At 41.3% G+C, this 144,179-nt stretch overlaps 1 long non-coding RNA gene across 1 annotated transcript; it reads left to right on the forward strand.

Moving 5' to 3' along the window:
- Window positions 1-18,385: 18,385 nt before the first annotated feature.
- LOC117356961 lies at window positions 18,386-83,727 on the forward strand. Its single transcript, XR_004538747.1, has 3 exons — window positions 18,386-18,470; window positions 35,648-35,747; window positions 83,566-83,727. It is a non-coding gene; the product is annotated as an uncharacterized LOC117356961 (long non-coding RNA).
- Window positions 83,728-144,179: the final 60,452 nt, after the last annotated feature.

Below are 144,179 nucleotides of genomic sequence, written 5' to 3' on the forward strand. Positions count from 1 at the left end.
ACAGCTTGCAACAGTTGTTCTTCTTTTGGAGCAGACTACAAATCCTCAGATCACAGGGGATCACATCCTGGTCGGGTTCTCCTGCCAAACGCTGGACTTCTGATGAGTTTTTACCTGGGCACGGGGGAGCAGTTTGTTCTAGGGGGCTTAAAGATACCCCCAAACTGCTGTCCGGTGCGACTGAAGTTCAGAAGAAATCAAGAGTTGTCTGTCTCATTCCTGGAGTGGATGGTGCCATCGGGGGAAGGCTCCCGCACTTTTCCTCTCCTTTTCCCCATCGAAAAACGACAGGGAAATAAGGTATGGCAGACAAAATTCTTCAAAACACCGAGTCCTGCTTGTGCAGCTTTCCAATGTGGCCTTCCAGCATGCTTCTACTGCACGACTGTTCAGTGTGTCCTTCCACTAGAGCGCCATTTTGGATAAGGACTTGAAAGTTTTGAAGCGATCATTTGAAGCGAACATTTAGCAAAACGTCCAAGGCACCATTTAGATGTTTGGAGCTAGACCTGTTTTAAAAATGAATAAGGGTCAAAAAGGTGCCCAAACTTACCAGATGACCACTGGATGGATTAAAGCATGACTTACATCCCCAGTTGTTACTGACCTTTTCCCACCACCCAAAGATGTGAAAGAAACAGTACATTCCATCTGTATTACAGATTCAGATACCCACACAGACAGCTCAGCAGAGCAGAGTGCCACTCTAGGGGGGTACTGTAGTGAATGTCACATTAAAAAGTCCCATATACACATTTAATTATAATCTGTAATTGTATTGTGAGCCCTCCAAAATCTACCCAAAACCAATGGCACCTACATAAAGATGACACCTGCAGGCATAAAGGCTATTGTTGTTGTATACAGGTGGGTACAGTAAGTTTTGGGTGGATTTTGGAGGGTTCACCATACAATATAAGCAGGTTATGGTGAGATGTGTACCTGGGACTTTTTTAATGTGATGTTCACTGCAGTGCCCTCTAAAGTGTCCCTCTGCTCTGCTGAGCTGTTTCCAGTTGGTTAAGAATGCTGGCTGCTTGTAAATCACAATGGCTTGTTTGTGTGTGGGATTTTTTTGGACTTTTTTTTTTTCCCCAAAAAATGTTAAAAAAAAATAAAAAAGATAGACACACTAAGGGCAAACACAACTAGAAATGGTCATTTTCAAAAATAAAAGATAGATGTTTTGCTGTTTTGAAAATGGTCATTTTCTCTACCGGATTTTTGGATGTTTTTTTCTCAAAATATCCAAACTCAGACTTAGACATCCTATCAAAAATGCCCCTCCATTTCACTGTAAGGCAGTGGTCTCCAGCCTTTTTCATGTGAAGGGCCACAATGTGAATATGTGAAAGCTCTGAAGGCCACCAAAAGATTTAATGTTTACACAATTAGGCCTAGAGATAGGTCTTGTCAGACAAATCTGATCAATTTCTTTGACTGGGTGACCAGAGAATTGGATAGAGGATATGCGCTAGATGTGGTGTATTTAGATTTTAGTAAAGCCTTTGACAGTGTTCCACACAGACATCTAATAAAATAAATAAACCCTCAGGATGGGACCCAAAGTGACGGGCTGGGTCAAGAACTGGTTGAGTGGAAGGCGACAGAGGGTAGTGATCAGTGGAATTCGCTCTGAGGAAAAGGATGTTACCAGTGGTGTGCCTCAAGGTTCTGTTCTTGGGCCTGTTCTTTTTTACATCTTCTTGCAGGACACATTGAGGGATACGAGTGACTGAGCCTCCGCGTGTGCGGATCACCGGACTGGATGGACCCCAGGTCTGATCCGGTGCAGGCATTTCTTATGTTCTTATGTTATATTGCTGAAGGGTTGTCGTGTAAGATTTGCCTCTTTGGTGATGATAGCAAAATCTGCAATAGAGTAGACATGCCGGATGGTGGGAATAACATGAAGAAAGACCTAGTGAAGCTTGAAGAATGGTCTGAAATCTGGCAGCTAAAATTTAATGCTAAGAAATGCAGAAGAGCAGGACTTGGGTGTGATTATGTGTGATGATCTTAAGGTGGCCAAACAGGTTGAAAAGGCAACAGCGAAAGCTAAAAGGATGCTAGGTTGCATAGGGAGAAGTATGTCCAGTAGGAAAAAGGAGGTATTGATGCCCTTGTATAAACTTTGGTGAGACCTCATTTAGAATATTGTGTATAATTCTGGAGGCCGCACCTTACAAAAGTTATAAAAAGGATGGAGTCGGTCCAGAGGAAGGCTACTAAAATGGTGCATGGTTTTCGTCATGAGGCGTATGGGGACAGACTTAAAGATCGCAATCTGTATACTTTGGAGGAAATATAGGAGATGGGAGATATGATAGAGACGTTTAAATACCTGCATAATGTAAATGTGCATCAGTCGAGTCTCTTTCATTTGAAAGGAAACTGCAATGAGAGGGCATAGGATGAAGTTAAAAGGTGATAGGCTCTGGAGTAATCTAAGGAAATACTTTTTTACAGAAATGGTGGTAGATGCATGGAACAGTCTCCTGGAAGAGGTGGTGGAGACAGAGACTGTGTCTGAATTCAAGAGGGCCTGGGATAAGCACGTGGGATCTCTTAAAGAGAAAGAAATAATGGTTACTGCAGATGGGCAGACTAGATGGGCCATTTGGCCTTTATCTTAAATGTTGAAATAATTGAGTACACTTGTGTTTTTGGATATTTCCACTGTTTTGTTTGCCTGCCAATCCTTTTTTCAGACATTTGGGGGGAAATTGAATAAATGTCAATCAGGACGCATGGAAAAAAAACCCCAAAATACCCCGAGTCAGGTAGATGTGTTTGCGAGCCTAGAGAGGCTAGACATGGGCATGGTTTTATCCGGATGTGGCCTTAGGTGAGCTTCTGTGGCCCTAGGCGTCTCCCTAGGGCTGTAATAGGTGCCTGAAATGTAGGCCAGCAAAATTACTCTCACGTGCTACCTGCCACTAACCCGGAAGTCTCCCCTCTGCCACGTAGAGACATCCAAGTCAGAAACAGGCAGCATATGGGAATTGCTGTCGATACCACAACAAGATTTAATGATGATTCGCTCTCCCCCACAACACCCCCGATTCGACGCTGATTTGGCTTGCCTCTGACTCCAACCTAAAGAAGCAGTGGTAAACAGGTTGCTCCTGGCCTGCCCACCAGGGCATCCCTCTGCCATGACATCAGTGATGTCATCAGCGACGCAGCAGAGGGAAGGCCCCAGCGAGCAGGCCAGGAGCAGCCTGTTTACTGCTGCTACTTTAAGTTGGAGTCAGAGGCGAGTCGAATCAGCATCGAATCGGGGGCAGGGGCAGAGGGGAGCAAATCACCATTGAATTTCATTGCGGTATCGGCAGCAATTCCCACACGCTGCCTGCCTCTAATTGAGGGGGGAAGGACGGATCCATTTAATTGAATCAAACAGTTCTATCACGAATCCCCAACAAGTGGCTCGCGTACCCGTACCTAGGCTATAATGATACCATAGCCTTAGTGACCAATAAACATGAGGACTATGTAGTATAACAGATAATGGGGGGGGGAGAGGGGAGGGGGCAGAAGTTTTGCTGCTTGAAGTGGGCTATCAGGCAAAGGTTCCAATGGAATTTAACATCAAATAATGTCCTGTTTTGATGGTGGACTTTGAAAGGTGAGTACCAGTGGGTCTATTTGTCTCAAGAACTCCTCCTTGGGTACAAAGGGGGGGGGGGGGATATTACTTTCTATGGATTCAGGCACCCTTGGTTCCATTTTAGGCATCAAATAAATGCTGCAGCTATTATTATCTCTTCTACAATGTATCTGTTTATTATATGCTAGTGGAGCCTTAACAGGGCCAAGAGGAGCAGCAGCGTAGTGAGGGTAAGTAGCGCCCCTCCCCCACCCTCTTCTCTGCTCCCTGCTCCTTCTTGAACCCCCTGCTGCACACGTGCCCCTTTCCCTTCCCCATACCTTTTTAATTTTCTGGGCGAGAGCAACAGCATGAACTTGCTGCCCACGTTGTGTTGGCTATCCCTTGGATGCCACTTCCTAGGCTCAGGGCCCGGAAGTGACATCAGCGAGCGGTAACACTGATGCGGGCAGCAAGTTCGTAATGCTGCTCGCACAGGAAAAATTAACGCGATATGTGATGGGGGTGGGGGGGCAGAGAGGAGGATGGTTGCTTGCGCCCTTCACAAAGGCTGCGCCCAGGGCAGACAGCCCCCCAGCACCCCTCTTAATATGCCAGTGAAGAGAAGTAATGATATTCCCTATTATAGGTGTTTCTGGAGAGATCTGTGAGTGAATGAAAGAGATTATGATGGTTCCTCCTCCAGTGTGCTCCGAAAACGTCTTGTTCAGACTATGATAAATATGTTTGCTTTCTGCCAAATATCTTTTCACTATCTCCTTTTATGACAGTTGCTGTTTGGCAAAAGCTGAATTTCCCCTGCTATTAAGCCTCCAGAGGATAAAATGAATTTCAGTAAGCTGAGCCCTTTGAAGCTATAATATCAAAAAGAGAAAATAAGTTTGCATTTATGTCTTCTTTATTATTTGTTGCATTAAGTTATCATTTATAGTCTGATGTACTGTATATTTTTATTCTGTAAATTTATTTATTAAAGATTATTGTTGACTTAAAACATTTTTCCATTCTATATATGTGATTGGTTATCATTTAAAAAAAAAAAAACAGTTTATGCTTAATGGTTTATTGTGCATGTGTCATTTCTTTTTTTTATATATATATAATAAAAATCCCTTTTGAGTATTATTTTCTAGATTTAGATTGAATGTGGTTTAGATACATTTATTCATATGTTAGTAAACTTAATCCTTATATCTTAAAGCAAAATGAATGCAGGGAGTTCTGTGCTTGAGCACTCAAGAGGAAAAAAGAATTACTTTTGAAACCCTAGGCATCCTCCTTTGAGAAAAGGGATGTCGATAAACTTCTAAACACAGGAGGCAAAAATATTGTTTTTGAGTTATGTATTCATTTTTAGAAATATATCAGTACATTTTTTCCAAGTATGTTGTTCCAGCAAATTACTGAGTTTACAAAAATAACAATCCCAGGAATGTATCATTTAAAATAATTGTGGCTATAGTAGATGTCAGAGCAAAACACCATTGAAATCATGTTAGGCTACCCAATTTTATGTATATCTATCAAAGTTTTCCTGGAAAAAGTTAATTATGGTCAATAATTCTTTCACCTATTATAATTGTTATATATTACTTGGCTAATATTCATGTAATCCTGAAAATTTCTTTGGAGCAGAAGAGCATAGGGTATTGTTGCCCCTGTACAGGTCATTGATGAGACCCTACCAGGTGTACTATGTTCAATTTTGGAGGCCATATCTGGCTAAGGATGTAAAAAGACTTGAAGTGATCCTGAGAAACAACAAAAATGGTATGGGGCTCGTGCCAAAAGATGAACAAGAAGAGATTGGAAGACCTGAATATCTACACACTAGAGAAGAGGAGGGACAGTGGAGATATGATACAGATGTTTAAATACTTGAACAGTGGCGTACCTAGGGTATGTGGCACCCGGGGCCCATCATTTTTTGACACCCCCCCCCCATGTAAAAAAATTTTTTCTTTTTTTTTTTTGCAATAACCATGAAATGGAATAAATGGTCAGAATAGAAACAGGCAGTGAAAATTTTCTTTTATTGAACCTCATATATGTAACCATTATTCCAAACATAACATAACATAAATTATGTCTAAATTGTCATGACATTAGAAGTACATATGGAGTAGTTGCAGGTGATGCTTGGGACAGTTCTGATTGTGTTAGTTCGGTTTTATGTGTTTTTTTAATAGAAGGGTTTTTATTTCTTTTTGAAGGTTTTGCAGTCTGTGGTTGATATCAATTGGTTGTAGAGTTGGGGTCGAGTGTTGCAGCTCGAATGGCTAGGAGGTTGTCGAACAGTTTTTTTCTTTTGACGTTTTTGGTTGGAGGGTGTGTGAATGGTGCACAAGTTCTCCTATGTCTGTTTGAAGTGGATTGAATTATTTAGCTGAAGAAATTAGTTACCCCCCCATTCCACACACATTAATTCTCTTCCATTTTTGTTCCCATTATAAAAAACACTGATAAGTTCCCAGAAAAAAAATACATTAAAATAAGAAGTGAAAACAAAGGCCCCTACAGATGAGAACATAACATAAGAATAGCCTAACTGGGTCAGACCAATGGTCCATCATGCCCAGTAGCCCATTCTCATGGTAGCCAATCCAGGACACTAATACCTGGTCAAAACCCAAAGAGTAGCAACATTCCATGCTACCGATCCAGGGCAAGCAGACACTTCCCCCATGTCTTAATAACAGATTATGGACTTTTCCTCCAGGAATTTGTCCAAATCTTTCTTAAAACCAGCTACACTATCTGCTTTTACCATAACTTCTGGCCACTTCATTTTTAAGTTTAGATCTTTCCTTTCAAACAGAGACCTTGCTAGATGTCAAATACAGCACAAGGTAACTTCACATGGACTTAGCTGTGCAGGAAATGTGAATCTCCTCATACACCCACCATATAGTGCAAAAATGTGCAAAGGTCTGTTTTTTTCTTTCAATCACTACATAGCCTAATGCCACACAAGCAGCGCTGTTACAAACATATTCTGTAGGTCAATGCTAAGGATAACAAAGTTTCCTTCCTTGGACCAGAAGGAGATAAACCACTGGAAGAGATCCCAAAATAACACCCAAAGACCCACTCAGTGTGTGAATCAGTTGAGTGGAGTGGACTAACTGGGGGGTGGAAATGGGCCCGGAGTTTGCTCAGCAGAATTTCCCAGACCACCTCTTCCTCTCAACACATTGACACGCTGCCACCATCACCACTAGGAACACCTCACTGGGTAGGCCAGCTATGCTATAAACTTTATAAAACACATTATTATATTTTCTTATAAAGCACATATTTTAACTGACCTCTCTGACATCCTCAGCCTTTCCATTCACAAAAATAGAAGGAAGAAAAGTTCCCATTTCCTGCTGTCTCATGTCCCCGGCCTATACAATATTTTTTTTCTGCAGACCCTTCAAAAGTCTGACCAAATCCTCGTTTCACTTGCATTATAAAGTACTGAGGATGCCATCTCTCCCCAATCCCAGGTCCTAAAGTCTAAGACAGTAGCGCAAACTAATGCTGCCAGATACAGGAAAAAAAAAATTTGATTCGATTCAGCCCTATTGAATTGGTTTTTCAATTCGATTTTCCTGCCCAGTTTGGTGATTTTTTTCAAAACTCCTGGTGGGTTTTATAGCTTTTTCACCCCCTTTGGCTTCTCCTAACCACACTGGCGCTGTGGTGTAAATAAAATAAAGAAACAAAAAGGACTTTTCCTCTTTCTGTTAAATCCTAGCTCACGTTTGCAGTCCAACACCAGCTCTGGCAGGATACACATTTCAAATCTGACATGTTATAATCACAAAACAGAAAATAAAATTAATTTTTCTACCTTTTGTTGTCTGGTTATATTTCAAATCTTGTTGGTCCAAGGCTCTGGTTTTCTTCTGATAACTTGCTTGCCAGGGTCTCCTTCTTTCTGCATGCTAACCATCCATCTGCCAACTCTGTCCTCCCTTTCCATTTCCCTTCCCTTCCCAGGAAGTCTGGTATCTTTCCTTTTTTTCATCTCCCTCCACAGATCCACCTTTTCTTAAATACCCTTTCATCCGGCATCTCTCCCTCCTTCCTCACCATCCCAGAGTCCACCATCTCTCCCTTTCTTTTCCTAATTACCCTCCTATCCAGTATCTCTATCCCTCCTCCACACCATCCCTTGTGTCCAATTTCTCTCCCTTTCTGTTCCTTCCCTCCCTAAATCCCATGGTCCATCATCTCTCTCCCTCTCCTCTATTTTCAGACCCATTATTTCTTCCCCCCCCCCCAAAGTTTGGCATATGCATGTCTCTTTGAACACCCCCTTCCCTCCGTGTACTTCTAAATCATGGTCCCCCCCCAAAGGCCTGTCCCCCCCTTAAAGGTCTGCCTGTCCCACCTTGAAGGCCTGCACCCCCCTTGAAGGCTTGTCCCTTCCCCTTGTAGGCCTGTCCCCCCCTTGAAGGCCTGCCTGCCTGTCCCCCCCTTGAAGGTCTGCACCCCCCGAAGGCCTGCACCCCCCCGAAGGCCTGTCCCCCACTTGAAGGCCTGTCCCACCCCCTTGTAGCTTCTCCCCCCCCCTTGTAGGCCTGTCCCCCCTTGAAGGCCTGCCTGCCTGCCTTTCCCCCCCTTGAAGGCCTGTCCCCCCTTGAAGGCCTGCACCCCCTTGAAGGCCTGCACCACCCCCCTCGAAGGCCTGCACTCCCTTGAAGGTCTGCACCCCCCCCCAAAGGCCTGTCCCCCCACTTGAAGGCTTGTACCACCCCCTTGTAGCTTCTCCCCCCCTTGTAGGCCTGTCCCCCCTTGAAGGCCTGCCTGCCTGCCTTTCCCCCCTTGAAGGCCTGCACCCCCTTGAAGGCCTGCACCACCCCCCCTCGAAGGCCTGCACTCCCTTGAAGGTCTGCACCCCCCCCCAAAGGCCTGTCCCCCACTTGAAGGCTTGTACCACCCCCTTGTAGCTTCTCCCCCCCTTGTAGGCCTGTCCCCCCCTTGAAGGCCTGCCTGCCTGCCTTTCCCCCCCTTGAAGGCCTGCACCCCCTTGAAGGACTGCACCCCCCCCCGAAGGCCTGCACTCCCTTGAAGGTCTGCACCCCCCGAAGGCCTGTTCCCCCCCTTGAAGGCCTGTCCCCCCCTTGAAGGCCTGTCCCACCCCCTTGTAGGCCTGTCCCCCCCCTTGTAGGCCTGTCCCCCCTTTAAGGCCTGCCTGCCTGCCTTTCCCCCCCTTGAAGGCCTGTCTCCCCATTGAAGGCCTGCACCCCCCTTGAAGGCCTGCACCCCCCCTTGAAGGCCTGTCCCCCCCCCCTTGTAGGCCTGTCCCCCCCTTGTAGGCCTGTCCCCCCCTTGAAGGCCTGCCTGCCTTTCCCCCCTTGAAGGCCTGTTCCCCCCCTTGAAGGCCTGCACCCACTTGAAGGTCTGCAACCCCCCAAAGGCCTACACCCCCCCGAAGGCCTGCACCCCCCTGAAGGCCTGCCTGCCCCCCTTGAAGGCCTGCACCCCTTGAAGGTCTGCACCCCCCCCGAAGGCCTGTCCCCCCTTGAAGGCCTGCCTGCCTGCCTGTCACCCCCTCCCCCTTGAAAGTCTGCTTGCCTGCCCGCCTGCCCCACCCTGAAGGCCTGATGCCCCGACCCACCCCGAAGGACCGCTCGCCCCCCTGGCCTCCCCGCACCACCTATGAAGCAGCCGCAGCAGGATCGCGAAGTCAGCGTCAGCGACCCCTGCGCTGCTTCCTGCGCCACGGTCCCGCCCCTCCTCTGACATCAGAGGAGGGGCGGGATCGTGGCGCAGGAAGCAGCGCAGGGATGCTGACGCTGACTTCGCGATCCTGCTGCGGGCTGCTTCACAGGTGGTGCAGGAAGGTCAGTGGGGCGAGCGGTCCTTCGGGGGTGGCGGGGGACTGAACGGCAAGGCCGGGAACACCCCCTTAGGGCTGGCACCCGGGGCGGCCCGCCCCCCCCCCCCCCCCCCTAGGTACGCCACTGTACTTGAAAGGTATTAATATAGGAACAAATCGTTTTCTACAGAAAGAAAAATGATTAAACTAGAGGGCATGAATTGAGGTTGCGGGGTTGGAGACTTAGGTGTAATTTTAGGAAATTCTTTTTCACGGAGAGGGTAGTAGATACCTGGAATGCCCTCCCAAGAGAGGTGATGGAGATGAATAAGGTGACATAATTCAAAAAAGCGTGGGATGAACACAGAGGATCTCTAATTAGAAAATAAACAGTCTAAAACAAACTAAGGCTGGTACTGGGCAATCCTGCATGGTCTGTGTCCCGTATATGGTGATTTGGTTTAGGATGAGCTGGGGAGGGCTTTGATAGAAGCATCAGTGACAGGATAGGCTAGAGTGGGCTTCAATGGCAACTTCAGCAGTGAGAACCTAAAGACAGTACTGGGCAAATTTCTATGGTGTATTGCCCAGAAATATTAAAGAAAAGACAATTTAGCCATGAATATATATTGGGCAGACTGAATGGACCATTCAGGTCTTTATTTGCTGTCATTTACTATGTTAGTAATCGAGTCAAATAGTTCTGTAATGTATGTTGTTTTTGTACAATAAATTTAAAGGTTACTAAGGGGCCCTTTTCATTAAAGTTTAGTATGCACTAAGTGACAAATTCTATATAGTCTGCCTAAAGATAGGCATCTTACCTCAAAATGATTTTAACTTAATTGAAAGTTAAGGCACATAACTCTATAAAAAGAAGGCACCTAGTTCACAGCACCTACAGTACCTAAAAGTGGGCATGGTTAGGGGGTGGATCATGGGCATGTTTTTGAGTTAGGCACTGCTTTGTGAATTAGGCGCTTAACCTGGGCACCGAAATTTAAGTGAAGAAAACCCTGGCATAAATTTGGTGCACCTAAAGTGAGGACACCTAGCAATACCTAAGCCCACTTTGGTGGTGCCAAGTGTGATTTTATACAGTGCAGCTAGCTTTTATAGAATCACGCTTAGCGCCGTTCTGGTTGGCACTGATTTTTTGGGCAGACTACATTGAATTGGTCACTCAATGCCAAGAAGCCTGTTTTATATCTATGGGCTTCTGAGAAGGTAGTGTGTGTTAAGCTGTTAATGTATAAATTGGAGACTATTACTTGTTTTTGATATTAATTCATAGTTTTATATATTATTGCTTTTTTGATATATTTTCAAGTGCCCTTTTATTTGCAATTCATTTGTAGGCTCTTGGTTTTAGTTCAAATTTCATTTGTATTTTTAGATGTATTTGAATGTATCTTTATACATGCTTTATATGTATTTTCATGTATTTTTTATGCATGTTTGTGATATGATGGGTTCACATATATCCTTTAAACATTCCTTCTTCTTATTGTTTATATGTATAATGCATTTCTTTTAGACCAACATATTATACCACTGAGACAAGCCTCCCCTTTGGAGACCGAAACACGGACCATGTTGTGTCGTTGGATACAAAACCTTTTGGATTTTTCATGTGATTTTATATGTATTGCACTTTTATGTGTATTATATTTTAAGTTTATTTACATAAATAAAGAGTGTCTAATCCAGATTGACAGTCTATCCCATTCCTCACTTGTTCTTTGGTATTTGACTTTGCGTGAGGTTTCTGTCCCTTTCTATGTGTTCTATAAATGAACTTTTTTGGGCAGTAACTGCAGGAGACATAAGAACATAAGCAATGCCTCTGCTGGGTCAGACCTGAGGTCCATCTTGCCCAGCAGTCCGCTCACGCGGCGGCCCAACAGGTCCTGAGCTTGCTCTCAACAGTTACTCAATGGTCCTTGAACTTACCATGCATGAATTCTTCTTTATCCTGTCTCACCACTTCATATTGACCTGTATCCATTACAATCTGATCTTCATCCAGTTGCTGTGTGGCTCTTCTTGCATAAACTTAAACTTAATCCTGATATAACTACAGCTTGCTGGATTACTGGTTCTCTTAATTAGCTTCAGATTCCATTATTACTTTTTCATCACCCAATCACTCCTATCTCAGGTTTCTGTTATTTAGGCATTTTGGATTGACTGCAAATTGTCCTTTACCCAACAGATCTCCAATGTTGTCAAAGCTGAATGTTTTACACCTCAATCCTTGCATATGCTTAGGGACCTTTTAGATTTTGATTCAGTTTGTATGGCTGTCCATGCATTCTTGATCTCAAAAGTTGATTACTATAACCCGGTTTATACTGGCCTACCAGCATATCAAATTAAACATTTTCAAACTCTGTAGAACTATGCAGCACATTTCCTTTTCAAGACAACAAGATTCACGCATGCTTTTCCACTTCAACAATTACATTGGTTACCAGTGCATTTTAAAATTAAAATAAAGATTTTGACTCTGACGCATAATGCTTTTCACACAGGTATTCCATCCTATCTTTCTATTTCCATGACTCCTTATACACCATCACATACAATCTATTCATTAGATTCTAATCAATTGGTACTTTCCAAACCACATCAAGCATGCCTTGAATCAACTAGACATATACAGCTTTCTATTTTTTAGCTCCTTTTTTCCCGAACTCACTCCCTAACCATCTATCCTCTGGAAACACTCTAGACATTAACAAAACCTCTAAAATCTTGGGAATCATACTTGACTCCATCCTAACCTACAAACCCCAAATATCCAATTTATGGAAAAAAAACATTCTATAGCATCCTACAGTTAAGACTAATTAGACCTTTTTGCTATATTGACATAAATGCTTGTGATATCCCATTAGACTACTGCAACTCCATGTTGGCACAAACTCAACCTTCATGTGCAAGTTACAATGGATACAAAACACTGCAATAAGACTGATATTCAAACTGAAAAAAAAAAATGATCCCATCTTCTCTTACCATAGCAATCTCCACTGGTAACCTACTAGTGCATACATCACCTTCAAAATATCATGTATTATGTTTCACATCCTATATGGGAGCTCCACTGAACCGCTTATACCTCTTCTCACCAACTCCTTGTCATCATCAATCAGAAGCCTTAAGTCATTGTATGGGAGCCGTTAACAAAATATTGTAATGAATAGATGCCATTTTCCCCTTAAATTTATAAATTCATTATTCTGGGAGGGGGGGTATAATTTTTAGTATAGCATCTAACTATATTATATATTTGTTATGGAAGGATGGGAAGGGAGGGAGATAAAGTTATATGATTTGAATTATTGCTGAATATTAAGTGATATATTTAATATTAAAATGTTGTAACTTACTGTCACACTTATTGTAAGTTTGAAAATGAATAAAGATTTTATAAAAAAAAAAAAAAGAAGCCTCAAATCACTGCTTCTTATCCTCCCCACCCCCAAAGGAGTCAGATACAAATGCATATTTAACTCTCTATTCACCTACCTTGGCACTAAGATCTCCCAAGATTCATCAGGACAGAACCAAACTACCTCAAATTTTGGAGGAAACTAAAGTCACATCTCTTTGAAAGCATATACTCTGTTGACACCTAAGTAACTATGGTAGCTTAACAAACTATTCATCATTTCAAATTCTAACCATCAAATACCTTTTACCTCAGTATCCCAGATATCATGATCTCTGTTCTAAATCAACTGATAGTACCTCACTAGATATCTAATGATGGTTTTGTGCTTCTCAATATTGTTACCTGACTTCCCCTAAGACTTCCACAAAGCATCTTCTCTCCCTTCTCCCTTGATTCTTTTTTTTGAGATTCTTTAAATTGTAAGTCACCTTGAACCTATTTAGGCATAGTGTGACATAGAAATTACAGATTAGAAAATGTTTTCCTTGTTTCAAAGCATTACAAAAGACACATTCACTCTTTTTCAAGTGACTTGGGGGTGGGAATGATATTGGCAGATGGGTCAGCTGATGTCAAATGAAAGGTTAAACTTTCTATTTTTATTTATACTTATGGACTTGAATGAATGCATGCTGATTCTTTCCTTTTATTTATTGAAGTTCTTTTCATTTTCATGATTTAATTTGTTTATGTACACCGCTTTGTTCCATAAATGGTGTAAGAGGTCTACCAAGTTAATTAATAAATAAATATTTGCTGTTAAATTATGCTAATGGGACTATCAGATCTTCATTTTCTGTGGAGCTGAGAAGCTGTCTTCAGTGTTCTCTTTAGCGTGTCAAAATTGTATTTTTTTTTTGTTCCTTCCCATTTTTCTTTTTAGCACTTTTGGTCATATTACTTTATTTACTTTTATCAACTTTTTCATTTTTCGCCTTCAGGCCACCTTTGAACCTTTTATCTGCCTGGGAGTATTGACCGTTTTTGCTGTAAGAACATAAGAAGTTGCCTCCACTGGGTCAGACCAGAGGTCCATTGCGCCCAGAGGTCCGCTCCCGCGGTGGCCCATCAGGTCTATGACCTGTGAAGTGGTTCCTGACCATTTATATAACCTACCTCTGCTTCTATCTGTACCCCTCAATCCCCTTATCCTTCAGGAACCTTCCAAACCTTCCTTGAACCCCCGCACTGTGCTCTGGCATATCACAACCTCCGGAAGCGCGTTCCATGTGTCCACCACTCTCTGGGTAAAAAAGAACTTCCTAGCATTTGTCCTAAACCTGTCCCCTTTCAATTTCTCCAAGTGACCCCTAGTACTTGTGGTTCCCCACAGTCTGAAGAATCTGTCCCTGTCTACCTTCTCTATGCCCTTCAGGATTTTGAAGGTTTCTATCATGTCTCCTCTAAGTCTCCTCTTCTCTAGGGAGAACAGCCCCAGCATTTTCAACCTGTCAGCGTATGAAAAGTTTTCCATACCTTTTATCAATTTAGTCGCTCTTCTCTGGACCCCCTCAAGTACTGCCATGTCCTTCTTGAAGTACGGCGACCAGTACTGGACACAGTACTCCAGGTGCGGGCGCACCATTGCACGATACAGCGGCCTGATGACTTCCTTCATCTTGGTTGTGATACCCTTTTTAATGATACCCAACATTCTGTTCGCTTTCTTTGCGGCTATCGCACACTGTGACGATGCTTTCAATGCTGTGTCCACCATCACCCCCAGGTCTCTTTCAAGGTTGCTCACCCCTAACAATGATCCCCTCATTTTGTAGCTGAACATTGGGTTCTTTTTCCCTACATGCATGACCTTGCATTTCTCTATGTTAAAACTCATTTGCCATTTTTTTGCCCACTCTTCCAGTCTCGTTAGGTCCCTTTGTAGGTCTTCGCAGTCTTCCGTGGTTCTAACCCTGCCACAGAGTTTGGTGTCATCAGCAAATTTAATAACCTCACATTTCGTCCCCGTCTCCAGGTCGTTAATAAATATATTGAACAGGAGCGGTCCCAGCACCGATCCTTGTGGAACTCCGCTCGTGACCCATTGCCAGTCTGAGTAATGGCCCTTTATTAACTTTTTGCCGTACTTTTAAGGCCATTGAGCCCTTTGATTTTGTATTGGCCTTTTACTCTCCATGTCAGTCGGTACCAATGGAATCGGACCATTTCAGGCTCTGATCCACACAATTGGTGAGTCCAGTGTCTGGGTCCTTATCATTGGGACATTAGCGGTACCAGCATCGACTCTGTAGGAGGAGATCTGGGCTATGCTCAGACAGCTTTTGGGGCTACTGCAGTTGCAGTTTACATAGGCTTTAAAAGCTTCCATGTCTGCCTCAACCTAGCCTAAAGATACATTGGAATGTCAATCGAGGATGAGGTCACAGACTCTTTCTTGACATTGAGCATCAGAGTAGAGAATGATATGAGGACAAATTTTTCCCCATCCCTGCAGGAAATCAATTTCCCCGTCCTGTCCCTGCGAGTTTTGTCGCTGTCCCTGTCCCCACCCCATTCCTGTAAGCTCAGCCTTAACTGTACAAGCCTTGAACACTTATGATTTTAAAGTGTTTGAGGTTTGTGCAGATGAGAACAGAGCTTGCAGAATGAGGCAGGGACAGGAAAAGAACTCACCGGGACAGGACGGGAAAATGAGTTCCTGCGGGGACAGGGAAAAATTTGTCCCTGTGTCATTCTCTACATCGGAGTCAGTACTGACCCACTCGACCTGTGCATCGTCATTGGTTTAGGAGCTATTTTCCACCTCAAAACAACAACCTCCACTTGATCCTCAACGCACCTCAATATATAATCGACACTCTTCTCGATACACTTTCCCTGATTCACCTAGTAGGGAATAGTCTCATAACTTCATGCTTAGATTACTGCAATCTACTTCTAACAATTCTCCTGAAGTGTTACCTGTCTCCCTTGCAATTTGTGCAAAGCTCTGCTGCACGACTCATCTTCTAGCAACCTCGCTACACTCATGCCACTCCTCTCCTTAAATCCCTTCACTGGCTTCCTATCTGCCATCACATACAGTTCAAGCTCCTCTCTCCTTAAACACATTGAAGAGAACTCCATTCCTCGGATAAACCACTCTTAGCTGGACCCTTCTCCTCCATTGCCAATTCCAGATTTTGTTCCTTTCATCTAGCTGCCCCTTATGCCTGGAATAAATTACCTGAGTTTGTCTGCCAAACCCCTTCCCTTGTTTAAAAGCAGACTGAAAACCCACCTTTTTGATATCACCTTCAATCCTTAACCCTACTCCTCTGCCCACCAACCCAGCCAGCTGATTAACTATTCCCCTTAACTGTATCCATGACATCCTGTTTATCTGTCTTGTCTTTTTAGATTGTAAGCTCTTTCAAGCAGGGACTGTTTTCTTCTTCTTTGTGACTCTGTACAGTACTGCATAAGTCTGGTAGCACTATAGAAATAATTAATAATAATAGTAGTAGTAGTAGTGCTTTGAGGAGTCTGACTCAGATATCCCCGTCCATTCAGGTGACGAGTTGCTAGAAAACTCAGCATAAGAGTCCTATGGCATACTATCTGATCATTCGCCACCTCCTCAGTGACACACATTTTCATCATAGTATATATCTTTTACTGGCTTTATAAGGAAGACAGGGTAGGCTTTCTCAATCAAAATGGAAACAGAGGAAGAACCTTGTTATGAACTCTTTGAAATCATTGATTTTTAAACACCGCCAGATGAATGTATTAAGGTTTCCTTACATAAAATCATGAAAGATACTTTGTTTAAGAACTGGGTGACACCCCCCACCCCCTATCAGTCCAAGTAGCTCCTGGAAAAATGGACACAATGTACACAATCCAAACATGTCCAGGATTTGACAGTACTCAATGTCAACACCAATCACTAGTTGTGGAATCTGCCCTCAAGCATTCACACAGCTCACCATCGTACTCTTCTGCTCCTCCAGGCAGAGAAACCAGAACATTAGATTCTTTTGGAAAATACATATTCCAGTCTTCTATGCTCCTTAATAGGATTATGGACTGTCAGTTTTACATGTCCATCTATCTTAAATCTTTGCTAAAAAAATTGTCGGACTTTAAGGAATTCTTTCATCAGACTATTTAAAACAGTTTCAATAATTATTGTTTATTACTAGAAAGTTCATGGCTAGAGCAGCTTTTGATGCCTTTGATATTTCTTCATTAACATCTGCAGTAGCAATTGCAATGCACAGATTGGCCTGACTTCAAGACTCAGATCTGCAAACTTTCAGTTCAAGAATGTCTTTCCAATGTATCTTGCAAGGGAGATGGCCTGTTTGGAGAAAAAACTGAAGAAGCTGCAGATAGAAAAATAGAAAATTGAAGGTAGATAAAGACCTTATGGCCTACATAGTCTGCCTAACCATGCCATCTACGAGAAGCCAGTGAAAAGTTCTCAGCCCAACCAGCAAAGTTGGGGAAGTCTCCATATACATAAGGACATAATAATAGCCTTACTGGGTCAGACCAAAGTTCCATCAAGCTCAGTAGCCCATTCTCATGGTGGCTAATCCAGGTCACTAGTACCTGGCCAAAACCCAAGGAGTAGCAATATTCCATGCTACCAATCCAGGGCAAGCAGTGGCTTCCCTATGTCTTTCTCAATAACAGACTATGGACATTTCCTCTTCCTATACACCCAAGTATCCTTCTAGCTTTCACCATTGCCTTTTCAATTTGGTCACAAGATCATCACTTACTATCACACCCAAATCCTGCTATTTTTTTGTGCACAAAAAAATCTTCACCTCCTACACTGTACCATTCCCTAAGGTTTTTGCAGCCCAAATGCATGACCTTGCATTTCTTAGCTTTAAATATTATCTGCCAAATTTTGGACCATTCTTCAAGCTTTCTCATGTAAACCATACCATCAGGGGTGTCATATTGTATTGCAGATTTTGGTATAATCCACAATGAGGCAAATTCTACCAGATAGCCTTTTAGCATATCACCTACAAAAATGTTAAAAAATACAGGTCCAAGAACTTTGAGGTACATCACTGGCAACATCCCTTTCCTCCATTGACTACTATCCTCTGTCACTTTCCACTCAACCAGTTCCTGACCCAGTGTGGGAAATGGTACATAGGCAAAATGAAAAGGAAAATCAAATACCAGATTGCTCAGCATTTAAGTAGTCTGAGGTTGGTTAAATTGGAAATCCCTCTGGTTGATCACTGGATGATAAATAAGCACGATGTGGAAGAGTTAAGATTTGTAATTTTGATTAGTGTTCAATTGAACCATGGTGGGTATGTATCGGAAATTCTGTTGAGGAAGGAGCAGAGGTTAATTTATCAATGGAACACAATTGAAATGGTAGGCTTGAATAAAGAGGTGGAATATGCTGTAATTAAGGATTAGTGGAAGGACTGCAGATTGGTTCAACAGGACTTCAGGTGGTATACCTAATAATAGGATTGGATATGTTAAATAGTTGAAGAAGGAAGGGTTGGCTCATTCAGCTGCTTCCTGGGAGTAATGAATGATCTTGTGAGTGTAAAGCCCCCTCGCGGTGCTGCAGTAGAATAAAGAGTGCTTATGATAAGGTACAATGAGGATTGTGAATATCCCTTTTAAATATATGATTAAAGATGATGCTATAATATGGTATTTATGTGTGTTTAGAGAAACTAGGGAACCCCCATCAGCTTCAGCTCCTGAAGATGCCTTAATAGCGAAACACAGCTTTGTGTCAGGCTAGGCTGCGTATTATTCCTTTAAGCTAAGACTAATCTTTGGATTTGAATGAGAATTCCAATCGGTTGTACGATTGGATAAGTTTTTGACAATGGACATTGAATATTAACATTATGAACATTGGGTTAATGGGTTTTGTGGGTTGCCAAGTGATGTAATTATGAATATATTGCTGTTATGAGAAAATAATTTATATTTGTATTATGATTAAAATATATTGTAATTAAAGATTAAGTAATAGCTTTTTTCTTCCCCGGTGTGAGGTTGCTGCCCGCATTGGCATCAGCACTCTCTCTCATGTCACTTCTGGGACCTATACCTAGGAAGTGACATCAAAGAGCGAGCTGATACTGATATAGGCATGCTTCTCATGCTGGAGAAGTTAGAAAGGTACGGGGAAAGGGAAGGGGGCGCAAGCATGTGGGGGGGGGCAGGGAAGAGGGTGGGGATGGGTGCTACTGCCCCAGGCGTCGCTCACCCTTACTGCACCACTGAGTCTAATGGTTATAGTAGTGACAGTTCAGATGTTAGGAAAAGAAAAATATCTACTGTACCTGAATGTACACCACTTCAATAGCCTTCAGGCTTGCATCATATGTCTTTAGGTACAGTAGATATATTTCTGTCCTTGGAGGGTTTTCAATTAAAAAAAGAAAAGGAACTGATCTTGCTGCATAAGGAAGTCAGTGACCCAAATGGGCAGCAGCCTGGCACTTGGCTGAGGAAGAGAGACATGTAGGAAAGAAGGGACTAGAAACTTGGGTCATAGGTAGGTCTAGACAGGTTAGAAAGGGATAAGAAAATGGAAGGTAGTTGAAGGAATAGAGGGGGAGGGGTAGCTACAGTTAGGAATTTATTTATTGGGAAAAAAAAATTCTTACCTGCTTAACACTAAGCAGCTTACAAAATACAATCATAATCATAAAACGACATGCATACAAACAAACATAACACAGTTCCAATATACTCATAAAAATATTACTACTCATTCAGTTAAAAGTCTCCATAATTAGAGTTGTTTTCAGTATCTTTTTAAATTTCTGAAAATCCATGAGTGCTCTTAAAGGTCCTGTCAAATTATTCCATACTGGTACCCCTGCTATTGAGATTACAGATGCTCTCGTATTTTCATAATGTGCATGTAGGAACTCATTTGTAGATAATTGCTGGTAGAGTGTCATCACCTCTGTCAAATACGAAGGAATTTTGTAATGGCTCATCACTTTAAAGACCAATACAAGGGCTTTAAAAGAGGGAATGAGGGGAAGTCTAAGAGGTGGAGACTAGGAGCATGAAGAGGGATGTTTGCAAGGGCGCAATCGCCATTTTGTCTAACGCTCCAACTGCTCTCCCCGCTCCAGTTTAAGGTAGGGATCACATTGCAGCATTTAACAGCAGGCCTTAGCCTGACAGAGCACACAGCACTATGTTTAGATCAGATTAAGCATAACAGTAGGCAAATTTGAAATTGTTTTGTCACAAGCTAGCAGTGACATGGATGATGTCAAAGACCCGGGGCAGTCCCCCTCTTCCCTGCAGGGGGACCAGTGCTAGAAAAACGGCGGTGACTACCCCAGACTTTGACAGAATGGGGGGAGGAGCTGAAGCTATTAATAAAAAGAGTCAAGGATAAGGAGAGGAATGTAATGTTACAACAACCCTTGATGAGGGAAGTGATGGTAGCGTCTCGCTACTTCTACAGTCTATGCCCAAGCAGGGCAGAAATTGTACTTTGGCTGGTAAGGCAGAAATAAGAACATAAGAACATAAGAACATAAGCAATGCCTCTGCTGGGTCAGACCTGAGGTCCATCATGCCCAGCAGTCCGCTCACGCGGCGGCCCAACAGGTCCAGGACCTGTGCAGTAATCCTCTATTTATACCCCTCTATCCCCTTTTCCAGCAGGAAATTGTCCAATCCTTTCTTAAACCCCTGTACTGTACTCTGCCCTATTACTCCCTCTGGAAGCGCATTCCAGGTGTCCACCACTCGTTGGGTAAAGAAGAACTTCCTAGCATTCGTTTTAAATCTGTCCCCTTTCAACTTTTCCAAGTGTCCTCTTGTTCTTTTATTTTTCGAAAGTTTGAAGAATCTGTCCTTCTCTACTCTCTCTATGCCCTTCATGATCTTATAAGTCTCTATCATATCCCCTCTAAGTCTCCTCTTCTCCAGGGAAAAGAGACCCAGTTTCTCCAATCTCTCAGCGTATGAGAGGTTTTCCATCCCTTTTATCAAGCGTGTCGCTCTCCTCTGAACCCTCTCGAGTAACGCCATATCCTTCCTAAGGTACGGAGACCAATATTGGACGCAGTATTCCAGATGCGGGCGCACCATCGCCCGATACAATGGCAGGATAACTTCTTTTGTCCTTGTTGTAATACCCTTCTTGATTATGCCTAGCATTCTATTTGCTTTCTTAGCGGCTGTTGCGCACTGTGCCGTCGGCTTCATTGTCATGTCCACCATTACCCCCAAGTCCCTTTCTTGGTTGCTCTCATTCAATAATATCCCTCCCATCGTATAGTTGTACCTCGGGTTTCTGTTTCCAACATGCAATACTTTACATTTCTCAACGTTGAACTTCATCTGCCATCTCGCCGCCCATTCCCCCAATTTGTTCAAGTCCCTTTGCAATTCTTCGCATTCCTCTTTAGTCCCAGCTCCACTAAATAGTTTTGTATCGTCCGCAAATTTTATTATCTCACACTTCGTGCCTGTTTCTAGATCATTTATGAATATATTAAATAGCAGCGGCCCGAGCACTGAGCCCTGCGGAACACCACTCGTGACCCCCATCCAGTCCGAGTAGTGGCCCTTCACCCCTACCCTCTGTTTCCTACCCGCCAACCAGTTTCTGATCCATCTATGTACGTCTCCGTCCACTCCATGGTTCTTCAGTTTCCGGAGTAGACGTTCGTGAGGCACCTTGTCAAAGGCTTTTTGGAAATCAAGGTATATGATGTCTATGGGGTCTCCTCTGTCCATCCGTTTGTTAATTCCTTCGAAGAAGTGCAATAAGTTCGTTAGGCACGATCTCCCCCTGCAGAAACCATGTTGGGTTGTTTTCAAAAGTTCGTTTCTTTCCAGATGTTCATCGATGTGTTCTTTAATCAGTGCTTCCGTCAGTTTCCCCGGAACCGAGGTCAAACTCACTGGTCTGTAGTTTCCCGGGTCACCTCTTGATCCCTTTTTAAAGATGGGCGTGACATTGGCTATCTTCCAATCCTCCGGGATCATGCCCGTTTTCAAGGATAGGTTGCAAATTTGCTGCAGTAGTTCCGCTATCTCCTCTGCCCTAAAAAGTAGAGATTCATTTATGTAATTTAATTGTGCTGTAAGTTGCACTCATGTATGTAATTGCATGATACTGTAAACTGTGTTTAACATACTGTATGTCAGTAGTACAATGCTGCAGTCATAATAAATCCACTCTCCTTCTTAGGTGATTTTTTTGTATGTTGATATTGTGCAGTATTACTATTGTACAATATTACTATACTGGTTGACAACAGAAGCCAGAACAGTTTTCAAATTTGGATGTGTATGCTTTAAGGCTTTGAATAGACTCTTACCCAGCTACCTTATGGATCGCTTCAATTTTACTAATATAAAACACTTGCATGAGATACAATTTTTGTTGACTTTCCATCTGTAAAGAGATGTGTTTATAAAGGTTTTCTTGGTAAAACTTTGGCATATTTGGCAGCTATGTGGGACAACCAAGTTAGTATTTATACATCATCAATCTCAACTTCTTATCTAGGAAATCACTGAAAACCCATTTGTTTGGGAAATATTTTGATTAATGTATTGTGATCGTACTACAAATGGTTAGTATCTCTTAGCTGTTAACCTTACTGAACCGTGAGGTAGTTGTGGTATATAAGAATTCATGTAATGTAATGGAGTGTGGTGTGTGGGATGAAAGGAGAGTGCCAAGGTGCTGCCTGTCCAGTTTGAAAGTTAAAATGGGATTTGAACCTAGGTTCCTTGGTTTACAGTACATAGTCTGCTCCTCAAATTTGCTTGCTGCTCTGTTAAGAATGCCCATAATATCTGAAGCAGTCATAGAGCCTGGTATCCCTTTCCAGTTTCATTTTCAGGGGTGAGGGAGGGGGACAGCAATCACTGAGGAATTAAGGAGGTGTCGCGACCTAATCCCTCCTGTGGACAGCTGCTCAATCAGAGCACTTTTCTGCAACCTGGATGTGCCTCTACCTGGTCTAAATAAAGACATCCTTCCTTTTAAATATGGAAGTTCCTTCTCCTTCTGTAATTGCCTTTGGACACCCATATTTCGGCTCTCCTTAGTCCCGTCCAAAACACACACAGACCATGCCCTCTTGCTATATGGATATCTCGCAATGTTGGGTGGCCATATTCTGTCTTTGTAAAATAGGCAATATGGACATCTAAATGCAAGTTTTCAGACAGTCAAAATTGAAATAGAGCTTACAAAGCTGCGTTAGGGCTTTAACGCGTGGAATAGCACGCGCTGAATTGCCCCACGTGCTAGACCTTAATGCCAGCATTGAGCTGGCGTTAGTTCTAGCCGCATAGCGCGCAGTGTAGCACGCGCTAAAATCCTGCGTGCGCTAAAAACACTAGCGCACCTTAGTAAAAGGAGCCCTTAGTCTCTTGAGTTTGCTGTACAGATATTCACAGTTGTATTAATGTCTTTTGTAGATGTTCTATCCTTCTTGCATAACAGCCTATTGCAAAAAGGCATTCTTGTTTTAAGGTACACTATAAAATGCTTCCAATAAATACCTAAAGTTCAGTAATGAAATATATTAAGGCAAATAGAACTTTCAGTTCAAATTCAAGTAGCCTGATCACACCTAGTATTAATGATCCCAGAAATTCCTTCTTTTACAAATCCAGCTCTTTAGAATATTTGTCTTTTCTACTTCTTTAAAAAAAATGTCATGAAAAACCTAATAAATACATTTGATCAAACAACATGAATAACATTTAGATAAAGTATTTAAAGGCCTCAGTTGAACCTTAGGCTTTCATTGCTTCCAGGCAGGGCCTTAACGCAGAGGAATTTTCTAGTTAAAATGTGAAGGCATGCAAAAAGGTAATGTGCAAGAATAAATCAACAAAGAAAAAAAGATCAAATAGCCTCTGAACTGACATGAAAATCTTTTCAGCAGCTTAAGAAAGCAATGACGTAGGCTAGCATATTACCAGATACTTAAACTCACTTATTCAACTGTGGAATTTCATAAAGTGGATCCAAGGGATGGAAAAACGATACATTTTGATGTAGAGTTCACAGGTACTTTTATTTATGGATATTGTCCTAATTTCAAAAGGGAAAGACACAAGTACATTTTTTCTGTGAAGATTAACCAGAAAAAAAGTACCTACAGTGAGCTGTAATTGCTTTCTCTGTGAGTCTCTCACATGTCTGTGAGTCTCAAAAATGTCATCCACATGTATTATTCTCAGGCAAGGCCGGCTCATCCTATGGACCAGGTGAGGCCCTGGCCCAGAGCACCTGTGATAAAGGATGTCAGAATCCCAGTCTGGCATCTCTCCCTTTCTTTTTCCTCCCCTCTGCAGGCGCGGAGGGAGAGATGCCAGATTGGGATTCAGGATTATTACCAGCATTGGAAGGGGGTATACTTGAGATACAGTGGGAGCTACTGGATCATAACACGTGACAGTGGTACTGATGCAAAAGTTGGCTCAGGATCCTATTGCCAGACCATGTTTCAGACAAATGCAGGCAAAAATATGTGGACTGCTGGAACTGTATGCATACTTTTATTCACACACAGGTATGCTGTTTTCAAATAACTTTTTTTTTATATGATTATTGTCTTCTGAGAAGGTATAAATCGATAAGGCTTTTTTATAGTTAAAGACTCTTTTACATGCAGCAATGGGGTTTCTACAAAACTGCATAGCCACATCACAAATAAACTAAAGTAAGCCCATAAAAAGAGTGTGCCTGCTTATATGCAATGGGGGTGGGGATTCTATAAATGGAGCCCAAAGGTAGGCACCATCCAAGTTTCTTTATTCTTTGATATACCATTTATCAAACAGGTACCTAAACTGTTACAATGGAACAAGTTTAAAAAAAAATTAGAAATAAAACATATCTAAAATTAGAGAAAAAGAAAATTTAAAAAAAGAGGAAACATAGACTGACATACTGGAAACAAGATGGGAGGAGAGGCAAGGTAAGTTAATAAATACATTAAAATTGAAAATAAGAAAACTTTTCCCGTAATAATAATCTCCGGCTGATCAACTTTCCAAGGATTCTGGCTGTAACTCCTAGGGACATGTTGAAACGTTAAATGATGGAGACTGGAAATTTCTGAGGATATGTTACCACCATTTACACAAGTTTATTATTTGCCCATTAAAAGAAATGAACAGCAACAACAAGAGGATAATCAACCACTTAGGGCTCCTTTTAAGATGGTGCGCTAGCATTTTTAGCACATGCACCGGATTAGAGCATGCTAGCCAAAAAATACCGCCTGCTCAAGAGGCGCGTGGCATTTTAGCGCGCCCTATTCCGCACGTTAAGGCCCTAACGCGCCTTTATAAAAGGAACCCTTAATGTGTGAGCAATGTTGGAACTTTCTGATAGAGAGACCGCATCGGCGGCAATGTTACATCTTACTGTAGCCCTTGCACCAGATAAAAACTGGTTCTTATGCTCTTCTTTAAAAATAAGCGGAAAGAATTTCTTTGCTATAAAATATTAATGTTTCCAGACCTGGCAAGGGACACAGAAAAAAGATGGCATGAACTTTTGATGTTAAAGCCAGGGGTTATCAGTCTTGGACTAACCTTTTTTCTTCATCATCCATGTAAATGTGTGATACAATATCGTTTTCTTTGAGCCTTTCTGACAGCCTTCCTGTCAGGAGCACGCCTGGATGAAGGGAAAATATGAGTGAAGTTTGATTATTAATTGATATCCTCTCTCAGTTAAATGGATCTTATTTCTTCTTTATATTTATTTAAGTTTTTATTAATATTTCTCGCAAGTCCTAAAATCTTGGATCTAATATGAGGACTTGAGCTGAAGTTAAGCTATATCTTACTTTTCTTGAGTATAATGTATTTGAATAATTTTGCTTTCTTTGCTCACCTTCAACTTTCTGTACAAGTGGATACTTGATATGTAAATCTGAAACTTGATAAATAATTAAAAATATATAAAAAAAGAAATTGAAAATAAAAATAAAAGGTGAAAAGTGGTGAGGGGGAAAATACGTTATGGTAGGGCTCGCTTCAAAATAAGCTTTTTGCAAAGTCCATTGAGAAGCAATATGGATTCTATTTGAAAAAAATTAGATCAGAGGTAGTAGGCATCTTTGAAAAGAATAGTCTTAAGTTTGGACTTGAATTTTTTCCAGAGGTCCAATGGGAGGGCATTCCACAGAGAGTAGGCAGTAACCGAGAAAATGGATTTATGGGTTAGTGCTGCCCGATTTGCGATTCAAATTGATTCACCAATTCACTTTGGGTGAATCAATTCGAATCAATCTGTTTTTTAAGAAAATCGGACTTACCAATTTGTCGGCCCCCTTGGTAGAGACCTGTTTGGGCTTTCCCTCTTCCACCGGAGTCCTTGCTTCTGATGTAACTTCCGGTTTTGCAAAACCGAAATTTACATCGAAGCAAGGACTCCGGTGGCAGAGGGAAATCCCGAACGGGTCTCTGTGTGCAGACAGGGCAGGATTAACCAATAGGCCAAGTAGGCACGTGCTTAGGGCCCGAAATGGTCAGGGGGGGCCTAATGAAGGAGGGCATCAAAACTGTTTTTTCCAAACGGCGATGGGCCCCTCCAGCATATACATGAAGTTACATATAACTATGAAGTTACATAGCCAAGTATTTCTATGGGATACTACTACTATTAAATATTTCTACAGCGCTACATGGCTACGTGGCAACGTGGGCCCCATCCCGATCGGCAATGCGGCCCCCCCATCATTGGAAAGTAAGACAAGCAAGCAACGTGGGTAAGAAAGGCAACGGGAACTGTAATTGTGCAAGCGGTGCTGCTTGCCCAAAGCTTCCCTCTGACGCAGCTTCCTGTTTCCGCCTGGGCGCATGGTGGGGTGGGGAAGGGCAGGGAGGCCTAGTGTACTTGTGTACCTAGGGGCCCTTGACAAATTAATCCTGCCCTGCGTGCAGATCAGCGGCAGCAAGGCTCTCTCCTTCCCCGGCGTTAGTATTTCTCCTCTCCTCCTTGGCCAGGCAAAAGCGGAAGTAGCGAATGCAATTCACTACCCTGCGCTACTCCGGGCATCTTCTCTCCATTTGGCTGCCCAAGTGGAAACAGGAAGTTTTCACTAAGGGTGGGCCGCAGTGGAGAGAAGATGCAAGGAGTGGTGGCATGAGTGGATCCCTAAATAAGTACCGCCACCGGCAACACATTGTAACGTCAAAATAAAGGTAGATGGAGGGAGAGGGGGAAGGGAGATGGGGGAGTTGGTGGACTGGAGGAGAGATGGGGAGAAGATGGATGGGAGAAATTAACTTGGTTGAGGGGGGAAGATGGATGGTGGAGGGGGACTTGGGGGAGATCATGGAGAGGGGAGATGGGGGGATAGAAGAAATAATGGATCTTAAAACAGGAGAGGGAGATAGATGGTGGACAATGGAATTTAGGGAGGGAAGAGAAAGGGAGAGAAGTTGGACACAAGGGATGGTATGGGGGGATAGAGATACTGGATAGGAGGATAGCTAGAAATAGAAAGGGAGAGATGCTGGATGAAAGGTTAGTTGAGAAAAAGAGAGATGGTGGATCTGGGTATGATGGGTATGGTGCTGCAGCTACGGGAATAGAGGCAGAAAAAAGGAAAGATGCCAGACCTCCAGGGGAGGGAAGGAAAATGGAAGGGGAGGACAGAAATGGAAGATGGATTGTTACCACGGAGAAAAAAGAAAATGGCAAAAGGGCAAGAGACTCTGGCAAGCAAGTTATCAGAAGACGTTTGTTGCAGAGCCTGGGACCAACATGATTTGAAAAAAGACCAAACAACAAAAGGTTAAAAAATATATATTTTCTGTTTTGTGATTACAATGTATCAGATTTGAAATTTGTATCCTGCCAGAGCTGGTATTAGACTGCGAACGTGAGCTAGGATTTAACCGAGAGAGGAAAAGTCTTTTTTGTTTGTTTATTTTGTTTATACCACAGGACCAGTGTGGGTAGGAGAGGGCAAAAGGGGTGGAGAGGCTATAAAATAAACTCATCAGGATGTTTGGAAAAAAACACCCAATTGTGAAGGAAAATCGATTCAATAGGCTGAATCGAATCGAAATATTTTTTCCTGAATCGTGCAGCACTATTATAGGTTGTGTTTTAAAATAGTTCATGTATAGAGGGGATGGTAGGCAGGTTTTGAAGATCTGCACTAAATTAGTATTCTGCAAAGGGTGTTCTGTGTGGTGCACATTTTACAAAATGCCGGCCTAGCATGGATCTCGCAGATTTATGCCCATTGAAACCTGGTGTTAACGCTGGTGCACAATTAATAGCAGTTGGGCACTTAACATAGCATCTAGTTTCTGGGAAATTCCAAAGCCCCTAGTGGGCAGTACTGTCTATAATATGGTAGGAACTGGTGAACTTGTTGCAGTAAGCATGCAAAAATCAGTTCTGCCATAAATATAAACCCAAAGCTTAAATATAGTGAATAGATACATAAATATATGAAAAGAACAGGAGGAAAAGACTCAGGGCACAGCCCGAAACCACAGTTCTCACAAGCTAGTTAGTAAGATTTCCTAAGAGCGTCGGGAGCAGTGCGGAGTATTCAGTGTGGCTCCCCACGCTAATAACCGCTATCATGGTTTAGTAAAAGAGGAAGTTAGAATGCTACATAGCAACAAATGAATTACAGTGAATAATAGATAAATATAATGCTAATACACTGACTGCATGTACTGAATATAAAAAGAAATAGTAATCTTACAGCAATAAATTAGGTATGCAGGCAAGCATAAAAGTCAACCAGCAAAGTAAATATAGCTTCAGCAAGTAATGTGAATATCCATGAAAACAAAATAGTCTTTGGATTGTCTTTGACAGTACAATAGTTGTATAAATGATGCCTTATAGTTTCATGGATTAAAAAAAAATAATAATTTTTGTAGATACAGTTCAAGAAATAGTCTTAGAAAGCAACGAAACATATAATGTTGGCTCTTGTGCAGAATGCACGTCATGGAATGTCTTTAGGCTGTTGTTTATAGGCTGTAGGTTGTTTCAGGTCTGCTAGAGTTGTATTGCAACAAGTGATCCCATAAGCATGGATGTTATTCCTATGTCCACTATAATCTCCATGGCCCACATTTACAAAGGCGCGCTAAGCATTTTAGCGTGGAGTTAGCGCACGCTAAATCAATGTGTGCACTAACCACTAATGCATCCATAAGATAACATGCGCGCTAATATTCAGTGCGCGCTAAAAAGCTTAGCGCACCTTTGTAAAAGAGGGAGCATGTCTTTAGTGAGGTAGGCAGGTTCAGTGCATGAAATAATAGACTGCATACTACAGAATAGAGAGAAAGTGGGGAAGGAACTTGTGCACATCAACCTGAGATAAAGAAGAGTTTATTTAAAACAATCAAATATTATAGAACAAAACATGCTACATTGCCATAGGACGGTATGTCAGTAACACTATCTTAGCCTATGGCAATGTAGCATGTTTTGTTCTATAATATTTGATTGTTTTAAATAAACTCTTCTTTATCTCAGGTTGATGTGCACTAGTTCCTTCCCCACTTCTCTATAATATATTTCTCGTGGGGTCTCTTCCCTTTGGAATAGACTGCATACTACATCAATAATGAAATAGATAGCAAAATAACACATTAGGGCATGTCTACTAAAGTGCGCTGACAGGCTTAATGCATGCTAAAGCAGGGCATTCCTGCATGCTAAGCCCATTTCTAGCATGCGTAGGAACTCGAGCAATTTCTAGCATTTATTTTTCAGGTTATGCACCAATGTTTGCCTTAGGCCCTCTTTAACAAAGGTGCGCTAAGCGTTTTAGCGTGGATTTAGCGCACGCTAAATCGACGCATGCACTAACCGCTAACGCGTCCATAGGATAACATGCACGTGTTAGCACTTAGTGTCTGCTTAGCACGCACTAATTCTCATGGTTGTTTTCAACGTGTCCGACCATCTGATTGCAGGTTGCCCTTTTCACCTGGTTCCTTCAATCTTCCTGAACATGATATCCTTCTCCGTTGATCTCTCTCTTCTGATGGTGTGACTAAAATACACCAGCCGTACCTTCAACATTTGGGCTTCGAATGACATATCTGGTTTGATCTCTCCCAGAATCGATTTGCTTGTTTTGGCGGTCCACGGCACGCCTAAAATCCTTCTCCAGCACCAAAGCTCAAATGAGTCATTCTTTTTTCTGTCTTGTTTCCATAGTGTCCGTAGCGTGCATAACTCACAAAAAATAACTAAGAAGCATTTACCACCTCCAATTTTGGAGGTGCTAAGGGCTCCTGTGTTATGGACGTGTGAACCATTTATACAGTTAGTGTGTTCTGATTACCATGCACTAGTGAGTCCATGTTCATTCTCTGCCCTGACACGCCCCCTAGAGAAAATAAAGACAAAAAAGGTACCACACGCTTAGCATGTGCAAACAGGTTGCTTACCACAAAATGCTTTAATTTGGTGTGTAGTAAGTGTGTTCATGCATTAGGGCTCAATGCTTTCTAATAGACATACCCCAATGTGTTTTATAGTTTATTATTTATAATCTGCTTTTAAACAAGGCAGATTACAGCATCACATACATAATAAATATAACAAAACATATAAAATCATAAAATATTTCCCATTTTCATGCTTCAACATTTTTTAAAAAATAAAAGCAATATACCATAGTAATATAGTATAATATTTGTAATAAACCACAATGTAAAACTAAACATACTTTCAAAATTTCTGGTAAATAAAGAAAGTAGTGTAACTATGGGCTCCTTTTACTAAGCTGCACTCGCGGTTTTAGCACGCGCGCTAGACGCTAACGCCACCATTGAGATGGCGTTAATTTTGTGCGCGTAGCGCGGGGTTAGTATGCGTGGCAATGTAGCATGCGCTAAAAACGCTAGTGCACCTAGTAAAAAGAGCCCTGTCTCTCTGGCTTGAATAAGAGCATTAACAAACTGGTCTTCAATTCTGACTTCTCATTTTCTACGTATATCCCACGAGCTGCTAAGACCTGTCGCTTCTTTCTCTTCAATATCACCAAAATTCACCCTTTCCTCCCTGAGCACACCACCCGGACCCTTGTCCAAGCTCTCGTAACCTCACACTTAGATTACTGCAATCTACTCCTAACTGGTATCCCTCAGTCTCGCCTCTCCCCCTTGCAATCTGTGCAAAACTCTGCTGCATGACTCATTTTCTACCAACTTTGCTACGCTCATGTCACCCCTCTCCTTAAGTCACTTCACTGGCTCTCTATCTGCCATCGCATACAGTTCAAGATCTTTTTGCTGACCTACAAGTGTGTTCATTCTGCTGCCCCTCAAGATCTCCTCGCTTCTCTCTCCTTATACACCTCCCAGAGAACTCTGTTCCTCAGATAAGTCACTCTTAGGATTACCCTTCTCCTCCTCTGCCAATTCCAGACTTTGTTCCTTTCATCTAGCTGCCCCCAATGCCTGGAATAAATTACCTGGGTTTGTCTATAAAGCCCCTTCCCTTCCCTTTTTTAAAAGCAGACTGAAAACCCATCTTTTTGATATAGCCTTCAATCCTTAACCCTACTCCTCTGCCCTCCAACCCAGCCCGCTGATATACTGTTCTCCTTAACTGTATCCATGACATCCTGTTTCTCTGTCTTGCCTATTTAGATTGTAAGCTCTTTCAAGCAGGGACTGTTTTCTTACTCTTTGTGACTCTGTGCAGCGCTGTGTGCGTTTGGTAATGCTATAGAAATAATTAATAGTAGTAATATCCCACCGAAATACTTGGCTATGTAACTTCATAGTAAAGCAATAAGCATACTGTATGCGTATCATGATAATAAAAACATTTCTATGTTAGGTGTATAAGTAATGTGACAGCAATTTGACACTTAACATCTCTTGATAAGTAAGCATTGGACATCTTATATGCTGTATGACCTAATAATAGAGAAAGTACACCAAATAGGAAAGGCAAGTGTAATATAGGTAAAAACATGCATAATATTTTTGTTGTTTACCTGCAATTACATCACTCTTTTACAGAGATAAATAATAAAAAAAAAAAGATTTGACATCGATATGTGAACATTTCTTAAGAAAGAACTGAATATTTTATGGGGTGTCCTAATTTTTTTACCTAACTGTATAAAAGCAATGGCAGAAATTATTTGAGTTACATTTGTTTTCATAAATTGCAGTTGGGTTTTGTAGTTTGATATGCAATATAAATTTAGAAATATTTTTAACTTGCAGTTGACTAGGAAATTGATTCAGAATTTGAAACATGAATATGAATTTGGATGGGAATATGTAATAATAATAATAATAATAACTTTATTTTTGTATACCGCATTACCATGGAAGTTCTATGCGGTTAACAGATGAAGAGACTGTACATTGCAGCGAAGTTACACATTTTTTTTTTGGCATAGCTACATTTACATTTTCGGCGACGTTACATTTGCGGTGAAGTTATTTTCAGGTCGGTTACTATTGCAGAGAAGTTACAATTGTTGTAAGTTGCATATATATAGCGGAGTTCATACAGTAGTGTTACATACAGCGGTGATGTATATTGCGGCATTCGATAAAGCCGAGCAGAGGCGTTAAGTAAGGGGGGTAAAGAAGAAGGGGTGATTAGTTGGATAGGGTGATCCATTTTGTTAAGCCGTTAGGTGGCAGACAGAATTGGAAGAGTCGAGAGACTGAGGTAAGTGTACTATATAGTAGACCCCTGCAAATTCACGGTTCACAAATCGCAGACTCAGTCATTCACGGTATTTTCTGACTGTCTCTTCCGGTCAGAAAATACAGGGAATGACTGAGTCCGCGAATCAGCCTTCTGCACAGCCGTAGATTCCAAATCAGCCTTCTGCACAGCTAATTCCTACTTCTTTCCCCCCCACCCCCCCGGTCAGCCAATCAGCCTTCTGCATAGCCGATTCCTTCTCTTCTCCCCCCCCTCCCCAGTCAGCCAATCAGCCTTCTGCACAGCCGATTCCTCCTCCTCTCCCTCCGTCAGACAATCAACCTTCTGCACAGCCAATTTCTCCTCCTCCCCCATCAGCCTTCTGCATAGCCAAACCGCTTGCCAGCCTAAATATTGTTTTTTTGGATGCAACGCCGCTCCTGCAGCCCTTTCCCGCCTCCGATCCGATCCTAAACTGCATTTGCGGTTTCTTGAAATTTGTGGGTGCTTCTGGAATGGAACCCCTGTGAATTTCAGGGGAGTACTGTCATTTTTATTTTGTTTCACTGCTATAGAATAAATGAAAAAAAATTGAAAATTGTATAAAAAAACACAATAACTTTTTTATTTGTATGAGTGTAGTAATATTCTTATGTCAAGGATATATTCACACACAAACAACAGCATACATCTGAAAAATGGACAGGCAAAAGGAAGGACTCTAAAAACATAAAAAGATGGTATGATCCAGTCTGTAAAAAACAAACAAACAAAACATCAGAACTCCAATGTATTACGATAGAGACGAAAATACAGAAACGACCATAAGGAGATAAGGATATAACAGGAGCAGTATTATTGGAATCAGTTTATTGATATGACCCAACACAGCTGTGTTTCAACATGTATCTGCATCAAGGGTCCTAAGATAGCAAACATTAATTATACTTTTAAATACATTGGTTATTAAAGTAAAGTAAATGTGTATATAAATAATAGTTAAAAACCTAAAAACTACAGTATTTCACAAGAGGTTTATCATGACTGGTTTGAATGGGTATAAAACTAAGATGATATTACAAAAATATGCATAAAAAGTTCATAATAAGTTAATAATTGCAAAAAGAAATAACATTTTAAAAATAGGAATAAAAATGAGAAAAAATTATCTGACCCAAAGAGGAACAACAGTAAAAATGGAAGGAACAAAGTATCTGCCATACCTTAATGCAGAGGTAGGGAACTCCGGTCCTCGAGAGCCGTATTCCAGTCGGGTTTTCAGGATTTCCGCAATAAATATGCACGAGATCTATGTGCATGCACTGCTTTCAATGCATATTGATTGGGGAAATCCTGAAAACCCGACTGGAATACAGCTCTCTTGGACCGGAGTTCCCTACCCCTGCCTTAATGCATTATACCCTGTATAATCTATCAGCATGTATTCCATTTACTACTCAGATCTTGAAGATTTCTTCAGGGAACTCTGTTTAAAAGTACATTTCCACAATAAAGATACTACCAACAAACTAGAATACAATTTTAAACAAAAGAGTCTGTTTACCGGTCACCAGGAGGAGGGGAGAGCAAGGAGTCAGCGGCACATCTGGATTGTGAGCAGCCCTGCCTTTGGCCCCATTCTGGTCTTGCTAAACTGGCTGGCAATAACGAAGCCAGATGCCGCGGGTGGCTTCCCTCTTGCCAAATTCTTAATAGACTCAGAATAATACAGAATACAGCAATTCACCTGATTTTTGGTCTTAAAAACCATGATAATGTAAGCCCTTATTATTTAAAGCTCTATTGGTTGCCATTTGAGGCTAGAGTTTTGTTTAAATTTGGCTCTTTCCACTTTGAATTTTTTTAATTCAAATAAGAATACATGAAAAACTTACTGGTTTACGTTTCCATCGGTAAAAGCATGTCGTTATAAGAGATTCTTAGGAAAAACTTTTGCATTTCAGGCTAATGCAATGAATTCATGTTGGAGTGCACTTATTCCCCAAGCTCAGTCTTATTTATTTAGAAAAATTCTTAAAACTTATCTGTTTGATAAATATGTGACTTAATTACTATCTTGTATTTTCTGAGAAATTTTGATATGCTTATGTAAGTAATTCACTGTTTGTGCAGTTCTTTCTTGCTGTAAACCGCCTTGAACTAATGGTTTGGCAGTCTATAAGAAAATATTATTATTATTATTAGGCTCTGCCGGTCTCGATCCCGCCCCTCAAAATCAGGAAGTAACTTTAGAGGGGGGTAGGATTGAGACCGGAAGAGCCTTTAGTGATTTGACAAGAGGAAAGGCCCCCACAGCGTCTGGCCTCATTATTGCCTGCTGGTTTAGCAGGACCGGAATTCTATGAATGTCGGAGCAGTTACCGCTGCGTGTTAATAAAGGAGGGGGTATGTTACTTAGATGCTGTCATTTAGATCAATTCTATGCCTGAAGGAAGTTCTCATGCCTATGCCCAGTTGCGCTAGTATTAAATGAAGGAAAATAGTTGCCTCTTTTTCTTCATAGAACAGGATCCTATCACGTCCCCTGTTATATAGTATAATTGCTTTTCACATGCCCACATTCATTGCAAACAATGCAGACTCTTCAAAATTGGGCCTTTGTGTGATTAGATATTACAAGTGTTTATAACAGAAACTAAGAAACTAAGCAAAAGCTGAAAAAAATCCTATCTTTAATGGGCAAATAGCATTGCTTTTGTTTGTTTCATAAGGAGTGCTCAAAAATATATAATAAACCTTGATTTTGTGGGCAGAACTATGACTACATTTCTGTATATTTGTTTTAATGTAAAGCTACCCTGCACCATACTTGTGCAATCACATTAGAATGAGCTGAATTAAATATTTGATTAAGTAATTCAACAAAAGTCATTTCTTTCAGATTTCGATAATCCGTATTTATTAATGTAAAGGAAACATCTAACTATTAATTTATCAATTTAAACCTCATATTCACTATTAATCTAATTTCCTGTAACAGACTCTGGAATAATGGAATACTGTGTTATATGCAGTGCTTTATGAAGAGTTAGAATCAGAGAGGAAGTTCAGAGAACATAGTGGTGGGCTCTCATTTGGAACCCTTTTCATTGTTCTCCACAGTCACATGCCACGATGTTCCCATCATTCTTCAGATGCTGTGAGTCCAGTAGCTGGACTTTCAAGACCAGTGGGTCGGTGACGTACAGTAGACACTGCATCGGTATGTGCTGGCTATAACTTCTTCAAGGATGTCGTAGCTGCAGTCATTACTATGCATGCCAAAAATGTGTTTGTTTTCTTCAGTCCATTGCTATCAGACAGTATGCCTCAAACTTCTTTCTGCTTCAGCACTATTATGGCAGCCTTGGACTCAGATCACAATGCAGCATTGAATTCACTAGTTCTTTTATCTCTTGTTGTAAATGAGGGGTCGGATCGCTGTCCAAAAGAGTATAAGCTTTATAAAAGAGTATAAGCTGTATAAAAGAACTAGTGAATTCAGCGCTACAAATTGGTATGATAATAAAAAAGAAGTAACATTTTTGAAAGAAAAACATCCGAGCAGCCCAAAAATTTATTTTGTTCCAAAGGTGCACAAAAATATGCAACAATCTCCCGGGAGACCTATTGTGTCTACTCGAGGGTCACCGTTGGAGCCTCTTTCTCAATTCATAGATCACTTTCTGCAACCGATGACAATTACTATTTCCTTTTTTGTTAAAGACTCTTCCCATTTCATAAAAATGATTCAGGAATTGGGATATATCACCAGCACTAGTATACTAGTAACATTGGATATTACATCTCTGTCCACGATGATTCCTCAACAGGCAGCTCTGGAAATTATAAGGACTTATTTGGTGGAAAGAATATCCCCTGGTATAAAAACTGAATTTCTAATACAACTAGTCCAATTAGTGATATCTCAAAATTATTTTTGGTTTGCTGAACATTTTTATTTACAAACTCAAGGAGTGGCTATGGGGGCCACTTTGGCCCCTTCAGTTGCCACCTTATATATTGCTCAGATGGAATCCCAAAAAAATTTCTCTTCTCAGAAATTCACTTCGGTAATTTTCTGGAAACAGTTTTTAGATGACGTCTTTTTCATATGGAATTATACAAAAGACAACTTAGATAAATTTTGCAAATGGTTGAATTCTTTAGACCCTCAAATCAAGTTTACTCTATCCTGTAACATTGATAAAATTGAATACTTGGACATGTTGATTTATAAAGATCAAGGCATTTTAAAAACAACTTTGTACCAGAAACCGGTGGAGATAAACACACTTTTATGGTTTCATAGCCATCATCCGCATAGACTAAAGAACAATCTCACAGTAGGACAATTTTTAAGGTTAAAAAGACTTTGTACAGATGAGGAGGAATTTCTCAAACAGGCAAAAAAGCTTGAGATGAGGATAACTCAGAGGGGGTATCCGAAGAAGTATATGAGAAAAGCATACCAAAGATCGAAGTTTGCCTTTCGTGAGCTTTTACTCAAACCTCAACAAGCACAACCTAATATTTCTGAAGTACAATCTACTTTTCAATGGTACAACCAGATCCTGAAATAGAATTTCAGCACACCACTGATGAAGATAAGACGGTATGTGTGCTTCCATACTACGATCATTCATATATAATAGTGAACAGTATGAAAAAACATTGGCACGTCATTCAATTGACAGCTCCCATCTTTCGAGATTTTCCTATCATTTCCTATAGTAGAGGACAAAATATGGGAGAAAATCTTTCTAGGAATTGGTATGAAGAATACCATAGGACTGACGCAAACCAATATCATACAAGATGTGGACGCTGCCAATGGTGTGAAAAAACAATCGAGGGGGAAAGATGGATTCCCCCAAATAGAAAAATCACTATTGATTCTCACACACATACCACATGTAAATCTCACAACGTTGTGTACGCAATTGTATGCCCATGCGATATGATATATATCGGAAGTAGCAGCCGATCAGTTCAAATACGTCTGAATGAACAGAAATCTAGAATTTTGATGGGCAACATTCAGGTTCCATTGGTTCAACATTGGCTAGGTAAGGCTCACACAGTAGATGATATCCAATGACGAATCATCGATCATTTAAAAGAAGGGTGGGAGGGAGGAAATTACGAAAAGAGGCTAAATACCAAGGAACAACGCTGGATTTTCACTTTGAATACCATGACTCCTTTTGCACTCAATCAGGAGGACATTACTATAAAGATATAAGGATTTGAATTCCCCGGTCATCTCACTGATGTCACCACGCAGGCACATTTAACATCTAGAGTTATAAAGACCAAAGAAACAATGCCGCGGCCATCTTAGCAGTACAGAGATTAAGTCGGCATGCAGCGGATCAACACTGAAGGGGTAATCTGTTTGGGTCACACACTTCGTTCGTTTGTTAGAATTTGGAGAATTTATCATATTATATGAAGATTGTTTATTTATATGAAAAAGAGCTGCATTAGCTAATGGCTTTCACCTATTATTCTTATATTTAGGGGACCTGTTCTTGATAAAGCCTTTGGCGAAACATATCAGAGCAAACAGGTCCCTACCTGACGTTTCAACAGAAATTAACAAACAGAGAAAATCAAACATACAAAGCATAAAGCTAAGTACAAGATTTATAAAGTTTAAAGTTTGAAGTATTTAATAGCACAAAACCAGCACTTTAAGAGCACTTGAATATTAAAATGTTTTACAAAAACAAAAATAAGTTTGATGAGGATGAACTGATAGGCTGGTGATTGGCACATACTGAAGACTTATTAAAAAATTGATTAAATATTGACAACTAAATGTCGATTAGATTGAATGTTTTGATAAATTTCAACAAGTTGCTGGACATTTTTCTGCCATAATCAAATCGTATTTAAAAATTCTTCCAGGAAACAATTTAAATCTCTAGGGCTAGACCTCTTCTAACAAAGAATAAGTGCCAAAAATGTGCCCAAACTAACCAGATGACCACTGGAGGAATGTAAGCAAGATCCTCCCCTACATGGGAAAAAGGGGCAATGTCTGGGCTTCAGCACTGAATTTCTGAATTCACAGAGCCGGCTAAAACATTGACAGTTAAGTGTGACATTCAGCTCTTAACCAGCTTGAGTCCCCACATAAAGACAGGACTGACTTTTATGCAGTCCTATTTATGTGGTTACCCTGGCCAGCTACATAAGTGGTAATATTCAGCACTTGATTGGCCAAGTGCTGACTCCGCTCCCCAAAATAGCCAGTTTTGAGATGGCTGCTAACCAGACTTTTCAGCAGCACTGACCAATTAAATCAATTTGAATTTCAACCTAGTATACTCTCCCCCGTTTTACAAAAGGAACGCTGAATGCTATGTGCTGCTCCAACATTCATAGAGTTCTTATATGCGTTGGAGCAGCGCAGAGCATTCAGTGCACTGGCTGGTGCTAAAAACTTCTTCTGCACTTCTGTAAAAGGGGGGAGGGAGGGATAGTTAGCCATAGGGTTACCAGATGTCCAGGAAAACCCGGACATGTCCTCTTTTTACAGAACTGTCTTTTTACAGTTTGTCCGGGTTTTGGAAAGCCTCGAGCTCGGGGCCACGTCTGGAGGACCTTCGAGCATGTGCACATGTAACTCAATGATATCATGTCACATCCGCACATACTCAGAGGCCCTCCAGACATGGCCCCAAGCTCAGGGAAGAAGAGATGAGGTTTGTGTGGGGGGCGGAGTTGGGGGGGGTGAAATGGGGAGTGACTGGGGACAGAATGGAGCGGGGCCATGCATCTTCTTTTTTTAACAAGGAAATCTGGTAATCCTAGTTAGGCAGATTGCCCTCACTCAACCTTTGCTTTGCCCTGGCACAATTCCGATAGTGCAAAGGTATTTAGAGGGATTTTCAGTAGCACTATTTGTGTACTGCTGCCAAAAAACCATGGAGAGGAGACTTACACATTTAGGTGTTCCTGCTATATATAAATCCCTTTGAAAACTGACCTGACTGAGAATATATAACTGGATATGTGGTTTCTAGGAATAATGAATTGTTTGAATGTCTCTCTTTTTCCTTTTTATTCATTCATATAAAACCTTATTTTGCTATTTTGTGAATTAACAAAGCATTGCTTTTGTCTAAAGATAAGATGTGTTTCATGCAAGGAATGAGATCAATAGAAAAGATACTATATACAGAAATCTTTTCTTAAATCAATACTTTGAAGACTGTCCTGGGAGTTATTTACAGTAATTCCATGAGTGTAGACCGAGAGGTTGACAGAAAATTGAACCTCTATGTGTCCCTTTTCCAATCTGCAGTAAAATGTGGACTTAGCAAGCCCTTACACAGGTCTTTCCTGCTTGCAAAGGCCAATTTTAACACAACTGGAAAATGGGCAATTTTCCTTTTTCTCAATTAAAGGCCATGTGCTAATTTTGCCTTTTGCACATGGCCCTTAACAAAGATTAGCAAGTGAGCACTTAGCGACACCTATTTTATAGGTGGTAAGGGTTTACATGCTAACCCTGTGCTTATGAATGTGTGATAATGTAGCTGTGGTAATTGATCAGTGCAGAAAAACCAACTCTCCACCCTTTGACACTCCTTCTCTGAGGAGGAAATAAAAATATTTTTTAGCATGTGGTTTCCATGCACAGATTTCAAATTTAGTTCAAAGCACTAGGCATGTTCCACAGTAAGGGGCTCATTTTCAGAAGAAAAAGACATTCAAAAAAGTGGCATAAAGGGGCAGATAGCCATTTTTCTTGCCAAAATAGGCATGGTTGACTTGAGCATCGTTAGGCGCCAGTAAATTAGGCCAAATAAAACCTGGCCTAATATACTAGTGCCTACCTCCAGGATGCCTATTGTTACCTAAGCATGCCTAGGCACCGCTAGGTGGGATTATATAAATGGCGCTTAGCAGTTGATTGATAATTGCGCTTAGTGGTGCTAATAGTATAGATGCTGCTAGGCGCCGTTGATAGAATCCAGCCCTTAAGCCCTCTTTTACTAAGATGCGCTAACCGATTAGTGCGAGTTAAACGCTAATAAGTGCATATTAGCCTATGGATGCATTAGCGTTTAGTGCGTGCATATCGGTTAGCGCACCTTAGTAAAAGAGGGGGCTAGTGTCCCTATCCACCCTTTTTCCAGCATTATCCTGTGTCCCTATCTCCTCCCCTTTCTCTTCCTGCAGTATTTTTACCTCTCTGTTCCCTGACCACCACTCCCCCTCCTCCCAATGGTCCCCCTCCTCTCTCTATCTCTGGGTCCAGCTTCTCTTCCCCTCTGCCCTGCTTAAGGCTAGCCCTGAGGAGGTATCTCAGCTCACAGCAGCAGAAACTTCAGGACACAGCAACAGTAGCATGGGTAACAGTCAGGGCTAGGCCCTATTTTTAGGGCCTCATTTGTTGGGGACCAAACTGTGGTGGGCCCTTTTGTTAGAGGCTTATTGTCAGGAGCTTGTTTTGTTGGGAGGGAGGAATGTTATGGCTGTTTTATTTGTAGGCTGATTTGTCAGGGCTATTTCGACCTGGTACCATTTTATTGTATGATTTTGGATTTTATGTATTCATATGTTGTAGTCAATCATGTGTAACTCCTTGCTATCCAGATCACTTAGGCAGGGCTTTTTACATAAAATATATTTGTTTTGTTATTCATTTATTGCCTTTTACATGAAGAAATTCATTCAAAACGATTTGGAATACATTTGATAGTAATCAGGTACTCTTTTAAGTATTTTCCCTATCTGTCTCAGCAGTCTCACAATCTAACTGAGGTACCTGTGGATGTCAAATATTCTCATTCAGACCCAGCTTTGCAGGATCACCAATGATGGTCCTATGGGTGCTTTGAGTAATCTGTTGAATATATCTGTTTATTAATGAGCTATATAGTTTTGATATACAGTGGTACCTTGGTTTGCAAGCATAATTCGTTCCAGAAGCATGCTCATAATCGAAAGTGTTCATATATCAAAGTGAATTTCCCCATAGGAAATAATGGAAACTTGGATAATTCGTTCCACATCCCCAAAACTTTAATAGAAAATACAGTACTGTACCTACTTGTACTGCAAGATCTCACTTGTTTTGAACAGTCCCTACACTGCGGGTGAATTGGGCATGATGCTTTTATTACGTTCAGCTGCGCTGAGCATGAGATATGTGTAAACGATCTGGACATTGGTATGACGAATGAGGTGATTAAATTAGCGGATGATACGAAGTTATACAGAGTAGTGAAGACACAGGGGGACTGCGAAGATCTGCAACGTGACATAATCAAGATCGAGACATGGGCATCTGAGGTGGCAAATGAGACATGGCAAATGAGGTTCAATGTGGATAAATTCAAAATGATGCATGTTGGGAACAAAAATCTCATGCATGAATATAGGATGTCCAGGGCGGTACTTGGAGAGACCACCCAGAAAAAGCACTTGGGAGTTCTGATCGACAAGTCCATGAAGCCATTTGCACAATGCACTGCGGCAGCGAAAAGGGCGAACAGAGAGACTGGAGAAGGTTATCATGCCGCTGTACCGGACCATGGTGCACCCTCACCTGGAGTACTGCGTCCAGCACTGGTCGTCGTACATGAAGAAGGACATGGTACTTCTCAAAAGGGGCCAGAGAAGAGCGACTAAAATGGTTAAGGGGATGGAAGAGTTGCCGTACAGTGAGAGATTGGAGAAGCTGGGCCTCTTCTTCCTTGAAAAGAGGAGACTGCGAGGGGGACATGATTGAAACATTCAAAATACTGAAGGGAATAGACTTAGTAGAGAAAAACAGACTGTTCACCCTCTCCAAGGTAGGGAGAACGAGAGGACACTCTCTAAAGTTGAAAGGGGATAGATTCCGTACAAACGTAAGGAAATTCTTCTTCACCCAGAGAGTGGTAGAAAACTGGCACACTATTCCGGAGTCTGTTATAGGGGAAAACACCCTCCAGGGTTTCAAGACAAAGTTGGACAAGTTCATGCTAAACTAGTGAGATTGGACTCATTTGGAGCCCTGGTCTTGACCTAGGGGCCACCGCATGAGCGGACTGCTGGGCAGGATGGACAACTGGTCTGACCCAGCAGTGGCAATTCTTATGTTCTTAATTACAGAGCGAATGATAAGACAGATATTGGTGCTTAGAAGGTGGGTTGGAGTTTGGAATTATTTCTGTTTATGTTTGCTGAAATAATAATGTCATGCCTTTTCTGGTAATTGTAAATGAGAATGATGTTTATTAACTATTAGATTTTCTTTCTCCTTCTCCTATTAGAAATTGAGATCAAATTAATGTTTTACTTGATTGGTAAATATACTTTGTATTAATTTCTTATCAGGTCATAATGCCAACTTCAGAGTAGAGGTGGTGGAAAATAAATAGAGCATAATATAAAAGGAAAGATAAATTGAGTGATTTCCTTGTTTCACATTTTTTAAAAACACTATGGGGGTAATAATTTAAAAAAAAAGTCTAAAAAGTGTCCTAAGTGGCTACTTGGATGATCAAAAAGCCTGACTGTCCAAGTACCCATAACCAAAACTGGTTTTTAGACGTATCTAAAACCAACTTAGGCCTTTCCCCTGCCTCTAAATGCACAGAGAGAAAAGAGGTGTGTTTAGAGGAGGGGAAAGGGCGGGCAGTGGGCGCGAGGTGGGCCGACCTACACCTAGCCGTACAACAGGTATAACCAATACAGTTTAGTCGGCACTTAGACAAAATAAAACCAGGTCTAAGTGCCGAAAAAGGGCCGCTGAGCTGATGGCCATTGGCGCCATCAGTTCAGCGGCCCGGCAACCTAACCATCCCGCGACCTGCAGCAGTTCCGGTAGAGGAGTGATGGCATCGCGGTAGAGGAGATGAGGCATCTCTCCTGCCGCGATGGATCACTCCCCCCCCCCCCCCCACAAACAACATTGGGGCAAGAGGGAGGCCAAGCCCTCTTGCCCCGTTGAAGCCGCGACCCCCCCAACTCGATTGGTCCAGGAGGGAGCCCAACCCCTCCTGGCCCAGGCGACCCCCCCTACCCCCACCCCCCACTACATTACAGGCAGGAGGGATCCCAGGCCCTCCTGCCCTCAACGAACCCCCTTCCCCCAACATCCACCCCCCCAGAACCCCCGATCGGGCACCCCAGCTGACCCACGACCCCCCGGATGACCCCATGACCCCCCCACCCCCCTTCCCCGTACCTTTTTGTCGTTGGCCGGACAGACGGGTGCCAAACCCATCCGTCCAGCATGCAAGCCACCGAAGAACGGGGCCGGATTGGCCCAGCGGTACCAAAGCCCCGCCTACTGGTGGGGCCTAAGGCGCCTTGGCCAATCAGAATAGGCCCAGGAGCCTTAGGCCCCTCCTGTGTGAAAATGAGATAATACAAAGGGAGCCTCGACCCTGAAGAAAAACTTATGAAACATGGTCATGTCGACGGAGGTGCTCCGTGAATATATTTTCAACTAAAAAGATAAGTTATATGATTTTAAGGATTCACTATAATAATAAGCATTGCACAAAAATATAGATAAAATAAAAGGATCCTGCGAAGGTAATGGCTTATGCGATCTCTACATGAAAACATAAAAGGGAATAACAAGCCTACTGAGGATCTACTAAAAAAGTTATATGTTAATTATTGTCTGGGTTGCTTGTCATTATAATTAGTAGCACTATACAGCATACTGTCTAAGGAAGATGTGCTGATGCACGACGAGGGGGGTGCTGTAAAATTGTCATCCCAGCCCAGAAGAGAATGACATGGATATGGTTCAATCAATGATCTGAAACAAAGGGGTCCTTTTACTAAGGCATACTAGTGCATCTTAGCGCGCGCTAAATATTAACGCATGCTAAATGCTAACGTGTGGTAACGCATCCATAGGATACAATGGACGCATTAGCGTGCCCCAAGATGCACTAGCGCGCTTTAGTAAAAGGACCGCAACATCAAAGCCTAGAATTTCGTTTCTGCAAATTTGCACTTAACAAAATAAAATAACGCTCTTTTCAGCTATGGTGGCAACGTAACGCTCAGAATTTAAGAAGTTGCTGGGCTGGGCTGAGAACTTTTCAGCATTCCCTGGTTAAAGCAGGCTTGATGGTGATTGGTTTATGTGCTTAAGAGGAACTGAAGAAAATCACACTCTGTTATGCAATTTCACAGGGTTCTTTACTCCATCTTCTTTACCATAAGTTATCAGCATTAAGCTTAACACCCCTACTGGGATGCTGCAAATTAGTGACAGTTCATAAACTTAGGAATAAAGGATAAGTTGACTTCAGGTGAAATGAAGTGCCTCAGTCAGAAGAGGAGCGCTCAGACATACTGCTGGGCGAGCAGCTGCTCCTCTCTGCAGGCTGTGGTTCTCATCACTTGTCTCACTCACACACACAGAAGAAACCTAGGAGTGAAGCGGGCTGTATTCTGTCCATCACAGTAGGAGGGACTCTAAAGCAAAACAACTAAAGAGGCTTCAACAAGAGTGCCTTTCTGAGCTGCTCTGCCTTTTGGCAGTCCCCCGAGATTTACATGTTTTCTGGAGTAATAAATCATCGGGGATGGGAAAGACAAAAGGAAACTGTCAAGGAAGAGACGAACTGCCTTTATAGGAAATGGACCCAAAATAGCATCTGTCATTCCTCTCCGCTGCAAGTCTGCTCCCATTCTTCCCTGCCTTTCTGTGATGACACAGAAAAGCAGACTTCATGGACATCGCTGTCACTGTTTGAGGTCCTGAGCTAAACCTTGGAAGCTGCTACCCTTGGTGCTTGATAGAATACATTAATTATTATGTCTATCCTTAATTTATTTTTTAATAGAAACAAATGTCTTTCGGTTTCCATTATAAACAAGAAGAGGTTGATTCGCCCACTCTCAGGCTGGAAAAGAGCCCACAGTGGGATCATTTAAACACTATTCAAAGACTGAGACTGAATAGAACATAAGCTTTTAGGACCAGATGTGGCAAAGGATTTCTCCTAGTTTGTGCATCTGGCCCATGAGGCATTTGGGGCCAGGCCAGCTCCAGGGCATGGAATGCATTAGCAGCCTCATTATAATATGCATGGCATTCATTATAAGCTTTTGGACATGCAGTGTTGGTTACACAAATACAGCAGGAAACTGCAGCGAATATGTGTGGAATGTGGCATCAGTATAACATATGCAAAAGAAGCTAAAACTGTGGGATCGATATGTGGGGGGCATTGATCTGCATAGCAGCTTTTATTGAGAGAAATGCCACTCACTGGGGTCAGCCACTAATTTTTAGCAGCATTATTCTGGTAATGCTGCCAAAATTACCATTGTTCACTCTGACTTTACCTGGATAGTTTTCTGGTATTAGTCTAAATTTTGTTCTTAGCCAGATACGTTCTGGCAACTGCTTTATACCCAGATATTCAGTCCTGGCATCCAGGTATAGCTCAGCACTATATTGGCTGAATATTGGAGAGAGGGGGGCGTTATTCTTGAGACTGTCTCACTGGCATTCTTTTTCCTGCACTTATAGGCAGTAGAATAGTAAATGAGGGCGCTGGCATCTCTCTGCCCTCCTATGCCATGCTTGTGCTCTCCCTTCCCTGCCCACATGCCTCTTTAAATCTTCGCCAGTGTGAGCAACTTCTCTAGGCTGCTACTCGTGCCAGCCTGGCTCCCCTCTGAAATCACTTTTGGGCCGCAGGACCAGGAAGTGATGTCAGAGTTAAAATCAATGCCGGCATGAGCAGCAAGCTGAAGAAACTGCTCATGCTGGCGAAGGTTTAAAAATATATGGGGGAAGGGAGGGCACAAGTGTGGCGTAGGGAGCGGGGAAGAAGTGGGCGACGAGGAAGGAGCAGGGGGTGGAGAGGAGGGCCAGGTTTGGTGGAAATCAGTGGGGGAAACTCCAACACTCATACACACAGAACAGTGAAGAAATAAAATATTGAATGGCTTGGTAAGTCTCAGGTATAGGCGGGAATGCAAACATGCAATATCTGTACACTACTAAGGGTCTCTTCTATCAAACTGAGCTAGCAGTTTTTAGCACAGAGAGCTGTGCTGAATGGCCCGCGCTGCCCCCATTGCTCATAGGAACTCTATGAGCGTCGGGAGCAGCGTGGGCCATTCAGAGCGGCTTACCACACTACAAACTGCTAGCACAGTTTGATAGAAGAGGCCCTAAGTGTTCAAAATTGCTGTTCCCCCTCAACACAAGCTTTATGTCCATCCTTCACTGAGCATTTGCAGGACCCTGGCTAAACACACCTTTTCTGTATACACACCATACAATCCTTAATCCCTGTATTGGTCATAGTTTATAACCCCCTTTCATACACCAGTACAGAGTAGCACAGGGCCGCCATCAGGGCAGTACTACCAGTCCTGCATTCAGGGGCCCGGAGCTGACAGGGTCCTAGCAGTGTTCCCTCTAAGGTGAGCGCATGAGTGATCGCTCACTATTTTCAGTGGCGTCGCTCATACGCTTTCCTCTGTCGCTCACTCGAGGGCGGGAGGAGGTAAGAGGAAGCAGCGGCGGCCTGTATTTTAAAGTTAAAAGATGCAGCGACGGCTCCTCTCAAGATCCCCGACTGCATCGGACTTCCGATTCAGGTGGGGATTCGTGAGAGGAGCCGCTGCCACGTCTTCAGTGTCCTACCAAAGGGGGGGGGGGCGGTCCGCCCCGGCTGTGCACCCGCCCTAAGGCTGCAGTCGGAGAGGAAGTTCAGGCCAGCCAATCGCTGCCTGGCTGGGCAGAACTTCCTCTCCGACGGCAGAATTGACGTCAGGGGAAGCAGAGAGAGCTTGGGGCAGCCGCGGCGGTGGCTTTGGGGCCTATTTCCCCCGATGGTTGCGGCGGTGGCTTTGGGGCCTGTTTCCCCCGATGGTGGCAGCAGTGGCTTTGTGGAGGGTAGGGAGAAAGAAAGGGTGCAGGCAGGGAGACAGAAGGGAAACAGAAAAAAAGAAAGGGGGCATCAAGAGAGAAAAAAGAAAGAAAGGGCAGGGAGAGTGGAAGAAAAAGTTAGGGGAGGGAATGAGGTTTGGAGGAGAGGAAGCATACAGGCTGAAAGAAGGGAAGAAAGATTGGATGCACAGTCAGAAGATGAAAGTGCAACCAGAGACTCATGAAATCACCAGACAAGGTAGGAAAAATGATTTTATTTTAAATTTAGTGATCAAAATGTGTCTGAATTTATATATGCTGTTTATATTTTGCACTATGGCCCCCTTTTACTAAACCGCAATAGTGTTTTTTAGCGCAGGGAGCCTATGAGCGTCGAGAGCAGCGCTGGGCATTTAGCGTAGTTCCCTGCACTAAAAACTGCTATTGTGGTTTAATAAAAAGGAAGGGGGGTATATTTGTTTATTTTTGTATGGTTGTTACTGAGGTGACAATGCATAGAGTCATCTACCTTGACCTCTTTGAAAAAAACCCAGAATAGGAATGATAATTAACATTTTCTCAGCGTATAGTGTGCTTTGTGTAGATCATTTTGTGTAGATCATTTTGACTTGGTCATTTGAAAGTAGCTCGCAAACCCAAAAAGTTTGGGCACCCCTGAGCTAGAGCGTTGAAGCTGTGTATTTCTATTTTATCCCCCCTTTTACAAAACTGTGGAGCGTTTTTTAGCGCCAGCCGTGGTGGTAGCAGCTCTGATGCTCAGAATTCTATGAGCGTCAGGGCTGTTACCACTGTGGCTAAAATCCACACTACAGTTTTGTAAAAGAGTGAGAGGTTAGTTTGTGATGACATATTCCATACTAGGCGAAGGTGTTTTCTGTGTTCTGTGTGTCCGAAAGACATGGTTTTCTTTTAGGATTGACGGTGTAGGATTGATCTGTGCTGGTCTGGCTTGTTTAGTTTTACAATGGGTGTATTGATGTACTGCTCACTGCAATATGTAAGATGCTGCCTTTTCCTAGGTACTCATGTGTGACGTGTGGTTTGTTACTAAAAATCATGATTTTCTTACAGATGGGGGGGGGGGTGCCAAAAAATGATGGGCCCCGGGTGTTACATATGCTAGGTACGCCACTGTATGTAAAGATACCAGAAAGCTGGCGAAGCAAAAACTTTAAGTAAATTGTTATTCTTCTAAGTTTTGAGTATTTAACATTCCCACAATCTCACGGGCACTCGTTTCAAGTTTCAAGTTTATTGAGATTTTGATTTAAACGCAATATCAAATATTTTCAATGCGTATAACAAAAATAAATTTGGGGAAATAAATAAAACCATTTGAACAATAAACATACAAACATATCCATAGATGATTAAAATTACATAAGGAGTACAAGGATAAACTACATTTGTTTAAAAATGCGTCCTCGGCGCCTGCTCATAAATTTGTGGAGTATGTAACTTGTCGCTCATGCATACCTTTTTTTTGCACACACCTCATCAATCCTTAGAGGGAACATTGGTCCTAGGCCACCATAGCACAAATTCCTGTATTATGCTTCTGCTATGCACAACAATAAACAATAAACACTGCTGTCATACTTTTTTTTGTTCCCTGACGATTTCCTGATAGCACCCCCCCGGACAAAAGTGGGGGGGGGAAGGGGTGCGTGGGGGGGCCCAATAGGATTGCTCAGTAAGGGGCCCAGAAATTTCTGATGGCGGCCCTGGAGTAGCAATGCTAAAGACAATAAAAGGACCATATCTATGAATTAGGCAACACGCAGAGGAGCTCTGCTTTCATACACTCACTGTCTTCTACACCTGTGGTCTCTAACACGTGGTCCCAGGATCACATGACTAGGGTTACCAGAAATCCGGATTTACCCGGACATGTCTTCTTTTTAGAGGGCATGTCCGGGTATCCAGACAGCTTTTCAAAACCAGGCACTTTGTCCAGATTTTGAAAAGCAGATTGCGTCGGGATGTGACATCATTGTGTTGCATCCACATATGCGTGGATGCCCTCCAGACTGATGAAAAGGCTGAGGGGGTGGACTTAGGGGTAGAGCTAAAGTAAAAATAGTATGAGGAAGGGGCGTGCACACATGCATGGCGAGGGGGGGGGGGGAAGACGGAGAGGAGTGCCAGCACCCTGGGTGCCGGTCACCCTTGCTACACCCCTGCCTTCTTCTTAAACAGTTGCATAGAGAAAACAGTTCCAACTTATACACAGTGGATATTCATTCTCCTTACTCCTCTCCTCCAAAACAAAGATTTTACAAAATAAGTTATCAATCTCTACACAGGGTAGGCTGATGTTATTTCAGATGTTAACTGCACAATTCAAAATATCACAGTTCTTATCCGATGGTAAAAGCCATTCACAGAAATGTACCTTGTAAAAAAAAAACAACAAAAAAAACTAATTACACACACAAACAATTATGGTGAATTTAGGAAACACCTAAAAACACACCTGTTCTCGAAATACCTAGGTGACGAATCAGGACAATAGCCCCCATCGCAATCCCTCCCCAAATTAGATCTTGTAAACTGTTAACCTCTAATCTCTAACTATGAATGTTCCTTTCAATTTATGGAATTTTTCTAATTCATTGTAAACCGCATGGAACTTCACGGTCCTGCAGTATATAAACTGTTGTTATTATTTTTATTGTTGCTACTATCAGATATTCACTGCTACACTCTGTAATTCGATGTCTGTGCAGTTTCTCTTCATTGTAAACCGCCTAGAAGTCGCAAGATTGTTGGCGGTATATAAGAATAAAGTTATTATTATTATTATTATTATTAAATCCCAGACTTTTATGGTAGAAACCTGACACCAGTACTTGTGCAGAATTTATATTATCTCCCTTTTGCCTCAGATGAAGATTCCCATAGGAGTAGAATACAGTATGGGCTTTCTGGGTAATGGTGCTGCACAAACCCCGAGGCTCTCCTTAAACTCCTTTCAACTAAGGCTCCCCAAACCTTCCCAATATAGCAAGCCAGAAATGGGTTTCAGGCCTGATACTTGTCCCAGTCTCTGATTTTTTGCTCTTATAGCATGTACCTATAATGTCTAACCTGGGTGGTATAGATAGGCTGAACCTATAATTCTTATCTCAGGTGTTCAGCTTTTGGGCAATAGGCAAAATGAGGGGACTCTCCTTCAGAATGACAGAAGAGAATCCATAGGACAATTCTGGTGCCAAAAGCAGAGCTTAAATCTTTAGCAAATCCAAGAGCTACCTTGGCTTCTACTAAGATCTGCTTCCTAAAATTACCAGAAGCCCCTGACAGTTACTAGAGCCAGTAGGCCTGCAAACTATATCAATTCCCTTTGAAGCTGCCCTGCTCAAGCAAGAAACAATGTCAAATTAATAGGACTGCAGGTAGGGCTAATTAATAAGGCTGCAGGTAGCTGAATTAGCTGATGGCTGCAAACTGCTAAGGCTACAGAAGAACCACAACACTGATGATATACTTTTATCAAAGCTGTCAGTTAGGAGAGCTGCTAGCTATCATTTGACATGAGCTTATAAACAGTCATGGGAAATATATGCACATATAAATATAGTTCATATCTTTCCATGCTACTACACAAGTAACAAATAGGTGCCACTGGGCATCACAATTTGTAGGCGCACTAGGGTGTCTGTTTGCTTGGTGCCTCTTGTGCCGTTTATAGAATCGTAAAGAATATTGCAGGAGTGTGACATCAGCACAGGACCATTGTGAAACATGGCTACATGGAGAAGGCAGCCTAATTTTTCAGCTGCAGACAACAGACTCCTGGCCAGATTATTCCTGTTCCAGGAGAAAAAAATATTTTATCATATCAGGGCACAGGAGGAGGAGCCTACTGCAGTACAAGAGGGCCTGGGAGAGGCTGGCCAGGCATTACAATGCCCAAAACCTCCTTCCCAAGCGATGTAAGTATAACAAATGGAAAATGCATATGTCAAATTTAATGTAAATCACTTAAAGATGACCTTTAATTTTTGTCAATTTAAACCTATTGTTAGGGTTGAAAACTCAAATATAACTCCAACAAACCCCAACATTCATAAAGTATTTCCCTCTGTGATGCCCACAACCTTCAAACATCCATTAATAATGCTCAGGTAATTTTATTTCTCTTATTGTAATAGAATAAAGACCTCAGACACACCTCCTCCACCTTTGATAAACATTCATATCCGGTAGGAATCTTTGTGCATGATATTCCTCATTGGCCCAGATTCATTCAACCTATTTTGTTTACCATTTCTAATTTTCCATGATGTCTATTTATTATTATTTTTTTAATTCTTTTAGAAGATTTCATGCAGTTCTTATTTAACTCTTATGATGAATTTTATACTTAGCTTAAATCCATCATTCTTTCATGTTAAGTATAAAATTCATCATAAGACTTAAATAAAAACTGCATGAAATCTTCTAAAAGAATAAAAAACAAAAAATAATAAATAGACATTATGGAAAATTAAAAATGGTAAACAAAATAGGTTGAATGAATCTGGGCCAATGAGGAATATCATGCACCAAGATTCCCACCGGATATGAACATTTATCAAAGGTGGAGGAGGTGTGTCTGAGGCCTTTATTCTTTTACAATAAGAGAAATAAAATTACCTGAGCATTATTAGTGGATGTTTGAAGGTTGCGGGCATCACAGAGGGAAGTACCTTATGAATGTTGGGGTTTATTTGAGTTATATTCAAATTTAATGTAAATCCACATATTTTGTTTACCATGCTGTATCTATATGATCAATTGTACTTGAGTCATTGTTGCATCTTATGCATTGTTCTTTCCTAGTATAATTAAATGATAATCTTTATTCCCCATAAAAGTACCATGGCAAAGGACTGTGCACGTTACCTCCATGATTGTACTTGTCTGCTGGCCCTCGGGCACTGCAGGATGAAGTGGAATGCTTGCTGGCATCTGAACTAATCACCCCCAAATGATAGGTCTGCTGTTTGACCACCAGGCTAACTGTCAAAGTGCTGTATGAAATATGTCATGCACCTGGCACTCAACCTGCCCGTTCCTCTCCCCTCCTCCTCCTCTCTCTCTATACAAATGGAGGACCTCAGGAAATGGGGCTGGTACCTGCACCAGCATGAATGTAAATTCCTCTAGGGGTACGGGAGGAGCTGCATGCCCAATCAAGTGAGTAATTATTCTGTCTCATAGACCCTTTCCACCTCATATTCACATCTAGGGCAGCTAAGCCCTATAGTCAACTTCCAGGCAACCATGTGCATCTCAGAAAATGTGTAGGTGATAGAATACCTGAGGACAAACACATCTAGTGGTGGCCATTTCCTGGTTTGAAAATGACCATTTTCTCTAGTGGATGTATGGATTTTTTTGCAAAACAACCAAAATGCCTCTCCACATGACCTTCCCATATGGTATCTGAGATCCTTTATTCTCTTTTAAAATGTAACTATTTATTTATTGAGCCAATGCAACTTGTTTGAACAAATGTCTTTAAAAAAAATCTTTATTGATTTTTTATTCAAAAATAGTGCATTAAATATACATATACATATTAAATAACTTCACAATTGCACTTGAATCAATCATCAAAATACTTCAAGACATTTTCCCCCCTCCCACCCCAATACCAGAACAAAAAACCAAATGCATTACTTCAGACAAGTAATAAAAATCATATTGAACATATTGATCAAAATCTGCTATCCCTCCACCCTCCTGGATGTGAAAATAAAAAAATCAAGGGAATAATCTAGCTAGTCATCATTAACAAAATTTGTCAATGGACTCCAAGTTAATTTGAATAACTTATCATTACACAACATTTCTAAATTCATTTTCTCATATTTGTAATATAAACATACAGAATCCCATGAAAAGGAGAAATTAAGCCGATCCTAATTTTTCTAATTTTTGGTCACCAGCTGCATGGCTTTCCCGGTCATAATAGCAAATAATCTACTTTTATATTTATCCAAAGGAGGTTTCGGTGACAACAATGTACCACAAATAACAACCTCATAAGATAGCGGAATTGAAGATTCCAAAATCAAATTGATTTGTCCCCATATAGATCTCCAAAAGTTGACCATCAAAGGACAATGAAACAACAAATGATCCAGTGTCCCTACATCAAGACGACAGTGCCAGCATCTATTAGACTTTGAACTATCTAACTTTTGCAATGTAACAGGGGTCCAAAAAACTCTATGTAACAAATGTCTTGTTTATTAAGCATTGTTTCCATTTGGACATTGTTAGCCTCGCCTTGATGTTGAATGCAAATGTGATTGTCTCAACCTGAATGTCACATTTTATACATAGGGTTCTTTTGGGAAATGGTAGAACGGTGACTATATTCTCAGTCAAAGAAGGTAGCCAATAATCTTCCTAAATCAGGCTATCCTGTACTAAGACCCTAGAGAAAGTGGATACAGTTCCAACAGATCTACTTTATTTCTACAGGAAAATATTTACATGCTGCTTTTGATAAGAGCAATTAGAAGCAGAGTGTGTGGTGCAGTGGTTAGATCTACAAGCCTAGCATCCTGAGGCTGTGGGTTCAAATCCCTCACTGCTCTTTGTGACCCTGGGCAAGTCATTTAATTCCCTCATTGCCCCAGGTACACTAGATAGAGTTTGAGCCCACCGGGACAGATAGGGAAATATGATAAAGTACCTGAATGTAAAACCACTTAGGATATAAGTGGTAAATAAATATGCACTGCAAATCATATTTTTTAAATTTTACAAATCCAATGGTGAGTGGGCTATTAATTTCCAAACCAGCATCTGATGGGACTACTTAAGAATTGTGAAGGATCCTGTTTCTCCTAGTCTGTCTGAGGTGATATATATTATTTTCTTTATATTAAAGATTACTTTTTTTAAACAGGAAAAAAAACCCTAAGCCTTGGAGTGCTTTAGGATTCCAATTTCACAATTCAAGAGCATTTTTTGAGACCAGAACATTGTATCAATGGTCTTAGAAGGCTAAGAAGAAAAATGGCAGGTAAAATTGTGACTCAAACACATATTCAGGGCAAAGATATGCAGTGGAGAGAACAATTTAGCTACCAACTAATGGGGTCCTGAGGGGCATGGGTCTGAAAATAGGGCGGACAGAATCTTGCATCCATCAAGTACTTTCATGAGGGTCCAGGCACACAGAGAAGCCAGAATAAAGGAGAAAGCATATAGATGACCTGAAGAATACAACCTGGCCAGGAAATACCAAGAAGGCCAATGAAGAAGAATTACGAGTACAGCAGAAGATGGATTTTATTGTGACACAAATTTAGTGTGATGATTGGTACCCAAATGCATTTTGGGATATATTAGTTTAATTTAAAAGTGATGTTGCACCCCTAATACAGACACTTGCTTAAATGTGGCCACATCGAGTCTGTTGTAAATAAAAAAAATCCATCTGGTGCCATACTGATTATTGTTTATTGGCCTTCCTGGCTGGATTATTTGGGTCATCTCCAAGCACAGGAAGGATAGTTGGAGCTGGAAAGGAAAGAAGGAAACATCTGGGAACAGAGATGGAGGTGAAAATCCCTGAGGGGGACATGGATACAAAAGCTAAAACCTTAACTGAAGAGGAAATGGTTGTGATTGAGGAGTAAATGCCTATTAATTTATGTTAATACTCTGTTCCAACAAGCACTCAGGTGGTAAAGAGAAAAAATAGAAAATACATTTACTGGGTAAGACATATTTTGTGATTGGTGTGATGCATATGAAGCCTAGACCAGATAATCTTTTTGATTTTCTATTATCATTTAGATCAAGTCTTTTAAAAAAAAACAAACAAAAAACACCAGTTACTTTTAGACCAAGTTTCTTTAAAAACTTTTTAATACCCCTCCTGATGTTGTTCTTCCCTAAATGTTTTTCTTTTGGTTATTTTATTTTAAACAAATGTAGTTTATCCTTGTATTCCTTATGTATCTTCAAATAACTATAGATAAGATTATATGTTTACTAGCTGATGACCCGGCTTTGCACGGGTATTTAATTATAGCAATAACACAGTAAATGGATTCAAATAAAGATACTTTATAGTGGTGAATGAAATTATATTTTTACAGCTTTATAAAAAGTACAATAATCAAATTATAATGCGAAATATTTGACAAAATGAATAAAATACAACAAACACAAAACTTGATTATAAACAACATTTTTAGTTTCACCTCCAAGAGCAAGAACATATAAATTCTTGGGTGAAGAGACCCCCAGAACATATCACCCCAGGTAGTGAGGGATCTGCATACCAAGTTTCGATCAAATCGGTCAAGCCGTTTATTATTTACTGTGAGAATGGCAGCTGAGTACATTTTTTCCATTGACATGAATGGGTGAAATCTGATTTTCTGTTTGTAGCTCCACCCACGTGTGCAGGTGGGCCGCGAGACCCCCAGAACATATCACCCCAGGTAGTAAGGGATCTGCATACCAAGTTTCGTTCAAATCGGTCAAGCCGTTTTTGAAGCACTGTGAGAATGGCAGCTTTTTACTGTTTTTCCATTGACATGAATGGGTGAAATCTGATGTTCTGTTTGTAGCTCCGCCCATGTGTGCAGGTGGGCCGAGAGACTCCCAGAACATATCACCCCAGGTAGTTGGAATTACTGTGAGAATGGCAGCTTTTTACATTTTTTTCCATTGACATGAATGGGTGAAATCTGATTTTATGTTTGTAGCTCTGCCCATGTGTGCAGGTGGGCTGCGAGACCCCCAGAACATATCACCCCAGGTAGTGAGGGATCTGCATACCAAGTTTCGTTCAAATCGGTAAAGCCGTATTTGATTTACTGTGAGAATGGCAGCTGTTTACATTTTTTCCATTGACATGAATGGGTGAAATCTGATTTTCTGTTTGTAGCTCCGCCCACGTGTGCAGGTGGGCCGCGAGACCCCCAGAACATATCACCCCAGGTAGTGAGGGATCTGCATACCAAGTTTCGTTCAAATCGGTCAAGCCGTTTTTAAAGCACTGTGAGAATGGCAGCTTTTTACTTTTTTTCCATTGACATGAATGGGTGAAATCTGATGTTCTGTTTGTAGCTCCGCCCACGTGTGCAGGTGGGCCGAGAGACTCCCAGAACATATCACCCCAGGTATTTGGAATTACTGTGAGAATGGCAGCTTTTTACATTTTTTCCATTGACATGAATGGGTGAAATCTGATTTTATGTTTGTAGCTCCGCCCACGTGTGCAGGTGGGCTGCGAGACCCCCAAAACATATCACCCCAGGTAGTGAGGGATCTGCATACCAAGTTTCGTTCAAATCGGTAAAGCCGTATTTGATTTACTGTGAGAATGGCAGCTGTTTACATTTTTTCCATTGACATGAATGGGTGAAATCTGATTTTCTGTTTGTAGCTCCGCCCATGTGTGCAGGTGGGCCGCGAGACCCCCAGAACATATCACCCCAGGTATTGAGGGATCTGCATACCAAGTTTCTTTCAAATCGGTCAAGCCGTTTTTGAAGTACGGTGAGAATGGCAGCTTTTTACTTTTTTTCCATTGACATGAATGGGTGAAATCTGATGTTATGTTTGTAACTCCGCCCACGTGTGCAGGTGGGCCGAGAGACTCCCAGAACATATCACCCCAGGTAGTTGAAATTACTGTAAGAATGGCAGCTTTTTACATTTTTTCCATTGACATGAATGGGTGATATCAGATTTTCTGTTTGTTGCTCCGCCCACGTGTGCAGGTGGGCTGAGAGACCCCCAGAACATATCACCCCAGGTAGTGAGGGATCAGCATACCAAGTTTCGTTCAAATCGGTCAAGCCGTTTTTGCGTTGGCAGCTTTTTACATTTTTTCCATTGACATGAATGGGTGAAATCTGATGTTCTGTTTGTAGCTCCGCCCACGTGTGCAGGTGGGCCGCGAGACCCCCAGAACATATCACCCCAGGTAGTGAGGGATCAGCATACCAAGTTTAGTTCAAATCGGTCCCACAGCTTTTTACATTTTTCCCATTGACTTGAATGGGTGAAATCTGAAGTTATGTTTGTAGCTCCGCCCACATGTGCAGTTGGGCCGCGAGACCCCCAGAACATATCATCCCGGGTAGTGAGGGATCCGCATACCAAGTTTCGTTCAAATCGGGCAAGCCGGTTTTGCGGAGGCAGTTTTTACATTTTTTCCATTGACATGAATGGGTGAAATCTGATTTTCTGTTTGTAGCTCCGCCCAGGTGTGCAGGTTGGCCGCGATACCCCCAGAACATATCACCCCAGGTAGTGAGGGATCTGCATACCAAGTTTCGTTCAAATCGGGCAAGCCGTTTTTGCGTTGGCAGCTGTTTTACATTTTTTCCTTTGACATGAATGGGTGAAATCTGATTTTATGTTTGTAGCTCCGCCCACATGTGCAGGTGGGCCGTGAGACCCCCAGAACATATCACCCCAGGTAGTGAGGGATCGGCATACCAAGTTTCGTTCAAATCGGGCAAGCCGTTTTTGCGTTGGCAGCTCTTTACATTTTTTCCATTGACATGAATGGGTGAAATCCGATTATCTGTTTGTAGCTCCGCCCACGTGTGCAGGTGGGCCGCGAGACCCCCAGAACATATCATGCCGGGTAGTGAGGGATCTGCATACCAAGTTTCGTTCAAATCGGTCAAGCCGTTTTTGCGTGATCGTGGCACATACATACATACATCCGATTTTATATATATAGATCAATGACTGGAAGGTAAACTCTTTTTCCAAGGGAGGTTTCACAGCCTTCCCTTCAGAGTTTCAAATCTCTGAACTTTTTTATAAACAATTTTTGATCACCCTTCACAGGCTAATTACCAACATAGCCCAGTTCGTTTTTGTATTTAAAATATTCAGTTGGGCATATAAGTGATAGTATTCTATAAAATATGCATGCAATTGCAAGACACACCCCTAATCTGCCCATATGCATGTGCCCTCTGTAGTTGTGGGCTATAGCATTTAGGTCTGGATTCAAAAACTCGTGCCGATTTTCTAGGCACTGGAAGACACCCATAACTCCATTAAAAATGCAATCCAAATGGAGTTTTTAACTGAGATTTGAGGAGCATACCAGCGCCTAGAAAATCAGCATTGGAATTCACCTACATAGGCGCTTTAGGCCACCGAATATCTAGAAGGCATGACCAATGCCAGAAGTGGCATTAGGTGGCCTAAAGCACCTATGTAGGCGCAATTCACATTAAGACAAGTGCCAGAAATGTAGGCCTTGGTTTAAATGTAGGCCCGTAAAACTGAGGCCTACATTTCTGGTGCCAATCTTTCACGTTGGCATGATTCTGAAACCGGTACCAATGCATGATTGACACAAAATTGGTGGCTGCCAATATTGGCGCCAGTTTGAGAATCCAGGCATAGGGGCTAAGTTAATAGAAAAACACCTAAATGCAGTTATTATGCATGCAACTAGAAACCAGTGCCAGTTAACACCAATTGATACAACTTAAGGGCTATTTTTGTTATTTAAGACCAATTAGTGCCTAATTTGCAATTAAGTTAGACATGTAACTGGCACTATTCTATAACTTGTGTGCCCAAATTTGAATGCTAATTGATTTGAGCATGTAGCTTTATAGAACTGAGTAGGGGAGGGACATTTACAAGTACCTGTGAATTCTGGGAAGGCAACAATAGAAAAATAAAGCATGCGAGCAAACTCCATGAAATCAGTCATTCAATTTGGCCCTTCAAATGTAATGCTTCTTCAAAAGTTTTTGTACCAGATTTTGCTTACACATATTTTGGTTGCAGTGGTGGTGTATGTGTGTTGGGGGATAGTATCCTTGGAAAGTAGTGAATGGAAAGGGTCTGCTTGGAAGTGATTCCACTTGAGTCAGTGGAATGTTCTAATGTGAAAGTGCTGTGGAAAACAAATTCGGTTGCTAGCAAAATCTGATCAGGAACAATAATGATTTACTTAGCAAACAAAACTGGAAAATTAGCAAGGGAACATTTCCAAATATAAATCTTGCAGGAACAAGCAGAAATGTGATACAAAGGCAGGGACACTTTGCTTCTACCTCTCTGGAAGAACCATTGTTGAAGATACTTTAATCTGCATCTGTTTTTCACTGTATTTTTTTAGATAAATGCTGTGCATGGGGAAAGTAGAGTCATCCTTTATAATATGACTATCCCTAATAAGGATAAAATCTTAGACATCTTAAATAGCCTCAGATTGAAGATGTGCAGATGTCCGCTAACCCAATGATTTTGTCATGAAATTTCAAATGCAGGCTGATAATGGAGGCGTTTGCTCAATAAATTTCTGTCTCTGTTTCATAAAGAGCTATACCTGCTGACGCAACAGTCACTCAAACTGCAATATCAATGAACAAAAAAACCAAATCGTTAATCCTCCCTTTTACAAATGCACAGAAGAGGTTTTTAGCACCGGCCAGCGCGTTGAATGCTCTACGCTGCTCCGCAGGTCATAGAGTTCCTATGAACATCGGATCAGTGCAGAGCATTCAGCACGCTGGCCAGTGCTAAAAACTTCTTCCGTGCTTTTGTAAAAAAAAAAAAAAAAAAAAAGGGAGGGGGGGGATAAAGAATCTAAACTCTTGTAAACTAGATTTTCATCTGGCTAATGGACAATACACCTATGAGTAATTAGTATCAGTAATAATTAACCTAAGATTTTTTTATATTCCAGATTGTTAAAAGATTATTATTGTCATCCATTTAGGAACATATTCATATATTAATGAGGTACAGAATTTGAAGAAAGAGTATTTTTGGAGACTTTTTTTTAAACTAAGGGCTCCTTTTATCAAGCCGCGCTAGCGGTTTAATGTGCGTAATACTGCGCGCTAAACCGCCGGCTGTGCTAGTCTTTAACGCCTCCCTTGAGCAGGCGGTAGTTTTTAGGCCAGCGTGGGGGTTAACGCGTGATGAAACGTCGCGTGCGTTAACCCCGCTTGCACGGCTTGATAAAAGGAGCCCTAAGATTTCTTCTGTTTGAATAGAGGTTGAGAAGGAACAGATGGAATTGGAAGATGTGTCTAATCAACCAATAAACAAAAACATACACAATTATTTGCTCATTTTAATTCTACTAGTTTTTATCTTGATATAAGTTCCATCCAAACTGATATCTGACCCCTACACAGGCATTATGCTGAAACAGAGGTTGTATTGGGTCCTCTAATATTTGGCTCTGCCTCGTTGTTTCACCTGGGGACCACTAGATTGTTATAATAATAACAATAACAGTTTATATACCGCAGGACCGTGAAGTTCTATGCGGTTTACAATGATTAGAAATGTTACAGATTAGGAATGTTACAGATTAAATGGAATAAACAAAGTACAGACTTAGTTATTGATAGTTCCAACGATCATTTGTTGAGGACTGAGATTGTATAGGTTGGTTTCCTAAGTATTTCAGAAACAGATGTGTTTTTAGGTGTTTCCTGAATTCCCCATAGGTAGTGGGCACAAGCAATTGTTCAAGGTCTTTACCTCATAATGCTGCTTGATTTGTGAGATGTTGATGATGACTTTTAAATTTACAACCTCTGACCGGTGGAGAGACAAAGTTCAGATGTGAGCTTCGTTTGTGTCTGTTGGTTGTGAAAGAGAAAAGGTCTATTATGTATTTAGGGGCTAGGCCGTAAAGTACCTTGAAGCAGAAACAACCAAACTTGATTGTTATGTTTGATTTGTGTTGTCGTTTCCTCTGGTCTGCATGTTCTACATACTATTTGCAGATCAGTGTTTCTTAATCATTGATTAGAATCAGTCCAGTGACATTTGCCAATATTATCCAATTTAAAGCATGTGCCAATATTATCCAATTTTAAGCATCACTTATATGCTATCTGACCACCCTATTTGTTTATTTATGATATCGTCCACTGGCAGCTACCATATCTGTTTTATATGTTATGTTCTATTTTACTAAAAATCTTAATAAAAATATATGAAATCAATTTTATGCTGAATATACTCATGTAAACCGTTCTGAATTCTCCTGGGAGAATGGTATAGAAAACTGAATTAAAAAAAAAAAAAAAAAAACATTGCCTTAATATCTGTACAGCATTTGATACTATAAATGATGGAATTTTGTAAAAGAGGTCATCATTTGCTTCATACCTGTTAGACTGGGGAGAGTTTGTTTCAATGAAAAGCAGTATTCACAACTTAAAACATATTTTCTAGGAATCACAGTAATACAGTAAATGACAGCAGAAAAAGTCATCTGCAAAAAGGCAAACTTTTCCTTCTAACCCTTCAGCACTGTCGCTCACAAATATGCTGAATAGAATCAGTCCCAAAACTGATCCCTGAGGTGCTCCATTACCTACGTTTCTATCCATCGAGTACACTCCATTTTCCACCACCCTCTGCCATCTGTCAATTAACCAGTTCCCAATCCAGTTTACCACTTTGTTCTAACTTCAGCCCTCTGAGTTTATTTATGAGCCTCCTATGAGGGAACGTGTCAAAGGCCTTACTGAAATCTAAATAGACTATATCTAGTGCATGCCCATCATCCATATTTATGGTAACCCAGTCGAAGTAATTAATTAGATTCATTTGGCATAATTTTCTTTTGCTGCAGTCATGTTTCCTTGGTTCTTGTAACCTGTTGGATTCCAGGAAACTCACTCTCCTTTCCAACTACTGAAGTAAAGCTTGTTGGCATCAAGTTTCCTGCTTCTTTTCTATCTTCACTTTTGTAAAGAGGGACCATATCCACTCTTTTCCAATTCCACAGAATCTCCCCCATCTCCAATGATTTATTAAACAAATTCTTAAGAAGACTCTCCAGAACCTCTCTGAGCTCTCTTAGGATTCTGGGATAGATTCCATCTGGCCCCATAGCTTTGGCCATTTTAAGTTTTTTCAAATTGTTCATAAATACTTCTGAAAACAATTTCATTTTCGTGTGCACCTTTATACATTGACTGAGTTTATAGCCCAGAATTTTCTTCAGTGAAGACAGAAATATTTGTTAAGAACCTCTGCTTTCTCCTCATCACTCTACACATAACAGTTCATAGCATCTTTCAGTCTCAAAATTCTAGAAGCTTTGCCATTTTCATCTGATTTCTTTATATAAATCTGACTATTAATATAAATTTGTTCCTCTGGAAAATAAAATGACAAGCTTTTGATTCACTAATTCCAAAGCCTATTCTTGTCAACTTCATGTGAATAATATTATATTACTAGCTATTCCCCCCTGCTTTCTCAGGTTAATTGGGTAAGCATCTACAATCAGCATCTTTATTTTAGCACTTATCTTATGCCCTTCCTGGGCATGTACATCTAGAACTTGCATTACTTAGGTTCAAAAAGCACACATTTAACTTGGTAATTTTTTTGGGACGTGTTAAGTGAAGACTAGCAGTCACCTTTTCTCTATTTTCTCTTTCTTGTCATTCTGAACGTTCACATATTATTAAATAAATCAAATTCTTATTTGCATTTTAGGAAATTATTGACAGCTTATCTATTTTAAATTTTGGGAAAACTGATTATTTGTATTTCACTGTAAATTACTCAGTCCTCTTTTACCCTCCCCTTATGCATAACTGTGCAAGAGGTTTTTAGCGCCGGCCGGCACACTGAATGCTCTGCGCTGCTCCGGCACTCAAAGAAACTCTATGACTGTCGGAGCAGCGCAGAACATTCAGTGTACTGGCTGGTTCTAAAAACCTCTTGTGTGGTTTTGTAAAAGGGGAGATCTGTTAGTTATTGCGGTATATAAATGTTACTAGTGTTTTAGCCCGTTACATTAACGGGGCTAGAGTAGATGTCTGTCTGGTTTTTTTTTTTATTTGTCTCTCTCTCCTTGGACGCTGTCATTCTTTCTGTCTATGTCTCCCTGGCTCCCTGTCTGTCTATCTTTATTTCTAACTCTATCATCTTCCCTCAATCCTGCATGTGGTCTTTTTTATTTCTCCTCGCCACTTCCTTCCAACGGCTGCTCCCCCTGTCCTCCACACTTCCATTCAGTGTCTGTCTCCCTCTCTCTACCCCTTCCATCTACTGTTCACCCTCTGTCTTGCCCCTTCCATTCACTGCCCTCTCTTCTCTTTCCATCCAGTGTCTGCCCTCTCTCTCTCTCTGTTCCAAATGGCATCTTCTCCTTCCTTTCCCCCTTCCTTTTCCCTTGGTCTGGCATACCTTCCTCCTTCCATGCCCTGCCATCTCTTCTTCCCTCCAAGCAATTCTCTCCCCCTCTGCTCCCTTTCCTCCTTGAACTTCATCGGGCAGCAGCAGCAGCATTCACAATTCATTGCTGTTGCTGGCTTCAGGTCTTCCTCTCTGGCAGGTCCTGTCTTCATGAAAACAGGAAGTAGGCAGGACCCACCAGAGAGGAAGGCCTGAAGCCGGCAACAGCAGTGAATTGTAAATGCTGCTGCTGCCCGAAGAAGCCAGGCCTTGAAGCACCCAAGGCAGACCACTTCTCTCCCCTCCCAGCCCAACCCCCACTGACTCTGCTATCTCTCCTTCCCATGTGACCCTCCCAGCGAGATGACCTTAATAACAAACCTCCCTCCAGCATTGGCAGCCCCAGCACGCTAAACAGGCAGCTTCGCAGCTTTCTCCTACCTTTGAGTCCCTCTGCCGCGTCGAGTGTGGGCCCATTGTAAGCGCGCATGCACTCTCCTGCCTGCCACAGACATACGGAACACGCAGGTAGGAGTGCGCATGTGCCGCTTAGGGTTTTATTATAAGAGATGTTATGTAAACCATCTTGATATGTTTTGAAAGACAGTTTAGGAGCAGAGTATAAGGAACAAATACCCCACGCAGAATCCAATAGAAAGAAAACAAGTGGGGAGTGGGATAGAACATGTCAACCTTGGGACAAACAACCTTTTATTTTTATAAACACATATATAAAAAGTCTTATGAATGTAATGTCCTTACATTGAAAGGATTCAATTAATGACCCATCCATAAGACTTTTTATACATGTGTTGGGTCATTGATTAAATCCCTCCAATATAAGGACATTACTTTCACAGGATTTTTTATAAATGTGCTTTTATTCATGTGTTCTTGTAATTATTTTGAAGTTATAGAAATAAAAGTTTGTTTGGCCCAAGGTTGCCGTGTTCTATCCTAATCCCCATTCGTTTTCTTTCTGTTGAAAGACAGTTTATCATAAACTGGAATACAAAAAACCGCAATGTGTCAGACGTGAAAGTGATCAGTCTCCTGCAGGCCAGCGGGAGATGCATACAATGTAGGCCAGCAAAATGCTGGCCTACATTGTAAGTAGACGTGGCCACTACACTTATTGCAGCAGGGATTTTCCTGTCGTGATAAGTATAGCGGTTGCCAGTCCCCCCCAAATGATTGCGGCAGGAGGGAGCCCAACCCCTCCTGCCCAAAGACCAAACCCGACCCAAAGATCACGGCAGGAGGATGCCCAATCCCTCCTGCCCGAAGACCAAACCCGACCCAAAGATCACAGCAGGAGGGTGCCCAATCCCTCCTGGCTGAAGACCCCACACCCCCAACCCAAAGATTGTGGCAGAAAGGATTCTAACCCCTCCTGCCCAAAGACCAGACCTGACCCCCTACCCTGGAGATCGCGGCAGGAGGGTGCCCAATCCCTCCTGGCTGAAGACCGCCCACCCCAACCCGAAGATCATGGCAGGAAGGATCCTAACCCCTCCTGCCCGAAGACCAGACCTGACCCCTCACCCCAAAGAACACCGGCAGAAGGATATCCTGCCGGACCCCCCAATGAACCCCCCTCCCCATATCCCCCCAACAAAACTCCCTAACCCCCTTCCCCAAAGCCCCCCAAATGAAACTCCAACCCCTCTCCCCGGAATCTCCCATGGGCTCACCTTGAAAGTTGGCCCGCTGGCCAGGTCTTGCCACCGGCCGGACAGCAGGCTCGCCTCCATTGAAATGAGGTGGGCCCGCCCCTCTCCATCCCATCCCAGAGGAGCCTAAGGCCTGATTGGCGCAGGATCCTAAGGCTCCTCGCCCTTACATGTCTCACCCATTTTATCAGTTGTTGAGCTTAAGCCAAAGGAAATTGTTAAAAGCTTAGGAGTCTATTTGGATGTCTAGCAATGAATCCCCAGATACCCCCAGCTGTTAAGACTTTTTAAAAATGTATTTAAAAGAAAATGTGTTGGACATGTCCATTATTATAACATAAAAATTTATGAAATCTTATTCTAGCCTTGGTCATCAATAAAAACCAATTAGGGTATTGCATAAATATAGTATACAACCTTCTATTTCAAGAATTCATAAAAAACAAGTCTTTTAAATGTCAATAAAAATCTACAATAAACTCACAAAAATTTTTATAGTGAAAATTTAACATACTTAAATTTATAAAATTATTAACAAACTACCATCATTGTTGCTGCTCATAAATACATCCATGCAATGTCTAGATATAGGGCTCCTTTTCTAAGCTGCGCTAGCGTCTTTAGCACGCGCTGAAGATTAGCACGTGCTAACCCCCGCACTACGCAGAAAATACTAATGCCATCTCTATGGAGGCGTTAGCGTGTAGTGCCCACGGCAATGTAGCACACGCTAAAACCGCTAGCGCAGCTTAGTAAAAGAAGCCCATAGTCTTGAATACCTTGTAATCCTCTGATGTGTTGACAAAAAAGCATCTTCTTCTGTTAATCGGTTCTATTAACTGTCTTTACAAGAATCAAGGACATGGAAAGTCTCTCTGTCAAATTCTCTCTCAATACCAGTCTGTGTTTTGCTAAACAGCAGCTTCAGGAGTAGAGAACCAAACAGGAAATTCTCAGTAACAAATTTAACCTTCCTATAACATCAGATTAACTTTGATTAGTCAAATGTAGTTCAATTCTCTTTAAATATTTAAAATAAATTTAATTTAACCAAATGTCACTAGAATACATTTAAATTAACATAATGTCATGTCTGTTTCTTATATATTATAAGCCACATGAAGACTGCAGCAAAGTGGGTTACAAAACCCAGATCAATGCGCATATTACATCAAAGACAAACCTACGCTCTTAAATACCGAATGTTTTGCGAGTTTATTATAGATTGTTATTGACATTTAACAGACTCTTCTCTTGTTTTAATGAATTTAGGCCTTGGTCATGAGGCTTATTGATTAATCCACACCTTATTCAGAATAATTCACACCTTCAATTCTTTCAGAATACAGTGCCAAGAGTTCAACAGAAAGAAAAATTATAATTGTATGTGGAGTAAATTTATAAACATTACATAGCATGTGCACATACACTGATGGGACATATGAGTGTATTTAGAGGGTTATGTGTAGCATATAATTTCATAAAGGGGAGTATATTAGATGGTAGGTATACGAGTATTTCAGTCTGGATATAATAGGGGTGAATTTTGGGAAGGTAATAGGCATGAGCTGGATGGGACACATACATATGCATGTACTATGTATAAGTAGGTTACTTTACATTACATTAGTGATTTTTATTTTGCCAATACCTTGCGGTTCAAGGCGGATTACAGAAGAGGATTTCTGGACATGTCCAGAGGTGTTACAGAGTAGAGCGGGTTGCTTCAGAGGATTGAAATGTTTCATACGGTGTTAGTTAGTCTTCATGGATTTCTTGAATAGCAGGGTTTTTATTTCTTTTCTGAAAGTTTTGTAGTCTGGGGTCGCAATTAGTAGATTGGAGAGTTGGTGGTCTAGTTTTGCTGCCTGTGTAGCTAGAAGTCCATTGTACAGTGTTTTCCTCGTTTGATGTCTCTGATTGGAGGGTATGTGAATGGTGTCTGGGTTCTCCTGTGTCTGGTTGTGGTAGTTTGGATTAGGCGGTTGTTCAAGTAGGCTGGGCTGTCACCATTTATGGATTTAAATAATAGACGGTAGAATTTAAATAGCATTCTTGCTTGAATTGGGAGCCAGTGCGAGTTATGCCTCAGTGATGTGGTTGTGCTTTCTTAGTGAATAGACTGTTAAAGATGATGCCTAAGAAAGGAGCAAATTTTCTTTTGGGGCCTGGTGCATGGATTCGTGATTGAAGCTAGAGATTTTTTTGTCAGTTCATTGTCAGTCATTATTGCTCTTTCCTTTTCTTTGTCCTTTGCCTGCTTTTACTTTCCTTGTTACTCTTATACAACTTTATAACCCACTGTTCCGCTCTTTCTCTTCCCATTCAAGTATCAAGTTTTAATTAAAATTTGATAAATCGCCTAGCCAATTTCTAAGCGATGTACAAAGCATAAAAAGGATTTTAACAAGCTACATAAAAATTCACAAAGACATTACAGTGTACATGATCTGAGGGGACAAGGGGAAGAAATACATTTTATGATAGGACAGGAAGACACTTAAGGATATAAACAATCTGGATGGGGAATAGTAAAAGGAAATCTGAAAGATTGCCTCTATGTCTGTCTTTACCTGGTATTTGTCTCCCTATCTGCTACCCTTTAATTGTGTACTTGAGTCGCTGTGTGTGTTTGGATCTCTCTATGTTGTTCTCTCTGCCTATATGTGTGACTTTGAATGTGTCTCTGATGCAATAGATCACTCCCTTTTACTTCTCAAACTAAGTGAACTGGGATTGGAGGCGATGGTATTGAAATGGTTCACAGAGTTCTTAACCAAAAGAACATATGAAGCGAGAAAAAGGTAATAGCAAGCCTTTTCTCGAGTATCACAAGGCTCACCACTTTCCCCTTCCTTGTTTCATATACACTTAAGAGCCTTAGGAGAGAAATTATCTGTCCCATTGATTCATGTATTCATGTATGCAGAAGATATTCTCGTGCTTTGCTCAATTAAGGACTCCTTTGAGGATACCATACATTTTATAGGGGAAACTATTGAAGATCTGAATATGTGGACAAAGAAGAACTTTCTCTAGCTTAACAAATTGAAGACCAAGGTTCTCTGGATCGGTAACTATAATTCATTACCACATACTGAATTTGTGTTCATAATTAGAAAAAAAAACCCCTCAAGATCAAAATAATATTGATGGTGTTAGGCATTATCATAGATTCAGACCTTACTGTTGATCGGATTAACTCCGATCCGGTCAAGAAATTTTGCTACAGACTGAGGTAACTGAGGACGATTAGATCTGTTCTAAGTCAGGATAGCTTTAGGACAGTTGTTCAAGTGGTATGTGAATGGTGTACCTTTATTTAGATTACTGCAATTCCCTGTATTGTGGCATACTAGAGAAAGAATGTAAAAGATTGCAACTACTTCAAAATACTAATTCAAACTAGAGAATGACATGGTAGATGTTACCCACGGCTTGCCCTGAGTAGCTGCGGGTAACCGGCCAAAATGGTGGAGGGGGAAAAGGTGCTCACTGCAGGTACAGGGACAAGGCCATCCACTGCCCCATGGAGCAGTGAATGGCCTTGTCCCTGCGGTTAAGGGAGGGAATGTGCGCAGTCACCGATCGCACGCAGCCCCCCTCCTTCCTACCTACCCAAATCTATCTCCCTCCCTCCCCCTTACCTTCACAGTGCATTTTAAGGTTTGAGACTTGTTGAAAGCTGCTGGAGCGTACGTGCAATCACATGCGTGTGTGGGCAGAAGTGTCAAGAAAAATATGGAATAACTTATGTTTCAAGGCTCCACATCATTCTCTTCTGGGTTTGGCTGAGAAATTTTCAGCGGCCCATTATCTGACATGCCTACCCAAAAATTAGCTAGTAAGCATGTTCGTGGGTGGGGGAAGAAGGATTTGAAGTGAAAAGGTTGTTCAGGTAACATCAGAAGAAATCATACAATTTTTGTGATTTTTATCAATGTGCCCTAATCGCATATATATCCTATAATATAAAATTCTAGCCGCGCATGCGCACTCCTATCTGAGTGCTTCCGTGATCAGTAGGTCTGTGGCCGCAGAAGTGCGCATGCGTAACTCCCCAACCTTACTTCCTAGCATCCGTGAACTACTGTTTTGTTTTTCTCCATCCCCTTCAGTCCCTCTAATCTGCACAAGCGCGTCGGATCGAGCTTCGGACTACAGGACCCACAAAGCCGCCGCCGCCGCGGCTCCTCTCTCATCTTCCGACGCATGTGCAGCTCATGAGAGGAGCTGTGGCGGCGGTGGCGCCGGCTTTGGAAACGGCTCCCTTACTTTAAAAAAAACCTTCGGCCGCAGCAGGCCAGCCCGCGGGAAGGGAAGGGGGAACCGAACAAGAACATTCATTTCTGTACTTCAGCCGGCTCTTCAGGCTGGGCCGAGTCAGCGTGGGGAATCCCTATCCTCCAGTCACCCCCCGGGTGAATGCGGCCTGGCCCGATTCATTGTGCTTCAGTTGCTGGGTGGTGGTGGGGGAGGAGATGCTACAAGCGGTGCTAAGAGCTGACGAGACGGCTTTTGTATTTGAAAGGAGAAGAGCTGGGGCTGCTTTGTTATAATCCTTATGCCAGGCAGCTCTTTTTGGGAGGCAGGCTGGCATGGGGGAGGGTTAAATGGAAGGCAGGCAGGGAGGCTGGCATCGGAGGGGGGTAGGGGGGGTTTCATGGAAACATGCTGCGGCAGGCAGGCAGACTGGCATCGGTGGGGGAGGGGGTTTTCAATGGAAGGGGGATGCAGGCAACGGAGGGGGAGGCAGGCAGGCTGGCATCGGGGGAGTGGGTGGGGTGGTTTCCATGGAAACATGCTGCTCAGGGGGATGGGAGGCAGGCTGGCATTGGGGGGGTTCAATGGAAGGTGAATGGGAGGCAGGCAGGCTGGTATCGAAGGGGGGTGGGGGTGGTTTCAATGGCAGGCAGGCAGGCTGGCATCGGAGGGGGTTGGGGGGGTTTCAATGGCAGGCAGGCAGGCTGGCATCGGGGGGTGGGATGGTTTCCATGGGAACATGCTGCTCAGGGGGATGGGAGGCAGGCAGGCTGGCATCAGGGGGGGTTTCAATGGAAGGGGGATGGGAGGCAGGCAGGCAGACTGGCATTTGAGGGGGGGGGTGAGGGGAGGAAGGAGGCACTGGGGGGCACTAAGGACATAGAAAGGGGCACTGGGGGCACTATGGACATAGGAAGGGGCACTAAGGACATAGGAAGGAGGCACTGAGGGCACTAAGGACACAGGGAGATTCACAGACAGAAAAAATGACAGACAGGCAGCGTGCAAGGAGAGACAGACAAAGAAAAAAAATACCCAGACAGACAGACATCTACTTTAGCACCCGTTAATTTAACGGGCTTAAAACTAGTTATACAATAAAACATACGCCCAAGCTTTAGACAGTAAATATGGGTATACTGCTGCCATCTTATCTAAGCTTTCCCAGGTTGTATAGTTGACAATTATAACTCATGAGAATGGATTCAAATGGTGCATACAAGCTTCACATTTTCTGTTAGGTGAAGGAATCTGATGACCTTCCAAGTGCTAGAATGTCAACAGTCACAATGAAGAGCCTTGTGTGAAAATATGGTAACTGATAGACTAGATAAAGAACCTATGGCAACAGAATAAACACAACTGGCAAAATAATGGGCATAGATGAAACAGGCATGACTCATTTCAAAATGCTAGTTTGGATTAGGCTGGCACAGCTTAGCTTCTTGTGTGACTGGATTAAAGTCAAAATTAAAATTAAAATATTCTGATCAAACTCAAATTTTCCTGGGTATCATTGATTCATGTTTATTTAAGCATGATGTGTTGGATTATAACGCAGGTTGGCTTGATTTACCTAAATGTCAGCTCTGTGGGAGAGAGTCAAGAAAAATTCTCGTGATCTAAAGAGCTTTCCCACTTAACCAATGACTTTTGGCAGCAGTCTTAACTTGCCATCGGCCTTACCCCTGTTTCATGACAAGGCTCATTTCCAGTATTTAATATATTTGATGTTGAATTGCATTTTGATACACTGCATCAGCATGCCTCAGATTTTATCTGAGTCACACTGGGACATTTCATTTCATTTACCAGTGTTTATACTCCACCCATCTAGAAACCTTTCTAAGCAGTTTCAAAGTAAAAGCATACGTAATAAAACAAATAAGGATGATCTGTTATTTGCAGTGACAAGGGAAATGTCAGCAACAATTCCCATGCTGTTGCATGTCATTAGCAAACAAAAAAGAGCAGGAACCCCCCCACACACACACATTTTAGAGTTCTTTTACTAAGCTGTGGTAAACATTAATGCATGCTTACTGCAGTATAAGAAGGATTACTGTGGGGCGTACTGAGGTGTCCCATGGCAATATTCAAATGTGTACATGCAAAAAAATTTTTAAAATTTTTTCATTGAGAGGGTGCATCTGGGGAGCAGAGAGTGGGTGCGAGCACAAACTGATTAGCATAGGATTAGCCCTGTGAGCCCTGAGGCTCATAGTCTATAAACAGCACCCTGCCGGCACCTAAGTTAAGTACAAAATGCTGTTTAAAAGAACTTTTAAAACAAATTTCAATGCACCTTTAAAAATGGCACCGAAATTGCACCTACGGAGATGTTTAATGATTCCTTAATGCCACTGTAGGCACGGCTAACGCCAGAAGTGGCATTAGGTACCATAAAATGTTTCCGTAGAGGCGCAATTTCATGTTAAAGGTAGGCACTGGAAATGTAGGCCTTGAAAACCCTGGCCTACATTTCCGTTGCCAACATTTCCTGAAAGTGCGTGTCTATAAATGGTGCCGTCACGCGATTGACACATGACTGGCAGCTGCTTTTAAGGCGGTCGCTGACATCAGCATCGTTTATAGAATTCAGGCCTTACCGCCTTCAAAATAGGTGGTTCTAAGGGCCCTGATGCTAATAGCTTTTTGTCAAAAAGAGAAAATCAACCATTTTATTGCAGCATAAGAAATGGTCTTAGCGCACCTGAAATACATGCATAAGGCCACTTTTAAGCACTGCTTTTTAAAAGGGGCCCTTTGAAGGGAATTCATCAATGTGTGCTACTGTTAATGTGGGTTATTTTACCACAAGTCATGCTGTTTTAGCACAGGGTAAAGAGAACTACAGACAAATGTACAAAGATGTAGGCTAAATTTATTAAAACAGAATTTATGAATGCGGTTAATGTTACCACCTTGAACCACTAGGCATGATTCTATAATGACGCCTAGCAATCGATTGACAACCATGCCAAACAGTGCCATGGAGTTAGACACCATTTATAGAATCAGAGCCTTGGTGCTGAACTGAAAATTGGCTATTTTGGAGACATTCCAGGGGTTAGAGTTAGCACTTGGCTAGTTAAGTGCCAATATTCAGCGATTAACTGACAAGGTTAACTGCATTAATAGTATTACATAAGAGTCAGGCCTATGTTTTTATTTTTAATTATTTATTTATACATTATATAATATAGCCAAGCAATAAACTTGAAATAAGAAAAAAGAATAATAGCAATTGCATTATCCACTTAAGTTCACAATGAAAGAACCAATGATATTGAATTGCATTTAAAGGAAAACAAATTATACAAAGAGGAATGAAATAGGCCACTAAACTCCTACAGCTGGAACATGTAAGTTATGGGAAGATACCACTACACCTTCTAACACTTTAGAGACTAAAAATTCTTGCAACTGTTTTGGAACAAAGAAAAGATAATTTCTATCTCTTAAAGACAACTGACATGTAGCAGGAAATTCTAAAATAAATATAGCACCAAGCACAAGAATTCTTGACTTAAAAGAGAAGAGCTATTTTTTGTGCTTTTATGTTACCGGAGACAAGTCACAAAATATTCAAATTACAGATTTAAAAAAATTTGCTCATGCAAATGTTGGAAGTAAAGCCGAAAAATATAATTTCTGTCATGCTCCAAGGGAAAAGTCACAAGAAGCATTGATTTTCATTTGACAACTTCTAATGAATTCTCCAAGAATGCTGTTAAATTTAGAGAATCTGGAGATACCCCTGCTTCACCCAAAGGAATAGATGATCCAACAACTCCAGGGAAAGATAAATAAATTGCTCTCACTATAGGTGGCATACTTTCAGGTGGAATATTCAATATCTCACAAAAGTACTTACACACCATCTCCACTGGAGCAATTAGTGGAGATCTGGGAAAATTCAGGAATCTTAAATTAGTTCTCCTCATTTGATTTTTCATATATTCTATTTTCTGTTGTAATACTTCTCTTTCTTTGATAAAAAAAATAAGCTCAATGTTCTTTAACTCTTCTAGTCTCTTTTCATGAGTTTCCAGGCATTCTCCATGTTGTAAAGCTTGTACCTCAAGAGCTTCAGCCTTGACTTGCAAGTTCTCAATATCTTTCTTCATTTCCAAAAATGAAGATTTCACAGAGTTGTCCAGGGCTTGTATAGCATCCCATAAGCCGTTCATATCCACCACCACTGGTTTCTGCAATTTACCAGGCACAGAACATCTTACTTCAGTAGCTGTTGATCCCACAATGGCTTGGGACTCAGTCCTCATGACAGATCTGTCACTCACAGAGGGCTCCAGCTCCATTGTTCCTCCACTTCGAAGAACAACATCCTTCTGACCTCACGGTGATCTGTCTTCTCTCCAAGCTGATTTCTGGTGCATGGGAGTGCATAATGCTATTCCAGGCTAAACAAAGCCTGGTCTACACTGAGGTCTGCCATAGCTCTAGGCTTCCCTCCCAAAGCAGAAGTTGTAGCCACATGCTGGGAGGCAAGCAAACCTGGGATTTTGATAGGGTTCCCACGGGTAGAGGTTTCTAAACACGGATAATCCCTTTCCCCTCCCCCTTTATCACAAGGTACAGCATGCTGATTCAAGGCAACCAAATGGAGAGCTCCTTTCAAGCGTCCGTCCTCAACGCCATCTTGGCTCTCTTGCATTCGATGACCCAAAGCTAGTTAAGTACTATATATCGTACTTAACTGGCTATGAGTTACCTGACTCCGGAAACCTGAATATTCAATGCCTGTGTTTGGACACAGCCTGGCAATGAATTTTCCAGGTTCAGTGCTGGCGTTGTTCATCAACATGCTAATTGCCACCAGTTAAATATTGGGCCCTGAGTTTCTAGAATAGCACACAGCACTTGCGTGCATACCTGCTAATGTATGAGGCTAATGATGTGTGTAAGTGCAGCTATTCTGTAACTTGGTGCACAAATTGACATCTTACATTAGGCATGCCATATAGAATTTTTTTTTTTTTTAACCTTAGGTTTGCTCAAAGTATATGCACAAACCTCAAACTTCACCAAGCTCTATCCCGTGGATGCCTGCTTTTTATATATACACACAGGATGGTTCCCTGTATTTACTTTTACAAATGTACTCTATATGCGAATTTTTCATAGCCCATGTTTTACTTGTAAAACTGATTTACACATAGAAAGCCTCTCAAGAAGCAGTGTTAAGGTTGTGTTGTTTTTTTTCTTTTAGAGGAGAGCAAAGAAACATTATACTGTAACTGATAATTCATGGATTCATTTTCTTCTCTTCCCTCTACCAGCCAGTCACTGGAGATGGAAGTGTTTAATAAAGCGTAGTGCTCCATTATTATGCCTCTCTCTTTGTTTTAATGCCTACACAACCTTTTATTTTGCAATACTTCCCAACTACCAAACCCTTGGAGGATTCTCAACAAGAGATTTTCTACATTTAAGAATGCTGCCCTCATGCTGGTTGTTATTACAATAACTTTAAAATAATTACATTACAGAGAAGGCATGACTGTGTGTGGGGGGAGGGGGAGGGGTGGAAATGAAAGACAAAGGGGAAGACTGGGAGTCACAAGGGAGAAAAAATAGGGGCAAAAAATCATGGAACCGGATAGAGAGAAGGGCAGAGGAATGGAAGTATATTGGAAGGGATAAGGTCTGATGAAGGCTGCAACAGGGAGTGGCTAAAAGCAGATGGAGCCCACAAGTTTCAAGTTTTTATTAAAATTTGATATAATTGCTTATTTTGTATTACTATGCAAAATACAATAATAAAAGTCATTAAAACACACACAAAAAAGAAAAAAAACACATACTATTACAATTTAAGAACTAAATATAAAATAGGGTAAACAAACTGACATACAAACCAACTAATACAGAAGGGTAGAGGTGGGTGGAACTTCAATTAAGGGCCTCTTCTCTATGAGCATTGAGAGCATCACGGGCCATTCAGTGCAGCTCACCACACTACAAACTGCTAGCGCAGTTTGATAGAAGAGGCCCTTAGTTTTTTAAAGTTTAAAAGAGTAACATGTATGGAAAGTACGAAAGGGTAGGGGTTTGAAAGAAGAAAAAAAAAGTAAAGAAGGAGAGAAAAGAAAGGAGAAATGAGCGGGAGAGAATAAAGAGATATTAGGGAGGAAGATCCATACCACAGAGGGGAGAAAGACAGATAGAATGATTTATGTAACATGTAAATAAAGAGTTGCATAGGCAAGGCAGGAATGAGAAAATGACAAATGTAGCAGGAAAAAAAAAGGGACATGGTGATAGGAGGGAGGAGAGAGCGAGAGATGAGACATAGGGGACGTGAAAGAGACAAAGAAAACACATGGATGAAGGGTACAGGGGGTAAGAATAGCATAGTAGCTGATGATAGTAAAGACTGGTATGGTCCATCTTATCTGCCCAGTAAGTGGCTAGAATGTACCTACTGATCCATTCAGGTTTTAACTTTCTATGCCTTTTTTGAAGTGAGAAAATTATTTACATTTTGCTTGGATTCTATATTTTTGCTGTAGAGAATCCTCTGTGTTTATCTCCAATCCTTTTGCATTTTTTTTTTGCATTTTTTTGTCCCTACTACTTCCACAAGAAGGGCATTCCAAGCATCCATCATGCTTTCTGTGAAAAAGTATTTCCTGATGTGGTTCTTATGTTTTATCTCCTTGTAGCTTCATTTCATGTCCTCTAATTTCACAGCTTCTCCATCCTTGAAAAATATCTAATCTAATCTTCAGTTTATATACCGGGTCATCTCCTGAAGGAGCTCGACTCGGTTCACAATTGATTTAATTAGAATGACATAAGAATAAGTCTGTGAGAGAAAGCTTGAGAGTGGATTAATTATTAGTGCATCATTTCAAAGACAACACTGGAATTAAAATTAAAATGTAAAGTTAATTAAAAGACTAAAAAGATTAGGGTATACTGTTGCTAGCACTTCAGCAGGTAAGCTTTTCAGATATAGTGTAAACAACCAAGTTTTTAGATCTTTCTGGAATTGTAGAAGCTGTCCTATCAGTCTGGTTGAGTCAGAAAGCCTATTCCAAATTGTTGTAATCCTTGAATAACAGGATCTAGTAGCATTCCAACATAGAGGGATAGAAGGATCAAATATTCCATAAAGGAATTTAAAGATAACACATGCACACTTGAACTGTATCCTATAACGAACTGGTAGCCAGTGAAGTTTTCTCAGTAATGGAGATACATGATCATATTTCCTCTTTCCAAAGATAAGTTTAGCCATTATGTTTTGTATCAAATGCAGCCGGTCTAAACTACCCTGTTTAATTCCCAAGTAGACAGAATTACAATAGTCCAACTGACGAGGACAGTGGATTGTACCAATAATAAATAATGTTCATGATGAAATAGTGATCTAACTTTCCTCAGCTTACGCAAGCTAAAGAAACATTTCTTTGCCAAAGAGTTTATCTTATCGTGAAATTTAAGAGAAGAATCCAAAATAATACCTAAAATTCTGGAGGAAAAATCTAGATGTAATGAGATGCCTGATTTCAATGTAACATCAGCAGGAGATTTTCTAATCTAGGCCCGATCCAAAGCAGTTTGGTTTTAGAAGCATTCAGTTTCATTTGGATGGATGTCGCCCACATCTGTAATTTGGAAATGCAACTGTCAATGCCCAAAACCAAATTACCAAGATCGGGACTGACTTCCAGTAAAATGAAAATATCATCTGCATTAGTAAATGTGGTCTCTTAATACTTTTCAAGTGTGTAAACATATTCACCATATCTCCTTTATCCCTTCTTCCCTCTAAGGTGCACATATTTAGGTTCTGTTCTTTAGGATTTTTAAACCTCTAAATCCCAATATGTTCAAAGTAGTGCACTATAATAGCCTATATCTAAGTAAAAATTATACAAAGATTTCTACATAGTAACAAACAGTACACTAAGAATTAATCAAATATGTAACCATACCATATAATTTCTTATACCCCACAATTTTCTACTAGGAATCATTGCAGTTTGCAATATAATTACAAAGACATTTGGTTGTAGTTATAGTAAGATTTTTTTTGGATGGGTAGGACTCTTGTGAATTACAGAGAGAAGAGATATGTCTTTAGCATTTTCTTGCAGCTGAAGTAGGTGGGGAGCTGACACAAACCTAGTGGTAAGCTATTCCAGACTTTGGATCCCTGAAATTCCAAGGTAGACTTGAATAGCTTTTTCTGTTGAACTTATTGGGGAGAAGGGAAGCCCAGTTTAAGGTGATGTGTTGATCTTGAATTGCGATAGGAGTCTGTGATCTTGATATCTAATACTAGTCTGTTGGAATTTTCTCCATATATTGCCTCGTGAACCATGCAAGTGATCTTAAGCTGAACTTTTTTTAATTGGCAGCCAGTGCAATTCTGCTAGTAGCGGATTAGCCATCTCAAACTGGCCTACGCAAAAAAATAATCTAGCCACGGTATTCTGCAGCAGTTGTAACCTCTTAAATTCCTTTTCAGTAATACTGTAATATAAGGAGTTACAGTAGTTAAGTATGGAAGTAAAACAGCCTGCATAACTATTTTAAAGCTGGTCTGGTTAGGACAGATCCTATTGCCTTTAATTGTCTTAGTCTGAAAAATGATTTTTTGACCAAAGAGTTGATCTTATCTCCAAAAGTTAGATAAGAATGTAGGATAACACCTAATATCTTTGATGTTTTTTTTTTAAGCTTCAGCTTTTCTCCTGTAGCTAACACTAGATTTGTTCTTGGCAGTGAATTATGGTTGCAAAACCAAAGAACTTTTATTTTCAGTTTGTTGAGTTTGAGGAAGTTCAGCTGTGTCCATATACTCAAATACTCGATAATCCCCTTAAGTAATATAGAGTTTCATTGAATGATTCTTTGATTACTTGATATATTAATTACTGTCACTATACAGATGATTCTTTCACATTGGATATCAGCTCAGTCATTGAATATATAATTCTGGTAGGCAACGATTATGATGGTTCATAAATACAAATGTAAAGCCAATTCCCTTACTAATAAAAACTTTAAATCTAATAAAATTTAGTCACCAATAACAAATATTTCTTCTTCACCCTAATTATAGCTGATATCCAACTGGTATTATTGTGTATAATATATAAATGTAGTTATGTTGGTCTTTTATAATCAAATTTCAATCTAATCTGGTTTAAATGGGAGTATTTATAATTGTCTTTGTATAAATGACTTCATACATACTTTGATTAGATAGCATAGATACCTTTAGTCCTCATTGCATCTATGATTTGTATGTAAGTAACATTTTAATTGTAAAATTTCCTTGTTTTTAATTTACTCATGTGTATTTCTTATGGTAAAATTTCAATAAAAATATTTTAAAAATGAAAAGATTCTTTGGCTAGGCAAAGGAAGAAGATATCTTCTGCATAGGAGAATATGTGGACTTGGGGAGAGGTTCTCAAGTAAACGTTAAACAAGGAAGGAGAGAGCCGAGAGCCCTATGGTACGCCATAAAAAGCAGCCCAAATTTGGGATTTTTTTCAGTCTCTATCATCCTGTTGCTTATGAATTCCATGAACCATTTTAGTACCACTCTATGTAGGCCTAATTCAGTCAGTTCTAGTAGTAATAGTAGTGGTCAACTGTATCAAATGCAATGGAAATATCAAACTGGAACAAGCAGTCTGTTTACCTCTACATAGGTAAGATTTAACTTTTGAGGTTAATTCTAACAGTAAGGATTCAGTGGTATGCATTGCCCTGAATCCATGTTGTGAACTGTAAAATCCTTCTGTCAGATATATAAGAACATAAGAACTCACATACTGGGACAGACCGAAGGCCATCAAGCCCAGTATCCTGTTTCCAACAGTGGCATCTAAAAATTCAACCATGGTTTGAGAATCCAGATCTCTTGTTTCCTGTTCATCTGTCGGTCTCATCCATGTGTTGGCTTTTGTTAAATATTTTAATTGTGTTCCCCTCATTTTTAACTGTACTGTATTCGTCTTGAATGTTGATAGGCAATCAATCAAATTTTTACTAAACCTTGAAACCTTGAATGTGTATAACCCTGAATAGAGACTGCCCCAACTTTGTTGGTTGGACTGAAAACTTTTAGCGGCCCTTTGTACCCATAAATCCAACAAGAAAACCATCTTGCAAACAGCAAGCTTGCAATTCTAATCCAGAAATAGATACTGAACTCACATATTTAAAATAAAAAAACCTTATAAATAATAGCCAGACCTCCATCATTTTTTCCTAGTCTAGGGCTAGTCTATTTCGAGGTAGACTAGATTCTAACTACATAGATGAATCAGCTTCTGAAAGCTAAGTTTCTGATTTCAGTGAGTAGACCCAAGAGTTTTTTTTAGATATGGGAGGGAGGGACTAGTGGACTGGCCACATAAACATGCCAACAGAGTAGTGGGGCACCTTAGAAGGCACTGCTGTGAACTTCAATAAAGAGTGACAGATATACATCTCACTATATACCACTTATAATTTATGGTAAGCCCTCCAAAACTCCTCCAAAACCTAGTATGCCCATCTGTCTACCATCTCAATAGCCCTTATGGCTGTAGGTGGTACCTATATGGCAGTATAGTAGGGTTTTAGTGGGTTTTGATGGGCTCACACTTAACACCATAGATGTGGTTAGAGTGCCTTATAGGCCTGACTTCTCTTCTCTATGGTTCATTAGCCCACCCACCTGACTACTTAAGTAACCTTTGTGATGCTGTACTAGGATTTACCATACCAGATGCTGCTGTTCAAGAGACAGGTATGTACTATTTCATTCAGAGGATTAGGGGGTGGTTAGGTGTTAGTGAACACTGGGGGAGTGTGGAGAGGGGGCATCTGGTTAGTTTGGGTACCTTTTTGGCACTTAGACACTTCTAAAAGAGGTCTAGCCCAAAACAACTGAGTTTCATCCAGGACGTCTTGGGAAAGGTTTGATTATCCTTACAAGACGTCCATAACACACCTCCTTGAACTCTGGACATATAGTGAATGGAATGGCTCATTAGACTTCAAGGAAAACAGTTTTGATTATCAGCACTTGAATGTCCCAGCAATTAGGATGTCTAAGTGCCAACAGGCACTTTTTAAAAAAAATATATTTTAGGTTTGTATTTTTATTATTTTGCTCCAGATAGAGGAATTAGAAAAGGAAAAGGTGACAAAAATTATAAAAAGGATGGGATGACTTCCTTATGAAGAAAGGCTACAGTGGCTAGGGCTCTTCAGCCTCAAAAAGAGATGGCTCAGGGGAGGTATGATAGAGGTCTCTAAAATACTGAGTAAAGTGGAATGAGTAGGTATGAGTTGCTTGTTTACTTTTTCCCAAAATACTAGGAGCTCCTTTTAATATGGTACGCTAGCGGTTTTAGCTTGCGCTACATTGCCGCGCTCGCTACACGCTGATGCCTCCATAGAGCTTGTGTTAGTATTTTTCATGCAGTGTGCACTAAAAACGCTAGCACACCTTAGTAAAAGGAGCCCTAGGACTAAGGAGCATGCAATGAAATTACTATGTAGTAGATTTAAAACAAACCAGAGAAAATATTTCTTCACTGAACCGGTAATTCAACTCTGGAATTAGTTGGACGTAGTTAGCTTAGCAGGGTTTTAAAAAAGGTTTGGTTAATTTCTTAAAGAGAATTCCTTAAGCCATTATTGGGAAATACACAGCTTATGCCTAGGATAAACAGCATAAAAATGTTTACATAACATAACAAATCACTTCTTTACTGTATAACCGGTAAGTTCAATGCAGTTAACAAATATTTTTTAAAAAGTAATACAGATTAAAATGATTTGATTAGTTAGCAAACAAATGTGTCTTCAGTTGCTTTTGAAAATGACGAAAAGACACAGAACTCAGTAACAGAGGTTTCAATTCCTTATCCCAGAAAGCCGCCTGATAAGAAAGCAAACATTGATATTTTTTTTATAACGGTAGCATTTGATAGATGGAAAATTAAAGAGGCTATGTGAACTACATGGATACTTAGAATGAGCAAAGGAAAATAATTTGGATAAATAGATAGGTGCCATACCAAAGAGAACTTTATAACAAAGACAGCCAAATTTAAATTTAACGCCTCCACAGGAAGCCAATGCAGTTCTAGATAGTAGGGGCTCACATGGCCAAAATTTTTCAAACTATAGATCAGGCAGACCGCAGCATTCTGGATTATTTTGTGGGCCTGCTAATTTATCTAGGCTGCGTATAGTCCAGGTGCTTGCGAACTGGGTTAGCCACTGTCGGAAACAGGATACTGTACCTTCGGTCTGTCCCAGTATGGCATCTCTTACGTTCTTATGCAGTATCCTTAAATGACTATTTTAGGCACCTTGAACAGATAATCCTGTCTTGAACTGGAATATATTGTAGAGCTCTAGTAAGTGTGCACCACAATTTTTTTTTTAACTTGTTTTGCATGTTTTATTTAACACCCCAAATGTCCCTTATGCACCAAAAACCTGAATATGATGTTATAATCACTAAAAATAGCAGGAAATAAATCAGCTCCCTAGGTGCAAAGAAATAGATTTTCAGAATCTGTTTAGCTCAATAGTTGTGGCTGTTTTTGTAAATAAATGGCTTTAGTGTAACTCTTCACATAAGGTTTTAATATGTTAATAGAGCATAGAATGGCTATGTGAGGTCTGCTGCACGGATCATTTCTGTACCTTATAATCACCATATATTATTGTGCATTGCAATAGAACGAGATGAACCAATAAAACATAAATTACATTGATTAAGAAAATCCAGATGCCTGAATGTCATCTCTGCACTCTGATATACATTTTTAATTTAGAAAAAAATCTATACATTCCAGTGCTGGAATATTTTCATCTGGCATTATTGCTTTGCTGAAAGTGCATTTTAAACTCTCCGTGAATTCATTTTTAGTAGACAAACACCTACAGTATTTCATCAATGACTTGATGAACTTGCTGCATTTGAAATAAGGACAACAGAGTGTAGTAATGAGCTGGCTGGCAAATCCCTGCCTCTCCAATATGCATGATAGCATTGGGTGTTCTGCCCTGGCAATGAAACACCTAAAATTGAATTTATCCAAACAAACCAAAGTTGCGTACATTCCTTGATGTTCTCCCAGGTGAGCTACTGCACTTCATGCAAATACTTCTAAAGCAAGCAAACTTTAGCTAATTATGTGCTGCTTTATACTCCCTTGCTAAATTTTGGCAGGTTGCTTCTGCAAATTATGAAAAATAAATGTGAAATATGCAGATGTCTTTTGTGTGAAGCAGATGTTTGGTCCTTCTTGCCAGAATCTAATCAGTTGCTTCCCCTGAGTTTCTCTCCCGATATTGTCCAAGAGCTGTTAGAACACATGAAAGAACAGGCATTGTGTACCACAAACATGTCAACTGTGTTACTTTCCACTGTAGGCCAGTGAGCGCTGGATATGAGAAAGGGACATTTTTTTTTTTAATGTGTTTCCTTCAATCTGTGGGTGATTGGGTTTTAGTGATCCTCAAATAACTGGGATAGATTGCCAGTGATTTGAGAAGTATGTCACAGGCATGAATCGGTTTGTTTCCACTTATGATGAAATATGGCAGAAATAATCTATTTGCATGGTATATTGGTTCCCAAGCCTTCTAAATAGGTTGATCTCCATTACTGTTTCAGAGAATCTCTATATCAAAAGTTGGACATGAAGGTGAATATTTTCACATCTGAAAATGGCTAGAGTGCAGTTAAAAAAAAAAAAAAAAGAGCAATGAAAAAGAAAACCAATAAGAAAAAGGTGGAAGTGCTTGGGTCTAGTATGGGGAATTATAGAAGGCAAAATTATAACCTAGACAGACAAAAGCATACCTAAGTGCAGCACTAGAACAGAGGGACTAGTGATTTTCTTCATCTTCTGCTCCAGTGGCCTAGTTCTGTCATGCCAATACAGCAATTGGTGTCTGAGAGGAGGGGTTAGTAGATGGCATGGTTAGGCAGACTAGATAGGCCATATGGTCTTTATCTGCCTTCATTTTTCTCTGTTTCTCTGTTTCAGTTCCAGAAATGCCAGAGAATCAGTGCCATTATATTTCCAGTCTTCAGTCAAAAAAGATTCAGTGTAAAGGAGTCAACATACCTCAAGAAGAAAACAGGCAGTGAAAAACTTTGTATATACTAATATCGGAGCACTGCCCCAAAATTACCTAAATAAAGCTATACATGTGTAAAGATCAGCTCAGAGACATGGAGGGGCTTTTTTCAGAAGGTAAAATCCCCCCTATTTTGCCACCTCACTCCCCATTCATTCAGCAAATAATGTGAATTAATGCAAATGTAAGCCAATAATTGGCTGTTAACTCCAATTAGCAATGAACAAGTTAGAGAAACTGGTGTAGCGAGGGTGAGAGACACCCGAGGCGATGGCACCCTGCCCTTGTCTCCACCCCCTAATCCTTCCCGTTCCCCTCCCCCTCCTGAAATATGCACGGCCCTTTCCTTCCCCCATACCTCTAGTTGTTCACCGCCGCAAGCAACAAGAATGTCAACGTGCTCCCCGCAATCCCTATTGTCTCTCTTGCTGACGTCACTTCCTATGCGCAGCACCCGGAAGTGACGTCTATGGGAGAGACGAAGCGGTGGTGAGAAAGTTGTAGCTCATGGCAGCGAACAACCAGAGATACAGGGGAAGAGGGGTGTGTGCATGGTGAGGGAGGAGTGGTAGGAGGCGGGGTAGAGAGGAGAAGGGGTGCCGACACCCCCATTACTACATCACTGGCCAGAGGGAAACACACAGTTTGAAAGGATCTCACAGTTTTCTATTTTGTAGGAAGATACAAGATTACAAGTAGACACATTGTGTAGTTTTAACATTTGGATATCTTCCTCCCCAATATTCAAAGCTATTTAGCCGAACGGAAATGGCCACTGATGCTGAATATTTGTAGTAAGCGGCTAAAAGTTAACTGACTATACCGCATGATAACCGGCAATATTCAGTGTTGACTGGTAAAGTTTAGCAGGTCTATCTTTGGCCACCATAATCTTGTGCTGAATATCGACTTAACTAGTTAAGTTATAGCCAGTCAAAAAAACCTGGATATTCAAATGCCGGTCACTGGAAACTGCCTGGCATTGAATATCTGACTGACTGCAGGATTTAGGAGGGCTGCCTCCCGTGGTCTGAATATTGGGTCCCTTTTGCCAGTATTATTTTAAATAAGCTAACACTATATGACTGTCAATGCAGGCAATTAGCCAAAAAAACCTGGCTGTGCCAGTTCCTTTAACTTCTGCTTCCTCCAGTTTTAGGCTCCACCTTTTTTTATGTTGTTGTTCTCATCCTTGTCCCACTCATTCCTCAGCCCAGGGCCACTTCTTCCCTACCATACTAATATCATCTGCTCTGACCTTGCTTACTAGCAGAAACCAATCCAGAGGTATTTCCCAACATAGATTAGTTACCAAACAGTTCCGAGTCTGTACCCTCCTGGCAACAGATTGCAAACAAACTCTTATTTTCAGATCAGTATCAAACAAATAAGGTCATGTTCAAAAGATCTTAATAATGATTCTGTACTGTACTATTCTTTCTTTCTTTCTTTCTTTCTTTCTTTCTTTCTTTCTTTCTTTCTTTCTTTCTTTCCTCGGCTGTCCACCACCACCCCTTCCCTGCTCCTCCTGTCCAGCAGTAACCCTTCTCCCTTCCTTTTATCTCCTCCTTGTCCAGCAGCACCTCTTCCCTGCTCCCCTTGTCCAGCAGTAGCTCTTCTACCTTCGTTTTACCTCCCCCTGTCCAGCAGCACCTCTTCCCTGCTCCCCCTGTTCATCAAAATCTGTCCAGCAGCACCCCTTCACTGCTCCTCTCGTCCAGTAGTACCCCTTCTCTTTTCCCTGATCCCCCTGTCCAGCATCCACTAGCCCGGGCATCCCCCAGCACACACCTCCCCCCCCAAAGCAGCCCCCTTCCCTCTCCCCCTCCACTTCTTACCAGCAAGGGACACCTCGCAGTCATTGCTGAGACAAACTGCCGCTCAATCCACTGCACATGCCCCAAGCCGGCACACCTGCCGCAAGCAACCCCACGTGCCGTAAATGGAATGCAGCCACGGAGGCACACATCATGGTGGCAGGGATCACGGCCTCCTAAGTGCGCATGCGTGCTTAGGGTTTTATTATAGAGGATAAGCATTGTGCTTATAAAGAGAGTCAGACTATTGTTTATGGTAATTGGATTGGCATAGATATTTGTTATAGTCTGATGAAGCTGCTGCTAATTGTAGAGCTTTTAATATGCTGTGCAACTATTCAAAGTATTGGTAATTCTGTGGGAACCATCATTACAAGTGGTTATTATCTTGCTAGGTTCCTGGTTTCTCATGAGTGGATGTGCCAGGAAAAAAGTAAGGAAGCCTAAAAGAGAGGTATCAAAATGCACAGCAGTGCAGACGTAGAAGCAAGAATACATAGATCCCAATTCATTTTTTTTTCTTATCTGGGATCTACTCTTGTTTGAATGTCAGGAAAAAAGTAACCAATTATGGCTATGTAATTTACTGGTAACACCTTATAACAGATACAATCCAAACTAATATTGTACAACCTTCTATACAATACTCTTGGTATTTTTCTCAGATCATCGTAAATTTATGCAGTAATCACTCATCTCTTTTTCATAGAGAAAGACTGCTGGCTAATCGTCATAGATCCATTTTATACATCTTATTCACGTAATTAAACGTTCTGCTTATAGGGGAAAAAAAAATAAGGCATATATTCACTCCCTCATGCAAAATGCTGGATTATAGCATTAAAAATGGGCAATGATTGGAGGATAATTTCTCTCAACCCAAAAGATTTCAACAATTCTACAAACAGAAAGTTCTGTATTTGACAAATTAACCCAGGTATTTTTCTTCAAGAGACCAACCTATCCCACAGAGAATCACTTAAGTGCACTAATGCATAGCATGAAGTCAAATCATTCTCTCCAGCGACAGGGGAAAAATAATATTGCTATTTTATTGCACAAAGGCTTTTCAGCCTCAGTTCTGTCCCAGCTGTTTGATAGAGACGGGCAGTCAGTTCAGCTCCCTATTAAAATGGACAATAGAGACTGAACATCATGCAATATCTATGCCCCAACAGTTGATACCCCTGAATTTTTGGAAAAACACTTAGAAGTTATAGTGGAGGTGGGAGAGATCCCAGTTATCCTGGGTGGGGACTTTAACTCAGTCCAGGATCTGATGGACAGACAATCCAAATGCATAGCCAAGTGCAATCTACTAAGGCACAAACATCCTACTCTTCTGCTCTAAGCATCTTGGCCTGTCAGATTCTTGGTATTCTAAAGGTAGAAAAATGATGTTTTACTCCCTTCCTCACAAATATATATGAGAACTATTTATAAGTATTGAAACCTATGGTGCCTTGAATATTCAAATAGAGCAGAGGTGTCAAACTCAGGCCCGTGGGCCAAATCAGATTCAAGGCAGATTAAGGCCCTCTTTAATAAGGTGCGCTAAGCGTTTTAGCGCGCATATAGCGTGCGCTAAATCAATGCATGCGCTTACCGCTAATGCATCCATAGGATGATATGCACGCGTTAGCAATTAGCATGTGCTAATATTTAACGTGCGTTAAAAAGCATAGCACACCTTAGTAAAAGAGGGGTAAATCTGTAGTTTTATTTATGTTATTATGCCTATATAGTTTTATCTCTAACCTTGATGTCACACAATCCATATCCAAGGTCAAATCAAACTAACATGTCAGCTAGCTTAAGAATTTCATGCAAGCAGGCTGAAGTTTCATGCCTTCCATTAGCTACTTCTTATTTCACGATCTGATCCTGACATTCCATTTTCAAAAGATTCTCTTTTTTTTTTGCCATCACTGCTTGATGCGTTTCATCATATTTCAAATGTTTCTGGTGCTTTCAGTGACACATCAGCTATAGGAAAATGATGGGAAAAGCTAAGTTGCAAAAAAAAAAAAAAAGCTGATATTTTATTCTAAGAATAAAAGAGGCTTGGAGAGAATGTTCATTGTTTCTTGAACTTAAAACAGAACTTAGGAGGAAATGTTTTTTCTTCCGTACAAAGCCCTAAATTTATCAAAGAACAGCAGTAAGGTGCATTGGGTCTTTGATATATGAAATGAGAGGAAAACAATGTTCTGGTTCTTAAATGTTTGATGGAAAAAGTGGAGAAAATAGAAGAGAGGCTAACTCCATTTGCTATCTTGATACCTGCTGCTGTGTTTACTGCATGGAGGCTATTCATGCAGTCTTTGCAATATTAATTTTTAATTTATGATGCTCATTAAGAGACACTTTTAACAGAGCAATTATCATTTATCTTTATATATTATTTACTAGGGCTTCCTGTCATAGGTAGAGGCCTCTGATGAGAGTGAGGGGAATAGGAAGCAGCTCTGAAAAGGTGCTAAGCTGAAAGATTTTTGAGCTTAGAAAGCAGTTGTCGCAAGCACCTCCCCCTTCCCCCTCCAAGAACTGCCATCTACACAAAAGCACACAATGCCTATTAATCAAAAGTCCAGAGGAACCTCCTAAGACAGGCCTGAAACAGTATTTAATGAAGCTGCAAGATAATATAAATGAGACTCGGGCTTAAGCCACAAGCTCATCAATTATTTATTCAATTGCAATCTTGATAGTTCACCGTCGTCTTTCCCATTTTGTCTTCGCACATATTTTTCTACTCCTTTTCTCCTTACCAAAGGATCTGAATACTTTGGGGAAAATTGTCAATTTTCTACAGTGTAACCCTACAGTACACCTCCCGTCTTCCCACCACTAGAATACTCAAGCAGATGTGTATTTTGTGACTCAACTACTTAAAGTATGAGTGATAAAGAGCGGAGTGGTTCCTTCAGTTTCCATATCAGGTAAAAGTTTTTGACAGAGGGCATTGTAATCTATCCAACCATCAATGCCTCCAGCAAATATATTATAGAACAGTGGGAAGGAGAACACTAGAAAATGTTATTTCTGAAGATGCATACAGAGATATCAACTCTCACTCATTAGGAGTGTGGCACACTTAAGTGAAAGCTCTCTTACTCATACTCTTTGAGCTCTACTTCTTACTCATTAAGTATCAGTACAATGATCTTGATCACTGCTTTCATGAGAGGCAAGCCTTACAGAAGTAAACCAAGTGGTCTAACCCAGTGGTGTACCTAGGGTATGTGACACCCGGGGCCCATTGTTTTTTGACACCACCCCCCCAATGTAAAAAAAATATTTTTAGTAATGTTCCCCCAGGTGCAAGACATGAGGGGGGTGTTCCTGGCCTGGGAGTCATGGTCCGGGAACTTCCCTTCACATGGCCCAGTCCCAAGGCTCTGCATAGTCCCTGTGACCCAGTATGTTCCCAGTCTGCTCTCCTGTCCAATGGCCCTTTACCGGCCCTTTACCGGCCTCGCCCATGGCTCCCCTTCTTGCTTTCCGTGTCTGTCTCTGCTTCAATCCACCCGGGCGGAAAAAGGAAGTTGCGTCATTGGCAGATGTGGAAAGCAGGAAGGGGAGCCGTGGGTGACATAGCTGAATCACTACCGAGGCCGGCAGTTTTTTTAGCTTCATGGAAGGTAAAGGGCCATCGGACAGGAGAGAAGGCTGGGAACATGCTGGGCCACAGGGACTACCCAGAGCCTTGGAACCGGGCCGTGAGAAGGGAAGTTCCCGGACCATGACTCCAAGGCTGGGAACACCCCCCCCTCATGGCTTGTACCTGGGGCGAACCACCCCCCCCCCGTCCCCTTGGTACGCCACTGGTCCAACTAGTAGAAAGAATCTGAGCACACCTTCCTACCTGCGTAGCGAGGGCAGAAGGTTCCCAGGGCATTGGCGCTCCCCTGTGCCCTCCTCTCCACCCCCTGCTTCTTCCGTACTACCCCCTGCTCCTTCCAAACTCCCCATGCAACACTTGCGCCCTCCCTTCCCACCCCATACCTCTTTAATTCTTCGCTAGTACGAGAAGCTTCTCCAGCCTGTTGCTCACACCGATGTTGACTTTCCATCTAATGTCACTTCCTGACCTCACGATCCAGAAGTGATTTCAGAGGGAGCCAAGCCAGCACAAGCAATAGGCCAGAATAGTTGCTCGCGATGGCAAAGAGGTACAGGGGGTGGAGAAGGGAGGGCTTGAGCATGGCATGGAAGGACGGAGAAGTGCCAGCACCCACACTAAAATGGCATCTGGGATGGTCCCCCCCACTTACTACACCACTGCTGCCTACTGCTTCTCCTTGCCTTGTCCCTTTTCCCATTCCTGCAAGTACATGTGCTCTGAAATCGATGTACATGGACTATGTGGACTATGTACAAACAGTACTTTTAACTACTGGGCGGATAACAATTTTTAGCTCCCAAGTTGCTCATCCACTTTGTCTGTATTCTTTCAGAGGCTTCAGACTAAAGCCCTTAAATCATTTAATGCTGCCTCGATTCATTCATAAAATAATACAGGACTCCACCGATATTTCCGGGGGTTCCGTTCTAGGAACCCCCACAAATTTTGAAAAACTGCGAATACGGATTTTCGTCTGTCTAAAGGCAGGAGAGGGCAGCTGGAGCACCAGCGAGTGAAGAAAATCACTCACGGTATGCTCTGACCGCCTCATCCTGTTACTAAAGTAAGACTACACCAATCAGGAGCTGCTTTGACATGCAGCTCCTGATTGGTGTAACCCGACTTTAGTACAGGAAGAGGCGGTTGGAGAATACCGTGAATTAGTGAGTCCGCAAACCGTGAATTTGCGGGGGAACACTGTACACTTAAATCATTCTAGATTTATACCCTGGATGTACCCTGTGAAACATCTCTCTTTGGCCTTCAATCCCACTCCTTGGTGTTATAAATATCACTCTTTGGGTTGATTTACTCTTGGCATCTCTGGACATGCTTTCCTTCTAGGTGCTGCACAGCCATTTTTTTCTACACTGGCTTGGTTTCTTATCTCCTATTGATTACATCAATAATCGGTTTTAAGAGGAGGTAAGTGAAGTGTCAAGTACACATGCAAATGCTAGTATACTAGTCATTCCATGTATATGTAAACAATAATCTGGCTACAAGTGTGTCGTTCTGCAGCCCCTTAGTATCTCCTCTCTTCTTTCTCCTTATACACCTCCCTGAGAGCTCTGTTCCTCAGACAAATTGCTTTTATCTATACCCTTCTCCTCCACTTCCAATTCTAAACTTTGTTCCTTTCTGCTCGCCGTCCCATGCCTGGGATAAACCACCTGGGTTTGTCCATCATGCCCCTTCCCTTATTCAAAAGTAGGCTGAAAAACTTTTTTTGAGACAGCCTTCAATTCATAACCGTACTCCCCTCTGCCCTCTGCTCACCACCCTAGCCAACAATTTAACCATCCCCTCTAATTGTAACTCCTACCCTGGCATCTTGTTTGTCTGTCTTGATTGTTTAGATTGTAAGCTCACTTGAGCAGGGACTTTCTCCTTTGTGACTTTGTACAGTGCTGTGTACATCTTGTAGTGCTCTAGAAATAATAATAATAGTAGGCTATGTGCTATTCTATAAGTATCTTTGCTAGCTCATAGTTTGCAGAAGTGTGCATATATAGGTAGAATGTGGATGGAGCATAGACAGGACATGTGTGTAACTAATGCGCCAGAAGACGTATAAGGAGAGACTGGAAGCCCTGAAGAAAGGAGGGATGGGGAGATATGATTCAAACGTTTAAATACTTGAAAGGTATTAACGTAGAACAAAATATTTTCCAGAGAAAGGAAAATGGTAAAACCAGAGGGCATAATTTGAGGTTGAGGGGTGGTAGATTCAAGAGCAATGTTAGGAAATTCTACTTCATGGAGAGGGTGGTGGATGCCTGGAATACGATCCTGAGAGAAGTGGTGGAGAGGAAAACGGTGAAGGAGTTTAAAGAAGTGTGGGATGAACACAGAGGATCTAGAATCAGAAAATAATAGCACATATTGAAGAACAAAGGCCAGTACTGGGCAGACTTGCATGGTATATGCCTGTTTATGGCCTTTTGGTTGAGGATGGTTTCAATTGCTGGAAGGGTGTGGATGGGATGGAGTGAGCTTTGTTGGAGGCTTCAGCAGTTGGAGCCCAAGCACAGTACCAGGCAGAGCTTTGGATTCTTGCCCAGAAATAGCTAAGAAGAAAAAAAAAAATTTAAATTGAATCAGGTTGGGCAGACTGGATGGACCATTCGGGTCTTTATCTGCCGTCATCTACTATGTTACTATCTTACAAATTTCAGCTATAGGTGTGAGCATTTATGCCAGCTCTGTGTGTATACCTGGCTACACTGATATTCTACAAAAGGAAAAAAAAAAAAAGCACCTACTTTCCTCTATTATTAGAATTTCCCTACCATCAGGCCACATACAAAAACAAGTTAATTTTAGTGGTAGAAGGTGGGTAAGTCAAGCCCTACCAGCTGAAGACCTCCCACTGATGGTGCCAAAAAATGCTGCTGTCTGCCTCGGCAGTCTGTGGTAGCTCCCTGAGCCACCAAAACTGGTTTTCAGCACATGCACAAAAACTAAGCATGCGCCTGTGTTGGCAACTTAGAGAGCTGCCACAGACTGCTAAGATGGAGAGCAGTATTTTCAATACCATTGGGGAGGAGTCTTCAGCTGGCGAGGCTTGGGTTCTATACCAGCTCTGGTATGGTCAGATTCATTGGATGAACCTGGGCTTCAGGCTGCTTTGGTTAAACAGCCAATAAACATATAACATCTTATCCATCTAATGTCATCCACTATGTAGATAGTATCACATTGCAAATTTGCCTAACTACTCTGACACTATAGTGGAGAAGCAGAGGGGAAAATAGCAACCAAATATTATAAGCAGCGCTTATAATAGGGGCATATAGGGGCAGTATCCAGGCCTAAATAGATAGCAGTGGTGGGGCTGACCATATGTATTTCAATGTAGCAGACTAGGGGGTTCATTTACAAAAGAGAAAAAGGTCCAAAAAGTGTCTTAAAGGGGCAGATGGATGTTTTTCCCCCCCCTGTATAATGTTCAAATTGCTATTTTCAAAACCTATTTCTATTCTGTTCATTTTCAGTGCACCTAAATCACAAGGGAGGTGTTGGAGGGGGAGGGGGCATGTTTTGGCCAGGACAAGGGCAGCCTTATGATCTGCAATAATGGAACATTGTAGAAAACTTACAGGGCAAAACCTGCCGCTGACGATTGAGGCTAGACCTGTTTTAGTAATTAACAAGGGCCAAAATGATGTCCCAAACTCAGTATAGTAGTAAGGGAGGGGTGCGAAGGGGGTCTGCCCTGGATGTCATATTGGTGGGAGCACCGGAACCCCTCCTCCTCTCCACCCCCTTTACCTCTTCCCACTCCTCCCCTCACCACACGCGCGCTCCTTCCCTTTCCCTGTACCTCTAGATGTTCACCGTCGCAAGCAACGATGTCAATGTGTTCCTCATTACCACGTTAGCTCTCCTGCTGACGTTACTGGGGTCGCGAGGAACACGTTGAAGTTGTTACTCACAGATTTGAACAACTAGATGTGCGGGGGAAAGGAGGCATGTACACAGCAGGGGGGGATTGGAGAAGAAGCGGGGGCAGGGGAGGGGCGCCTCTCACCCTCGCTACGCCACTGCCAAGCTGACAAGAGCCCATGTCCTGCACACAGCTTTTACAGATCAGTTTATTTTTGACTGGTATTTTTATCCACATATCTTTACCATAGGTCTTCATAGTGATCCCTGAAGAAGACATTCTGTCAAAACACGGATTGCGTTGGGTCCAGGGTCCAAAGCTTTTCAGTGAACTGCATTCTAGAGTTTTTTATGTGGTCTGCCAAATTTTAATATTATTTTAATATTAATAAAGTCCATCTCAGGAACATAATTTCTCCACATTGTTTGTTTCTCCCCTTACTTCCCTAATGGTCACTGACCCCCTCCCATCCTCTAAAGTTGTGAAAGAAACAGTACATACCAGCCTGTGTGACAGCATCACATGTTATGGCTAGTCCTATCAGAGCAGCAAGTAGGTTACTGGAGAAACTGAGTAGTTGGTACAGTGGACTAGAGATGGGGGTCCATCTTTAACATTTATTTAATACAGGCATAATATAATTTTTTTTTTCTTTATTTATGCTTTTACAAGTTGAAAAATCAATACTTGAAAGGAAATATAACAATCCAAATACAGGAAACAAATACCAATTATAAAATAATAAACACACAAGTGACTACGACTAAAGTCCACATTTTTGGGAGAGAGAGAGTCAATCACTTCCAAGGGTAGTTGGATTCCAAGAAATAAAGGGCATAATATAAATTAATGGGTATAGATATAAGTCCTTCTTAGGACCCCAGCATTTCTAGCTGGTAGGCAATAATCTTGGTTAGGTAAATGTATTGAGCAAGCTATGTTATCCTATTGCTGTTTTCGGACATTAATTAAGACCACTTAGTTCGATAAGTTTATTACTTAATGAGAGTTTTATTATTGAAATTTTATTTACAAATATTTGTAATTTTTACTGTATTATTGTATTTTGCTGATTGTCCAGCTTTTTAGTGTAAACCGCCTAGAACTTTTGGTTATGGCGGTATAAAAGAATAAAGTTATTATTATTATTATAAGATTCTGATCAGTTAACATGGAATATACAGTATGTTAAAGACATCGAGATTGCACAATGAGAGAGTGAATATAGTGACATTAAGCATAAGACACTTTTTAGATAGTCTTAAAATATTTGGGATTATGATATTCAATAGGGTTTTTTAACAAGGCTACAACAGTTTGACCATATACCTAGAACAGATTTTTAAAATTTATTCAAATCCCTTCTAAAAATCCTTTTTTTTTAAAAAAAAAAAAAAATTCTTAACCCTTTTTTCTCTCTGTCATCTTGCTGTCGACTATACCTAGGGCTCCTTTTACTAAGCTGTGATAATGGTTTTAGTACGCGCTTAGCGCACGCAGAATTGCCACATGCGCTAGACGCTAAAACCAGCATTGAGCTGGCATTAGTTCTAGCCGCTTAACGCGGGTTTAGCGCGCGCTAAAATGCTGCATGCGCTAAAAACGCTATTGCAGCTTAGTAAAAGGAGCCCTTAGGGTCTATAGGTAACAGCCTGAGAAATTCAGCACTAATAAGTGTTCTCTGAATCCTCATTGCCATTCCTAAATGAAGCAGCACTTTCTGGTTGCTCTCGTTTATGCTCAGGTAGGCCTTTGGACAAACTATGTGCTTCATGACACTGGCCAGGAAGTCACTGTAACTTTCCAGAAAAGGATGAAAACTTTTAGTAAGAAGTAGAAAAAGAAACTAATAGAATATTGGGAGGAAGGCTTTGGTGGCAGCAGGGACTACCCTCCCCCTTGACTATATTTTATTTATTCAATTTTCTGTACCATTCTCCCAGGGGAGCTCAGAATGGTTTACATTAATTTATTCAGGTCCTCAGGTATTTGTTCCTGTCTGTCCCAGCAGGCTCACAATTTATCTAACGTACCTGGGGCAATGGGGAGATTAAGTGACTTGCCCGGGGCCACAAGGAACAGCAGGGGTTTGAACCCACAACCTCAGGGTGCTGAGGCTATAGCTTTAACCATGGCATATAATGGTTATTCTACCCAGTAGCAATGTCTTAAGTCATCTCTCTCTCTTTGCTCTGACCCATAGGGCTCCTTTTATCAAGGTGCGCTACGGGGGATAGCGCGTCGGACATTTAATCACGCGCTAACCCCCGCGGCAAGCCAAAAACCTAACGCCTCGTCAATGGAGGCGTTGGCGACTAGCGTGGCAAGCGGTTGAATGCGTGGTATTCCGCGCGTAAACCGCCTACCGCACCTTGATAAAAGGAGCCCATAGTCTGTGAGGGAGAGCTTCTTGTTAAGTCTATAGCAAATGTAAGACTCAAGGACAAGTATTTAGCTTTGCTATGTCACCCAGACTAGCTCAAATAAGGCATTATAGTAAATGATAGTGGTGCAAGCACCAGAACCTAGAAAGTTGTTGGTCTGTGCATTGCAAAGGAATCGAGGAATCCACCAATCACAGGAAAAGAAGAAGGAGATACCTGAACTGCCTTTTAGATAAAAAAAAAATCAGGCACCCTGACCATAATCCTTATAAAGGTAATATTTAGAGTAGAAGGAAAAGATACTTATCATATGGCAGGTTTTCTAAAGATTTCCAGGTACAACTAACAGGACTTCTATAGAGAAAGAAAACAGCTTCCAGCAGAGCCAGTATTGTAGGTTGCTTGCTAATCAGTGAATGATCATTTGTAAACAGCATGGATAATGTCATCAAAAAGAACACATTTTATTCATAAATTGCCTACAAGACAACATTTATGAACTGTGTGACCTCTACTGTCCAGATGGTGAGGTTTAAGAATAAAGGAAAACAAAAAACTAAGGGCTCCTTTTACTAAGCTGCACTAGTGGTTTTAGCGCTGCAATGCCACGCGTGCTAGGTGCTAACACCTCCATTGAGCTGGAATTAGTTTTTCCACGTAGCGCCGGGGGGGGGGGGGGGCAGCACATGCTAATCTGCAGCATACACTAAAAACGCTACCGCAGCTTAGTAAAAGGAGCCCTAAATGTTTCAATCTTGAATGGGAGTGAAGGAGAGACTGTAAATAGCCGATCACATGTTGTTCTGCATCTGTTACCTATCAATTGAAGAAGTTAGTAAAGAGTTCTGGTTCAGATAAAAGACTTTGAAGTTGGCTGAATTATTTGTGTGGATAGTGCTACCAAAATGTTTATTCAGCTTTAGGTTAAAAAAACAAAATTAAAAAAAAAACCAAAAACATGGAAATGTAAAGCTTGAGTTGGGCTGAATATGAGAATTTATAAGAACATAAGAATTGCCGCTGTTGGGTCAGACCAGTGGTCCATCGTGCCCAGCAGTCCGCTCACGCGACAACCTCCAGGTTAAAGACCAGTACCCTTAGCAGGAACCTGTCCAACCCTGTTTTGAATCCCTGGAGGGTGCTCTCCCCTACGACAGACTCTGGAAGAGCATTCCAGTTTTCCACAACTCTCTGGGTGAAAAAGAACTTCCTTACGTTCGTCCGGAATCTGTCCCCTTTCAACTTTAGAGAGTGCCCTCTCGTTCTCCCTACCTTGGAGAGGGTGAACAACTGTCCTTATCTACTTATGAGCCTGATATACATATCTATATAGTAGCCTGTCAAGACAAGTGCCATTCACTAGGGTCAAAAAAATAGGGAATAGAGGGAAGTAATTCCAAACAAAAGTCAAACATTCCATGGTAATATCAGTGCATCAAAGCAAAAAAAATTAACCAGCGGCAAAAAAGGCCTCAAAGTGTTGGAGGTGTGTACCCACACTCACCCGCAGCAAACGTTTGAGACAGAGACCATTGAACAGATAGCTATTTCCAGTGGGTGGCCCTGAAGTAGTGGTGATTCTGCCACGAAACGATCGTCGGCCCTTTCCTCTGATATCTTGTTTAAAACAGCGAGTGTCTAATTGATAGTTTTAAAATTATCTCAAGGCTTATTTAACCTTTAAGTGAAAGTTTTTTTCTGTCGATGATGTAAAGGGTGGGTACACACCTCCATCACTCTGAGGCTTTTTCTTTCGCTGGTTACATTTTTTTTTTTTGCTTTGATGCACTATTACCATGGAGTGTTTTTGACTTTTGTTTTGATTCACCAGGATAGCCACTGATCATCTTGGCACTGTCTGGGTATCACCAATATTCAGCACTAGATAGCAACTTATCCAGGGAACTATCCAGGTACTGGTTCTGAATAATGGTGGTACCAGGATAGATTCTAGTGGCTACTTAGATATTCTATGGTAGCTACTGGTTTAGAGGTGTTCAGGCAAAACAAAGGTGTCATTTGCAAGTTTTTTTAAATTTTCATTTTGTTTTTTTATTTTTTGTTTATTTGGATTTTTTTTACATTTTTGTTTCAGGGCAGTTTTGTTATTAAGAGGTGGCTGCATCAATTCTCTAAACAAATAACAACATCAACAAAAGCTTATGACAAACCACCCCAACCTCCATGATCACACTCATATCCCCTAAGAGCATCACCTAACCCACTATGGACCCCTACTATATTCCCTGGCACCAACATTTGGCAATGTATCACTTCCTACCCACCACCAAAGAGGCAGACAAACTCCCAATACTTACTGAAGACATAGGTGATAGAGAATATGACAGGAGCAATTCCCCTTGTTACCTTTTTTGTCCACTGTTTTGTTATGGGTTCCATTGCACTGAAGCAAAAGTAGCTGTATCTCCTAGACAGTAATACCTGGACCTGGAGTCCTACTATAGAAGCAGAAAACACTAACTCCCCCTTTTACAAAACCGCAAAAGCGGATTTTAGCACAGGCCGGAGTGCTGAATGCTCTATGCTGCTCCCGAAGTTCATAGGAACTCTATGAGTGTCGGGAGCAGTGCAAAGCATTCAGTACACCAGCCTGTGCTAAAAAATGCTTTTGCGGTTTTGTAAAAGGGGGGAGGGGGTAAATGCCATGAGTTGGAGTCTTGTAAGCGAGTGGCTCTGAAACACTGCTTTGGAGTAGGTGAGAGCACCCCACAGGGACGTATCCCCGAAAGCCCACACTCAGCTACAGAGAGACACCCTGGAACAAAGACAGACTGGAAGCCCTTAGGTCATGCCGCTGTGGAGTTTTATTCTAAGATAGCAGAGGAAACTGGAAAAGCTTTAAAAAACATTAGAGCACAGATCATAAGCAGCCATTAGTGACCCTCTGAAGAAGCCAATATGGCTGGCAAAATGGGTCCCGTCATACTAAGGCTGCCTGCCACATTTAAGATAATTGTGATCCTGGTTGTATGTTCCCTTTGCAATTGTTAATAAAGAAAATTTCAAAAAAGCATGGTTTTTTTGTTAGGATTGACTGCATGATTGATCTGTACTAGTCTGGCTTGTTTAGTTTTACAATGGGTGTATTGCTGTTGTATTGCTCACTGCAGTATGTAAGATGCTGCCTTTTCCTAGGTACTCATGTGTGACATGTGGCTTGTTACTAAAAATCATGTTTTTCTTACAGATGGGAGTGTGTGCCAAAAAATGATGGGCCCCGGGTGTCACATATGCTAGGTATGCCACTGGCTGCTACTCTCATCTTCTTGTAGATTTCAATCTCTTCCACCTCAATCTCATTGTTTTTCTTCCTTCAAAGTCCACTTTATCCATCTATTTGCTCCTCTGTATCCTTCTCCTCTACTGCCACAGACTGCCAACTACAGACTCCATCCCTTCTATCTTACTGCACCATATGCATGGAACAGATTGCCCGAGTCAGTAGTTCAAGCTCTGTCTCTGGCAGTGTTCAAATCCAGACTAAAAGCCCACTTTTTCAAGGCTGCTTTTAACTCTTCTTATCAATGTCTGTTTTATTATTTCTTCTGTGAGAAATTCCCTAACCCCTACGTGTCCCATTTGTCTGTTTTTATTAGATTGTAGGCTCTATTGAGCAGGGATGGTCTTTTACATGTTTAATGTACAGCATTGCATATGTCTGGCAGAGCTATAGAAATAATACTCCTGGCGGAATTCTGCATGACTCTGCAATGCAAAATTTCTGCAGAATTGCACAGTCACACAGAATTCCATCATCAGCAGTTCCCACAAGCTGCCTGCCACTAACCCAGAAATCTCTTTGCGGCAGAGGAGAGGCTTTCAGGTTAGCGGCAGGCAGCATGTGAGAGTCGCCGCTGATACCACAACCCAATGAATCAAGCCTTACAGTACAGAGAGAGAGGAATGAAGGGAAAGGTGCACACAGGATATTTTCAGGGAGTGGGTTGTGCAATCTCAGAGGGGCCTGGGACATAATGCAAAACAGTGGGTGTTGCGACTTTATAGATCTAGGTGGACAGATACCAGCCAGATGAAGAACTTGCGCTCCTATCTTCTCCATTCAGCCATAGCCCTTGCGGTCCAAATCCTTAGGTCAGGCTGCCATATGTATGTCTTTTATAACAGGTGTATATATTGACATTTAAATCTCCTGTTCATGCTATATGTAATCCGTCCTGGATGTTATTACTGAAGCACCACCCAGGCCATGTTCCTGGAATGCATCTTTCCTGGACATTCATCTTTTAATCTCAAAGGCAGAATATTGTATTAACAGTACACCATTTCTAAAATGATTGTCCAGTACTTCTCATTGTAAACTGCCTCGAACTATTATGGATTTGGCGATATACAAGAATAAATTATTATTATTATTAATAAAATGGCACTCCTGACATAGATACAATATGGATGTCGATATTATGGCATGTTGACATCCATAATATGATATTGTCATGAAAGGGACTTTTAAATTAAAGACTAAAATATCTGTGTTTACAGACATATGCAAAGAATCTCAATTAAGACATAAAATATTATTGTTGAAGCAACAAGCAGTATTCTCAGGCAACATTTGCAACTGCAGTTTCCTTGTTTATGTGATATGAGATACAGAGGTAACAAGAATTTATTTTATGACCCTACTCAGCTGCAGAACATTAATGCCAACAGAGCTATTCTACCGGTAGTAGCAGATGGAGTGAATCTGATGGAACAAGAACTGATTGAGTATGACTTGAAATAATGTCAACTAGAACGCCAGTTTTTAAACATTTTTTCTTCTATTTCATACTATACATGATGGAAATAATGTGAAATACTGCTAGAAATTTGCTCCTGTGTTTTTGAATTCTCAAATCCCTCAAATATGGTCATTCTGTGGAATATATTCACCAGAACGATTTTCTATTAGTTTTTGTTTTTTTTCTTCTGTCTCTTATGGATAAATGTGTTGGATGAAACATATGATTTCTGTATCCTGGGATTAATTCTTGAACTAACCTGTTAGAATTCAATAAATAACATTTCTAAAAGAAAAGTGCACATTTTTTATTGGATGCATGCTAATAAATGCAGTAGATACCATTAGTTGATAAGTGCTTGTCTACTGAACAAGAGGAACCCATAAGCTCTACATCATCCTAAACCATATAAAGTAAATGCCAAGTTATTTTCATTACTGCTGTATGATGATGGATGGCCATCTACAGCATGTGGAAAGTACATGAAATATTCTATTAAATCTTTGTCCCCATTTGGAAAAAGCAGTGTGTACATAAGCTTCTCCTTGTGAAATCCCAATTTTACATTAAGGGGATGGGACTTTTGATAAACTGTACTGCCTTTCTGTGGTTACAATCAAAGAAGGGTTAAGTGACCTGCCCAGAGTCATAAGCAGCTGCCGTGTTGTCGGAATCAAACCTAGTTCCCCTGGTTTTCTGCCCACTGTACTGTAGCCCCACTGCATTAACCATTAGGCAACTCCTCCACAGATCATAGAGATTGGAATTGAGACCTACAGCGCAGGGTGTGCCCATTTCTGGTGGTATTTTAGAAAAGGATCTGATGACATGGAATATAAATGGTGACAGGAGCGCCCTGTGTTAGAGAATGACACGGGGACAAATGTGTCCCTGTCCTCATGGGATCTATCTCTATCCACGTCCCATCCCCACGAGTTCTGTTCCTGTCCCTGCCCCATCCCTGCAAGCTATGTCCTCATCCACATAAGCCTTGGACTCTTTAAAATCATGGGTTCAAGGCTTGTGCAGATGAGGATCGAGCTTGCAGGGATGGGGCAGGGACAGGAACAGAACTCAGGGGAGTGGGATGGGGATGGAGATGGGATGAGGACAAATTTGCTGGCATGTACAGTGGAAGCAGCCATTTAGCAAATATACACGTTGAAAAAATAAATGACACGAACCCGCCAGTTTCCACATGGAAGTGGCAGTTATGCAAGTTCCATAGCGGAAGTGTTGACACTTCTGTATGTAATTGCCCCCATTTTACAGTGTTGATAAGTGCTGCAATTTTAACATGATTTCATTTCAGAAGTGGGCCGTAATCCCTCATGTAAAGCCTAGATGAAATAGAGCATTTTTTGAAACCCTTATATATGCCATTGAACATAAACACTGGTATTTCTCCATAGAAATCGTAAATAGAGCTTTTAAAATAATCCTCAAAATAAAACTGAAGAATGGTACACTCAAGATTGTGTACAGTGGAAGTAAAACCCGGATGTCTCAAACCATCCTCCTTTTTCTGGAGCCATATGGTAACCCTATTCTTAGTAAACTGATATTACAAGACTCTTTCCAGTCTCAGCTTGCTAACCAAATTTTAAAGGAGCATTAAGTTGGGGAGGGGGAGGGGGTAAAAACTCTGTCAACTTCTGGTACCTCTATCTTGCATTCTTATCATGGAGTGCTTGTGGATCACCTGTGCTCTCGCATCTTTCCATTTCTTTGAGATACTCAACCTCCTTTTAATCACAAGCCACTTGCCTTCCTTACTGCAGTTTGACTGCATTGCCAGTGGTCCTTGAATGTCCCCCTTTATTTGGAGAGTTTGCATCCATTTAATTCTAAGACTACAAACTTTGTAATCTTGGCTGCTAAAAAAGCAATAGGACATTCTTGAGCATCCAAGGTCCTCATAGGTTATACAGTCTCCCAGGAAGAGGAATTTTGGGATGAAACATTCATTTCTTTTTTTGCCCCCAATTTTATAGCAGAAAGTAGAGTGGAGAATACCATATAAACATATAAAAATGAAGGCAGATAAAAACCATATGACCTATCTAGTCTTCCTATCAATGCCATCTACTATCCCTTCTTCTCCCTTAGAACTTATCCCAAGCTGTCTTGAATTCAGATACATTTTCATCTCCACCACCTCAAGTATTTACCACCCTTTCCATGAAAAAGTATCTTCTGAGGTTTTTTTTCAAATTCCCTTTCAAACTCATCCTATGTTCCCTCATTCCACACTTTCCTTTCAGTTGAGACTCACCTCATGTGTATTTATACCATGTAGGTATCTCCCCTCCCTGCCTTTCCTCCTAACTATATGTGACCCCCTTCCCCCCCCCCCAAGAATGCCTCTGCTGTAGAGCAGGAGGTACTGGATTTTGGGGAGAGTCACTGAGTGTGTGCTTGTGGATAGCAGTATATAAATAAATGAAAGGATAAATCTCACCACTATAATGAATGTAGACAATACTCTAATGATGAAAAAACGGTGGAAGCAAATATACTTCACTTAAACAACTAAACTTAATAAGGAGGAAAAAGTCTCGGGAGTCCCAGGGCGTAAAGCATAAACAACTGAAGTATACACTATTATGGGACAATTTTCTTTCATTATCAAAAAACCTCCTTAAAAACTTTAGTTGTTTAAATTTTACGCCCTTCCTCCTTTGTTAAGTTTAGTTGTTTAAGTGAAGTGTATTTACGTCCACCATTGTTTCATCCTGTGGATAGCAGAACATTGTGGGAGAAGTTGAAGGTCCCTTTGTCTGAGTGGAAGGGGGAATAGTATAAAAGGAAGTGAGGGGTAAGTAAGATCAAGGCTTTTGGACACTGACTGCTTGTGGAGGGAAAGTCTGGGCGGGTTTGCCAGAAGAGCAGACAACAGACTGAGAGGAGAGAAAGTGGAACCTGGAGAGTTTCACTAAAAGAATTAAACAATCTTTATTTTTCCAAGGGGTCACCAGGATAGGACAGAGTAAGGAGTGTGTGAAGACCCATCACAAAAAGGGAAATTGTGAGAGAAAAAGACCCCGCTTCTTGCAGAGTCTATGTGGAGCGTTTCAGCTTGTTGGGAAAGATAGAGTGGTCCTGGCCTGAGGAAAGAGGGTAGGACTCTAGAGCAGCTCATTGCGTGTCCAAAGAAGTAGAATGAAGAGATTGGGGAACATAGTTGAAGTGTTTCTTGAAGTGACTTTATCATGAACAGCTTGTAAAACAGTTTCAGTATTCACATGAGAAGAAATTGTAAGTAGTGTATACATTGACTCTGCAATCAAGTTCAAGTTCCAGTTATCAATTGCACCTTGGTCTCAGCTTTATTCCTTTGGTAACAGAATAAAGTAAATACTAAGTGTGATGATTGAACCCTGGGATTGTGATCCTTTGGCCTACTGGAGTAAGTCTGGCCCTGGCTGATGCCCAGCTTATAAACTTAAAAACAGTTTCAAATAAATTTATTTTTATAAGCTCTGGTTTTGGGTACCTGACTCGAAGAGCTAGCCAGTGTCCCAGAGACTGTGTGTGAGTAAGATTTTGAGATTTTTAAGTCTGTCCTCATACATTTTATGACAAAGACCACCAACCATTTTAGTAGCTATCCTCTGGACCAACTCCATCCTGTTTATATCTTTTTGAAGTTGCAATCTCCAGAATTGTATACAATATTCTAAATGAGGTCTCACCAGAGTTTTATACAGGAATATCATTACCTTCTTTTTCCTACTGGCTATTCCTCTTCCTATGCACCCAAGCATCCTTCTAGCTTTAGCCATCACCTTTCCTACATTGCCTGTTTGATAAACTTAAGATCATCACATATGATCACAGCCAAGTCCAGCTCTTCTTTTGCGCAATCAACTTATATAGAGTCAACAGGCTGAAATATTCTAACTGTTGCATGAGCCAAGTTTCAAATTTATTAAAATTTTTGATTGATCGCCTATCATAGTTTCTAGATGATATATATGAAAAAGGGAATCTAATTCTAATCTTTAAAAAAATATTTAAAAACATGAGACAAGGACAATGACGTACTCAATGATACACAAAAGGGACTGGGTGAAACTACAATAAATTCAGAAAAGTAAATATAAAGAGGTGAAAACAGGAGGGAACGGGAGAAGAGAGTGATAGATTGAGTTCAATCACAAGCAATGTATCAGTCCTGGATCCTAAAAGGAGACAAGGTGATGGTCATTGCTCGAATGCATCTTTGAAAAGAAAACTTTTTAATACCCCTTTAAATTTGTTTAAATTTTTTTTCTCCCTAAAGAAAGAGTAAAGAATTCCATATTGAGGGGGCAGTTACGGAGAATATTGCACAGCGAGTATTAATAATCTTTAGAGAGGAAACAAATAATAAGTGCTGACTTATCGATCTGAGTAATCTTGGTTGAGCATGGGGAATAAGAAGTTTATCAATAAAGATGGGTACATTTGTTGTTAGAGTTTTGAAAGTTAATAAGGCAATTTTATAAGTTATTCTGTGGGAAATGGGAAGCCAATGTGCTTTTTTTCAAAAGAGGGGTAACATGATCGTACTTGTTGGACGTAAGTAGCATGGTGTTCGCTTTAGCAAGGATACTGATTTCTTAACTTAGAACCTAACGGATGTAGCGGTATATAAGAAATAAATTACATTACATTAACTGCATGTGGACAGATTAATTCTATATCTCTAGTAATTAGTACAGCCTTTACTTGGAGTTGTTATAGTCAAAGGCTGATTCGTAGTAAACAGTACAATTTCTTCATTTTCTTATGTATGCATTGGTGTTTCTTTGTTTTACTAAAATTTCTGCTTGTATAATTGAGGTGACATATGGTGCAAGACTTTGGTTCTGCTGTACTTTATGTCTCTTCTAATGGTAGGATTTTCCTTATTGATTCCATTGGAGCAGGAACATAAACGGAAATGAATGATTTTCAAGCCATTTGGGACACATATTCATTTGCTTCATTTAAAGGTGAGAAAACAGAAAATGGCCTTACTCGTCACGCATCCCTAGTGAAAATAAACAAAACTGAGATAGTTACAGTTGGTGTAGAACACTATGGCATACTTTATGATTTAAAAAGAAGGTTCAGGGCTGTGTTATATTGGCTGCCCATCGAATTTAGGATTCATAGCCAAGTGTTTGGTTTGACTTTTTAAATCTTCTTGCCAAATGGACCCTGCAATATTTAGCAGTTATTTTAACATCTTTTATTTTCACTAGGACTCTTTGATCCTTGCTACAAAGTTTGTCCCTTGCTCCAAGTTTAAATCAGAGTAAGTTGACAGAGAGCTCTTTGTTTACTGTGGACAAAGACTTTGTAATTCTGTTCCTCTTGATTTATAACAAAAGTCAAATGGTATAAAAAGTTAAGAATGATTTATCTTTGGATTTTGGCTGAATTTTAATATTTGTTTTTATTTTAAGACATCAATCTTTATATAAAGTTATCTATCTGTATATAGAAAGATCGATAAATGAATACAGATAGAATTAAACTTGAAATGATGTATTTTAGTGCATGTATTTTAAAGGGAAGGATTGTGTATTAGACTAATATTATGAGTAGGAGAAGAATATGACCTGAAGGATAGGTTAATTTTGGCTTATTGATTTTTTTTTTATTGCTTAAACATTGTATCTAATCTTTTGAGCTTATTTCATGGGTATAAAATCAAATTAAGATGATACATATAAAATATGGTTCATTAGCTGTTAAAAGAATTTTAGGAGACCATAGAATTAGCAAGCAGCAAATTTTAAATAAATTAAACAACAAACAGGTTAAAATTCAAAAGCTCTTATACAGATAACAGCACTTGCTCTCTGGAGAAATGCTGCTGTTTGGAAAATTCAGCAGTATCACCCATATAATGATACTGAATATCTTTACATGCCGCCTTGGCCCCATCTAGATAACACATCTGAGTATCCTTACAGATGGCCTTGGCTCAGTCTGGATAATACCTCTGAATATCCATACAGACCACCTTTACACTATCCAGATAACACCTTACAGACAGCCTTGGCACTATCCACATAGTCTAGGGTGGAGTGAGAGCTGAGACAATATTGACTCTGCTACATGGATAACATCCAAATAACTTAGGCTGCCGAGTTCCAATGCTGGAAGATATCGAACGTCACCCCAATTTTCAAAAAAGGATCAAGAGGAGAAATGGGCAACTACAGACCGGTGAGTCTTACGTTTGTCCCTGGGAAGATGATTGAAGCGCTGATTAAAGATAGCATAGTCCAGCACTTGGATACACATGACCTGATGAGAGCCAGTCAACATGGCTTCAGGAAAGGGAAGTCATGCTTGACGAATTTACTACAATTCTTTGAAACAGTAAACAAACAAATCAATAACGGGGAACCAGTGGACATAATATACTTGGACTTCCAGAAAGCATTCGACAAAGTCCCACACGAAAGACTTCTCAAGAAATTACAAAGCCACGGAATAGAGGGAGACATACTAAGGTGGATAAGCAAATGGCTGGAAAACAGAATGCAGAGGGTGGGCATAAATGGGAAGCTCTCAGACTGGGAGAAAGTGATTAGCGGTGTGCCCCAGGGATCAGTTCTTGGGCCCATCTTATTCAATATTTTCATCAATGACCTGGAAGAATGAACGTCCAGTGAAATCATCAAGTTTGCAGACAACACGAAGTTATGTCAGGCAATCAGATCACAAAAGGACAGCGAGGAACTATAGAGAGATTTGAGCCAGTTAGAGAGATGGGCAGAGAAATGGCAGATGAAGTTTAATGTGGAAAAATGCAAGATAATACATTTGGGCAGAAAGAACAAGGAGCACGAGTATAGAATGTCAGGTGCAACTCTGGGTAAGAGCGTTCAAGAAAAGGACCTGGGGGATACTGATAGATAGGACCCTGAAACCATCAGCACAATGTGCAGCGGCAGCGAAGAAAGCAAATAGAATGTTGGGCATGATAAAGAAGGGAATCACTAGTAGATCGGAGAGGGTCATAATGCCGCTTTATAGAGCAATGGTCAGACCACCCTTGGAATATTGTGTCCAGCACTGGTCTCCCAACCTAGAGAAGGATATAAAACTGCTGGAGAGGGTACAGAGGCGAGCAACGAACCTAGTAAAAGGTATGGAGAAATTGAACTACAAAGCACGACTTAGAAAACTGGGACTGTTCTCCCTTGAGAAGAGGAGACTGCGAGGGGATCTGATTGAGACTTTCAAAATAATAAAAGGAATCGACAAAATAGAGCAGGATAAAAAGTGTGACTAGGACAAGAGGTCATGGACTGAAGCTGAAGGGGGACAAACCCAGGACAAATGCCAGGAATTTCTGCTTCACACAGCGAGTGGTGGACACCTGGAATGCTCTCCCGGTGGAGGTTGCTGCGGAACCCACCGTTCTAGGATTTAAGCGCAAGTTAGATGCACATCTCCTCGAAAGATGCATAGAAGGATACGGGTGACTAAGTTTTTGCCAGGTTACACCTGGCTGGGCCTTCGCGTGAATGGATCACAGGACTTAATGGACCTAAGGTTTGATCCGGAGATGGCAGTTCTTATGTTATCTGGATAGTCAGTGCCAGCTACTAACCAGATAGTGATACTGAATATACAGATATTTTTTGACTGCTGCAAATGGCATTAAAAATAAAAATCACTGACCGCAGCACTGATTTTTGATTCCCAAATTTTAAAATTAATGAAGGTAGTAAATAATCATACATTAGTTATGTTTAAGTAAGGTATGAACATATTTCTGAGAGACAGCTGCTAGCAACTGAAAAAGGATGTTCCTATTAGGATCTGAAGGTTACTTCCAAATGATCCAGATTGGCCATGGTAGGAGACAAGATGTCTAACTTAATGACACACCATGACACATCTTATGCAATTATGAATCCATAGGCTTTTGTAGACAAATTTAAACTGACACTTTTTTATGTACATTTTACGTCCCTGCAGGCATTAACCACATCTTCTCTTTCTCACTTTCTGCAGACTGGCCAGTATCATGTCCGTCTGGTATCAGTGTTGTTGCTTTTTCCTTGAAAATGCTCCTTTCTCCTCGGCAGCATTCCCCTTAGTGTAAAATCTCACAGGAGAAGTTTAGTAATTCAGATCGTAACAAGCTTGTCTCTGTTTAGGAAATATGCAGCACTTTCTGATTTTCATGCAAGCCCTTTATAATCCAAGTTTCTAGACTTTTCCCTAAGAAGAACTTCTCTTTTATTTTATTATTTCTTTTTTTGTCTGATTGCCCAGTAATTGACTTTGTCCTTTTTTCATTTATTTCCCTGCCTCCTGGTTGCAGCTTCTTCTCCCGGGAGTCGCAGGTTAGAAGTTTTCCCTTTTGTGAATCCATGACAGGTGCCTAATTGAATGATGAATGTCCCTTTATTACTCTGTAATTGAACTGCCAGCTTTTTGATTGGTTTGTAGAGATGCTCCACTCCTCATCAAGCACTGTAGGGGGCTGCAAGGCTGGCAGCCTAGGCCTACACTCCATCTGTCTAATCACATCTATCCCCCACTTGCTTTTGGGGGGGAGGGTGACTTGGGGGAGGAAAGTCATAATAAATTATGCTAATTTGGTGTTGTTCTGACAATGAGAATATCGTGCTGTTGCATGCATTTTGGTGGTACATGCAAGAAGACATTTTACCGTCATGGCTGCCTGACCTGACAAGCTCTCAATGAAGATTAATGGCCCTCACCTGAGTGACAGAGCAGGGGATTGTGGGGCAGAGAGGGTCATTCATCATAGTCTGACAGGTGTCATTCAACCCAGCAGCAACTCCACCATTGCTCTCCAGGCAGTTCCATTTTTCTGCCAGTTAAGCAAGGAGTTTAATAACATCCCCAGAATTAAAACTCATTCTTTGTAGCAGATCTGACAGCTGAAAATAAGAAAATCAATTCTTCACATGTTATAGCCCAGTTAACTGACTAGGGCTTTGGCTTTAATTTTGTCTTTAGGCTGAATTTAAAGTAGGCGGCTTTTGTAAAATGCAATCTACTAACATTTAGTCATAGTACTAACTTTGATGTTATTGTGGGTGCCTGCGATTCATTCTTTATTGCTAATTGCCTTTGTTTTACAAGTTGAAGTTCCGAGTTCCAGGGCTTGGAATATTCTCCTTTATTCTCATTAGTTGTGTTTATGGCTGCTCTCTGCATTAATATTGATTCTAAGACTAAAGAGGAAAATAAAGCAAACACTCATTTGCAATATTTTGTGTCATGAATCCACTGGAATGTCTTCTTTTAGTGTTTCATTGAGATGTAATAGATACTTAGAATAATGTGTACAGTAATGGAAGTCCTAATGGAAATGCAGGTACTGATGTGGTCCGGTCTGTTTGGCAGGGCTACATAGTGGGCCTAGGAGGCTGGATGCTTGGACAACAGCCACACAAGTATCAGTGACTCTTTAGATTATTGCAAAGCTGTGTGGTTAGACGTGGGAAGGGAGATGATGCTGAGTATGATGTAAGGAGTGGAACCTGCATGCTAATCAGTACAAGGATGTAGACTTCAAAGGAGCAGGATGTCAAATCTAGTTTCACTTGTTTTGTGCCTATATGTATGATAGGAGCTCTATTGCTAGCCATCTGGAATACTTCCGGCTAGTGCATTATAATTACTGAATGCTAACTGACTAATGCAGATATGAACAAAAAAAAAACTCCAAAAAGAGCACTGCCAGAGGAACTTGCAAAAGAAACAACCAAAAAGCAGTAAAGTCAATAGGTTCTGAGGGTGGTATCTTGGACAAAAACATGTGAGCAGGGTAAAACACCCTCAACTAACACGCACCTAAACCCAAAATAATGACAATGAAACGGGATATCCTCAGTGTAAGGATTAGCGAGGGGAGGAGAACCTCCAGCGCTTAACACACTAAGACAGAAGTGGGAAGCTCCTACCTACACACCATCACTGGATATCTCACATGTGCCTAACACAATTAGTGGATAATAGTGCAGTAAATGATGAATAATAACACGGTGAATAATAAATGAATCACACAAAAAATGAAGGCCAAGATACCACTCCAAGAACCCCCCAGCCAATTCCAGAAAAAATTAAACTTAGCTTGAATTGACGAATGGATGATATCCTTCCGATGGCAAAACGTCCAAAACGAATTTAAGAGCTTGTTCTTCAGGCTGGGTTCAACCAAGCCCGGTTTCGGTGACAAGGTATCCCTTCAACAGGAACCCATTAAAGTTGAAAAGCTGAAGACATCAAAAGTGTGAAGGACCACAATCCAAGCTGGCTGGAGGGAGGGCGGAGCTACCATAAGGAAGCCCACGCCAAGCTTTAAAACAGTTCAGGAAATACGTCAGATGAAATACAGCCAATAAGGGGGCAGAAACAAGCTTCCTATAGGACAGCTTTCCACTCGATACAGTCATTTAGTCCGTCTGGTTGAACAGCCCGTAAGTGAAAAATCCAAAACTGCTCTCTTAATTGAATGTGAGACATTCTATCGCCCTTATAATTCTCATCTATCTGTTCCAACACAAACCAGGTCAAATCATCAAATTCATGATGTTTATCCAGACAATGAGGGACTAGAGGAGCTGTTGTTGTTGTTGTTAAGTCTGCTTTTGTGTTCTGTTAATCTAGTCCTAATTTTCCTACTAGTATGACCAACATAAATGAGCTGGCAAGGGCATGTGATGACATAGATGACCCATTGAGAGTCACACGTTGTTTGTTGTCTCAATTTGTAAACTCGCTTGGTTTGAGGATGTTGCCAGGTGACAATAGAAAGGGTATTGCAGCACATATTGCAATGGCCACAAGCTCTATGGCCACCCGAGCCAGGAACCAGCTGAGGAATCACCGGGGTTAAAAAGTTACGCAGGTTCTTAGGATGGGAATAGGCAATGCGGGGAAGCTCCTTAAATGTAGTGTGACAATCCAGAACGTGCCAATGTTTATTGATAATCTTAGCAACTGTATGTGCTTTATTGGAAAACGAAAGGACACTTATCTGGTGGTCAGAATTCTGAGTAGGGGTAGCACTGTGAAGAAGCTCAGGGTTTGCGTAACAGGCTCTAAGGTAAGCCCGTCTGATGGTCCACTCGGGATAACCCCTGGTCTTAAAACGCTGAGTAAGAATTCTGGCTTGGGTTTTAAATTCAGCGATAGTAGAACAAATGCACCGTATTATCAGGAATTGGCTAATGGGAAGAGATTGCTTTAGACGAACAGGGTGACAGCTGGAATAATGCAAGTAAGTATTGCGATCAGTAGATTTCCTGAAAACAGTAGTTACCAATTTGCAAAAAGATTTTGTTACTATGGTGTCAAGATAGGTCACCGATGAAGCATCCACGGTGGCTGAAAATTTTAAATGAATATCCAAAGAATTGAGCCACCGTAAAAACTCATAGAATCTTGCAGAGGTGTCCGTCCAAACAAGAAAAACGTCATCTATGTAACGTAGCCAAATCCCAATATTAGTCATCCAGGGCAATGGATAAAGATACTTCTCTTCAAAATCAGTTACATATAAATTGGCGACACTTGGAGCCATCGCTATGCCCATAGACACACCGTGCTGTTTTAAAGCTCGGCGTGGGCTTCCTTCTGGTAGCTCCGCCCTCCCTCCAGCCAGCTTGGATTGCGGTCCTTCACGCTTTTGATATCTTCAGCTTTTCAACTTTAATGGATTCCTGATGAAGGGACACCTTGTCACTGTAACCGGGCATGGTTGAACCCAGCCTGAAGAACAAGCTCTTAAATTCGTTTTGGATGTTTTGCCATTGGAAGGATATCATCCATTCGTCAATTCAAGCTAAGTTTAATTTTTTCTGGAGTTGGCTGGGGGGTTCTTAGAGTGGTATCTTGGCCTTCATTTTTTGTGTGATTCATTTATTATTCACCGTGTTATTATTCATTATTTACTGCACTATTATCCACTAATTGTGTTAGGCACACGTGAGATATCCAGTGATGGTGTGCAGGTAGGGGCTTCCCGCCTCTGCCTTAGTGTGTTAAGCGCTGGAGGTTCTCCTCGCCTCGCTAATCCTTCACACTGAGGATATCCCGTTTCATTGTCATTATTTTGGATTTAGGTGCATGTTAGTTGAGGATATAATGCAGAAGCACTTTGTGCCTCCTAAATAGAAGGCAGTAAGGATCAGATTCTATAAATGGCAAATAAGCGTGCCTACTGCCTACATTGTAGATGCCTTTTAGTTCGGGTGTCAATCAATTGCTAAACACTGCTTATAGAATCCTGCCTAGCAATGCCTAGGCCTGCTTAGGCATCGCTAGGCATCCTGGAGGTAAGCACCGGTATATTTGACCAGTTTTATCTTGATCTAATTTACCAGCATGTAGTTCAGACGCCTAGCGATGTATAAGTCAACCACGCCTATTTTGTACCCCTAACCATGTCTACTTTTCAGGTAGGTGCCATTTAGTATCGGATAGCACTTTGACTTAGACGTCACTAGGTATCCTAAGAGTCCGGTGCTGAACTCCTAATAGTTAATTTTATTTTTAACATTGAAGCCAATTTAAAAAAAGAAGTTGTGCATGGATCCCGAAGTTAGGCATCACTAGGCATTCTATACAGAATCTGGTCCTAAGTGCTCCTGTGTTAGCTCTCAGCAGTTAGCATGTGCTAATAGCAAAATTAATGCACTACCTGCAATAAAAAAATAGAGATGTCTCAGGGGTGATATGACAGAGATATATAAAATACTGAGCGGAGTGGAAGAGGTAGATATAAATCGCTTGTTTACTCTTTCCAAAAATGCAAGATTTAGGGGACATGCGATGAAGCTACTAAGTAGTAGATTTAAAACAGACTGGATAAATATTTCTTCACACAATGTGAATTAAACTCTGGAATTCATTGCCAGATAATGTGGTGAAATCAATTAGCTTAGCAGGGTTTTAAAAAGGTTTACATCATTTCCTAAAAGAGAAGTCCATAGGCCATTATTGTGATGGTTTGGGAAAATCCACTGCTTGTTCATAGGATAAGCAGCATAAAAACTGTTGTACTACATAGGATCTAGCTAGGTACTTGGGAACTGGGGTGGCCACTGTTGGAAACAGGATGCTGGACTTGATGGGCTTTCGTTCTGTCCCAGTACGACAGTATGGCAAATACATATGTTCTTAAAATGTCCCCAAAAGGTGTGCTAAATCTGAGCTTAATGAATGATAACATCCTGCATTAAAACACGTTAAGTCAAGATTCTAGAAAATGGCCCCTATGTGTGTAAAGTGTGCACTCTTTCCTGATAGTGCACACATCAGGGAAGAGTGTACCCTTTTTGTATGATAGTGCAGATTAGATGGGTCATATGTTTTTTATCTGCCTTCATTTTTCTCAGTTTTTACTTTGTAATAAGAGTGTGTCTTCTTTGCATATGGTACACACATTTTAAGACTTTGTACACGATGCAGTTTTTTGTTTTGCTTGCTCTGGATTGTTTTTCACTGCAGACAGTTGGACCATTGTTTCTTTACTTTGGTTGGGTTTACACACATTTTAAGAAGCATGCACACTATTATTGGTAAATGACATTTCCTCACAAATGTAATCCCATCCCTAATGGGAGTGTAAAGGAAAATTGTAACTACTAGTTTGTGGACTCTGCTTCTTCTCTTTGCCAGCCACAGCTGTTGGGGAATTAAGGACCCAATATTTAGTAACACTAAGCCAGGCAGTGCTGCTAAATATCGACTCTGACTGTCCCCATCCCCCCTAAAAAAGTGGACCAGTCAGGTATGCTGACATTGTATCAAATGTTTGTTATTTGAATGGTTTTCCATGCAGTCAATTCTGGTATCATTTGTATTGAACTGATATTTATCAAAGAAGAGTGGCCAAGATAATAAAGGAGATGAAACTCCTCAGGTTTGAGGAAAGACTATAGAGGTTCGGGCTGTTCAGCTTGGAAAAGAGATGGTTTGGGGGAAAATCCTGAGTTGTGTAGAACATATACAAATGAATCAAATTTTTATTCCATCAAAAATTTCAAAAACTAGGGGACACATGATGAAGTTACAGGGAAATACTTTTAAAAACCAATTAGATGATCTATTTTTTCACTCAGCGAATAATTAAGCTCTGGAACGCGCGTTGCCAGAGGATATGATAACAGTGGTTAACAAAGCTGGGTTTAAAAAAGGTTTGGGCAAGTTCCTGAAGGAAAAGTCCATAGCATGCTATTGAAACAGACATGGGGAAGCCACTGCTTGCCTTGGGATCAGTAGCATGGAATGTTGCCAGGTACTTGTGACTTGGATTGGCCACTTTGGAAACAGGGTACTGGGCTAGTTGGAGTTCCACCTTCTTCACCCATCAATATAACCAGTTTGTTTGAGGCAATTGGAATTGCCTGTAATCCGAAGAGTGGTGTCTCTTCATTGACAGCTCATTCAGAAAGCCGTGCTGTTCCATAATAGAAACAAGTACCTATCTCTTCCACTGGCTCACTCATTGCACCTCAAAAAGGATTACAACAGCATCAAGACCTTACGAGGCACCTTGAAGTATGAAGAGTATGGCTGGGAGGTCACCAGAGACTTCCAAATGGTAGCATTCCTAATGGGTCTTCAAGTTGGTTTTACCTGCTATTTCTGCCTTTGGGACAGCAGGGACAAAAAGGCAAACTACCAAAGGTGGCACTGACCAAAGCGGACCAAATTGTCTATGGGGAGAAACAATGTCAAATGGGAACCACTGGTGGATCCCTGGAAAGTGCTGATGCCATTACTGTACATCACATTGGTCCTAATGAAATAAATTGTCAGAGCTCTAGATAAGAAGTCAGCAGCCTTCAAGTACCTTCAAGACATCTTCTTGTAATCTGAGGCAAAGGTCAAACCTGGTGTCTTCGTCAGACCACAGATAAAGAAGATCCTGGAGTGCAAGGAATTTCCAAAGAAGCTAACTAGGAAGGAGGAAGTGGCTTGGAACAGTTTTGTCACAGTGGTTTGGGGCTTCCTGGGCAATCACAAGGCAGAAAACTACATAAGAACATAAGAAGTTGCCTCCGCTGGGTCAGACCAGAGGTCCATCGCGCCCAGCAGTCCGCTCCCGCGGCAGCCCATGAGGTTCATGACCTGTAAGGTGATCCTTGTCTAAATCCTTTAATCCCCCTTTTCCTTCTATCTATACCCTTTCATAGCCTATCTCTACCTCTATCTATATCCCTCAATCCCCGTATCCTTCAGGAATTTATCCAATCCTTCTTTGAAACCCGGTAGTGTACTCTGTCCTATCACAACCTCCGGAAGCGCATTCCAGGTATCCACCACCCTCTGAGTGAAAAAGAATTTCCTAGCATTTGTTCTAAACCTGTCCCCTTTCAATTTCTCTGAGTGGCCCCTTGTTCTTGTGGTTCCCAATAGGCTGAAGAATCTGTCCCTTTCTACCTTCTCTATGCCTTTCATGATCTTGAAAGTCTCTATCATGTCTCCTCTGAGTCTCCGCTTTTCCAGGGAGAAGAGCCCCAGCCTTTCTAACCTGTCTGCGTATGAAAGGTTTTCCATACCTTTTATCATTTTCGTCACTCTTCTCTGAACCCTCTCAAGTATCGCCTTGTCCTTCTTGAGGTACAGCGACCAATATTGGACACAGTACTCCAGATGCGGGTGCACCATCGCGCGATACAGCAGCATGATGACCTTCTTCATCCTTGTTGTAATACCTTCTTAATAATACCCAACATTCGGTTTGCTTTCTTTGAGGCTGCTGCATATTGTGCCGTTGATTTCATTGTTGCATCCACCAGCACATCCAAGTCTTTTAAAAGGTTACTTTCTCCTAGCACTGATCCCCCCATTTTGTAGCTGAACATCGGGTTCTTTTTCCCTATATGCATGACCTTGCATTTCTCTATATTAAAGTTCATTTGCCATTTATTTGCCCACTCTTCCAGTTTGTTTAGGTCCCTTTGTAGGTTTTCACATTCTTCTGCGGTTCTAACCCTGCTACAGAGTTTGTGTCATCCACAAATTTTATAACTTCACACTTCCTCCCTGTTTCCAGGTCATTTATAAATACATTGAACAGCAGCGGTCGAAGCACCAACCCCTGCGGAACACCGCTCGTGACCCTCCTCCAGTCCAAGTAGTGGCCCTTCACTCCAACCCTTTGCTTTCTGCCTGCCAACCAGTGTTTAATCCATCTGTATACGTCCTCTTCCACCCCGTGGTTCCACAGCTTCCTAAGTAGCTGCTCATGAGGTACCTTGTCAAAGGCTTTTTGGAAGTCGAGATAAATGATGTCTATGGGTTCCCCTTCAAAGAAGTGCAGTAAGTTCGTTTGACACGATCTTCCCTTGCAGAAGACATGCTGGCTCGCTTTCAGTTGTCCATTTTTTTCTATGTGCTCACAGATGCTGTATTTTATCAGTGCTTCTACCATCTTGCCCGGAACTGAAGTCAAGCTTATCAGCCTGTAGTTCCCCGGGTCACCCCTCGATCCCTTTTTGAAGATAGGTGTGACATTTGCTATTTTCCAGTCCTCTGGGATCTCCCCAGTTTTCAAGGATAGGTTACAAATTTGTTGGAATGTTTCCGCTATCTCGTTTCTTAGTTCTTTAAGTACCCTTGGGTGGATTCCGTCCGGGCCTGGTGATTTGTCACTCTTGAATCTATCTATTTGTTTGAGGACATCTTCATGGCTTACTTCTAATTGCGACAGTTTTTCTTCTTGATCTCCACTTATGATCTCTTCGGGTTTTGGTACATTGGATATGTCCTCGCTCGTGAAGACAGACGAGAAGAACTTGTTTAACCTGTCAGCTACCTCTTTTTCCTCCTTTACCACTCCCATTCTGTCTCCATCATCCAACGGTCCTACTTCCTCCCTCACCGGTTGCTTCTCTTTAACGTATCTGAAGAACGTTTTGAAGTTTCTTGCTTCCCCAGCCAGCCTCTCTTCGTATTCTCTTTTTGCTTTCCTAACCACTCGGTGACATTCTTTTTGGTGTTTTTTGTGTTCCTTCCAGTTCTCCCCGGTTTGGTCCTTTTTCCATTTTTGGAACAATTTTTTCTTGTCACCTATCGCTTTCTTCACTTCATTTGTTATCCATACCGAGTCGTTTGTTCGATTTTTTTTGCACCCTTTCCTGAACCTGGGGATGTACAGGTTTTGTGCTTCTTGCACCATGTCCTTGAATAGGGACCAGGCTTTCTCTACGGTCTCCATCCTTTTTGAGCTGTTTTTGAGTTTTTTCTCACCATTGCTCTCATAGCATCATAGTTCCCTTTCTTGAAGTTAAGCGTTGTCGCTGTGGTTCTCTTCACTTTTGATGTTCCTACTTCTAATTTGTACTGGATCATGTGATCACTGTTTCCTAGTGGTCCTACTACTTCCACATTCTTTGCAGGTCCCCCTAGCCCATTGAGGATTAGGTCGAGAGTGGCATCCCCTTGAGTTTATTCCTTGACAAGCTGTTCCATGAAGCAGTCCCTCACAGCCTCTAGGAATTCTGCTTCCCTCGCACAGTTGGAGTTTCCAATACTCCAGTCTATCCTGGGGTAGTTAAAATCCCCCATTACCATCACACTTCTGCTTTTGCATTCCCGCCTCAATTCTGTTTCCAGTTCTTTGTCGTTTGCTTCTGTTTGTCCAGGTGGGCGATAGTACAGTCCCAATTTTATGTCAGCTCCATTTCTTCCCGGTAGTTTGACACATAATGATTCCAGTCCTTCCGCCTTTGCTGCCGTATTCATTCCGGTCGAGTGAATGGTGTCCTTTATATATAGTGCTATTCCTCCACCCTTCTTGTGAGTCCTGTCTCTCCTATAGAGTTTGTACCCTGGCAGTACATGGAGTTGATTGAGAATTTAGTGAAGAATTGCAGTAAAATTGACTGTAGGATGTCTCTCATAGTCAATGTCCTTGATGTCCTTTGATGAGACATTCAAAAAAACATGGGAGTATACTCAGAGGAGCAAGATGAATGCTTCCAACAGGGCATACTGGACTTCGAATGCCTCTACCAAGGACAATATAATGAGAACATGATAGGAGACATAATATAATTACAAATCTTGAAAAACTACTCATTTCTAATCTTCTGTGGTCATCTTTGTATAACTTCAATATACATACATGTTAATTGTGATTCATATGATGCTTTTTATCATTTTATAAGAATGAAAAGATGAAAATTCAGCATTTTCAAGTTTTAAATAGGTAAATTGCAAAATTTGACTATCTTAGTCACAAAAAACAAAGTTTTATGTAAATAACAGACATTTTCTATACTTTATAGGCATGAACAATTAGGACATTACACTTGTTGTCTAGGAACAAAAATTGTGTTACTTAGGGCTCTTTTTACAAAGCCGTGCTAGCAGTTTTAACGCACGCACCAGATTAGCGCACGCTATAGCGCGTACTAGCCAGAAATCTACCGCCTGCTCATAAGGAGGCGGTAGCAGTTAGCACGTGCGGCAATTTAGCTCGCACTATTCTGCACGTTAAGGCCCTAGCGCGGCTTTGTAAAAGGAGCCCTTAGTGTTATTAGGTGTTACTTGCCAATAATCATTGCCAGTTGACTTGTTAAATATTCTAATTACGGGTGCAAATTGGCTCTGCGCACAAATTCCCGTGCACAACTTAGGCCCAAATTCTGTATATGGTGTCTTATGTGGGTAACGATACAAGAGCAGTGTGACAGCACACATATGTCTACCTGATCTGAAAAGTGTGCACATTGTCTTTCTGCTGAAGAGAAAAAGAACATTCCGGGGGGAAAGGGAATGTCAAGGAGTGGCTGATCTGTGCATAAATGCCTTTTTTTTTTGCCTGTCATTTTTGATGGTTCTTTACACTAGTCTACATATATATGTATGAAATAATGACCCTAATCAGATGTTTCCATGTGAGTTAACGTTGCCTATCTTATCAATGGCAGTCTTCCTGACATGCTGTCCAGAGACTATTTCTTTCCCTGAGGGGACAGCCCAATCCAATTATCATAGTGTAGAGAGCATCTGCTTCAGGAGGACTTTGTTTCCAGGGCACTGAACACCTGCAGTGTAGCTGAAGAAAAGTCATTCTGTCAACATTGGAGAGATCAAAAGACTGATTCATTAATTTGTGAATCATAATAAAGTTTTATTCTCTAAATTTCATAAAGTCCAACAGCATCTTAAAACCAGGTAAAAATGTATATCATCCATTTCTTGTATTTCTTGGTTCATATTACAAGTCTGCTACCCAACACACTCACTTAAAGAAGCCTTTTGCTGTCAACCCATTATAGGTAGATGTATGTTGTCTATTGGTGGGGGGTGGGGGGTGGATGTGGATTGAGTGTAATGCCATGAATAATCTGAGTGGTAAGATCAGACCAAGAATCTGATGAGCTAAAACAGTGGTTCTTAAATCTGTCTTGGGGGACCCCCAGCCATTTGGGTTTTCAAGATATCCCTAATGAATATGCATGAGGCAAATTTGCATGGCTGTCACCTCTATTATATGCAGATAATGCATATTCATTAGGGATATCTTGAAAACCCAACTGGCTGGGGGATCCCCAGGACAGGCAAAACAACCACTGAGCTAAAATATGAAATGCCTTTGCAAAAATGGACTATGTGTGGAAAATAACGTGAAATGTTCACAATCTCACAAAAATGATAACATATAAGCATTTTGCACCAATTTCCATATGAAGCTGATTTTTGCAAAGTTACTTCACAAAAATGGGCATAGTCCTCTTATACACAAAACTTTATTTAAAATCTATGTTTATTTAAATTCTGCTGGATTTCATAATCATGTAAAACAGTTCCTACCATAGTGCCATCATCTTCAAAATTGCAACACCTGATCTCTAGGGTACTGAAGCAGTAGGAAATAGAAAACATTTTAATCCTTTAAGTCAATAATTCTTAAACCTATCCTGGGGGACCTCCAGCTAGTTGGGTTTTCAAAATATCCCTAATGAAAATGCAGGAGGCAGATTTTCATATAATAGAGGTGACAACTATGCATTGTGTATATACTTGTTTGTAGATATTTTTTTTTTCTGTTCTGTTTTATAGACTTCATTTATACACCCCTGAAGAAGGCTTCTTTAGCCGAAAAATGAACACCGTGTTGGGTGTCCAGCACGAAGAGGACTGAGAGATTCCTTGTTATACCTGCATTGTTTTATGTAGATGTTATATATGTATCAGTTATTTATAGAGTTTTAATAAATTGATTGTCCCTGAAGTTGATTGACTGTGTCCCTTCCCCACTTCTTTATTGGTTTACATTTTCACCTGTGGGGTTGTGTATTTCCTTTGTATTGTGGGATGCATCTCACTGAATGAAATCAGAATGCAGATCATGTGATTCAGAGAAATGTTTCCAGGTTTCAGCTTCCCATATAGCCATGAGAGAGCAAATGGCAGGTTCAGGACTATGATGGATGTACTGTATTTAAAAAAAGGCAGAGGCCAAAGAACCTACAGCCTTGGTCATAACACTCATCTCCATAATACCATCTGTAGGTTTCAACAAGCCTGGATTCTCTTTTGGCAAAGTTGCATCTATTTAAAACACTGTGAGAACAGTAAATGATATTTACTTTACAAATCCTTAGAAGTCATCAGTCTTTGTCTTGTCATAAGATATTCAAGAGTCTAGATATTAGTAGACATCCGTATGTCCCAGCATAGTCAGCATTCATCTGTTTGGAAGACTGGATTTCCTCCATAATGGAATCTACTGAGAGAAGTAAAACAGAGAAGAATATATAGCATCCAATTCACCCAGTACTTCAAGATTTAATTGCACCACCAAGTTGTCCCACAGTCTCCTCAAAAGAATTGCTCCAAATAAACAAGAACAATATCTAGATTTTACCAGTATTTCCTCACAGCCAGGGAGGCTTTTCCTGAGAGGATTAAGCCCACATCCATAAAATACCCTGTCACAAAATAAAAACCACATGGTAATGGAGAAGATGGGAAAAAGTTGACCCCACCCAGATTTTTTGATTTATATTATTTTTTTTTATCATGAAAGTTTATTGAAAATTTTTTTACAGAACAGAAAGAAAACAACAAAATAACATAAAGAAAGAAAATATACATAGGCATATTGCAAATATACAAAACTTCAGTAGTACAATAATGAAAGTCAGTACTAAATAGAAATATAAAGAGTAAAACTTAGACATTGAAAGATTGCAAATAAGTGCATAATGGAGACCAAGATAGGGTTGTGGATTTAATCTAACCTCTACGTTTTGATAATTCGATTTCAAATTTATGATGTTGTAAAACTGAGTTCCACCAGTGTTAAACATGAAGTGAGTTTGAAGATTTCCAATTAGAAAGAATCGATTTCTGTGCAATTATCAATAATATAAAAGGCCACACAGTTAATCTGGGTGGCCAATAACAGTGGGCGATATCAAAGGCCTAAACAGTTAAAGAAAAGGGTGGATTAGGGGTTGGAATGAAGAGCAAAGGGTTAGCAACAAGGAAGATAATTTTGATTGGTGGGTGATAAAAGCAGGGGATTGGAGGAAAAAGGAAAAAGGGTGTAGCTGGGGATGAGGAGAGTAGGAAAAAAATTGGCGGGCTAAATTGGAAACACGGAGGAAAGAGCTAGGGAGGAGAGGAAAGGGTTTTTAGTTTCGTGGTATTTGTAATTCGGAATTTTTGAGTGGTCAGGGTGTATTGGCTTGCTCTGGTACTTACTAGATTGGTGGTGGTATAAAGGAAGGATTCGAGTCGTCGTGAAGAGGCCGGAGCTCGAGTGTGTGGAGGTTTCACTCACCCCCTCCCTTCTGTGCCGCCGGGGTAAGTTCAATCTGCTTGCCTTCTTTGATTTACGCCCGTGCCGGCTGTTTTTTTTCTGTGTGCAGGGAAGGGTGTCGTAGTTGGGCCGCCAGCACTTTCTTGTGCGGGGTCGGGTGACCGATTCAGTGGGTGGAGTTTCCGGCTGGCGGCGCGTCTCTGACACAGAGGGGGAGCTTTGTAGTGCCGACGGGGGAATCTAGACAGTGGCTTTCAGGTCTTTTACAGCGGTTATCAGGCAGGTTGAGGTTTGGTCGGGTCCGGTTGGGGGGTTGTTTGCAGTCGGGGGATACATTTGTTAGAGTTTTTGTGTGTGCAGTGTTTTCTCTAGGTTCAAAGTGGGAAAGGGGCTTTTTTGTGTGATCTGAGGTTTGGGAGGCAGTGTTGCTGATACCAGGTAGGGTGTTCTCAGTTCAGAGCACAGTAGTCTGTGTGACAGTGGCTTGTGTGGGTACAGGGTTGTGATTCTTAGTGTTCGTAGTGTGAGTGCCAGTGGGTGGGTGAGTGGATTCAGGGTTATAACTTTGCTTTACACGGGTGGGTTTAATTCATTTGGTTATTGGAGGAGCAGGATGGGTGGGTTGAAGAAAACAGGTGCTAGTAGTCAGAAGAGAGTGACGGGGGGAAAGCAGGGTAAGTCTGGGCTTGGGAAAAGGGTTCCCTTGACTACAGGTAAACAGCAGCCTAAAGGGCACAAGGATGCTGCTGGACGGGCTCGACCGGCCAGGCAAGTTGCCAGGAAGGCTGTTCCGGTGACTGCAGAGCCTAGGGGCACAGCGGAGGAATCTCGGACCTGTGATGTGGAGCCAGTTCCAGTCCCGGGCACCGTCAGGGCTGCGAGTGATGAAGTTGCTGTGGCCAGTACCAGTGTTGCAGCGATACCGCGGACATCTGGTGAGTTGGTTCATTCTTTGCTCTCTGCGTTAGGAGAGGTGCGGGGGGTTGATTTAGGAGAGTCCTCACGAGAGGGACAATCGCTTGGGTTACAGCATGCTGGTAAAAAGGCATTGCGTAAAAGTTTACGGGATAAAAAGTTTTTGAAGCGCCTGCGCCATGTAGTAAAGCGCATGGATCGTGAGAAGCGTCAGCGGCGTATGGTTGGGTCAGATCCTTTGTCAGTATGGGAGTCCTCAGACTCATCCGGGTCCTCGCAGTCTTCTTCATCTTCTTCATTGGAAGAGGAAGTGAGGATTAGTTCTGTCCGGACGGCTGTTGGGGGGTTTCGCCCTAGTGACGGTGGTGCGCCGGGTTTATCTAGAAAGAGGCATACATTATGTGATATTGCTCCGTTGGATTGTCATATTTCTCCTAAGTGGAAAAGGAAGATTTTGAGGGGCAAGTTTATTGATTTTTTCACTCTTTTAGCGCGGGAAAATACGGGGACTCAGACTAAGGATAGTAGTAAAGAGGATGCTAAAAAAAAAGGTGGTCGGATAGCAAAGAATATATTTAATTGGTTATTAGGATTTAATGTATTTGCTAGTGTGCTAGGTGAGGCTCGTCCTGATTTATATCCTGGGTTGTTACGTTATGCGGATCTCATCTTGAGAGCGTACAGGACTTATGGGGGATGGTTTTGGCTTAATTATGACAAACAGTTTAGGAAAAGTCTAGTGCGTGATAAAGCGGATTGTTGGGGGGTGCGGGATGTTGACCTGTGGCTAGCTGAGATGACTCCTTCCCGGGGGGCGTCCTTTCGGACCCTCGGCTCAGCAGGTGGACAGTTTGGGAGTGGAAATATGCAGGGGGGACCGGGAGGTGCAGGTACTCGGTGGGCTCCTGCGTCTGCGGGATTCGGGCCTGATGTTGGAACAGGGAGGGGAATTGGTGTCAAAGGGGGTTTGGCACCCCCAGCACGTTTTCAATTTAATGCGGGGCGCTGTACTCGCTCCACATGTCGCTTCCGACACTGTTGCAGTCAGTGTATGGGAGGCCACCCAGCCTTTCGTTGCCCGGGAGGCATGCAACCCGGTCGGGGGCAGTTTTTTGGAAATTCAGGGTCTTTTGCCACAAGGAGTGGTGGGCAAAGCTCCTTCCCCCATTAATAATAAGGTTTTACAAGATTGGTTAAATTTGTATCCAAATAGGGGTGATGCTAATCTTTTGAGGGTTGGATTTTTTGAAGGTTTCCCCATACCGTTTGAGGGGCCGCCCTTGCGGCATCGCTCGCGAAATTCTCAATCTGTGGCTTTGCATAGGGATGTTGTCTGTGCTAAGTTACAGAAGGAGCTCAGTTTGGGTAGGATTGCGGGGCCATTTCGGGTTCCTCCATTTAAAGATTTAGTGGTATCCCCGTTAGGTATTATACCAAAGAAGGAACCTGGTACTTTTCGGTTGATACACAATCTGTCTTACCCAGCAGGTTCCAGTGTTAATGATTTTATTGATCCACAGCTCTGTACTGTACAATATGCCTCGTTTGATGAGGCGGTTGCTTTGGTGCGGGATTTTGGTAGAGGGTCCATGATGGCTAAGGCTGACATTGAATCAGCATTCCGTTTGTTGCCTGTGCATCCCACTGCGTTTCACCTGCTTGGTTTCCATTTTGAGGGTCATTATTATTTTGACAAATGTATGCCAATGGGATGTTCCATTTCTTGCAAATATTTTGAAGCATTTTCTACTTTTGTGCACTGGGTTGTGCAACAAGTGAGTGGGAGCAGTTCCATTGTCCATTATTTGGATGATTTCTTGTTTGTTGGGACTCCTGATTCCCAGGAATGTGCTGATTTGATGTCCGCCTTTCAAGCGGTAGCAGATGCCTTAGGGATCCCGTTGGCTCAAGATAAGTGTGCAGGGCTTGTGACCTCTTTGATATTTTTAGGGATTGAATTGGACTCAGTTCGGATGGAATCCCGTCTGCCTTTGCATAAAGTGCAAAATTTGGTGGCAGCTATTGAGTCAGCATGTGCCAAGAAAAAATTAACTTTAAAAGAAATCCAAACTTTGGTTGGCCATTTCAATTTTGCAGCCAGAGTTATTCCAATGGGGAGAGTATTTTCTAGGCGTTTGGCATTGTTGTCAGTGGGTCTGAAAAGACCGTATTATAAAGTGCGTTTGACAAGTGCGGTATGTCAGGATTTGAGACTGTGGCATTCATTTCTGTTGTCTTTTAATGGTGCCTGTATTTGGCAATCTGCTACGGTTTCTAGTTCTGATCTTCAATTGTTTACAGATGCGTCTGGCGAGATTGGATTTGGTGTGTTTTTTGGTGGGGCCTGGTGTGCTCATCAGTGGCCGCACTGGTGGAGATCAGCTGGTTTGTGTACCAATATTGCCTTGCAGGAGCTGTTTCCAGTATGGGTAGCTTTGGATACTTGGGGGGCTCGTTTGGCTAACAAGAAAGTAGTCATATTTTCAGACAATTTAGCGGTGGTTTCAGCTCTTAATCGCCAGTCGGCAAAATGCCCTAGATTGATAGAGCTGCTGAGACTCATTGTGCTAGCATGTTTGCATCTGAATGTGTGTTTGTCAGCAAGGCATGTGCCAGGGGTTTTAAATGAAATAGCTGATGCACTTTCTCGTTCACAGTGGTCCCGGTTCAGAGCGCTAGCTCCTGCAGCGGTTGGCTTCCCGACACCCATGAGGGAGGAATTATGGGAGATCTTCCAGCGGGCAGTCAGCAGCTCTTGCATCGGTCTTTAGCACCTAATACTTGGAAATCTTATGCGCTTGGATGGAGGCGTTTACTGTTCTTTTTGGAACAGCAGTATTCTGGTTGTGATTTCCCTATTTCGGAACCGGCACTTGTGGCATTCATAGGATATTGTGCCCAACAGGGATGGTCATTTGCGATGGTGTCTCAAACAATAGCTAGTTTAGCTTTTGTGTCTCGTTTATATAAATGGCCGAATGTCACTGGGACATTTTTAGTTAAACAGCTTTTAAAAGGATATTCGCGGTCGGGAGTTGAGTACCGTCCGCATTTGCGACGCCGTCCTATTACTTATGAAATGTTGGTTTTGCTATGTGGTCAGCTGTCCAGTATTTGCTCATCTGAGTATGAAACCCTATTGTTTCAATTAGCCTTTGTAGTGGCTTTCTTTGCAGCATGTCGGGTTGGAGAGATAGTAGCGCCATCACACCGGGCAGTTGGAGAATCTGGTTTGCTTTTTCAGGACGTTATTTTGGAGGACTCTTATCTGAAGCTCCATTTTCGTAGGTCCAAAACGGATCAAGAGGGTAGAGGAGTCTGGTCTGTGTTGCGGAGGTTGAATAATTTGGCGGTGTGCCCGATACATTTGGCATTCCGCTATAGTGGTGTTCGACCTTCGGGGGGCCTTTATTGGTTGGAGCATATGAATTCCTTACCTTTAACTCGTTATCAATTTGCAGCTCTCTTAAAGAAGAGTGTGACTGCCCTAGGCTATGATCCTCGGGAATTTGGAACCCATTCTTTTAGAATTGGGGCAGCCACTTCTGCAGCAGCTGCTGGTGCACCTCCGGCGCTGATTCAGAGAGTGGGACATTGGCGTTCCAATCAATATAAGGGTTATGTGAGAGAGTTGGCATGATTGAGTTGGGTGATACTGATGTTTGTTAGTTTATTTTTCAGGTCTTCGACCAATGCTCTCTTTGTCTCCAGATATCTACGTCTGGCTCTGTGGACACTCTCACATCTTTTGGGCCCATAAGCATGCCAGAGAATCCTGCTGGGGTCACAATTTGGGCATGGCTGAGGCTGGTGTCCGGATTCGCTGGCTTGGAATTCGAGGAATGATTTGGGAGCAGTTGTTGCCTACTTTGCATCAAGCTCATCGTTTCTCCTCTCCACTGCTTATATTAGTGCATTTGGGGGGCAATGATTTATGCTCTGTCACAGGGGTTGAATTAATTCGCCAAATAAAGCAAGATGTATTGTCCATTGCCTGCTCCTTCCCTGCAGCGCGCCTCGCTGTTGCTGGAAGGGTGCACGTAAGCCTGCCGCTATTGAGCGGCTTCGCAGGCGAGTGAATGCTGAAGTGTCAAAATTTATAGCTATGATGGGAGGTCTGGTCTTGGTCCATGACCTCATTTCAGTGGACTGTCCGGGTTTATTTCGCCTGGATGGCGTCCATTTATCCTTAATTGGGGTAAATATTTTTCTTAGTTCCATTCAGGATTTGTTACAGACTTGTTTATTGGGCTAGTTGGCTGCAGTAGTGGGGGGAGCAGTGACAAGAAATTCTGTCACTGCTTTTGGCCTATGACCTGAGCCTTATGATAGGCAGATAAAATTTGAAGTACTATGAATAGTAAATATGTCCTCGTGTGCGACACCGCCACGAGGTGAGGTGACTTGACGACACCATAAGTCACCGAGAGATTAGGGAAAGTTTGGATAAGAGAGCTAGTGTCGATACCGAATAGCTCTTGGAAGGAAATCATAAATTGTTAAGAGTTAAGTTTGGTATATTTTCAAAAGTTTGAAAATTAATGTTTAAATAATATGAAATAAAGCTGCGGCCAATATTTGCCCAATAGAACATTGTAAGAGTTATTATTGGAAATGGTGATGCAGTTCAGAATGGCTGATGTATGAGTCCCAATGTTAATCAAAAAGTTTTTTTTTTAATCAGAATCCAGTATATTAATACATGGAGAATGCGATTTAAACATCACAATAGAGAAAGATAAATTGTAATCAATCTGAAAATTTTTTTCATTATATTCCATATTTCTAACCAGAAGGAATGCACAGAGGAACATTCAAACATCATATGTATTAATGAACCAGGTTGAGATTCACAATTCCAGCAAAGATTAGTAGGTAGAAGGCCAACAGATTTAAGTCTATGGGGTGTCCATAGAGCTTTGTGGTATAGAAAATACATAGATTGAAGTGTATTAGCAGATGATATAGAGCGCAATGATTTAGACCAAAGGAGTGCCATGCTTGATCGTCAAGGTGATGCTCACAGTCTCTTTCCCAGACATCTCTCAATGCAGTATTAGGTACAGTATTCCAGATCAGAAAAAGCTGATAGATACGGGAAGCAGTGTGTCCTGTTCTCAATAAAGTGGTTGCCATGGTAGGAAAAGAGGAGGAGTGAGTCATGGCTGCAGCATCATGGGATGTATTAAGTATACAATGGTACAGTTGCATCCATTTAAAATAAGCAGAACTCAGAAGAGCATATTTGGTTTGAAGAAACAGAAATGGAAGTAGTTTATTATTTAAGTCTAATACATCTTGCAGAAGGAAAATTCCTTTATCAATCCATTCTTTCCAAAGAAAGGGTGTTTTGTTAATGAGGATAGTAGAATTAAACCACAGAGAGGTAGAAGTCGATTTTGCGTAAGGAAATTCCAAATGGGTGTCAAATTCCAACAGACATTTAGTCGTCGTATGTAGGATAGGGTTATCTGATACAGAATGAGGAGCCGTTAAATAGGCATGGGGTTGGAGTGGTAGAATGAGCTGTTTTTCGATCTCAAGCCATATAGGTGAGTATATCTCGTGGTCAGCAAACCAATAAAGACCCTGTTGAGTAATAAAAGCCTTTTGATTTATATTATATATACAATGCAATTCTAGGTTTCTTACCTTGACATACAAAGCTCAAAAACATTCTCTAAAAAAGAAAAAAAAATGGGCATCATACACGTACTGTACATAACAATTCATGCAATCGCAATTTTGATAATATTTACTCTGCCCCACCAGCTAAGGCACAGAGGGTACCATTGGGAACGTAAGCCTTTCACTTTTTGCAGTAGCTTCAATTGTGGACATAATCTCAGGAAAAAGCAAGATCTCAATATATTTTAACCTTTTAACTTGCCATTGGGATGGAAATGTATTAAACATCTCTCTAGTTCAGTGGATACTAAGAGGCATTGATTCGGACTTTGCCCAATGGATTTTGCATCCCAAAAAAAGGTATCAATAAGTTGCAATAGAATAGGTAGGGTTTTCCCTAGTGAAGAAAGATACAAAAGAACATCATCAGCATAGGCTGAAAACTTGCATTCCACCCCTCCATGAGAAGAATCCATAATCACGATAGATTGCTGAATGGCACACAAAAGAGGTTCCTGCTGTTCAAACACCTGATCCTCCTAATTCTCTGTCTCCAGGAATACATATGAATATAAGAGTATACTCAAGAAAGAGTATATAAAGATAGGAACTTTGATACAACATACTACGTGTGGATTCTATAGCAATACACTATGATACAATATAAATTTTTATATACTGCAATTGCCCAAATTACTGGTTCAGCATGGTTCAATATCAAGAAGACTAGTTCAGTTTAGTTTAATAAACATTTGATATATCGGCTTTCAAATGAAATCAAAGCAGTCTGGAATCCCAAAAAAGTATAAGAACAGGATAGGGACAACGTAATATTAAAGGACAAAGGATGAGAACAACTCAGGAACCACATAAACATGCACAGTTAGAAAGAGATGTATTTAATCAGAACAGGCATACAAACAAATCATCGTTGACAAAAACAAACCTAGATATCAGAGAAGGTCAAGGGAAGGAGATGTGTCTTTAATGAAAATCTAAATCTCAACACCTAACTCTCTGGGAATTCCATAGGATGGGGTAAAAAAAAGAAGGCAGAATAGTGGGTAGACTCCACACGAAGGAATACAGGGAGGATAGCTAGAGGGGAGTTCCAGCATGTAGTACCTTGTAAGTCAGGGAAAGGGCAGTCAATGGTGGTATATCAAGAGAGGGGTAAAGTAACCAGATGTGTGAGCATGGACGAGTAGCTGGATTGCAGTATTTTGGATGGTTTACAATTGTTTAATGACACAGAAAGACTAGACAGAACAATAATCAAGACCAGATGTCATGATTGAAGCTAATGCTATATCTCTTTTGAAAACTACACTGGGATAGATGAGGCAAATTGTGAGTATCTAGATATGCAAATAGCTGAACTGCAACCAAACTTTCCATTATCTTTACAAATATAGGCATATTTGCAACTACTTTGTAATAAAATGCTAATGAAGGAATTTAAAATGATATTACCAGATGAATGAAGAAAGATATCAGAATTTAATGAATTATGTATCCATCTGGTGGAGCCTCTTTTAAAATATAAGTAGGGCAACAGTCCAGTGAACATTGGGTTCTTCTAAACGTTTGCAACATTGCATTAATATCTGTTGACAGAACGAGAGAGATCATATCATATCTGCCAGAATGTCATTTATAGTATTTAACTCCTTCTCAAATTCTTGAGCAGATAATTGTTGTAATTCAATTTAGGAGTGTAAATTTAAAGTCTTATTCTCAAAATAATAAGCTAACTCATCCGTTGAAGGCAGACTTATTTGAGAATCATTAGTGGTAATCAATTTTTCCACTTGCATAATCTCCTTCACTATATTAAACAGCTTTTTCAGGTCTATATCTTGAGTTTCTATCAGTACAGAATAGTATGTGCTGTATATCCTCTTTGCAGAAATGATCTTATATTCATAGAAGTTGAATTCCATTCTCCACCTTTGTTTGGCAGCAATAACCCCTTCTCTGTTTTCAACATCTTTTCAAAATCAACAAATTAATTGTTAAACCAACATTTTTTGGCTTTTGCAGGGGAGAGACCGTAGTGTGAATGGAGCAATAACATCCAACTCTTTCTTAACAGCTTGATTCTAAATCATTTCACCTGGATCATCCATATTTCCAAATAAAAATGGTGAGATCTACTGCCAAATTTTCATAAAATCATCCTTTCTCCCAGTAAAATCTGGGATTTGTGTAGAATGATGGATTAATCCAGGCATTTTACATCACAGGACAAATTCTAGGACAAAATTATCTGTCCATATTACAGGATTCCAAACAATATATTATTATAGGAGAACATCCATCAGTATTATATACTAATATAAATAAATCATGACCTCCTGTTTAGGATTTCTCAAAGTGTGATCAAGTGAAGCCTAATAAATTCCAAAAATGAAATAGATCCTTATTCACAAGGCCAGACCTTTTTTCCAGATTCAAATTAATATCTCCTAGCAAAATACAATCCTAAAATATTTTGTGCTATAAAATCATATACAATAGTCTGTACATCAGACTATTGTCCTGGGTTTGGGGGTTGGGGCAGTACACTAAAATACAACCCAGTTTTCCAAAGGAAGTAGCATCTGAAAATGTGCATGTCATAATTTCCAAATTCATCTTGGCATAACAATTAGTGGACAAATGATTTTTTTTTTAAAGTAACGCTTTACCCCCCCCCCCCCCCTTTTCAAGGGTCATTGCATTCCCTTTCTCTAGACCAGGGGTCAGCAACCTTTTTAAAGCAAAGAGCCATTTTATCCTAAATGTTTGACCCAAGATTTACAAAAGCTGCAATAGCTAGAGAAGGTGGTTTGAGATAAATTTTTTTTTAAATGTGATATGGGTATATATGCATTTAACATAAAAACAAAACTTCAGGTACTTACAGAAAATAAAGAAAAACTAAATATACTTTTGATATTGTATGTCCGCACAGAGTTGTTTCATGTTTGGTGAGTAGTTAGAAGTCTCCTCCCCCCCCAAAAAAAAAAATTGTGGTCCAGCATCCATGTTCCATCCCCTCCCTTTCCCCCTCCCCCATGTGGTCTTAGGGCATCATATAGCCTTGGATTAGCCCTGAGTTACAATAAAGTATATATAAATATAATAGTGTAATTCTTAAAGCATTCTCAAAGATAATTGGATTGTATGGTGCTCCATAAAATCTCAAAGAATTGCCAGTTCCTTTAATTAATGCTGTTGCTTTTCATAATGCAGAAGACTGCAATTTACTTTCACAGCTTGCTAACACTTGTGTTTGTATTTATGCATAGATCTGAAATATGTTTCAATGATTTCAGGGAGACCAGGAAATCACATGCTTTTCTGGCATAGGCTTCTAGAAAACTACTTAGAATAGAGTTTGACCTTGATTCTGCAAACTTCTTGAGTTGTCTGAGAGTTGTTCTGTTGCAAAATCAGACATTTGAGTCATCTTGGGGGAGGTTCGGCTTTGTCCCTCAGAAGTTCACACCCATGTGCATCATTTTATACAAGTCTGGTCTCTCTCTGACCCACTCTTCCCCCCAAGAGTGGCACACCTGCAGGCCTCCCAAGACAGCAACAGAGGCAGAGGATGGTTGGCAGAAGCAGCACTGTGAACAGGCTGCTTACGGCCACCCCACCAAGTCCTTCCCTGTGCCACATCATCAATGACATCATCAATGATGTGGTAGAGGGAAGTAGCCTGTTCATAGCATTGCCTCTGCAGGCCAGCCTCCACCACTGTTGCTGCCCTGGGAGGCCCACAAGTATATCGAGTCAGGAAGAGCCACAGCCACATGGTGAAGGAGCTGAATGTGGCTCAAGAGTCAAAGATTGCTGGCCCCTACTCTACAGCTATAAAATATAAAAAAGAAATTTCATTTTTTTTAAACATAATTAACCACAAATTAAAATTTACTAAATAAAAATCTAAAATCAATGCCCAGAGATTCTTGAAAATTGTCCTCAAGCTTACTCACAAATGTGCCCACAAAGGGGCACAAGAAAGGGAAGAATATGCCCCTTAGGCATGCCCCATCAGTGGCACGCCTGAGGTGGTGTGCCTGTGATAGGCTCCTTTCTATGACATAGGATATGTTTAAATTGAGCTAAATTTCTGAGTTCTCTTTTTTTCCACTTTTTAATGAAAACTTGTGCTGCAAAGACCCTATGATGTGGATTACACTATGGGCTCCTTTTGCTAAGATGTGCTAGCGTTTTTAGTGCGCGCTGAAGATTAGCATGCGCAAAACCCCACGCTAAACGAAAATACTAATGCAAGCTCTATGGAGGCGTTAGCATGTAGTGCGTGTAGCATTCTAGCGTGTGCTAAAACCGCTAGCGCACCTTAGTAAAAGGAGCCCTATATGTTATTTATTGAAAATGTGGCTATTTTCAAAAATGTTAATTCCGCTGCTCTTTATATAATCACTAATTCTTATTATATTTTCCTTTCTTTAAAACTCTTCTAAACCATGCTTTCTATCCTTATAGAGAAGATGCGGTATATAAGAGTGAGGTTTAGTTTAGTTTAGAATTTGCAGAAGTGAAGATGTGGAAGGGCAAAATCAAAAGAAACATCTAAGTCCCCTTTTGGCCTAAGTCCATAGGCACAGAAATTAGGCACCAGGGAAATGTCCATTTTCAAAACAAATGTCCACAATTAGCTGGGTTTTTTTTAGAATGTCCTACCTCTACGTTCAGCAGTTTAATCGCCCAGACCGCCACTACGTGTATCCTTACAACACATTCCCGACCAAAAAATTGTCCAAGTCCCAAATGTCCAAAACAAGACCTTTTAGGCAAAGGAGGGGCCAGTCCTTTGCCTAAAAGCAGGATTCTCTAACTGGCGTCTGTCATAAACAACGCAGGTTACAGAATCCTGGAACCATCACCCCCCCCCCCCCCACGGCAATGATTGCGGCAGGACCTAGCAACGCTGTTTGTAGAATTTGAGCCATAAAGTTTAATACTTCCTAGGCATATTCTTTGCTGTTACTTAGAATTGGTACATTGGATGAGTGTTGGTGACTCAGTGCTGATGGATGATGTTTTTCTGGGTCTTACCCTGCTCTCTCCAAGCCGTGTCTTCTCATCTTCTTCATGTCTGATCTTCAATATCTTCTTTACTGTATCTCTTCTCTCCTATTCCTCTTCATTTCACAGCATTGCTTGAACAGACTCGCTGTAACCATACCAAGCTGACCTTCTCACTGTAGGCATGACTATCTTCCTTACCTCTTCACACTGTTCTTTCAACAGATGCAGCTGGAAGAGGATGCCTTTTGTCCAATTGTTATTTATGTTTAAATTGAACCAGTTGACCAGTTGAACCAGTTGACCCAACACAGAACTCTACAATCATTCTTAAGTTTTTCAGATACTTTCCTTTCAGATTATGTTTGCAAATTCATATTCTCATAAAACTTAGAGCAATCTACTGCTGTATTTGACACAGGTCTTATTTCCAACAGAGCCAAATCCTAAGGCAAGAAACCTGTTCTAATGGTAATTACAATTTTATAGCCAGGTCTTTGATCACTTCATCACTGAGCTAAGGAAGATCAGGACCTACTAAATCTTAGTCAAATCAGAATTTATTTCCATTTCAGTAGCAAAATCCAGCATTTTTCCAATGGGACCTGCCCAATTGTTGTTGCTTAATATCTTGCCTTCTAAAGCAGTCACCAAGGGCCAGATTCTTTAAATGGCACCTAAGCATGCCTACATTGTAGGTGTTGCTCCATGCAGTTGTCAATCAACTGCTAGGTAACACTTATAGAATCATACTTAGCAGTTCTTAAGTGGACTTAGGTGTTACTAGATGCTGTAGAGGTAGATGCCAGTACATTATGCCAGGTTTTAAGGGGCCTAATTTACTAGCACCTAACTCAGACACCCAGCAATGCCTAAGTCAAGCATACCTATTTTCCACTCCTAACCATGCCTGCTTTTTAGGAAGGCATTGTTAGGTGTCAGAAGGCGCTTTGACTTAGGCGTTCTGTGTGGAATTCTTATTTGGTTATTTTTTTTAAAAAAATTATCAATTAACTTTAATGATGCGGTCAATTACCATGCCATTTAAGCTAATTGAAACAATTTGTGTTGCGCACAGATTTTAGTTAGACAGTGCTAGGCTTCTGCAATTAGGGAATGCAGCGGCATATAACTAGAATCTGGTCCCAAGTACCTGAATGGTAGTTCACCAGCCACACCAGCCTCCTTTGTAGCGTCTCTACATAATGCATCACTCCTCTCTTCCAATCAGTGTTTACATTACAGGAATCACTTCACATAGATTGAAGAGCTTTTTCTGCTCCTCTTCCTCACACAACCAAATTATCAGCAGTTGTTTTTGTACGAGTCTTATGTTTAGTTGCTTTTGTAGGAACAAAAAGCCACAGATATCTGCCTCCTGACTCCATACAAGCTGTTTGAAGTTTCTTTCTTTTTCTTTTTTTTTAACCATGGCTGGATATATTTTGCCATTCTCTTCTGCCTTTTAACATGATCCTGGTATCATCGCAATGACCACCAAAGAAAATGCAACTGATGCCATTCTGCTGCAGTTCCTCCTCAAACTACATTCAATTTTTTCATGATTCTTGCCTGAGCCCTCTCCACCTTGTTGTGATCAATCACCAAAGCAGTGTCCAAATGAATAATAGTTCTGCATCAATCCAGGCAGCAGCAGCAGCAATCTCTGCTGTCTCTCTCAGTCCAGTATGGTGTCTTAAATTGGCAAGGGCTATGTTGGTTTTATATATATATATATATATATATATTGTCTTTTTCCTAGCTTTCTATAGAACAGGAGCCTCCTCCATTGGTTCTTCTGCCAAGTCATCCAAATCTCCCTGTTCCACTTCAAACACAGATCTGTGATCACCTCTTGCTCTTCCACTGTTCTTTTGTCACTCTTCATTCTCCGTTTTTTTCATCCTCCTTTCTTTTTGCCTGCCTTTCCTTCTGTAGCTTTGTCTTCTAGTCAGGGAAGCTGATTAGTCCAATCTGATGAGGTCCAACACTCTCAGCTTTCTCTCTTTGTCCTTTTATAAAGGTGAACTCAGTCTATCAGAAATAGGCATAGCAGGCACAGTGCCAAAATGGTTCTCAGATTTCCTAAAAAACAGAGAATATATCGTCAATAAGAGTGGAGACCTCCACCCCTGGAACGCCTTCTGTTTTGTGCCACAAGGCTCCCCACTCTCCTCCATCCTATTCAATCTCTTCATGAGCTCTCTATGTAACATCAAATTCGAAGACGAAAGCATAATGTCATACGCAGATGACATTTTTCTCCTTATTCCCACAACCAAAAATCAATCGGACTTACCCAACAAAATCTCACACAATATAGAAAAAATCCAAAATTGGGCAACAACCAACAAACTGAAATTAAACACTACTAAAACCAAAGTTTTATACTTCCACACGGCCCAGCAAATGGCACCTACAAGCATCACCCTTCGATCAGGCAAAACTCTCTCCATAGATGAGTCCTCCAAGATCCTAGGCTGCATATTGGACTCCACTCTAACCATGGAACCCCAAATATTTAGGCTCTAAAAGAAATCCCTCTACACCCTGAAACAATTAAGACTAATCAGACCATAATTTCATGAATACCACTTTGCCTTAATCGTACAAGTGATGATCCTACCACAACTGGACTACATGGGAATCAACACTGCTCTAATTCACAAACTGCAACTCATTCAAAACACTGCTGTAAGACTTATCTTCAACCTGAGAAAATACGACTCAGTCACAAACTTCATCAAACAAATGCACTGGCTACCCACCCCATCATGAATAACCTTCAAAATATCTTGCATTATTCACCGCATACTTTATGCGGCCCCACTCATCCAGCATACGGCCCCACTCATCCAGCTCTTCTCAATAGCATGGTCTACTTCTCACAGAACCCTCAACCAGATGCTACTAAATCTCCCATCCACTAAAGATCTTCACAATAAACGAGTTTTCCACTCCATGCTTAGCTTTCTAGGAGTAAAAATTTGGAAAGGCCTTACAGAAAGGTCCAGAACTGAACCTTGCCACATCATTTTCCAAAGAAAACTGAAAACCCATCTGCTTGATACTTAGAGCTCTCTTTATCAAGGTGCGCTACGGGGGTTAGCGCGTCGGACATTTCATCACACGCTAATTCCCACGGCACACCAAAAAACTAACGCCTCATCAATGGAGGTGTTAGCGACTAGCGCGGCAGGCGGTTGAACGTGCGGTATTCCGCACATTAACTGCCTATCGCAGCTTGATAAAAGGAGCCCTTAATCTCCTTTATCCTACCCTCTCCTCTCTCCCTTTCCCCTTCTTCCCTTCCTCCATCTCCCCTCTTTTTCTCTCCCTTTCCTCTCCCTCCTACCTCTCCACCTCCCCTCTCTCCCTCCTAATTCTCTCCCCTCTTGCCTCTCTTTACAGTCACCTTGAGCCTGTATAGGTATGAGTGACGCACAAATAGAAGATTAGATTAGATTAGAACATAGGAATCTTCTTCTCTTTGCTGCAGTCACAAAGTATGTGTAGTCCACTGACACGGGAGGAATTGCATTCCACATCAAAACAACTCTTTTTTTCACACTGCAGGTAAGTATTTCGAGCTGCTCCATAAATCTGTCTTTCTCCTCCAGTTTTGCTTTGCCCAAAGTAGGGATGTTTTAGTGATTCTTTGTTTATAATTGCACCTATTAGTCTACCTACACCACAGAAACTTTTCTGGCTTGTTCCCACATGGATTTCAACCTTGCTTTAATCCTAACATTAACCAGGGATACTCAAATAGATGGATATTTGTATTTATTAAAAGTCAATAAAACAGTCTCTAAAACAAATATTGATTGGGGACCTGACACGTTCCAAGTTTCAGCTTTGAAACCTGCCTCAGGAGTACATGCTAAGAACCAACCGAGGCCCCCTTTTATGAATCCATTTTAGGCTTTTTTATCACCAGCAGTGGCAGTAAAAGCATCAATTCTTACAGAATTCCTATGAGCGTTGGCACTAATACCGCCATGACTGGCAATAAAAAAGCTTAACACGGCTTCATAAAAGGGGGCCTCGGTTGGTTCTTAGCATGTTACAGGAGACATGCTATGGAAGAATTTCAGGAAATTATGAATATATATTTTATTTTTGCCAAAGTGAAGATTTGCAGGCTAACGGTTTTTGCTGATCCAGTGAGTACATGGACAACAGTCTTTCCAGGCATACGCCTATTCTGTTGTTTTATAGCTCCGGCTTCCTTAGATCAAAACTCAGGTCACATTTCTAAGTTATCCCAAAGTGCAAAAGATGGAGTGTTCTGTGCTCCAGATGTGTTAATTATGTCTTTTCTTTGATCCATTTTCTGACAAGGGTTTCCGCCTGCATGCTCAGCTAAATGTGATTTCAGAGTGAAAACATTTATGCATTTAGATAAATGTGTGACGTTTCCCATCTCACTGCTCAGGCTTGCAGAAATTCTTGTGATAAGAACATTTTGCTTACAAGAAGATCTTTTAAAAGGCCCTTTGTGTTCCATGTGAGTAAGTAATTTCTGATATGAGAGCATTCTGTTATAATTACCGTTATATTTGCATCAAGTCCCAAGGCTGCTCTTAAAAGAGCAATCATCTCTACACAGTAGTCTAAGCATTTATTACGAATTACTATGCATTTGCAACATTTGCTATTAGTAATACCCTTCTTCAACCAACTTGGATCACATACTTGTTAAGCAATTTCATTAAAATAAAACTATAAAAAGCTATTCTAGTTGTTTGCTCTTTGGATATAGTTTTGAAGGCAGTTTGAAAGCTTGAAAGTATTTGCTAGAAAAGCTGAGTATGTTTTCAAAGTAGTGGAACATTGCCAAGCAGCATTTACTGTACAAGTGTCGTTGCATAGCAGATAGCTCTTGTGATGAAAAATAATCACAAGCCAGAGCTAATGCAAATGTTGTGACATTAGGCTGTTTTATTTTACTTGTAGGTTCTGTTTCTCTTTCTTTATTTTGAGCAGGCATATTCATGTTTTGGATTATATCTGACACACAGATGTAAGCTAGTATGCCTGGACACACTATGAAAGTGATTTTAAAATGGTTCTGTGCCATCTGTATCTGCAAAAAAAAGCGCAGATTTACACATGCACATTGACAAGCACTTAAAAGTAGCTATGTCGGAGAAGGCACTGCATGCACATGGAAGCCACGGCATGCAGACAGTTTCAAAGACATGTTCTGGATGTGGGTTGGTTGGTCCTTCAAAAGGATATGTAGAAACTGATAAAGAAAAGGCTAAGTTGCTTAACAAATATTTCTGTTCTGTGTTCATGATTGAAGCACCAGGAGCAGGACCGCAGAAGACAAATATGTATATGGATGGAGGAGTGGTAGACCTTGATCAATTTTCAGAGGGTTGTATTCATGAGGAGCTAGTTAAAATAAAGGTAGACAAAACGATAAAGCCGGATGGTGTATATCTGAGGGTGCTGAAGGAACTTAGCTGACTGACCTTTTCAAGGAGTCTTTAGAGCTGGAAGTGGTACTGGAGGACTGGAGAAGGATGGATGTGGTCCTTCTCCACAAAAGTGGAAGTAAGGAAGAAATAGGGAATTACAAGCTGGTAAGTCTGACTTCTGTGGTAAGTAAATTAATGGAAACACTTTTAAAACAGAGAATGGTGAAGGACCAGAGGCAACATGGATTCACTAGAGGTAGGTCTTGTCAGATAAATCTGATTAATTTCTTTGACTGGGTAACCAGAGAATTGGATAGAGGGAGTGTTCTAGATGTGGTTTACTTAGATTTTAGCAAAGCCTTTGACAGTGTTCCACACAGACATCTAATAAATAAACTGAGTGCCCTCGGGATGGGTCCCAAAGTGACAAGCTGGGTCAAGAACTGGTTGACTGGAAAGCGACAGAGGGTAGTTATCAATGGAGATCACTCTGAGGAAAGGCATGTTACCAATGGTGTGCCTCAAGGTTCTGTTCTTGGACCTGTTCTTTTTACTATTTTTATAAATGATATTGCTGAAGGACTGTCGGGTAAGATTTGCCTCTTTGAGGATGGTATAAAATCTGCAATAGAGTAGATACCAAGGATGGTGTGAATAACATGAAGAAAGACCTGGCAAAGCTTGAAGAATGGTTTGAAATTTGAAAGCTAAAATTTAATGCTAAAAATACAAGGTCATTCATTTGGGCTGCAAAAACTCAAGGAAATGTTAGAGTTTAGGGGGTAAAGAACTTATATGCACGACAGACGAGTGGGACTTGGGTTTGATTCCATGTGATGATCTTAAGGTGGCCAAACAGGTTGAAAAGGTGATGGTGAAAGCTATAAGGATGCTAGGATGCATAGGGAGAATTATGGCCAGTAGAAAAAAGGAGGTATGGATGCCCCTGTATGGTGAGACCTCATTTAGAATATCTGTTATAATAAAATCCTTAACGCGCATGCGCACTTCAAACTCTAGGCTTTGTGCCTCCATGGTGCCGTGCCTCCGCATGCACAGTAGAAGGAGCCAGCGGTGGTTGTCCCATCGCCTCCCTTGGTGACGCTGGCTCCTTCTACTGCGCATGTGGAGGCAAGGATGCTTGGAGGCAGTAACCATGACGGCGACTTCCCCCTCCCGCCCTCACTCCATCTAACAGGACCAAGGAGAGCACAAAAATAACAGGGAAGCAGGCATACTGACGCTCAGCATCCGGACTGTGGTTGGCGGTTGCTCAGGCTGGGGAGGGTGGAAATGACTAGCAGGAGGCAAAAGGAGTGATTTAAGGGTAGATGGGAGAAGGGGGCAGGGAGAGAAACAGAAAGAAAGACAGACAGACAGAGGGCAGGAGAGAGACAGACAGCGGGCACGGAAAGAGACAAACAGAAAGAAAGAAAGACAGACATACAGCGGGCAGGGAGAGAAATAAAAAGAAAGAAAGACAGACACACAGATAGACAAGGGGCAGGTAGAGACAGAAAGAAAGATAGACAGACAGACAGCGGGCAGGGAGAGAGACAGAAAGAAAGAAAGACACAGTGGGCAGGGAGCAAGACTGCAAGAAAGAAAGGCAGACAGGGGGCCAGGGAGAGATACAGAAGAAAGAAAAAAAGATAGATGGGGTAGGGAAAGAGACAGAAAGAAAGATAAGGAGAAGGGAGAAGGGAGAGAGAGAAAAAGAAAGAAAGACAGGGCAGGGAGAGAGATAGAAAAAAAAGATAGACGGAGAAGGGAGAGAGAGAAAAAGAAAAAAGATAGATGGGGCAGGGAGAGAGACAGAAAGAAAGAAAGACAGACAGACATATTCTAGCACCTGTTAATGTAATGGGCTTAAACGCTAGTTGTGTATAATTCTAGAGGCTGCACCTTCAAAAAGATATAAAAAGGATGGAGTCGGTCCAGAGAAATACTACTGAAATGGTGTGTGGTCTCTGTCATAAGGCATATGGGAACAGACTTAAAGATCTCAATCTGTATACTTTGGAGTAAAGGGGGAGATATGATAGAGGTGTTTAAATACCTACATGGTGTAAATGTGCATGAGTCAAGTCTCTTTCATTTGAAAGGAAGCTTTGGAATGAGAGGTCAAGCTATGTTTTGGCCAGCCCAAAATAGACCATAAATTCAATGCTGCTCAGCAGATATGGCACCGAATTTAAATTTCCGGGTTCATCGCAGAACACAGGATATCACTAGTGATCTCCTGTGTTCTGGATATTGGAAGATTGTGTCTTGGTGATTTGCCAAAGTATGAAATTTCTACTTCCTGATCCTAAAGAAGGTCTGTAGATAGAGAGTGAACCCTAAATCAAGAAATGCAAGTGGAAGGTCAGGACTGATAAGTATGAGATTGATACATTTTGAATTTCAAGGGAAAACAGAGCAAGAGAAAAAGGTCAGATGAAGAGACAGTAGTTTGTTTTCTGTGAAAGGGTCCAGAAAGATTGTCTCCAAAAGAAGAGATTGGAGCTGGCTAGTAGAAAGACAAGAGTACTGTTGACGAACAGTTGTAGCTCCCACATCTCAGAAGTGAATTTTGCAAAGACTGAGTTTAAACTGAATTCATCAGACACTGATCCTTTTATGATACCTGAATCAAGTTATATACCAACCACAAAGCTTCATCTCCAGAGTACCGACAAAATAGACTGTGTGGCGCAATGGTTGGAGCTACAGTCTCAGCACCCTGGGGTTGTGGGTTCAAACCCTGCACTGCTCCTTGTGACCCTGGGCAAATCACTTAATCCTCCATAGCCCCAGGTACGTTAGATAGATTGTGAGCCCACCAGGACAGATAGGGAAAATGCTTGAGTACCTGATTGTAAAAACCGCTTAGATAATCTTGATTGGCGGTATATAAATACCTAATAAAACTTGGCTGCATCTGGATGTATACTGTATGTAAATCATCATCACCAGGTAACAAACCTGCTTCTGTCAAGCTCTCCTGTCCATGCAAAACCTTAAGAGACATCAAGAATCTTAGAAACTGTCCTTCTTTCTAATCTGGTCAAGAGAGGTTTCAAGACTACTCAGCAAACCATTATCCACCTGTTCTATTCTTGGAGCTTTCACAGCTCAGATAAATTTGCTTACAAAAAGTACAAGGGAGCACTTTGATAAAAATTCTAAGGTGTCAGCTATCCTGTCAGAATTTGCTGCCTGGGTTAAAATCTTCAAGAACATTTCTAAATACATTCACTATTTTGTATCCATGTATCTTCTGTGTGAATAATATCAGTTGTATATAAGTTCTGTTTTATCTGTTTGCATTTAAGTTGGAAAGAAAATACAGCAAAGTAAGGATTTGTGTTTGAAGCGTTATTCACTATTCCCGAGCCTGTTGAATATCAGGTCTTTAAAGCCTGATTTCCAAGCAGGAGGAAAATTATTGTTTCATAGCTTATTCCCTCACACCTAAAGGTGATTTCAGAGCCCTCTCCTGATAGTTGCAGGACAAGTACAGGAACCAAGACATGCATAAAGAAATACTTGTTTTATAGAAAGGGTAATGGATGCATGGAATTGCCTCCTGGTAGAAGTGCTGGAGACAAAAACGGTATCTGAATTCAAGAAAGCATGGGACAAGCACTTGGGTTCTCTTAGGGGGAAGAAGAGATAGTCTTGTCTGCTTGCAATCTCGGCATCATCTTTGACTCTTCTCTCTCTTTCACCACCCAGATGCAACATATTTCTGAAACCTGCCACTTCTATCTCTATAATATTGCCCAAATCTGATCCTTCCTCTCTGAACATACTACCAAAACCCTTATCCATGCCCTCATCACCTTGCACTTAGAATACTGCAACTAGCTACCCTCAGGACTTCCACTTAGACATCTCACTCCCCTCCAATCTGTCCAGAATTTGGCTGCACAACTCATATTCTGTGAGAACTGCTATACTCATATTACCCCTCTCTTAAAGTCACTTCATAGGCTTCCCATTAATTTCCAAATACAATTCAAACTCCTCTTACTGACCTACAAATGCACTCACTAAGCCCCTCACTATCTCTCTTCATTTAACTCCCCCTGTATCCCCCCCTACCATGGCCCAGAACACTAAGTGCTCCGATGCTGCTCCGACACACATAGTACTCCAATGGGTGTCAGAGCAGCATCAGAGTATTTAGCTTCCCGGGACGCTGTAGAAAACTCTACTATGCTTAGTAAAAGAGGGTCTTTATTAGGAAACATTGGGATGTAGTGTCATAAGAACATAAGAATTGCTGCTGCTAGGTCAGACCCATGGTCCATCGCGCCCAGCAGTCAGCTCATGTGGCGACTCCTAGGTCAAAGACCAGTGCCCTAACTGAGACTAACTTTACCTGCGTACGTTCTGGTTCAGCAGGAACTTGTCTAACTTTATCTTGAATCCCTGGAGGGTGTTTTTAACAGCCTCCGGAACAGCGTTCCAGTTTTCCACCACTCTCTGGGTAAAGAAAAACTTCCTTACATTTGTACGGAATCTATCTCCTTTTAACTTTAGAGAATGCCCTCTCGTTCTCTCTACCTTGGAGAGGGTGAACAACCTGTCTATCTACTAAGTCTATTCCCTTCATTATCTTGAACGTTTCGATCATGTCCCCTCTCAGCCTCCTCTTTTCAAGGGAGAAGAGGCCCAGTTTCTCTAATCTCTCACTGTATGGCAACTCCTCCAGCCCCTTAACCGTTTTTGTCTCTCTTTTCTGGACCCTTTCGAGTAGTACCATGTCCTTCTTCATGTACGGCGACCAGTGCTGGATGCAGTATTCCAGGTGGGGGCATACCATGGCCCAGTACAGCGGCATGATAACCTTCTCCAATCTGCTCGTGATCCCCTTCTTAATCATTTCTAACATTGTGCGAACGGCTTCATTGACTTGTCGACCAGTACTCCCAGGTCTCTTTTGGACAATGGATGAGCATCAGTTATAGGGAGGACCAGATTTTAAGGAACTGCTTAGTCTTGCGGTGTTGTGATCCTCTTGGTTGGCTTTCAGTACTAAGAAGAGTGACCATAAACCTTGCATTATGTGCAAAAGTTGTGACATTATTGCTAACAATGACTGAATTTATAGATCCGTTTGGTCGAAAGGAGTATACATTATGATGTGAGACAGCTTTTGTGGGTTATTGTTTACTATACTCTTGTAGCAAGTTTTACATTGGACAGACCACAAGGAAACTGTGTTTAAGAATTAATGAACAGCAGAGTGCCCTGAGTAGGGGCCTTAAATAAGC

This window comes from Geotrypetes seraphini, chromosome 3 (genome assembly GCF_902459505.1).
Source record: "Geotrypetes seraphini chromosome 3, aGeoSer1.1, whole genome shotgun sequence".
Classification (NCBI taxonomy): domain Eukaryota; kingdom Metazoa; phylum Chordata; class Amphibia; order Gymnophiona; family Dermophiidae; genus Geotrypetes; species Geotrypetes seraphini.